Here is a 113,947-nt window from a genome sequence, read left to right on the forward strand (position 1 = left end):
CACGAGCAAAATCAAACTGACAAATGAATCTGAAGCTCGCACATATTTGTCAGATGTACAGCGTCGAAGGCACAATAGAGGCAGGATTACTGATGTTAAGGTTTCAATTAAGCCTGGTGCCAAGCATTTTGTTGTTGAGGTACAATACTTTGGTGGACCTAAAAGGACTACTGAGAACCCGGATGTCAATCAGTATGGTCATTCCGAGCATGTTGAGATGTTGAGGCTGTTGGAGGGGAGGCAGAGGAAGAATAAAGTTGAAAGAGGCTGGGAGTATGTATTGCAAAATCTCATCAAGTTCAAGGAAAACATTGAAGAAAGATTAGGTCTTGATCCTGAGGATACTCAGCCGATTTCATCAGTCTCAAAGAGAAGGAAAACTGGCGAAGGGCCATCTGTTTAAGTTTTCCTTCTAACTATTATCTGCTTGTAATTTTGTGTACTCTCTTGTAATTTATTTGAAATTGTATGTATATACAAGTTGCCAGATTGTAACCTACAAGTAAGATATCTGATAAGATCTACAAACACTTAAAACAAAATCCAAGACATTTGATGATCTATAAAAATGTCTTGGAAACTTAATAGGTTTATCAAATTCAAGTATTTCAAACTTAAACTTGTATAGAAACAAGTTTGAAAATACTTGACAATATTTCAGGACAATTAGGGGGAATTTGTTAGGTCCAGTTTTAACTAAACTGGAGCTCTCCAGTGACATCTGGAGAGCATGAGGAATTGTCCGAAATATTAGAAGTCCAGTTGCATTGTACAGGTTTAGCAACTGATGACTTCCTCCAGTTGAGATCAGACGACTAGAATCTGAAGACCTTCCAGTTGAAGTCAAAGACAACAAATGGAAGATAGAGATTGGCAATGGCAGCGAAGCCCAGTTGACAATCTACCAGATCAATCAACTGGAGAATCCTCCAGTGTAAATGCTCTTACAAAGCTTACACTGATTACGAGGAGGACCTTTTTACTCTACATCCTTTTAACCGGACAATGATATTGTCTTTGGATAAAGATACAAAGATGTAGAGTGGTTGAATAAAGTAACCTTTTGTCTTACTTTATTTAACACACACAAAGGATTATTTAAACAATACTTTTGTGTGCTGTCAACCATATTTGTACATCGAAGTTGAGATCCCCATGCTCAATCTTCGACTATAAATAGAGGTCCTTGCACAAGCTGTTTTAATAACTTTGCAAATACATATATTCTGCAATATTGGTGAACTTGTGCAATATTCTCTCAATCGCAAAAAGAAACATTTCACAACTCTAAGTGTTTCGATTGTTTAGGAGAATTTCCAAGTTTAGATCAATTGTAATTCATGGGTTGTTAGGATATTTACATTCTTGTATATCTTGGTTCCGCAACAACCTTGTATTTATTTAAACAAGTAATAAATAAAATACACTTGAAAATTACATATTGTCTCACCAGTTTATATGCTCGTCATTTATATTATTGCATGTATTAATATTCTGTCACTTTAATACTTAATTCCAGTTAACCTGGTACACGATCAAACTAAACTGGTCACATCCAGATTAATTGATCGTGTTGCAAAGTTCACTCACCATCGACATAGAGGTGTCTTCAGCACCCATCTAGTGATAGTTGGGACTAAAAAAACTTTTTGTTTAAACGTCATGGTTCCGGCTGGTCATAAGTGCATTTAAAATTTTGAGACGTACCGGCTCTGTGTTGTAAACAAACCTTTGTGTTTTCTTAGCATGTAATATGTATTTGTTCACAGAACGTTGCACTATTCGGTGCACTTCTCTATTTCGTGGAAATAAAGAAACTATCTTCAAGAAAGCTAATCAGGAAGAAGCTTCGTCTAAAGGCTTAGACAACTTAAGGCTTTATTACTCATTTCTTCTCTTCCCTTTCGATCAGATCTCTATATTTGTATGTATCTGTCTTAGGAGTAGATTGTATTACATACTTTTTTATAGACGGGACACACAAAATATATAATGATTGAAATGTAATGCCTGATCGAATGCTCGTTCAATAATTTTGGTTGTACATTTCTTTATTTAATTTCCACCAATTTTGATGTTAATTGCCCATTACGTTGACAAATATCATTCATTTATAGATACACATATATCTTACTTTCACAAATATCATTCATTTATTGCAATGCCGGCTCAAAGTTTTTGGTGGCTTTAAGCCGGACTTTTTTTGGGTTCCTTTAGCCGAACTCTAACAAAAGTCTCTAACAAAAACTTTTCTTTTATCTTGGCTTGGACTGGTAAAGGCTTATCATAACCTTATTTATTTAAAATCCTAATAAGATCACTTACCATTCACATAGTTTCAATAGAAAAATTCTAACTCCTTTAGGAAAAAATATTCACCGGGGGAAAGGACAAAGGGGATTTGAAACAGCTTTTACATCATGATACTGGGTTTAATTTTATAGATACTAATATCTTTATACATATTGCATACATACATAATGTATATATACAGGTTATAATAAATTAGTTGACATATTTGCGGTTAAATATAAAATTTAGATAGTGTTTATAGGCAACTAAGAATTTTTGTTTATCATTTTCTATTAATTAGAGAAGAAACTTGTGTAGAAAAAAAGCCCAATAGCATTTTCAGCCCAACATCTTAAATATTTGGGGGCCTTAAACCATTGCCCAGCCTAAAATAACTATTGGGGCGACCTTGATTTATAGTTATTACATACATAAAAAGCATATATATAGCATATATATATAGGGTGTAGATGAGCAACTCATTGTTTATAACATATTTTTGAACATCATATCTTATACGTACAACACATTATTGAATATGCAAATGGTTCAAATTGTATTTAATGATTAAATTATATTTCAATCTCTTTACATTAATTACATACATCACTCGATGTCGCACCGTCATAAATAGTCGCCGCCATTACTACCAGTCATCTACATCACCATAGTTGCCGTCACCGTGATATTGCGCGAGTATCATACTATAAAACAAAGATAAATGTTACTTTTAATTTAATTTTTTAATGTATTTTTAGTAAATTAACTTCGAATCAATTATTAGAGGGGTTAACATATTGTGAGGTGGAAATAAAGATGTATTGCTAAATTTTTTTAATAATCCTTGAATTCAACTATTTAAAATGATAAATTTATGGATTTTTTCTATGAATCACCGATGACTTTATTACGGATCATTATCTGTATCTCGTAAATACATATTGAACCTATTGTGTGTCGAGAGATCCATGATATCGAAACGAAGTGTTAAAAGAAGAAAATTTGTAGGTTAATTCCAAAACAAATATTAGATCTCAAATTTACATTTTATAAAAGAATAATCCCGAGAATATATATTTTTTTGACCCGCCCAGAAAAGTGACCAAAGCTATATCATTATCGAAATACAAACGGGTAATATAATACTTTTGAGATTGATGATGATCATATCGGTGATATAAAAATAAAAAAGCAAACAAATATTCTTTGAGTCAACTTGCACACAAACCGCCGTCCCGCTTCACACAGTTAGATTACAACCTTCTCTTGTAAGTTTTTAATTATTATTATTATTATTATTAGTTTCATCTAATTTTTTTTTTTTTTATAATAAATATGATGAAATAAAGTTTGCAAGTAGTATTAATTTTGCTATCAATCTTGCAATCAGTTTTTAATCTTTGAATAGGTTTTGTGTGAGATTATGTATATTTAGGTGCCCTAGAATAATATATAATCATTTTTTCGAGATGGTATATTGAAAAACCCTAACAAAAGTCGAAATGATAATCGGAACATATTAATCTAACCATGTATTGGATTCACATGTATTTGAAATTCATTTAGGAGCTTGTAGTTTTTGTTAAGCAAAAATTACTATTCAATAATAGTCTTTACAGTTCATGATTTTCAGAATATGATAATTCCGTATGCGAAAATGTTATAGTGTAAGCAACAACATCGAAGTCATGTCGGAGGGTAGATTACGTTCCTTAAGAAAACAGAAGATTTAATCCTTGTGGGGAAACAGTCAACATGTATGACTAATAGTTACTGGACCACCTAAAAACGGATGTAAATTGATCGCAGGAGTTGTTATATGTAGTCGGAATTTATTGAGCTTACTGATGAAGGCTAATGTCAGTAGTCTTGTAAATATTCAATTTGCTTTGTTGAAAATGATGTCAGTTTGCGTTGAGTTGGAAGTTGGAACTGGGCCACTTCGGTCGTTCTTAGTTTTGATATATGGATTAGACTATAGGTTTACAGATAGCGGTTTCCACCTTGTTGTTTTAGTTATAATGATATCTCTCATCCTTCCCCTCTTCAACTTATTCATACGAGCTTCTGTTTGAGAGAGTTATATACTTATATGTATATTTTTCTTCTTTGATTATCATGTGTTTTCCAGTGAAAGCTGAAAATGTAATTGGGTCTCGAACTTCACATATCTTTGAACTTTGATCCTGTTTGGGTTTCAGACACTTATAGTCTTATGCATAGTTGTTACACTCTTACTAGTTGAGTCAAGTTACACCAAAAATTGGCGAATGTAATATTTTGGTAAATGTATTAAGATAATCAACTTATATTTTGTGTCTAAATGTCACGCTCACACACACACACACACACACATAATTAATATAGTTATAATATATTATGTTATATAAAAAACTGTGCTGACGCTTATGAGTCGAGTCACGAGTAAAAAATTCAAGGTTTCGAGTCACGTTCAAGTCACGAGCTGACAAATTTGGTTTTATGAATGTTTAATGATATTGCTACCTATATGTGCTAAGGCATAGAAATCTTGTTTATCGACAACTATACAATAAGCTATTGTTAATCTTTACTAGAGTTAGATGAAATAATTAATTTGTTATTTGTGAGTATGATGATAACTTGACTAAAAACGTACAGTTACTGAACAGTTTTTTTTGTTAGAAGTATCGAAAGACAACTCTTCTATTTTCTGTCTTAACTCGTTCATTCTGCATTCTTCAAAAATTTTCTTTTCCAAACTGTTAATTTTTACATATGGGTTTGGGGGTTTGGGCTAATTTAAAATCTATGTTGAACCGGCCCAACTCAACAAAACTTATTTCAGTTTTTGCAAATTATCTTATTGTTGATACATGAAAGTAGTTCATTTGGGCTTTGTGAGATTTGTCTCAGACTCTCGGTCAGTCTCTTTTTGTTTGGGTTTGGTTCTCAAGTCAGGTTACTTATTTTCAGGGATTTTTATGCAGAAGCTTATACCTCTGGTAAATGGAATCATCTGTTGGCTGCTCTCTTGCAATTTCAGATCGCTTATACCTCCTTGTTCTTCGTCCGATCTTTGCCATCTCTTTTGTACTTTTGCTACTTGTTCTGGGTTGGTTGTTGGCTTGGAAACTACTACTAGTTCACGTTCCTTTGGTTCAAGAAATATTTGGTCTTAAGAAGAAACCTTCTCTTCCCAAACCCTCTGACCGCCATCGTTTTTCACGTTTTTACAATAAACTTAACCTTCATCGTAATTCCAAAGTCTCTGCTTCTTAGTGACTGGTAAAATTCTATTTTTTGATTTCCATTTCTTTTTCACTACATTTAACCTTAACTGTCATCCTGTAATTATGACTCACTGTGCATATAACTTGTGTATATTTGGTAATAGTATCAGGAATTCTTTGTAAATCGCTAACATTAGGCAGCTGTATATATACTACTATATGTCATTTGGAACTAATACTTGTGTTCGAAATGCTGTTTATTACTGTCCTTTTAAACTGGAAAGTGGGATCTTTATGAACACTTCAAATATGTTTCTGTAATGTCAGACCATCCTCTATTTTCTTCAGTTGAGACTGTTAAACTAGAATGAGAATTTTTAAAGTGGGAAATGAAATCTGTAGGAGGCCTCATGAATCTGATTTATTATTCAATCACATTCCGGAGTGATCTTTGTGCTCTAAGGACACACCCAAAGTCCCAAACAAAAGTAGCCACGTGCTTTTTTGCAAGTTCTCATCAGGAACTAAACTGACAATATAATTTGCCATGTTTAAAGAAACTTGGTAAACTGCTTATTTTTTGATGATGCTATTTGTATTAATATGAGTGCTGATACTTTCTTTTGATTTTATAGTTTTAGATTCCATATATTTCACTCCAGAATTCCTTAGACAAGCTAAATGTAGCCTATATACCATAGAGAATATTGATACATTAAAATCATGTCTAGGTTTTCGTTTGAGAGTTGCTTATATATATTCAACTATTCTCAAGCATGATTTTTTGTTCGATACAGGTGGATCCAAGATTACTTTGAGGAAGTTCATTATCAGTATTGTTGGATATTAGTAGGACTGTTTGAAAGGCATTTCATTAAAATAATGGCATTGAGGCGTTTTCTTGGATTTTCTGATGGTGAGCTTATGAGATCTGATTCAAAACCATGTTCAAGATTGATGCGGCACACTGCTGGGGTTTTTAGTGTTGGAGGAGCGCTAGGATTTTGGATTCTATGCCGTTTGCATTATGGTTCGTTCTAAACCTTCTTATGTAACCTGTATATCCTGATGCTTTGTTACGCTTGAATGAATACTCTGAAGTCACATTTTAGTTCTTGCATTTAAGTTGCGCAATGGTGGACCATTTCATACCCACATGTGAATACCAACATCTCTTTGTTCCTTTTAAACATATGCTGAGTATACTAGCGCAATTGCACAAATGCTGGTAAGCTGGGTATGGACACAGAGATTTTTCGTTGAATTTGTTATTAACTTCAATACTGACTGGTTATAAACTTACGAATAATGCTGGTCTGGGCAGACAGACTAATATCCTAATAGATACAGATTCCTCATTTTTATTACCTTTATTCGTTTTGTAGTAACTTTATCTTTACACAGGACCGAAGTGAATGTGTTACATGTGGATCCTTTCTTATCTCACGCTTTCCAAAACTATAGCCTGGCCTTCACTAGTTTGGGTCCTTTTGAAGTTTTGTAGCAAATCATATGTTAAATTTTTTTGGAATTTTACCATTGTTTTGTAATCACTGGGTACCTATATTTTTTTACTTTACTTTCTTCGTTTATAGTCCGTAGGATGTAACCTGCCGGGAGAGGTTAAATAGACTCTTCGTCAGCCTAATGCGTTGTTTGGAACACTTAGGTCATGAATGAATACTGTAAGTATGAAGGAGAACATTTAAGGACATAAAAGTGTATCTCCGTCTCTCGTTAGAGGATGAAGCAATACTTTTAAGCCAATGATTGCATCAGTGGGTTAGATACTACTTCCAAAATGTTTGTCAAGCCATGTAATTTATCTGCTTCTGCCTACTTGTTAGTGCGTTGACTTGTCGAGTCACTTTCACCTGCTCTTGTTGAGCTGCGAAAGCAAAGATACTACTTTATTTACAATCTGATTTCGGGGTATCCCTGTATCTAATATCTTTATCTCAGGTTTGAATTTTGGGTGAGATTGTATAGGTTAGGTTAGGTTTTTTGCATTCTTATACTTTGCTTACAAACCGGGGTAGCCTATGATGATATGCTAATCATGATATAGGTATTTGTGTATACGGTGTTAGGTAGTCTAATTGAGTTATCTTGTAAAGACAAAACACTGTAGTCACCAGAGTTGTTCCAATCCCTCACTATAAACAATTTGGACTGCACAAGTCGTGGTATACTTGTGATGTAGTTAATTTAGTCTTCTATGAAACGATTAAAAACTGAAGTTAAGGACTGGAAAACAAATGTGGTAATAGTGTGTTAACCAAGTGTCAGTTTCTAAGGAATAGTAGTGAATTGCGGCAAATAAATGGTTTTAACTTACCTAAGAATGAGATTCATTAGAGGTTTTGTCATTTTGATGGGAAAATTAAAATAAGTAAACAAAGGCAGTTAACTAAGCCGTTGATAAAATAGAATATTTGAGGCATTTTTGGAAAGAGCATTCACTTAGATTTGACTCTCATAAGTTTGGATAACAATGGATCACCTTATAGGGTTTGATTGAGTATAATCCTTTGTATTTGAAAGCTAATTGTAGGCTTGTAGCTGTTGAACTTGAAAATCATTTAAAGGCTTGACCAAAGCATTTTAAAGAATACTACCTTTACAGTCATTATTTAAAGGTCATGCCAAGTGTCTCAAGAAGCAGAGAGTAAGTTTTCATTGGCCTATATACCAACCACTTAACCAGTAAGACAATTAGTGGGATCTTAGCCCTGAAGACATACAAAATCTTAGAATACTTGGAGAATGCAAGCCACACTTGTGTTATTGTTATGCCAGAAGATGCGTACAAATGAAAACAAGAGGTCTTTTTTAGCCGAGGTTTTCCCATAATAATAAGGAGCAACGGAACAAATATACGTTGGCAGCTTATAGAATATAAATAATTGAAGGGATATCTCACAAAGTGCATCCTCTTGGGTAAGTCTTGCAAACTTTTGGGCCTTAACATTCTCACCACTTGATTTCATGCTGAACAACTTCTTTGTTTTAGGTTAGATTCTGTATGTTCATTTTTCTGTCCTTGGTACCCGAGTTTCTTGATGATGTAGATGGGCATACTAGTGTCCCCAAAGTAAATACCAGCCTTTAGCACCAAAAGCTTTCTTTTTAATCGGTTTTGACTTTGTTTAGTTTCAGTTATGTCCATTTTCGGGGTTTATTTTGTGTTTGGTTTGGTTTGGTTATCAGGTTATGTCCATCTCACGAGAATATTGGCACTACCATGCTGTTGGGCCAACCAAGAGATTATGTCATGGGTTTATATCTATCCTGAAAGAATCTTTTATATCAGTATGAATACTTTTAGTGACTTGTGATGATAATAATGCTCATTCTGTAGCTGTATCATGATATCTTTGTGAAGTTTGGGACATCTGTAATTTAGTCCTAATTAATATTTCTGTTTTGGGTCTTGTTTGCAGGTCCTAGGGTGCATGTTCCTCGAAGTTTAAGGTGGGCAAGTACTGGTGCTCTAACTGTAAGTGCAAGCACCGCTTTACTGGTCCGACTTTTTAGTCCTGAATGCGAGCCTCAGAACATAGAAGCCTATGACAAGAAAAAATAATAAAGCTGTAGTACAACCCTACTTTTAGATTAATGACTGTCTGGTTGGTGTTTATGCATGCACTATATTGACCATGTGATCAATTTGACAATTGCTAGAATGTGTTGATGGGATTGATTTTGTAAGATATCGAAGGTGGGTATTAGTGTATTTCCATTATAAGGAGTAAAGACCATGGTTTTGTATGGGACTTTGTTTTTATAATTTTTAAAAGCTAAGCACAATTAGTCAACCCAATGTGGAATCTGTACAAATGTGGTCAGGTATTGATCTCAAAGGTGGACCGAGAATACACCAAAGTGATCCAGTAGCTACAAAGGATTTTCATCCATGAATACATACAAAATGGTCTTGGCTTCAAACTCTAATCGAGTTAATCTCCAGTAAAGCCATAGCATGCATAGCCTTTACACGGACAGTAATGTCTTTGTGATGAATCTTCTCTAAACCCTATGCTTTGCCTAGATTCCCTTAACCTGTATGCTGTCAAATAAGCAACACCTTATCCTTGTAGTGTTATGACACTAACGGCGCATCAAAGAATTTAAACTCAAAACTCTAGAATATAGGTTTTCTCGAGTAGGACAAAGATCCGAAAGGGCATGCCAGATGAAAATATTCTCTTTTTTGGGAACTAAAGAATTCCATTTCGTTATGGTGAATATTTGTCTCATGTTTGCACTAGCATAGTGATCTGCATCTGTTGAGTATGCTTTTTTACTGTATATGGCCAATCTGGATCAAACTTTCAATTCCAACAGTCTACTCACCCCGGCACCCCTGGACAGTTAAGCTAATTGATTCATATCATTTCAGCAGTCGTAGCTCCACGAGGGAGAATCCTCTGCAGGACCATCTCCAAACCCATGGTTCCATTTCAGAAGCCCAGTGGTCACTTGTTGAACAGCTTCCTTCCCATTTAAAGTGAATAATCAGACTTACACCATACATCATCCCAATTATAAACTTGATCTCCACTAGCTAGCAGCTTTGTTGACAATGGAATTTATAAATGGGATACACTGTCACTCAATATCCAAACAGTTGTTGATAATGTTATGTGCCATCCCGGATATTGATCCATGAGAATCCAACCACCCCGGATATTGATCCACTATAACTTTTTGCCATCGTGCATCCGTGCGTAATGGAATTTGCAATTCCATTCGCCCAGGAGGCCAATGTTTTTAGCCCAAAAACATCTTAGAGTCAAAGTCTCTGCTTGTTCGTTTTTTAAAATTGGTTGCCAATCTCTGCAAACAGTCTCTTTTGAATTAACTCAAGAGATATCGAAGATTGATAAATTTAATTGGCAGTTTAAATACAGAAAATAGTGGAAATGTATCTAGCACTGCTTTGACAAAACTCAAGAGTTGGCCAATTAACTGCCCTTGACAAAACTCATAGAAGCCTTTGATTTGAAAGTGAGTGAATTAGTGAATCTGTCAACTACCTCACTCAATCGTTCGTACACCAAGACTAAACTGTCATAATAGATCGAAGGGTTAAAACATGTACGAGTAGTTACTTACTTTTAGTACGTATTGATTCATAATTGCTTGGTCAATGCAACAGAAATTATTTTCCAAAACTCTCTCTAGTTTTGACAAGCCCAAGATAAGAAAATGGAAGTTTGTCATGTGAACAATATACAGTATATTGTTTTTATGATAGATTGCGATCACTAATGGGCCACTATCCGGCCTACCCGATTATCTTTACTGATCTCCACAAAAGAGACCCATGCACGATATGTGTTAGAAAAACATTGAACTTCAATTTTATCACTTTTATCTCAAAAGTCGAACTAGTTAAAAGAGACCTTTTATTAGGCAACTATTATAGTACTAAATACATTAATTTAATTTATACTCGTAGCTTTTTTTTAAAAATCTATCGGAAGACAATTTTGAAGAGACAGATGGATAATTGTTTGTTAAACCTTGAACAAGCATGCACAATAACATGAATACATGATACTACTTATAGTTATGAAAAAAATAAAGGCACATTATATGTATTAAGACACAATTTAAAAATATCAGAAGTTCAATAAAAAATGAACAAGAACAAAAAAAAAACATGAAAACAACTACGTACGTACTAAAAGGGCCAAATAGTAAAACAAAAATAAGCTAGGAACAAGAAGACATAGTTAGCATGCATTAGAATTTAGAAAGTAGTACAGTAGTTGCTAGCTAGCTAGTAGTAATTAATTTGACTGACTTAATTTTTCAAAGGAAGAAACTCAATGAACTGTCTAGCTGCACTAAGGCTGCTGACATGATGATGATGATGATCATTATTTCTCGGATTACTTAGAAAACATTTCTCCGGATGCTGCTGTTCTCTGTTGACCGGAAACAGCTCTAATGTTTCATATGACTCGTCTGAGTAGTCGTCATGATCATGTGATCTGTTAGCCGCATGAGATGAAACGACAAGAGACGATGTCGTTTTGCAAGTAGGAAATGGGGCGCAGCAGGTTGTTGTTGCTGTTGAGTTATATAGAGAAGTTGTGATCATATGGTTATAATTATTTGTTGGAAATGAAGATGATGATGATGAAGATGATTGGATGATGTTGTTCCACGTGGCAGGAAAGTTTTTCCTTCTACGGTGATGGAGCAGCAACACATTCTGATCATTTCTTTGATCTTCTTCTTCTTCTTCTTCTTCTTGATTTTCAACGGTAGTAGTAGTAGGGATCATCCATGTCTGATGATTTCCTGCTGCTTGATCTATGCTTGTCATCATAGAGTCTGATGATTTTCCTGTTCTTTCTCTTAGCACATTTTTCTGTTCATTTCATCAATTAAGTTGACTTTAATTAGTAAAAGTACTAAACATGATCGAGTTGTCATACTTATACACACACATATACGCATTGATATAAAATAAAAGTCATCAATTTATGCCATGTTACTTGTTATATCAATTACCATGATATATCCACGTAATGCAGCGGTGGTGGTTGCGACAAAGGCCTGGTTGTGTCGGCGACGGGTGGTAATGACGCCAACTATCGGTGCGTTGACGGTGTTGAGTATTGTAGGTTGATGAAAATGTAACCGATGTAAAGATGATGGTGAAAATAGTTTAGAAGATTGAAGCGATGTGGTGGTGGCGACCGATGGTGATGGCGGCGGCGGCGAGTGGTTGTGGTAATTGATGTTAAAATAATTGATCTAAAGGAGTAGTTGAGATTTTAAAGAATAATATGCCCATGATATAAATTACTTCATTAAGGATAGAATGGTCACTTCAAATCTATATTTTTTTTAACTTTTCAACCAGCTTGTATAATTTTTATATAATATAGTATAGATAAAAATATCTTGTGTTTATTTTAGACTTCAAATTTATTTACCAAAAAGGTTTTGTAACATTTTATAATGGGAAAATGATTCGTACTGCAGACTTTACCTAAGCTTCGGTACTGTCACTTTAAAAAAAGTTACAAATTAAACCTTTGAATTTGATAAACATACATAGTCCCCCTGAATTTTACATAACCTCCCCCTAAATTTTACGTAATTTCCTCATGCTTTAACTAATATAGGTAGTGCATGTTTTACCTAACATTTCTCCTTTTTCTATATATACTTTTATTTGTCTTATGTAAATCCTATGTTTGAAGCTAGCTTATTATTATTGGCTTATTGAGCCGAGCACAAGACAAAAGGATGAGAAGCTCATAGAATATACACTAAATGAAATAATATAGGCAATTGATAGGTATTTTAATGAAAGTGATTTTCGTATAGATGTATCATGTATGTATGCTTTCATGAAAGAAAGAAAAAGCAAGATAAAATCCTAATGAGGGGACAGACAAAAAGGAAGGAAGAAAATGCAGGTATTTTGTATTTCCCGAAAAATATAATTAAAGAAAAACAAGAAAACCTTTTTTGCTTCTTTTCCTAGCTAGCTATTTTCTCTTATTTTTTTACTTCACTTCTTCAATCATGTTCATATTATTAGTGTAAACCCTAATGTATGTTAGGTCAATGATAGTCCACTCAAGTGTATTTCAAAGTCACTATATATATATTGACTACACATTTACTGTGTACTGCCTGTGTGGTGAACAACTTGGCTGGATCCAACTCACATGATGAATAGGACGTACGTACACCGGCCAAATAAGATGTTTTTTCCTCCAGTTTTTAGAGATAATATTCGACTTAAGAAAAAAAACACTTAAAAGTTCAAAAAATATATCTCAATAATTGTTATACACAATCAAATTTTTTCACGGATCTTTAGAAGTGCAAAATACATTTTAATCAGCTACTGATAATGGTTCATAACTTAAATAATTTTTGTATATGGGTTTTGGGTTATAATTTTAAAAACTTTAGATAACTTTTTTTTTTTTAGACCTAAGTTCTTATAACTTCTGAATTTTGTTTAAAAAGTTATTACATGTACAAATGAATACTAATTAAACATTTTTTTTGTAAAGGTATCTCCAATGGTACGTGGTTGATGAATAAAATTAAGAACATTCATATATATGTCTACACTTTGTAGAAAAATTGTTAGTACAATTTCGCTTTGATGGTATGTTCAGCGCAAATTACTGATTATATTGAGAATATATATATATATATAATATGTCATTTGTTTAACCATATATATAGTCCTTTTAGAATAATACGTGCATCTATTTATAATAGTTTAATAAATGTAATATACATATAAGTTATTTCATGTGATAGTATAGCTAGTTAATCTTCACATATATGATAGATACATTTACGTTGATCTGATCCATGTATCATATCTCATGTGTCAAATCACATCCTAAGTTCTGTCACAAGTCATTGACGTAATAAAGATCTATACGTACATAACATCTTATTATTATTATATAGCCTATAATATAGTGTACATTACATAATAATATTTTAATAGTTGTATGTATAAATATGGAAGTTAATATAAATATAAATTAGCACAAGAATAGAAAAATTGAAAAGAAAGGTAAAGAAGAAGCAGCAGACCTCTGAAAATGTAGGTATTGCCCAGTTTCTGGTCTCTTCAACATCTGCAACCAAACACAGATTCCAAAATCACTCCCAAACCATCCATATATCACTTTCCATAAAAACAAAAACATAAACTCTATACACAATTCCTATTAATTAATTTCTTCCTGATTGATTCTTTCTGCTAGCTAGCTCATTGAAATCAACAACAATCTTGTATCACATCATTTAAATGATCGAGCAAATAATAAGTATATATAGATAACCGATCCATTCTCACTCCCTAGCTAGTTCAGCGATAACATAAGAAAAGATAAATCACGTGATTGACACTAATGTTAAATAGACATAAAAATATCAAGCCGATCAATTATCACTCACTGATTCACGGTTTAACGACAATATAAGAAAAGATTGACACTAAGGTTAAATAAACATAAATCAAGATTATATTTGAATCCTGCATGTATAGGAAGATAGAAAAATAACTAAAACATATAACATTATTTTATAGCTAGCTAGTCTTATATATTAATTTTTTTAAAAATGGGATTGTTCCTAATCATTTTATTTCATACTCTTCATGTTCATATATCATTCTTGAAGTTGCAAATAAAATGACTATCATCATAACAATATAACTAGACTCACAAAAAATGTACTATATGTATATGTAGACCCTAACCATTTTGTCGATAAACATACAAAAAACGTTTGGTAGTGAAAGTTACCTAAGTTCTTTTGTTGTATGAGTTGATCAAGGTGATTCATATCGGTAGAAAAGAATGTAGTAGGTTGGTGGTGAATATGATCATGATTATTATTTGTAGTAGTAGACGACTTATTATTATTATTATTATCAAGCTGACGACGTCGTTTCTGGCGTTCCCTTGCCTTGTGATTTTGAAACCAGTAAAAGACATTCTTCCCTTCGATTTTTCCAAACCGACGAAGCTGGGCCGTGATATGTTGGATTTCATCAGCAGATGGTGTCCGTGTCCCTCTACGATATAGTTCTTCTAGGGTTTGTAATTGCTCTGGGGTAGGGTTCCATCTTGAGCTCACAACCACCATTTGTTGTGGATTAAATTCTCTACTAACCACCTTGTTTTGTTCAACTGCGCGCCCATATCAATCAAATTAACATCTAATCATTACAAGATGAAGAAATACAAATTGACTAGCTAGAAAGAAAAGATTGAATTTAGTTATAATTTGTAATAGTTTTGTAACTTTTGTATCTTATGCGTCTTGCCGAAATGATATACTAGTAAAACTTTGAGTAGATTTTCCAAAAAAAAAGTTTAACTGTGAAATAAATAAGTTTATATATACCTAGATGATGATGATGATTGAGGTGAAGGATATGATCATGAGGAGTTGAATGGAAGCGGTTTGAGGACGAGGTGGTGGCGCAGGTGGGCGGGGGAGGTCGTGGAGCTAGCGGTCTTAGTTTTCGGGTGCCATTGTTGGTATAAGAATCTACCATGCTCATGTTCAAGTGATCGTCATGAGGTTCATTGTAACCCATCATCCACATTCTAGTTCAATATATATATAGCCTGCTATAACCTGTTGTAGATTGAATATATCTAATTGTTGTATATAATATCTAAAAATGTGAGGAGGATATGATGTTGAAGAATGAAAGGGGCCGGGCTAGTAGTGTGTATATGTGTTTGTGAATTATTTGGGGGGCAAAAGGGATGCTAATGAGAGTGATAGATATAGAGTCGTAGTGTACCTCTCAATTACTTGGGGATTTGAAAAGTGTCTAATATGCTATGGCTTCATTTTTTTTTCTCCATTTGTTTTATTCTACGTATGTATCTAGACTATGGCTGGCAAAAAATGTATGTATCAGATATATAACTACTACATACATAACAAAGTACAATTAGTTTAGACTTAAATGAGATTTACGCAGCTACACACAAGGTGGTTTGGTTTGAGACAAGTAACTAATGTTGTATTTGTAACGGATTTAAGAATGTGCAATTTATGATGGACAAGAAAACATAACAAAATACGATATTCTTGATAGAATATTGGTTTAATTTAGAGGTTGTACGTAAACTTTTGGGGATATGCACTAAAAACGAACAAAAAACCGGATGATGATTAATGATCTTTGAATGCACGTTAACGCTTTCAGATTGAATCTATTCGGTGGTTCACCCTAATTACTCAATTGGATACCATCAAAGATTTAAAATGTTTTGTATGTGTGTGTTTAAGAAAGAAGAACCAAAAAGAAAAGACTAGAGGATTTCATGGATTAGGATTCCTTAAAGTTTTCCCAACTTGACTAGTCAAGCTGGGAAGATCTTGATCCTTGGATGAAAATTAAGGGTCAAGATTTAAATATATGTTTTAAATTTTGACCATTGGATGAAAATCAAGGATCAAGATTATTCCAACTTGACTAATCAAATTGGGATAACTTTAGAAAATCATATCCCCTTCCGGATTTCATATGGCAGAATTAAGGGATCAAACGTCTTTTTGGCGCTAAATATGGCAGTTGTTTACAACAGTTCTCCAAGTTTCTAATTCTGGTCACTCAAGTTCTGAATATCTATTTCACAAAGATTTTGGCCACAACAGATTGCGAACCACCATACTTATATGATGTCTTATTCTTATTATGACTTATTTGATCAAACAAGTTAATCTAATTACATTAAAATATTCAACTGGATTATTAGCCGGTCACTTAATCCATTTATCAAATTTCATGGTCTTATAAAGTAATTCTTATTTCTTGTAAATAAACAAACGTACATGGGTAAATAGATGCGTTACAATTACTTAATACTTCCTAAATCAATTTGATTAAAATTATGTGATAAGTACTTGAAAAAGAAAGAATATATACACACCTTGAGTGTGAATGTAGGTCACTTGGGAAAGTTAAATTTGTATTCAAACACACACCCCAAATATAGTAAAAGTGAACACCCTATACGTACAATCATTAATGTCTATTAGTGGGAAAATTTAGTGATTGATCGACCAGGTTGACTAAAAAAGATCTGGACACACAGCAGAAAAAGATCTATGAAATAATTGTAAAGTATCATCAATTATCTTGAATTTTTATAAGTCATTGGATGACAATGCGCATGAAACTCTCTTATCCTTATAAAAAATTCCATGGCTCGACCAAGTATGAAAAAATGGAAACATAAACTCTCTTAATAAATAGATGTAGGCAACCTAATTTTCCATAAATATTCACCGTAACCATTTCTAACCATTTATATCCGGTCATCACTAAGATATGTATTGAAGGCATTATGTTTTGTACGATTTGGGTCATTTGAAAACATCGTAATGAATAAGTATTCTCCCCGATACAGATTCGGTCAGACTTTTTGTTTAATTTCATCATGGCTCAATTACACGTGTTGCACGAGTAGATGTAAAAAGGTTGCTGTTCTCACGTGATGATCGAGTGGTTTCAAAACCCTCTTAATTCCTTGTAAGTCTTTTATCGTCTCATGTCGTCAAGTGATTTGCTTGATGACATTTTATTTAATAATATTCTGCCGTTCAAAAAAGAAAAAAAAAATACCTGAAATGTTTTTTTTTTTTTTGAATAAAATGACTTAGTAATATGTTACTTTGATGGTGGTCGATGTATCTTCGCAAATATTTCATAAAGTATATAATGTAAGATTTTAGTAACACGCTAAAATACATCAGTAAAACAAAAAATGCATATTTTCTTCACAGAGGATGTATTATTGTTGATCTGATGCATGTTATTGAAAGAGTGGAAGCTAGTGTGTTATTAATATTTGTAATGTAATGGAAGAGTAGTGAAAGAAAGGGAATTCCACGTCTGCAAGAGATCAGAAAAGGAAATATCGACACAAAAAGGACTTGTTGGTTCCCATTCCTACAAATACCAACGTTGACCCCTTTATTATTCTTCTTTGTTTTTTAGCATTTGTTTTTTTATTTTTAATATTTATTAGAGACAATGTAAAAAAAAAGGTTTAAAATCTTGAAAAAAAAAATTTATCTATAAATGTACGTAGTTGAAATATTATTATTCTATATATGTCACATAAATTTTGATTATAACTTTTTATTTTAATAAATAGGAGACTTTTTTTTTTGGATACATGTACATGCATATAACATTCTTGGGGGTAAAATAAAATAAAGAAGAAAGAAAAAGGTTTGAAAAGGTAGAGGGTAAATAGAAGGCGTGGAATTCTGGTGTGTGTGTTATATTGGGATTCTAAATCCAACAACGACTTGACGTTCCATGCAGGAGAGATTTATAGACACACACAGAGATAGAAGATGTCATTTATTTTATTTATTGTTGTTGTTTGTTGTTTATGTCTTGTGCCTTTCACCCTCACCACTTCATCCAAACTGCCCCTCCCTTTCTTTTCTTTCTTTCTTTTATATTCTTGGATAAAATCCATTAATTCTATATATTGTCATATCTCAATCTTTTATTTCAAGTGGTATATATGGATCGAATTAGACAATCTCACAATTTTGGATTCATCTTGTTATGTTAAAAGAGATATATATGATAGCTACAAAAAGAAGTTTAATTATCATGCACACCCATAATATATATTTTATATACTTCTACACAAGATTAATCATTTATATCTTTATGTACTACACATTGTAAATTGTAACGGCAATAACTTACAGCATGTTAAATGACGTGACAGAGATAATTATGTTGGTGATTGTCGGTGTTAGTGAGTGGTGGTGATGGTGATGGTGATGGTATATATGTATATATATGTGGAGGAGATGTGAGTAGTTTATTAGTTTGATGAAATGTTTTAGTTTAAACTTTAAAGGTAGTATTGGATTAAATTTAGGTAATGTGCCTAGATTAATAATATTTTACTTAATACACATTATTTATATATTTACTCATTTGATACATTTTAATGAATAAAAAAATAAATCCTTAGTCATTATTTTAGAATGACAGTTGGTAATTTTTTATTTATTTATTTTTTTCATGTGAGAAATCATATGAAGTTATTTATTTTTGTCTATAGGGTACGTACCATAGTTATCATAAATATAGATAATGGAGTATGAGTATATCGGTTATATAGCTAAAAAAATTCATGTTTTGAATTTTTGATCTAGTCAAAACTAAAACCGGTAAAAGCAGTTTTAAAAGCACTATTTTACTTCCACTTTGCGTGGCATTTATGATGTATCCATTGCACCATATTCACATAATAAAACAGTCAAAAATCCACCTTTTTAAAAGGTGGCATGCATACTTGATATACAAATAGTGTGCATCTTTAAAATCAAACAGTCTTGTATGTAAGGACATATGGTTGTTTGCCAGTTTTGTTTTTACAATATAACATGTTCATTATAACTTTATTAATTTAGAATGAATGAATGGTAGAGACTAGAGAGGTTCCTCCTGTCATTGGTATTGGCATGACTGAGAGAGACTGGGCCACTGGTCTGGTCTGCATTTCTGGTCACCAACTGAATCATCCACATTTCACACTTTTTATAATTCATGTTTTCAGCTATATCTATATTACAACCTTGTTTTCTTTTTCACTCCACAATTCCCAAACTCATTTCAACTTTAAATCTCAGAAATGGTCTTCCTATTTTTACCATCAAATACTAGAGGATTGTATTAAAACTACCAATTACTATTATTTTATTCTTTTTAATTAAATCTTGAAAACTTAAAACAGAAAGATAATTACAGTTTTACCTTGTGTTTTGTGTATGACCCCACACATTACTCTAATTTTAATTTAACAAATTTAGTCTCCTCAACTACCTATTTACATTTTAGGGGGAAGAGAATACTAGTCGGGTAGGGGGTCGGGTTCGATGAAGCCAATCGGCAACACCACCGCCACCATTCGGCTACGACTTGGGCAAGAGATTTCGGGTAGTAAATTGGTTTTGGAAGCCGATGCTTGGGTTGGAAATATGACCGTTGAAAATTTTTTTGTCCCCACGTCTTTTGCTTTTTTTTTTCTTTGGTTTCATATAGATATATTGATACATCATCTTCTAATGTAGAAGATGATGGAATTTTTCCACTTTCACTTATCCATGTTTAGTCCCTCCATTTCTATAGATATATTTTTTTATTTTTCAATTATCCATGTTTGGTCCTTGCATTTTAGAGTTCATATAATTCTCAATTATATAACATAATTTTAAAGTTATAAAAATTATACAACATAATGTTATGTTTTTTTCCCCTTAAAGTACTAATGTAATGTTTATTTTTTATTTAATAATTGTTTTAAGTTAATATTTATATAGTTAATATATTTATGTAATAAAAAAAGTGAAAAATAAAAAATTGGGTATGTTATGCCAATAATTTTCGTAAGAATTGGATAGTTGTTAGTTGGAAGCCCCCCCCCCCCCCTCCTTACGTTATTAGATATAGTAGTTAGAGAGAGAAAATTTCAACCCGAATAATTTATTAGATTTTGTGTTTCTACTTAAATTTATTTTCCTTTTCTTAAAACAAGTTTCACTGTTTGTTTAATACATATGTAAATAAGATTTTGCCTCTTTTTGACCGTATATGTAAAGATTTATGAAAATAAATGTAATTTATATAAAAATATATACAGTATTTTCGTTCATTTTATATGACTAGGCAAATAAATAGTTGAATTATTACTTTTGAAATCAATCAGCGAAATTCAATATTCAATTGTAGAACGAGCTTTTTATATGTTTCTTTTATTGATGACTAACATGATACTCGCACAATGCGGCGGCGGTGCTTGTGACGGTGATCTGATGGCGCAGCGTTGAATTTTTGATGTAAATGTAATTACTGTAAAGGTGGTAGTGAAAATATTTTAAAAGTTTAGAGTTTAAGGTGAAAGTTAATTCATTAAGGGCAATTAAGTAATTTCTTATAATTAGTAAATAAGAGAGTTTAATAAGGATAAATTGGTCATTTGTGAACTCTTCTGTTTCTAACATTTCAACAATGCGGCATAATTCTTATAACTTAGTAAAGATGTAAGTTTTAAAATTTTGTATTCTTGTTAGTATGCCGTTAAGGTTTTAGAAGGATTATTACAATGTCATATTTTAAGGTTTTAGGAGGGTTATTAGGTTATTTATTAAGGTGATATATCATTTCTTTTTTAGGTAAATGAAAATCATAAGTCAAGATTTAAACTTAAACTTTCAATCTTGTTTTTTTATTTAATTCAATAATCAATAAGTTCCCAATTTGACTAGTCACTTAATAATAACTTGAAGAAATCCTTAACCAGTAAAGTAAGAGTTTAAGTACACCTAGGGCTGTAAACAAACTAAACATTTCATGAACCGTTCGTTAAGTTTAAACGAACGAAAATGAACAAAGTTCCTCCGTTAATTAGTATTAACGGGTCAAAAACTGACCCGACCCGGCCAGGTCCATACAAACCCGTGAACCTCAGACGCAACATAGTTGTATTTTTTATACATTATCAAAAGAAAGCAAGTCCGTTAAATAGTATTAAAATATATTTATTTAATTACAATGTAACTATTTTTAATAAGTAAGTTTAAATTTAAAATACATTATTGTAATCTTATATTTTGAATATCTTGGTTAAAATTTAACATACTTTGAGTATAAAAAATTTATCAAGCAACACCTTTTATTATTTTCTTTTTTGTTTCCGCTAAAAAATAGTTGTAGTCTAGTCACATAATAGAAATTTTATTTTTCTATATAGTTTTTTAATTATTATTTAAGTTCTGAATATATATACATTTTTTCATATATGTCAACTTTTTGTGAAAATCATTCGATTAAAGACGAGGAATCTATATGTTGCGTCTAGAACTTTTGTTATTTATAAGTTTGTGTAATTTTTTTTTTTAATTATAGATAAGTAAATATAATGTGGGCTTAACAAATATACAATTTTTAAAAAAAAAGTATAACCATGATTACATAATCATTATTTTAATAATAGTATAATTAGTTCATTATTAATGTTTGACTATAATTTTTTATTGGTGGCTTTAATGAGAAAAATTGGTAGGAATATTGAGTTTTTATATCTTTAAGATATATTAAAATAAAAACCTTAATTTTAAATTGAGAAAATGCGAACCATTAATTAAGTTTTGCTTTTATTTTTTCACTATTAGATTTCGTTAATGACATTATCATTGACCAACAAATTAGTTAGTAACATTTGTAATCCTTATATTTTACTTTTATACAAATAAATCATATAATTTTATTTATTTTAGTTTAACAATGACATAATTGAATATCACTTAATAGTTTTATTAATTAAATCTTTATAATGATGGTACTTCTTATTTTTTAATGTTATAACTTATATAAAAAAAATCCTTTATTTATGTAGTATATATTATATATTCATGTATACAAAGTTTTATATTCAAATTTCGTCTAACTGAGTATTTAACAATATTTCAATTTAAAATAGGTTAATAAATTGGATATGATATTTAAGTTTTGATAAAAAAAAAATTTTTTGATAAATTTACTATATGCTTATTTATTTGTTGATAATATATCCCTTAATTAACTTCACTAATTATTTTTTGGTAATGAATTTTAATGGTATGTTTTTCTTTTAAAAAAAGTTAGTGTTTATTTATAATAAAACGTTAAAATATTATATTGTTTGGAGAATTTCCAGTTACATTTTCTTTCCATTAATAACGTTTTATTTCAACTACAATACAAATATTTTTTCAGAAATCCTTATATTACATGGTTTTTTGATGTGATTGCTTAAATACATGGATTAAAATAAAATCTTTAGTACACTTTATAAGAATAAAAATATAGTTACAACTTAGTGTTAATAAATATATTTCTTTAATATTTTATTTATATATTTTGGTTTTATGGTTGAAAACATTATTTGTTAACATTTTCTTTAACGATTAATATCATGTTCTAAATATTATGGTTTATACAGGGTTTAATAGTTTTTAAAATGTTAATAGTTTTCTGACATTGAAAGTTTTTTAATGCAAATAAAATATACAAATCTCGTGTGTTATGCGGGTAATAAGCTAGTTCATATATATAACTTATTGATATACAAAGATTTTATATTTTACCCTTTACCTACTATATATGTGTATATTATAATATTAACTAATTAACTAATTAACTAGCAACAATTATATTATATTATTAACTAATTAACTAGTAATACAAAGATTTCATAGCATTAATGAATCTCTTAACCATTTAATATGCAAATTTTATATTTTACCCTTTACCTACTACATATATGTGTATAAAAAGTCGATACAACCTTAGATCTCATGTACATGGGTTTTCTCAAGTTAAGCCTTCGTTGATTGACTCTATAAAAGAATCGGCAACTACATATCTTTTTACATGAATTTGCGGCAACGGCAACGGTACCCAATCCCGGCAAAGTCGGGGTACGGGGGAGGTATGATGTAGACAGACCTTACGTCTACACAAAGGTAGAGAGGCTGCTTCCAGATCCACCAAGGTGGAAGGGATCTCCGGCCCAAGAATGATAATAAAAAAATATGGTTAGATCCACCGAAGTGGGACCTCTAACCCGAAGGGAATAATCTCGATCTCAAACTCTCAATCTCAAAAACCCTGATCTCGATCTCAAAAACGCTCAGTCTCCGATCTAAGGATCCAAGAAAAAGAGCCGTTGGGGAGGGAAAGAGCAGAGGGTAGAGAGAGAGAGTAGAGAGAAAAACCCTGCAAAAAAAAATTTTAAATGAATTTAATTGCCATTTGGATTAACGTATAAAAACATGAGTTTTGTTAAGTAAAACATTCATCGGGCGTAGGAAACAAAAACCATTAAAGTTTCATATTTTACCATTTGATTTTTCAGCTTCTATTGGTTTTTGGTTTTTCAAATCGATATTTGTTTGTTTTGTATCAACCGTCTTAATTTAAGTTTTACATATAGATATATGTATTTTTGGGGTTTTGTATCACATCGTCTAATTTGTAGTTAGCAAGCTGGGGCTAGGACGCATATTTCAACTCACAAGGTTTGACCCTTAGCATATGCAGTGGGACCCAACACCAGCTACTTATCATTAAGCAATAACGACACACCTTCAACCAGGGGACCCTCGCCCTCCTCCTCACCCCCCCTCTGCCAATTGCAAAACTTAATATTTGATGTACCTAAGCCTAGCTAGCTAAAAATAAAAACAAGCCAGGTTTTAGATTGAGTTCTTTTTCTACCTTAGTTATGCATTGAATGTTGATAATATTTCTGATTTTCCTTCTGCTCCTCACTACAAGATATATCTTTAATTCTTAATCATCAAATTAGATAGAGAAAACATATAAAAGAACTATATGGGTAAAAAGAAAAGAAAATAATCCTATCAGCCTAGCTAGTTGCCCTTCATTTTACAGTCAAATATTAATAAACTTTTTATTTATTGACTTTGATGACTTTACCGGATGTAACATATATATTAACTAGGTGGGTAGGACTGGATATGTAATTTCAAAATAGGCAAAATAAGAAACAAAATTATATTGCATTATACCCTAATTAACCAAAAAACAAAGAGCCCAATAATATTCATTCTAGAAATTTAATTTTCCTAATTAATCTAGACAAACAAGCGTTTTGTGATTGTTGACTTGCTATGATTTTTACGATCTTTTTTAGTTAGCAAGAAGAATGAATACAGTTAAACTTATACGGAGTAATTGTTGTAGATTTATTGTCGCCCTTGATCAAAATGAAAGTATAGAATTTAGTACATTAGCCCAATGGGCCTGGTATTTCTAGAATGATCAAAATAAAAGTATAGAATTTAGTACATTAGCCCAGTGGGCCTGGTATTTCTAGAATGATGAACAATGAGTGATTATTGTAGATTTATTGTCGCCCTTAATCAAAATGAAAGTATAAAATTTAGTACATTAGCCCAATGGGCCTGGTATTTCTAGAATGATGAACAATGAGTAATTGTTGTAGATTTATTGTCGCCCTTAATCAAAATGAAAGTATAAAATTTAGTACATTAGCCCAATGGGCCTGGTATTTCTAGAATGATGAACAAGTCTTGACGGGCTTCTCTACATACTTCGGTTGGATCTTCGACAGCCCAATGGACCTGTATCACAGGGACACATGAATTATGAATACATGATTGATTTATAGGTTCGAAGATCGAGTGCTAATTTTTACTTGAAAATTACCTCTGCAGGTTCCGCTATCTAGTTGTGATGCAAGATCTTATACTCTTAGTCTCTTACAGTCTTACAAAGTGACAGCAGACACTCATATCACTTTACATTACTCATAGACGACGTAATATTTTTACTCGGTCTCAAAATGTAGTTGTCGGTTGATAACCATGGATCAGATATGGATTGAGTGGAATAATGCACACCTCCACATCCATGTCAATGGATATCTCTTGGATATCGAAAGACAAAATTTTAGCACAATCCTAATTTTGAATAAAATCATGTAGTTACAGATGGAATAAGATCAATATAAGACAATATAACTAATGCTTGTTAGTCATAAAAACTTGATGTTTATGATTGTATTCTGAAACCTTAATGATTTAAATAAACAAGAAAGATAACACTATATCACCATTTTGAGCAAAATAAACAAATTTAAGTTACTATAATAAACCTATATGCATGTATAGCATAGAACTTCTCAGTTAAAAAAAAAAAATAAAAAAATTAAAACTTCTAAAGATGGTTGATTTAAAGATGAAAAAGAACATAGAGTATTATCGTACTAAGCTACTGAACGATTCATAAAACTATATAATTTTAACTTGAATATGTATGTAGTTGTTAATTTTGGATAGTATATGACTTAACTGGATGAATGGCTGGTAAAATGTCATCTGTATATATAAATCTTCATTTAAATCAATTATATCCACCAAAGGTGTGGCGGATATCAACAACGTTGAGTATCCATTTTCATCCCTAGTCATCTTGTCCTAGATAATCTTCTCTGTGTCATAATAGTATGTTATGGACTTTTATTTAAATCGACATTTCTTGCCACATTCCGCATATATAGCTCGCAACATCTGTTAGTTGTCATATATTCACTACTTGTTATGCACGACCTGGGCATGTTGTTTATGATATGATACCCTTGTACAAACCAGACACAAGTTATTTCTCAAGTCTATGGCATGTCATTTTCTTGGGTATGATCCTAATCACCAAAGTTAGTTACTTCACGTATCCTCTACTAGTTAGAGTGAAGGGAGTAGAGTCGGGTAGGGGTTCAGGTAGGTTAGAGTGTGACGTGGTATGTAAAGGGAAAGGGTGTAGGCGGCTTGTTTTATCGGCAAGAACCATCGGCAAGCATCAGCTTTTCGGCTATACTATAGCATGTACATCGGCTTTTATCGGCAAGTTTAATCGGTAAGCATTGTCAAGATACATCGGCTAGTTTTGGCCGATGAAAGTGCACGTTGAGCAAGGCTACATGACCATTTTGGCTGACAAAGGCATGTGGGAGTGTGCATTTTGTTTTTATTTTTTTATACACTCTTTTTTTGCCAAAAAATTGGCAACAAACACACTACACGATGTTTTTTTTGGCTAGTTTTGGCTAATTTTGGCTTGAACACTTGGCATGCTTCTATTGATGAAAAACTTGCCAAAACTTACCCATTTGTCAAGGATTTGACACTATACCCTTGCCCCTAATGGTAAAAAATCCAACCGTTTTCAAATTAATTATAAAAAAACCTTTTCTTTTTTCCGTTTTCAAACCATTTTCAGTTTTCAACTATAAACATACCCATGTTTTTTTATTTTATTTAATAAAATGGAACTCCGATAGGTGCTAACAAGCTGTGTGGTGGCAGAGAATTTTCTTCAAACATATGTTTAGTTCAGCTGTCAAATAACTAGCATTCAACTGGTGTTGTCTTCTTGTGTAACGGCTAATCTGATATGTCAACTACATTCACGGTTTGTAGTGAAGGATTCGGGGTCATTGAGCTATTTCATAGGTTTCCAGGTTACTTTAGTTGGCGACTGTTTTCATGAATCGAAAGGTGTGATTGCTATATCTACCAAACCGCACTGCCACACTGGTATGAGCCACACGGGTATGCACAAGAATTTTTTTTATTTTATATAATACGATTAAGATTTTGTAATCAAGATTTAGTGAATCCACCAATTGTGGAGTATAAATTTAAATTTTGGGGCAAAGTTCAGAAGGACCCACACCAGATGAGTTTTGATTTGCATCAAAAAACTGTTTGTTTTGGCCAGAAACGGCTTCAACTCGTTACCCTGACCTGACCTGGCTGACCCACCCATTTTGCCATGTGTAGACTTTTGAAGTGACTTTTGTATTGTATTTGGTAATATTGGGCTTTGTATGTTTAACTGAACCAACTTTTATCCTGAAAAGAGAACTTATGAATCAGATAGTGGTGTTACTGGTGTATCATTAAGTCGTTAGAAAGTTAAGACTAAAAACACATCCATCCATCAAAGTTACCATCAACCTCATCAATTATGCAAGAAAAACACAACATTAGGAGAAATGACAAAGTGTAAAGATGCCTTTTTTTTTTCCATTTACCTATAATAAACGATCACGAGGTTGACAATGATTTTGATGGGAATTGTAGACTTGATATTTAGATTACATGGGCTTCATTCTTGAGCTTGTCTACTAATTCGTCAACCGAAGAAAGTATAACCCCTGCCTTTCTTTTGGGGGGCTCGGTGACTTGAATAACATCTATATCAGATCTCAATTCTACCTTTAACTCCTCTGGTGTCATTTTCTTGATTGGTTTTGACTTTGCCTTCATTATGTTGGGGAGTGTTGCATACCTTGGCTGGTTCAGCCTTAGATCCGTGCTGCATACAGACACTCACATTATTACAACACATCCAGATTCAAAATGCTATATTCAAAGATAATTAAGTTTGCAGATTTCTTTTTTAATTTACGGTTTCTTTTTTGATTGTTTATGCTTACCAATCCAGAGTATTTTTCGTATTTTCTTAAAACTATGATGATTAGAAAAGCTAATCCCTCTTGTAAATTGTAATAAACAAAGAAAAGTGAAGGAGTAAATAAAAAATTACGTGATAACGGCAGGCAAGTCTAAACACAAAGTTTCAAGGCCACCATCCACCTCTCGATCAACTGTTGCTACATTCTTTTCTTTGTCCAAAACAACCTTAACAAAAAGTTACAAGGCATACATAATGTTAGGCATATATATGTGTAGAAACTAGAAAGAGTAACGCTGTAAAACCAATGAGTAATCATGTCCAAACAAAGCAGGAATATATAGGTAAATTTACATTTATCTCAAGAAATTAGTTATCATACAACTTAACTGGTTATCCGAACCTGATTATAGCTATCTTACAGCTTTCTTAACTTCATTTTGTGTTCAGTACACAAAACCATCATGTAAACTTTCCATGGGACATCTTTCAGCCAAAAACATTCACGGTATTGTTTATTTAACTTCAGAAAAGAAAGGAAAGGAGAGGGAAGAGAAGTTTTCCTTCCTAAACACCTCAAAAATGAAGGATAACTTTTGAAACAATAAACAATTAAACTTCCCCCTCTAATTCTCTCCACTCCTTCCCTTTCCACACTTAAAAAAAATCTTAAGAATGCATTCTATAATTTTCCCCTCTCCTCTCCTTTCCTTTTCTTTCCACCCTCAAAAAAGCTAAACAATACAGTGACGTAAAAATTTTAAGGGGATCTTTACAAATAGGACATAACTTCACAAACCTTAAAAAAAATAAAATTCAAACATAACTTCTAGCAGATTTGAATTGTGAACTTCTAATAGAAACCTCTGCCTAATAGTAAACCAAAATAGCTGACACGGTTAGTCATAAACACCTTTTGACAAGCCTTTGCATGGTACAATTCATAAAAGTAGAAGTTTTGCATGTTTTGTGCATATTAGGTCTTTAAGGCTCTTGCTTGTTTAGGAGTTTGTCTAAGTCAACTGGACTCAATTTGGGTTGCTAAACAGCTGTAAGATCTTCAAGTTTTGCAAGTCTCTCCTAAACATTTACTCCCAACAAGAACTGTCCTAATCTGTTATTTGTTTTAACCTAGAGAAGTTTGCTCACTAGAGATGACGTATTGACATATAAATCAGAAAAATGAAAGAAGGAACGTCAACAAAGAGATATCAATTCTCAAACAGAAGAAACTCTCATCTCCACATATACATGAACAACTTGAGCTGACATTCGCACACTACAACGTGATTCCAATTAGAAACACACATTGTTCGTTTAAAACAGTAAAATGAGATATCATAGATGCTTAATTATTCAACATTTCAACAACATTACAGCACTAACCTTGGAGGCAAAGGTCCCTTGAGGCCAGTTTAAAAGCCCGGCTACCATCTGCCCTGTTTGATTGCAATCATCATCAATGGCCTACACATTTATCAAGATTTCAGAATACATAAACAGGGCTGCAAAGAAAGTAGCTTCAAACAAGGAAGGGTACTCGAGAATTAAACAAAACTATCAAGTAATTCCCTTTGTAAAGTTACATATAACAAAAACAGCTAGAATGTTGATGTACACTAGTTATAATCCAGCTCACATTTCACTAATCAGTAATCACCATACAATCTACTCACGGATCCCATCATCATCTTGAAAATTAATTGCAATTAAACAGGTGCGGGTGTCATCGACATAAGTAATCATGGTTATGCATTTCTGATTATTTAGGGCACCTCAAAATAATCAAACTTGGACACATATATGTGAATCTTCCTTAGAGGATGTTTTGGGAGAGCATATTCTTTTAGCTAAATGAGTGTGATATTCCAATAAAATAAGCAAAAACACATTTAACAGCAAGACACTTCTAACTGGATTTGGCCTGTCCGTAAATGCAATAAGCTATAGTCACTTAAAATACGCACTCCTGTGTCACTTGTTACTTCAAGGGTTGTTTAGAATTGCTTATCTGCTTATTGTCAGTCGTTGTTCGCACATAACCAAACTCCTAATTATTAGAAATGAAGCAGAAAGATGGTCAAACACTCAAACAACGACTTATCGGATACAAAACTCCTCATAATTTTCAATTAACCAGATAATTCATCAAACACTCAAACACTCAAGCAATCCCAGTTCCTAAACACCACCTTAATCATCTACTAACACAAAACACCAACAAATATAATTCATCAAAAAAAAAAACATCATCACAAATAAATATGCATCAACTTAACAACCAACCAATGTACCTGTTTGCCAAGAATCAATAACCCGGGTTTTTCGAGATCAACAAGTGCTTTAAGAATCTTGGCAACAGAAAGTGGGTTAAGAGTAGATGGTGCATCCACATGTATAGCACGGTCAGCACCCATAGCTAGACCGGTTCGGAGAGTATCCACACATTGAACCGGGCCCATACTAACAGCAATCACTTCAGAACCAATCCCTGATTCTTTTATTCTCAAGGCTTCTTCAAGTCCTATTTCGCAAAATGGGTTCATTGACATCTTCACATTTTTTGTCTCCACCCCACTCTATTCTTAACCCCAACAAACAAACAAACATCCTTAACTAATGTCAAATCCTTAGAAACAAAACAAAAAATATAATATTTTGGGGAAAATAAGGAATGTGTTGCTGACCTTGTCGGATTTGACACGGATTTTGACGGCGTAGTCAACTACCCGTTTGATGGAAACCATGATCTTCATCTTCTTCTTAATGATATGAAAATCTGAAAATATTTCAGAATTGTGAAAATGGTTTTTGAAATAGAAAATATAATAAGAACACAAATTACTGTATGTTCCGTGTGTTAATAGTCAACTGAAGGATGCGGTGTAATTTGGATAATATTGACAGCACGAATTTATTTTTTTTAAAGAATTAAAATTTGAAGAAATAGAAATCAAGCGAATGTTATTTTAATTTTTAAAACGGATGTGATAAATTACGTACTCCAATCTTTAACGAAATGAAGATTCTATTGATAGGTGGATTAATATAATATTTAAATAATAATATATTTAGATAATGATTATTAAGATTTTTAATTTGTAGTTAATTATCTGACATAAACGATAATCAATTTGATGAAATTGATCGATTTAATTGGTTAATAAGTCATTATTTCAACTGTCTTATCATATATATATATATTAAGATAAGTCATAATCATAATACAACTGGTAACAAACTAAATTAAAATAGAGGAAAAAATTACTTGATAGTTTTGTTTAATATTGACAGCACGAATTCATTTTTTTTAAAGAATTAAAATTTGAAGAAATAGAAATCAAGCGAATGTTTTATTTAACTTTTAAAACGGATGTGATAAATTACGTACTCCAATCTTTTACGAAATGAAGATTCTATTGATTGGTGAATTAATATAGATATTGAAATAATACATATACTAGCTAATAAATTCGGGTTCAATTCGGGTATTTTTAATAAAACTTTTGCTAATATTTACTTGATCTTTGTGTAATTCGCATAGATTTGATAATGATTAATGAGTTACCATTGTCACCTCTACGAGACTAACCATTTTTTATATTTGAGAAAAAACATGTATTTTATTATATACTATAGGTTTTCAAGTTAAAAAAAATTAAAGTTATAAAATATATGAAAAATATTAAATAAAACAAATTTAAAACACAAAATATTTCATGATGTCATGATTTCATAAATGACAAATAAAAATGAATGTTGAGTTAACACATTGGTTTTATTCCAAAAATAATTTATATAAATAATTTTGTTTTATTTATATATGAATGTTGAGTTGACACATTGGTTTTTTTTCAAAATTAATGTATATAAACAATCTTGTTTTATTTATATAAAAGATTAGTATAATGATTATTAAAACTTTTTTTAACGGCATTCTATTCTACTACTGCTACTAAATTACACGTATGCCTGGAAATCAGGACTCTCGAAAACCCCCCCAATTAATTCACCCCACAAATGTGAGAAGTGGGACTCGAACCCAGGTGGATTTTCCCAAGTGTAGTTAATTATCTAAATGATAACATAAATGATAATCAATTTAATGAAATTGATCGATTTGATTGGTTAATAAGTTGTTGGTTCAACTGTCTTATAGTATATATATTAAGATAAGTCATAACCAAAATACAACTGACAACAAACTAAATTAAAATAGATAAAAAAAACTAACAATAACATAACAACTCAATATCAAATATATATTTTTTTTTAGTATCATAACTTTGAGACATGTTTTTAAGTCTATCGAAATTATACTCATAACTTGATTTCTTTATTAAAGATAGAAAATTGAGTAATAATATGAATGAGAATGATTAATAAAAATTTTGGCTTTATATATAATAAATTATTGGGAGATTTCTAAAGATATTATATATCTTTTGACTAAAAAAAATTATGATAGAGTATTACATATAATTAATTTGTTAATAAGTAAATAAAAATAAAAATATCTATGAAAAAAGAGATAGTTGTAGAGTCATTATGAGAGAGTTAAGTGTACCATTAATCTTCTCTTTTAGTTTCTATATATAGAGAAGGTAGATATAAGATAGATAAATTGATTAAAAGTTAAAACAATGATAAGTTTTTTTTTGAACGTTTGTGTCACGGGACGGCTAGACGTTACATCCATTCGGACAGACAATCACTAGCGATCGATTCCACGAAGTTAGGGATCACAAGGGAGGGAAAACCCACTAATTTAACCGCTATTTGATATACATTAAACGGTCCAAAATTAACTAATTAAATATATTAAATTCATATAAAAAATAAACTTACTTTAATGTATATTGTGTATTTCAAATTTCAAATTTGAGTTAGTAAAATCTTATCTTATCTTATATATAAATAAAAGAAAACTGTTATGAGGTAATCATTTAAAAAAAAAAAATCATATGTGGCACCATCATAACTTCTACAATTCATATTTTCCATATGATAACAAAATTATGACATCACATATTTATTTTCTTTTAATGTTTAATATTTTTCAACTATTTAAAAAAAATGTTTCAAATTTTCATAAATAGTATCATACACTGATGGTTAAAACAGAACACTCTATTTTAAATTTAACGATGTTGATCTTTATCACTTTTTTAAATAAAAAAATACTTTCAATGATATCATCTATTTTTTATATATATAAAAAAATTTATATAGCTCTACCACAATCAATTTTTAAAATTAATCTTTAAAAAAAAAATCTTTTTTGTGATGTCATCTTTACATTATTAATTTTTATTTTTTCGATATATTCATCATTTCTAATGGGTAATTACAAGTTGTTAAAATTTAGCAAGCAAGTTTTTTAATTTGTTATTTTTCTAAATTTTTTATTTTGATATCTTTATTGTATATTTCAAATTCAACTTATTGTCTCAAACTTAGTTTTATAAATGGTTCACTCGGCTCTTGTATTTTAATACTTATGAAAAAAAAAAGTTGTGACTTTACGAGTTTTGACATCGTGTTTATCATTTTTATGCTAATTAATGTTAATAACGATTATATGTTTTAAAATTTTTAAAAGTATCATAATAATGCCCGGGTATCACCCGGGTTGATAAACTAGTAGATAAAAAAAGAAGGTGGCTTAAGTTGGTAAACAAGTGAAGCGTTTATGTGCGAAAGATCAATATACAAAGCCCAACCCATTTATATTGATATTTGAAGATTTATTTTTCGTTTGGATTAAGCACACCCTACCACGAGTCTTATGTCCCTCATTATTGTTGGGAGAAGATTCCTTCAAGTTGATTTTAACATGACTAATTATGTTAGGATGATCTTGACCTTTGGATGAAAATTAAATGTCAAGATTCAATGATGATCATTGAATATTGACCATTGATTTTTATTTAATGTCTCAAATTGAGTGCCTAACTTGACTCAAGTTAAATACTCAACTTAAAGGAATCCTTTGAAAAATTGATTCCTCACGAGTCACGAGTCTTATGTCCAAGGTCGTAGTCTCCCATTTAGCCATTTAGTCTGGTGCATAGCCACCCCAATAATTTATTAGCTTTTATCAATTTGTAGAACAAAAAGTTAAATTTTAAAATTAAAAAGAGTGTACGTACCGTCTACCATACATGCGACATATTAGGATTTATACTATCTATAATATATTATAAAGCAGATATTCCCTGTTTACATTTTAAGTTTTAATATTTATTTTTTTAAAATGTCCATATATCAATTCTATATTTACCTACCACCCTTTCTCTCTCCTCAAATCTCAACCAATCATTTTTTTTCTCTCTCCTCCATAAATCATTTATTCCTCCAATTCATTCAAAATTTTTTATCTCAAAAACTGTACATCGATAAATTAAAAAAAATATATGGGTGTTCTTAAAATTTCATGCCCTTTCATTAGAGATGTCATTCGATATACTTTTGACGAATTTTTAAATTCGAAGACGGAACCCGTACTGTTAAGGCATTTGGCAATCACACTCTATGACTTATCACCCGCACCATCTCACCGCTGCAACGCGCGGATACTTACTCTCGTTACATATAATATTTATATATTTTTTCACTAGTTGCATTTGAAAACATTTTCGGATTAGATAATGATACGAGTTGGTAATTTGGTATTTTGACCTAATTTAAAAATAGTCAGAAAGGAATCAATCAAGCTAGTTGTGCCATATGTGTGTTTGAGAGAAAAGGAGAATCATTCTCTGTATATCATGGTTAGGAAATTTTTGGACTATATCTTAAATTAGAATGACAACTTTATATGTTGTTAAAAAAGTTTTAATACTATATGTACGTGTGTATGTATGTATGTATATATATACACACATGTAACTAATTATAGCTACATACTTATATCCTCAATTTATCATATATAAAATGTGCACCTTAGAAAAGTCTGGGAACCTTTTCTATTTAACACTCACCGGTGATGGTGATGGTGATGGTGGCGTTGACCACCAGCATCGCCTCAATTTAACTATCATCTCTTCCATTCGATCAGCTCTCTCGGACGCCAAGTCCCAAGCCACACCCGGCTCGGTCCTTGTGACAATTGCTCATGGCAAATACTTTTGTAACGGGTTTGACATCAACCCAGACTCTCTTGACATAAATACACTTCTTCACATCAATTCAATCTTCAAGTCTTTGGTCGCAGACTTCATGTCCTTCCCGATGCCCACTATTGCTATCGTTACTGGCCATGCGGTCGGTACAGGACTAGCCCTTGCTATGTGCCATGACTATGTTGTCATGACACGTGGTCGAGGTGTTTTGTATATGTGCGAGATCCACATGGGGATATCATTACCGGATTTTGGGGTTGAGCTCATCAAATCAAAGGTGGCAAAGCCGGATTCCCTAAGAGACATTTTGTTGGGTGCAAAGAAGGTTAAGGCGGACCAGGGAGTGGCGATGGGGCTAGTTGACGTGGCATATGACAGCACAGAGAATGCGGTTGAAGGTGGAGTGCGCATGGGACAAGAGTTATCAAAGAAGAAGTTTGATGGCGAAGTGTATGCAGAAATACGCAAGTCTATGTATCCTGAGTTGTGCAGATTGTTGGGATTGGGTTCCAAAAATGTGATGATAAAGCCACGGCTTTAATATTTTTAGATTTCGATCTACTTATATGTTACTCGTTATATTGATGATTCATTTTTACAATTTTTGTTTTTTGTCAATGGCCTTTCCAACATATGACTACTTAATTATTCTTGCCTAGCTTATTGAGAATTGGACATGGGTAGTGCTCTTTCGAAAGAAAACTTTACTCAACCGGCCATTTAGCCCATATAAATTATGCTTGATCTAATACTGATTTGTGTTGGAGATGTGTAAATTACTTAACATAGTGTCTCACAATATTTCATGTTTGATTCAATTTTGAGATTAAACTATCACAAACTCTTGGACGATACATGGTGGCGTTTTAAGCTTTACGCGGTCTTAATATTAATATATTAGTATTCAGGCCCGTCTAATGGACGAGTAGTTTCAAAATATATTAATCAAAGCTAAAAAATTGGATTTCAAATATATTAAATAGATATACCGAAATCAACTTGGAAAATTGCTAGCTGAATAGCCACTCCATCGGTCAAAATACTCCTAAAATTTTTCGTCCATACACCATTGACCGAGTCATGTATGATAGTGCCCAACAAATAGCAAAAAACACATGAAAAGAACTGGTAAGTTCTGCTAGTGTGTTTCTATGTATTTAATCCAATTTTAAAAAATAAACCTAAACAAATTAACCATAAAAATCGAATAAACATCTTTGCATACAGATCAAAAAAATTATTCAGAATATAAAAGGAACCCAACCAAGGACATTCTAAACGTCGATCAAATAATTTTATCGGCTAATGCAAGAAAGATAGGGAAACAAATTGTTGATAAAAAAAAAAGTCGAGCCAAAAACCTCGCAAAGTCATCTCCTGTTGTGTTAAATCCTAAACATAACATGGATCAAAGGGTTTTATCTAAAGGTATTATTTAAAATTGATATCATCATTTTAATAAGATCCGAAGTATATCTGTCATACACAAACTAAAATGATGAATTGTTCCACCGTGCTAAATAATCATATTAAAACATTCAACACCATCTCAATATGTAACATTTTCCCCTGATAAAATAACAACGGCTAAAAATTTACACCATTAATGAGCTAGTTTCAAAACAGATTTAAAATAATCATAGTCGATATATTAAAATAATCATAATCTTACTCATAGCAAAATTCGACTTTTTATTTAGAAGCTTATACAAAGATATCTTAAGTATACACCATTAATGAGCTACTTTCAAAACAATATCAAAATAATCAAAGTCAATATATTAAAGTAATCAGAAACCTACTCATAGCAAATTTAGACTTTATATCTAAAAGGTTATAGAAAGATATAATCGTAAATCCTAAGAGTTAATATAGGTTACAAATACAAAATTTAATATACAATATTTAGATTAGTTAAGTTATATATCACAACTTAATCAATACGAAAGCTAAAGAAGAAACATACGAAAATTATCTCCGTATAAATATTGATTCTAGTTAACTTTTTTTCAACTTTAGTTAAATAAAAAATTTACAGTTTCTTATATTCTAAAAGTGTAAACTATATAATTTGAAAAATACATATCAATTCATCAACAAAGACCATCTCGAACGTTTTTGATTTTCTTTGGGTTGTTCCACTCCGAAACAGTCCATACATGTACAACACGGAGTCGTAAATGATAGTTAACATGTGTTGACTTAAGATCTTCCAGATGAACTAATGTAGTCATATTTTTTGTTGTTGAAGAAAAAGCCATAACGGATCTCAAACTAAATTAAAAGAAATAATAATAACAATAACATAAGAATTCAATGTTAAAATTTTAATAATAATGATTAATTATGTGCAAAGTATATAAAAAGAAAAAACCTTTTGTAGTTGATCGTAGCTTCTTTTTTCGTTGTCGTACGTGAGTTATATTATAGATTAACAATAAAACCGAAAAGTGTAAATTAATTATTTTTAAATTGGGTGAAATTGTAAATTTATGATGGAATACAAAAAAGTGTAAATTAATTATTTTTAAGTGTAAATTGGTGATGAAAAATCAAAAAGTATAGTTAATTATAGTTAAATTGGGTTAAAGTGTAAATTGGTGATGAAAATCAAAAAGTGTAAGTTAATTATTTTTAAATTGGGTTAAAGTGTAAATTAGTGATGAAAAACCAAAAAGTGTAAATTAATTGTTTTAGATTAGGGTTAAAGTGTAAATTGGTGATGAAAAACCAAAAAGTGTAAATTAATTTAGATTAATATTGAAAAATTAGAGAATTAATAAGGATGAAAAATTAAGCTAAAGAAGGGGATTAAGGGTGTCAAGTGTATCCCAACCCCTCTTTTAGTTATAAGTACAGGGGAAAAGAAATTATTTCTTGGGATAAAAATCGAGTGTTGAACTCTTCTATTTTTTAATTTGTTTTTTTAGCCATTATTGTAACTTCAATTGTATATAAATGATTTCCTCAGTTTAAAGTGAGCTCTATATTAGATAACAATAACTAACAAAGATTATAAAGACATAAGAAAGTAGGAAGAGTAAGAGAGTTCTTATATTATATTAAGATATCTCTAATACAATGCCACTATTTATAGGACTCTAGGAACCTTATAACAATAAATGAGATTAAAGGTTATGTACATAGATAGCCACAATATAAATATACATTTATAACACTCTAAGGTTTATCTGTCTTTTTGTTTTGAGCAGGTTGGTATAATAAATCTAGTATATAAATCTAAGTCTCAAACATTAAATCAAAAATATATAAAGAAAAAAAGTAATGATGGGGCTGTTATGCATCAATTTGGATAAAAAACCTCTAACATATCAATATTTTAATATTTTAAATAAATGTTTGCCTCTATGATTTTTATTGTTTTAAAAAAAGTACTTGAAGGGTATTTCACCCAACTTAAATGTCAAACAACCTAATATTCTCTTATTTCGGAGGCCTCAAAGGTACTTCCATGGTATACTGCTATTGAAATGTTGATAAACACTTAGTATAGAACTTGTTGTAACATGTCATCACATTTATCACATAATTTGATGCCAATTATGTACGTGAAGGATATATAGAAGCTCTCAGCTGTTTCCTCCAATTAGAAGAACATGTACAACTTCCTACTCATTTCTTATGTTTGAATTGAATAGTTAAGATGACTTTTTTTTTTTATTAATCGTTATATTACTTGTTTATTTTTTTTATTGGGAAAACACTTTAGTTCACTAAAAGTTTGTACGGAAAATAAAATTTTCAATAGTTACGGTGTTTAATTCTAGTATTTTGTTCAAAAATGTTTTGCAAAATTGGGAAAACCATACCCATTAAATTAAATTTTACTATCCGTATAAAATTTTCATTAGTTCACAAGATATAAATGAGAGTACGTTCAAAAGACGATAAGCTAGCCTAAACTAGCTTGCCAAAATATTAGGCCCTAACTAATAATACATAATTAGGCATTTCTTTTTAGAACTACGAACGATCCTAGCTATGATTAAGCTTAACAATTAACGTTAACTAACACTTCAAATAGTCATCGAATCCTTGTCTTGGCATATGAGCTTTATTTTAAAAGTTAACTTCAGTAACCCATTTAATGGTAAAGACGTAATTACTTTTATGCACGTTAACAACCATCTTAAAGGTTGTCATTAGTAAAACCGTCACTACAACAAATATGTTATATCTTAACACTCATTTTTTCGTACTATTTAAAAATGTTTAAAAAATTGTTAATTTGTTCGCACTTATAATTTAAAAGTGTGAATAAAGTTAAAGTATCAAAAAACTTTAACAATTAAATATGTAAAAATAAAAAGTTCACATTTTCAAGTGTGTAAAAATATATAATTGTTCACACTTAAAAGTGTGGAAGTAACCCGTGACACTAAATTTCCTCACACAAGAGGATGTGCGAGGAATTTGAATGTGACAAATTAGCTCTCACACTTTTAAGTGTGGAAAATGTGACAAAAATATATAATTGTTCACACTTAAAAGTGTAGAAGTAACCTGTGACACTAAATTTCCTCACACAAGAGGATGTGCAAGGAATTTGAATGTGACAAATTAGCTCTCACACTTTTAAGTGTGAACATTTTGTTTACATATTTATATTTGTGAAAAAAGTATATCTTTATTAATTTTTTCACACTTTTAAGTGTACATTTTTTTTTATACAATTTTAAATATGAAGAAATTAACATATTTGTTCACACTTTTTGAAAATGCGAAGAAATAATTATGAGTAATTGACATTTTTGTTGTAGTGCGTATAGTTAAAATTGATTTTCTTTCCTACACTCTCTACTCTTGCCTTTCTTTTCTAAACTTCAATGCTGTACTACTACTAGTCTACTACTATATAGAAAAGTTCTCTACACTTTACTCTTTCCTTTCTTTTTTCGAGACTTCAATGCTATACTACTATACATAGAAAAGTTCTATCATCATCAGTCATTCCATTTCACCGAACATTATTATTACTGAAGCTCTCTTTTCTCTTCAATAACAAAAACTACATTTTTAAAAGGGGTTTGCAAAGGGCTGTGTTTAAGGTGCATAAATTGTTTGTACATTTATCATAAAAATCAGGGGACGGACTTTTAATATGAAATGTACAAGTTTTTTTATGCACGTTAAATACAACCCTTAGGGCTGTATTTCCCTATTTAAAAACATGTTTTTTTTCATCCTTTTTAATGCTTTTGCAATTAAGATCCGGATCAAACCAAGTGTTTCATTTGTATCTTTTTCCTTTCTTTACTTGTACGTTTTTATGTACTTGTACTTCTGGGTATGCCTTGCAACTTGCTTGCAATTAGTATCATTATTTATATATCACTGCCTTTAAAGAAACAAAATTATGAAACCAAAATATACATGTATATGTAATCATAATTAATGAAGTGATTAAATGAGAACCAAAACAATAATGAGAATTGTGAGAATCAATAAAAAAACCATCTTTAAAGATGGATCCAATAAAAAAAATTATAAATTTTCTTTGGGAATGTTTTTTTCTTTCCTTAAAAAAGTAAAAAAATTTAAAAATTAAGCCACATCAAAAAGAAAAAGAAACATAATGGTTCTCGCAACTCTCCCTCTAATTTTGCTTCTCACGTTAACCATTTTCATGCTCATATCCATAACCACTTATAAAACATATTACTTTTTTTATTTTAAGAAATTCAACATTTTTTTATACCAAAAATACCTCTATTTCAATTCTTAATCCTAGCTATTTCTCCTATACACCTAATCTATACTCTTTTAAAAGTTATGAAAAAATTATCTAAAATAACATTAATGATTAAATTACAATATCAGTCATTTATCTTTTAAAATATCCCCACTAACATTTTACATCAATTATCTATATCACTCGACGCTGTCTCTACCACCAACAGTTGCTCCCACCACCACACCGTTGCCGCCACAACCACCACCGCATTGCGCGAGTACCATGCTAGTATATATATATATATACACATAAATAGTAATGTATGTAGAAGTCTACTGAAAATTAACGTTTTCTACTTAACAGTCGGCGAAATCTATATAAAAATAAATGACTTAGCATTTTTTTGCACATAAAAATAAGATTATGTACAAAACATATGAAAGAATGAAGTTGAAATTTTATTACGCCTACATATATAAAATGCAGTGTCAAATCAAAATCAAACGTACCTAACTGAAATGCTACTTCAATTCTAGCCTTTATGTATAGGTCGTTGAGTGTGATCGAATGATGATATACGAGTATATGTAAGATTATAAAAATGTGTACCTTGGAGAAGTCTGAAAACCTTTTCTATATATCTAACACTTAGATTACAAAAAATATGTTGATATGTGTGAACAAGTTAAAAAAATTTTGTCACACTTTTATGCGTGTAAAAATATGTAAAACTAAAGGTGTGTAGAAATTTATTCACAGTAAAAAGTGTAGAATTAAAAGTTCACACTTTTTAGTGTGGGGAAATTTCTACACACTTTTAGTTCTATATATATATTTTTACACACATAAAATCGTGACAAAAATTTTAATTTATTCACGCTAACTAAAAGTGTGAACAAATGCAACATTATTTGTAGTGTCACCGGTAATAACGGCATTGACGGCCAACATCGCCTCAATCCAACTGTCGTTTCTCCCATCCGATCAGCCTTATTAGACGCCAAGTCCCGAGCCACACCCGGCTCGGTCCTTATCACAATTGCACACGGCAAATACTTTTGTAACGGGTTTGACATCAACCCAGACTCTCTTGACATGAATACACTTCTTTACACCAATTCGATCTTCAAGTCATTGGTCGCATGCACCCGATGCCATCCATCAGTATTGTAACATGTACTGGTCATGCGGTTGGTTCAGGACTAGCGCTCGCTCTATGCCATGACTATGTTGTCATGCAACGTGGTCGGAATGTTTTGTATATGTGCGAGATCCAATTGGGGATATCATTACCAGACTATGGGGTTGAGTTGATCAAATCAAAGGTGGAAAAGTCGGATTCCCTTAGAGACATATTGTTGGGTGGAATGAAGGTTAAGGCGGACCAGGCAGTGGCGATGGGGTTAGTTGACATGGCGTGTGACAGCGCAGAGAGTGCGGTTGACGGCGGAGTGCGCATGGGAAAAGAGTTAGCAAAGAAGAAGTTCAACGGGGATCGAGGTCTATGTGGAAATACGTAAGTCTATGTATCCCGAGTTATGTAGACTATTAGGACTGGGTTCTACAAATGTAATAATAAAGCCACGGCTTTAAGATCGAGTTCATGTGAAGTCGTGGAGAAGTTGCATCGAGATGGTCAATTTCTGGCTACAATTTAATTATAAAGTTGTTCTCGTTTAACACCCTAGATTTCATAATATTCTATTATTGTTGTATTATTATTAAGTGGAATAATGGTAATGAAATTTTAAGTCTTAATTATCTTATTATTATTATATAAAGGATATATTAGGGGTGCTTGGTTTAATTAGGGGAATGAAAATGAGAAAGATAAAGGGAATGCTAAGGAATGCAAAGAGTATTACATTACTATTAATGATGCTTGATTAAATTAGTTTAATGTATAGACATATAAAATATATAGAATTCTATTTAATAAGTGTAAAAATAACTATTTATTTAAAAGTTCTAATTATATTCATATATCGATGTATCATTCATACATAGCATATTTATAACTATAACTATAATAATTAATAATATATATATAAATTAGTATTACTAATTTACTAGTACACCAAACGTGCTGGAATGATATATAAAATGCGTATGTATTTCAAATTATGGCAAATGAATAATATTGTTTTTTTGAAACCATATTAGGTGTAGTTACCACTTTTAGAACGAAAATCACAGCAAAATGGGGGAGTAACAATGTAACATTGTTTATTGGGTAATGATAGTTATTACCCCTAAATTAGTCTATAATGATCCATTACCCATTTCTAGTATTCATTAACCACTTTTTTCCCTAACAAGCACAATTATTCATTATATTATCCATTCCTTACCTCTAAATACCCCCAACCAAGCACCCCCTTAATATATATGGTTATCAATATATAGTACTCCGTAGATGATAGGTTAGCGGACAAAATTTTATTAGTCATAGCATTATAATAGGGAACATCTATACACAACATGGATCAAGGGGTTATAATGAATCTCTGCCAATTCGAATCATCCAATTCAGACAAGAGATGTATGGTGCATGGAATAAGCTTATAAGAGTCCAAAGTTGTGAATTGTGATGAGAAGCATCCTCAATTAAGATCGACTCTTTTTGAGTTTTGGTCCGTTTCTTTGTTGGTCCTTAATTAACATCCATATTGGATCAGCCCAACTGATGAATAGAATTAGAGCCCGTTGAGATTCATCTACTTTAATTTAAAAGTAGGGGGTTCTGACCATGCATTGTTGATTTGTTGGGACCTTAATTTATCGTGTTGATACAATTTCATTAATAATGTACTTGCATCAGACCAATTAAAACCATGGTGACTTTATGTTTGCTAGAAACTTGACATATAAATATTTATTTGTACGACAATATCGAAAACACATCCAAAAGTTCACGGTATCAAATATATATATATATATATATATATATCTTGACCCTTAAATCATAGTTAAATTGATGTCTGAATATTCACGAAGCAATTGATGTACGATGATATTTATGATACACGATGATTTCTACTGTAAAACCTATTATTTTATTTGTTTTACTTTACTCAAAACCATATATATATATATATATATATTGTGCAAGAAAAGCCAAAACTAAATAGGAAAGGAAAACAAAAGGTGAATGTGAAAATTTTCAATATATTAGTTGTAAACCTATAATAAAATAAATTGTCCAAGAATTCAAGAAAAAGCCCTAAACGAGTTGCGACATAGAGAAATCCGAATAGTAAATATATTAATTGAAAATCCAAAAGAAAGAAAAACATAACAATGCAAGAAACAACAAAAATTCTCGAAGAAAAAGGCTCAAACAGAATACGATATGCTGAAATCAAAACAGTAATACGAGTTTATGGATGCCAAAAAAAAAAATTGTCCAAGAACCTAAGAAAAACCCCGATTGGCTGTAGAGAAATCCAAGTCAATATACTAGCTGAAAACTTAAAAACGGAAAAAACAATGCAAGAAAAAAAAATCGAAAGAGAAACACCCATAACGAATACAATTTGGCGAAATCAATACGGTAATACGGGTATGATGAGACCACCTTTAATTTAATGTAGAGTAATTAAAGTATTTACTCTACTTTAACACATCTATAATTTTAAGGTTTTGATAAATGAAGTTCTAAAAGTTTTTGTTAAAATATATTAAATAAGTATACACTGACTATAAAATTTAGAGGATAACTTTTAGTATAAAAGTTAATAAATTTTTTACACACGTTAAGAGTTTTGTAAAACATTTTCCATTATATTATTATCTAACTTATACCACAATATGATTTATATAGATATATATATATAAGAGGGTCATAGTTTCCTTGTTAGTTAATTTATTTATACTAACTTTTGAATGAATTTCAAATTGGTGAATCAAAAACTCTTTCATTAGATCGATGATGTTATATGTTAAAAATGATAATCTATTTTTATCCATCTATACTTTTTTATAAAACAAACTTCTCATCCCCCTCCTTAATTTTAAGAACTTGAAATGATACATGTTTTGGTCAAAAATTACCTAAGATAATCTACGTTGAAAACCTAGATTAATTATGTAACAAAACTTTCGTTTGTGTGGTTGTGTGCTCAAAGATCTTAAAAGGTCAGTATATTGAGGTGTCAAAATAATTGCGAAAATGTAACGCATTTGCTAGATATTGAATAATTACGTAAAATAATGCTTACAAGAATGTTTTTATCAAGATAGAACTGTAAAAGTAAAAATCTACTTGTAAAATCTAATAAATGATCAAATAAAGTGTCAAGATCTTGAATAAAAGACGTTAAAACGTGATAATACTTAAGAATTCGTTTAAAAAAACCATTATAAAAGAATGAAATATGATCAATTAAAGTACTTGAACATAAATAAAAAGATTACTTTGTAAAAATTGATCTATAGTAAGCAAAATGCAAGATATAAGCGATAATCGTAAGAAAAACGTTATTTAAAATATAAATAAAGTAAAATGCATAAAAGGAGTAAGAACACCGTGATTTGTTGACGAGGAAAAACCCTTAATCCTTCTAGATTGCCGGCATAAAAACCCCGGGAGGAAACAATCGTCTCTGCCTTTGTTATTTTATTATTATAAATCGAAGATAATTACAATTCGAGAGCTCAAGTGATTGGTCTAAGTGTTACAATGATGAAATGTGTTAAGTGTGATGTTTACAGAATAAAATAGAGAGAAAGAAGTGTTTTTTCAGTGATAAGTCGAAGTCCTTCAGCCTAGCAATCACTTGTCCCTTTTATAGAGAAAATATATAACTAACTATCCTAAAAATCTGGGATCTTGAGCAGATTTTTGTCTTTGACTTGATTACTTGGTAAATGGACGTTGTGGAGCCATTTCTACACGTTTTCAACCATAAATTCCGACTTTGGGGGCAAGTCTACCGTTTTACCTGTTCCTCTATTGCTAATTCAAAGTAAAATAACGGTCAGATATCTTAGAGCCTCAAGATCTTGAACCACGAAGATCTTGGGACCTGAAGATCTTAGAAGTGAAAATCTGAGGAATAACAATACATTTACCATTTATCTTAATACATCTTTAAATATATTTTATTGACTGTGACTAAAATGCCCTTAAAAAAATTCAACTTGTATCTCTTTCTCACGCAGAAACATATAGCAGAAACCATAATTTAAAATTCGTCCCCCTCCTCCCCCCTTTCATATCCCACACAACAATTTATCACATAACCACACCATCACCGTCACCGTTACCACTATTGTATTGCACGGGTACAAATCTATTATTTTGAAACTAATATAATATGATCTAAGATTTAAAGGACCAGCTGGTAATTTCAATCTGGCCCAACCTGTCATAATGATTACTTTATTTTTAAGTAACATTTTAGAATTTCTCATATATAAAATGAGACTTGTACTTATTTTTAGATTTTTATACCTTATAGTAAAGTAATGCTTTTGAACATTTCATGACTAAAATTGTTATTTCATAAAGTAGGTTAAACCTATCAAATGTAACGTATTTTCTAAAAATATTAGTATGATATTTAATCATTTATTTATTTTTAATTTTTTAAAATTAAAATGGCAACTAAATCATATAAAATCATATTTTGAATCATTAGTTTTCTTTTATTAATTTTAAGTTAATAAGTAAATTGCATTGGCTTGCTTGATTCCTTTTTACAGTAATATTTTAAATTTAGGTCAATATACAACTATCATATTCTACTTCCATAATATAAAATATACAACTGGTGAATATAAAATATATGAAAATGTTATATATGTGGAGTAATATATGGCTTAAAAACTCATAACGATGTATGATACATTTATTATTTTTTTTATTTTTATTTTTTTGAAAAGTGAATTTCGTTCGAGACTTTCGCCCGAAAGCACGACGATTAATAGGGGTAAACTCCGCTCCTCAGACTTGAAACCTGGGTATACCCAAACCAAGCCCTCATAGAAAGACTACCTATGTCTCTAAGTTGGTGGAATGAAGATTCGAATCTGAGACCTAAAAGTTATTAGGGGAACTCCAAACCACTACACCAACTCATCATTGATATGTGACTCATTTTTTAATATTCATTTCATAGATTCGATAAAGAGTTAATAAATTATAGGTGGCTCGATCTGACCAGGCTAACACTGTATTCTCGAGTTTTTATTAAAGGAAAAGAAAAGAGAAGGTTGGATAGGAGAAGAAAGGATAAAAAATTATATTTATAAATTGCATTCTTGAGTTTTATCATTTAAAAGAAAAGAAAGTGAATAAAAGGATTTAATGGCATTCTTGAGTTAAAAAAGAAGGATAAGAAAGGATAAAAATATGTAATATTACATTTATAGCCCCATAGTTATTATAGTTCATATAAAGGTTTGAAGGGTATATTGATAAATTTATAACTTATCCTTCCAAATCATGTCAAATATGGAAGGAAAGTTTTTAGCTTTAAAACCCCTCACTTTTCCTTTCTATCACTTTCCTTTCTTTTAATCAAAACTTAAGAATGCAAAAACATAAGTTTTCGTCTCCTACCCTTTTTTATCCCATGCAACCTAAATGTGCAACAACCTAGGACAATAAAAAATTGGTGTGCATCAAATTTTTCGGAGCAAACAAAAAGTTGTGGGGCATTAGATTTCAATAGGCGCGCATATGTGTATTTAAGAGAATAAGAAAATTGTATATATATAGTTAATAATTACATAGTCCGATCGATCACCTTATTTCATCAATAATCATAATTATATAAAAAGGTATGTGTACCTTGGAGAAGTATGAGAACCTTTTCTACCTAACACTCACCGGTGGTGGTGGCGTTGACGACGAGCATCGGCTCAATCCAACCGTCATTTCTTCCATTCGATCCGCTCTCTCAGACGCCAAGTCCCAAGCCACACCCGGCTCGGTTCTCATAACAATGGCACACGGCAAATACTTTTGTAACGGGTATGATATCAAACCAGACTTACTAGCCCAAGATCCAGTTCTTCACACGTCTTCGATCTTCAACGACTTCAAGCCATTGGCCGCAGACATCGTTTCCCTCCCGATGCCAACCATTGCTATCGTTACTGGTCACGCGGTGGGGTCAGGGCTAACACTCGCTATGTGCCATGACTATGTTTTCATGACACGTGGTCGAGGTGTTTTGTATTTGCCCGAAATCCAGATGGGGATATCATTGCCAAGTTATGGGGTTGAGCTAGTAAAATTAAAAGTGGCAAAGCCGGATTCTCTAAGAGACATATTGTTGGGTGGTGTTAAGGTTAAGGCAGACCAGGCGGTGGCGATGGGTATAGTCGACATGGCGTATGACAACGCAGAGAGCGCGGTTGAAGGCGGAGTTGGCATGGGAAAAGAGTTGGAAAAAAAGAAGTTGGATGGTGAAGTGTATGCGGAAATACGCAAGTCTATGTATCCAGAGTTATGTAGATTGTTGGGTTTAAGTTCCACATATGTGGTAAAGCCACGACTTTAAGAGTTTTAATTATGTTGACTATTTGAAATTATGGTTGATTGCTAAATGTTTTTGACTTTTTGTTATGGCCTTCCAACATCGATCACAAATCAAATCCTTAAATACCCTGTCATCATATGGGTGCTCTTTAAAAAAGAAACCAAAATTTTTTGTGTTTAATTCAATTTGGAGATTAAAATATTACAAACAACTCTTGGATTGGACGATACATTCATACACATTAAAGTTATTGGTTGTCATTTTTACACTTGATTTCTTGCCTTTATTTTCTAAAATTCCATGCTATACTACTATTGAATTGAAAAGTTGATAAAAACTTAAAATAGAACCTGTTACCTGTGCCTGTCATGATCATTCCGAATTTTTTTCCAAATGAGGCATATTTGGCCATAGATTGTAAACAAAGTTTTCGGGTAAAGCCGGTTTCAACTCGCCTCAATCCAGCTGCATTTGCTAAAGTCGGTTTCCACCTACGTTTTTTTTTCCCTTTTCAAGTAATTTTGGGGAAAAATGATCTTTGATAGTTTTCAAGTCAATAGTCAATATAGTCGATAGTCAATACATAAAGAGGAGAGAGGGTATAGAAAAAGATAGTACAAATGTCACGTGTGTATGTGTGAGACAAAGAACATGTGAGTATTCCATAAGTTTTTCACATTAAAATAAATACTTAGATGCATAAGGATTTAAATACTATGAAAATTGCTAATAATTTGATTTTCAGTAACTTTAATATGGAAAAAGTAATATTAGTGTACTTATTTTCGTATTCTTATTAGGAATGGCAAGTGGCGAGTGAAAAACCATAACCTATAAATACTCACCCGTCATGAATAAGTAAAAAAAAAATTTTGATCTTTGCATTGGATAAGAATCGAATCTCTGACCTTTTTCTATATGTCAGAATGCTTATTATTAATTCAAACCATATTGCTTTCATTATTGTAAACATTGAAATAAAAAGATGTAGTATAATTATTTTAAGGGTTAGAAGTTGTGTGTTGTAACTAACTTTATATATTATGAGTGTTATAAGTATGTTAAATGAAAATATTTAATAATAAACAAAAGAAAGAGATAATTGCAAGTTTTTTTAAAAAAGAATTAAGATAGGAGTAAATGTTTTATAAGATGATATATAATATTAGACGTGGGAAAAAAAACTGGTTCCAAAAAAACCTATCTGGATTATCCAAGAACCGCACGATTGGATCAGAACCGTCGGTTCGGGATCGGTTCGACTTTTGGATCCAAAAATCGGTTCTTTACCGGTTCCGAACTGAAAAAACCCGGGAAAAACATGGTCAAATGTTGACCAAGACTATTTCTGAACCGGTTCCAGTAAACGTTGACTGGAATCAATTCCGGTTTCGAACCGGTTCCAAATCCAATGCCCACCTCTATATAATATAATTTTTGGTCCTTAAACATGTAACATCCATATACAAAAATATGTTGGATCAGCCCAACTGATGCATTGGACTTACCCATTAAGATTCATGTAGTCTTATATATACTACAATCGTTAAATATTTGTGGGCTTGTGGCAAGCTTATAGTCCCCTAAAAGCTGGTTCTAATCTCCTAGACTCTTAGTCCGAATTATTAATTAGGTCATGCCACATTTTAATGGGAAAATCTTGTTTGGTCCAACAAGTAAGTAGCCTTTAATTTGTTTTCCTCGTTGAAACAACTAATGATATTCTTCATATGGTTAAACCAAAAAGATATAAAAATAAAAAAGTAACACTTTATATTTGATGGTCAACTTATCAAAAATACTCTTGGTTAGTTTTACTCAAATGTTCGATTATTAGGAATGATAAACATTGAAATTTTTATCTCTGGATCAACCTTTTTGAAAAGACATATAAGACCTAATATTGCCCAAAAATAAATAACATCCTAAATGTCTACAACTCTATTATTGACTACTATCTGTTATAAACTTATTTTTTAGCTGTTATACAAATGAAGACAACAATTAATCGGTTAGTTTAATTACAACTTCTGTGTTGTGTATATATACAGGGGAGGCCTAGAGGGTGTGCAAACCCAATTCCCAGGGCATAAATTTTGATGGGTCATAAATTTTTGAATTTTTTAAATATATATTATATATAAAATGTATAATATGTTAAAAGATGTGCTATCGAGAACGAAATCTTAGAGAAAATAAATTGTAAAAAACTAATTAACCAATTTGCTATAAAAAAAATACTAGGAGAGCTTCACGGATTATCGGGTAGATAAGTAATTACCATGGTATGTAATTCTAAAATTATGATCTTATTATGAATATATAATTCTTTGTTATAATACTAGTTATCGTTTATAAAAAAAAGTTATTTATATATTTGAATTCAGTTAAAGTTAGGGCATAATTTTCTTTACTCGGCCAGGGTGTTAAAATTATATATATATATCCAACTACTTGATCTTCTAAGGGACATTTCAGCAAACAAGTTAATTAGTTAAAAGGGCGGAGTTTGGAAAAGCGTGGAAACCTTTTCTTCCTAACAATAACCGGCCGTGATGATGAGCACCGTCTCAACTCAACCACCATCTCCTCTATCCGATCAGCTCTCTCTGACGCCAAGTCCCGTTCCACTCCAGGCTCCGTCCTCATCACCGTCACGCAAGGAAAATACTTTTCTAACGGCCTTGACCTCAACCCATCCGGCCGATTTCTCATCTCAAAAATCATCATCAAATAATAAAGTCCTCACCTTGATTGCCATGTACAAGCTTTTGGTTTCGGACTTAATATCCTTTCCTATGCCGACAATCGCGGTAGTTACTGGCCACGCGGGACTAGGGCTCGCGATATCACACGACTATGTGTTAATGACACGTGATCATCGATGTATTTTGTATATGATCAGTGAAATTGACATGGGGGTGACATTGCCAGACTATGGAGTTGAGATGATACGATCCAAGGTGACTGATCCAAATTCGCGACGTGATCTTTTGCTGCGTGGAGTGAAGGTAAAGGCGGACGAGGCAGTGGCGACGGGGGTCGTGAACATGGCTTATGACAGCCCAGACAGTGCGATGAAGGGTGCGGTGTGCATGGGGGAAGAGTTAGCCAAGAGGAAGTTTAATGGTAGCAATTATGCACTACTGATACGTAAGTACGTCTTTATATCCCGAGTTATGTTCAACACTCGGGCTGGAATATTGCAAGAATAATTCCGTAACAAAGCCACGGCTTTGAACTAGTTAATTTACATAAATTAATTAGTAGGCGCGGAATTTTATATATATATATATATATATTTCTCAATATAATAACACATTTAGCATGTCTAGCTAGAGTTTAAACTTTTCATGTACCTCTAATTAAGCAGTTATTTGAAGTTATAAGAGTATTAAATTACTTTGATCGTTAAATAGATGAATACTATCTATCTATCTATCTAAATTGGAGTCGATTGTTTAATCTTTCATGTATGTGCCAAACCGGCAAACCATTCTTTCCTTTAATTCTGGCTTTCGGTTTTTGGCTGGGAATCTGCAGAGGCAGGGTTCTATCATCCAGTCTGTATATCTTTTTTTGTATATTTCTGCAATTCTTCCACACTAGCTTTCAGTGGGTTTTAAAATGAGAAAATGTACATATTCAAGGTTACAAGTCTAGGGTGTACATTGGGCAAAATTTAGACATGCAGTACCTAGCTATATATATATCACCTAACAATATATATTAGCTAGATAGGGCCGTGCCGGGCCGAAATTGAGCAAATTTTTAAGCCGCCAATCTACCCTAATTAAGTTATTATTTCAGTAGTCGTGTAGACACTAGTACGTGCTGCTCCACATATTCAAACAGAGACTTTAGGAGCATTAATTAGTTGGTGTTTGGGTAAATGGTAATCCAATGGTGACTTTTTGGGTCAAATGGAAGCCACTCTTGTTGTTTGAAAATTGAAATTATTTCATGGCGCCTTATGTGAATGACATGAATTACTAGTGTTGTCTAAGGGATTTATCACTGTATCAGTCGTACGTGGTTAAACCATATATCTCTAATATTTGATTGAAATTTATAAAAATTCTCCAAAAAGAATTTAAGAAATATTCTAGCTTTAGTTGTTCACTTTCACACACACACACAAAAATTTCTAACGTATATTAGAGTAGGTATGGTATGTACAAAGTCTAACCAAGTATTTCTAATCTATACCCATATATTTCCCTCACTATCTTCAAAATATTTTACCTAACAGAATTCAAAGTTGAACTCAAAACATATGACTAGGGATGAGCAACAAAGGCCAAGTCCCAATCTATGACCGATACCGAATTTCAAACAGGACATGTGTTTATTTTTCAAAGTTAATGGGAATGACACCAGTGGAATATCCCGTTTCAACGGGAAATCTCGGTACCAGTTCAAATGGGAACAGAACCAATGTCAAGCTTTAAAGATTTTTGGGACTGATATCATATCAAAACGGGACCGGAAAAGGACATTACTACTATATCTTCTTGATGGTGTTAGAAAGTATTTGTAGTGTTGTACGTTTTTTTTTTCTTTGTAAGTAAGCGGGTATTCAGGCCCAATCCTAATTTAAAAAGTACGATTGTCCCAAACTTGAATTTGGATCCCACATAATTAATTAGCCCATTAGGTGTATTGAAGTTGTATAAATCAGTTTAAATGCAAACTGGGCTCGATCCCTTAAAAACAACCAAAGACTAACATGTGTAACAATCAGCCTTGGTCCATGTGAATTTGTCTTCGCCTATTTCATCTATTTATACGTTATACCATTAATTAAAATTTAAAAACACAAGCATTGTTTTTCTTTCACCAGCAAATTTCAAATTAGGAATGTAAATATAAAACTATTTAATCCAAGTTGAAAAGAATTACTCTAAAAAATGTTTGTAACAAAATTTCATAATCAACAGCCTTAGTATTTATCAATTTTGGTTGGGGTTTGATGGCCTAATATTTCCCACGGTTTACATATATATGTATTTATGTAGATAGTATATTTCTATATACAAACTCTAACTCGGTATCAAGTATAGGAACCCAAGATGTGTACATTAGAAAAGCGCGGCGACATCTTCATCCTAACAATCACAGGGGACGATGACCATCGCCTTAATCCCACCCTCATATCCTCCATCCGTTCATCTCTCTCCAACGTCAAGTCCCAGTGTACGGTTCCTGGCTCTGCCATCATCACCATTGCCGAGGGAAAATACTTTTCCAACGGGTTTGACCTCAACTGGGCCAAAACCGCTTCAAGTGATGATTCCCCTTCCAAATCCATTGATCATCTCCTTCACATGGTCAATCTCTTCAAACAGCTCGTAGCCGATTTAGTCTCCTTTCCCATGCCAACAATTGCTGCCATTACAGGCCATGCAGCCGCAGCAGGGCTGATCCTCGCAATGAGCCATGATTATGTCTTGATGAGACGTGATCGTGGTATACTGTATATGCCAGAGATTGACATTGGTATGACGTTGCCTGACTATTTCATTGCAATGATGAGATCAAAGGTGGGAAAACCAGAAGCCCGGAGAGATTTATTGTTGCGAGGGGTGAAGGTGAAGGCGGACGAGGCCAAGACGATGGGGTTGGTCGATTCTGTGCATGAGAGTGTCGTCGAGGCTGCTGTGTGTATTGGAGCAGAATTAGCGAATAGGAAATGGGATGGTCAAGTATACGCGGAGATACGGAAATCTTTGCATCCAGAGTTATGCAATGTGCTAAATTTGACTTCCAAGGACTATATATGTTGCAAAGCCACGGTTGAATAATTGAAGTAGTTGTTTTCAAATCTTTGTGATTCTATATGCTACTTTTACTTAAAATGGAAAAATTGTCAATATCAAGTTATTGCACCTAAGGGAAATTAATCAAAACCACGTAGTTTTGGGATTACTTTTACATAAAATAGCCCGAAATCTTAATTTATAATAATGTATATATATTGATATTCATATAAATATATAAGATCCACGGATAAAGAGATTGACAAAATATAAAACTCCCAAAAATCATGTACTTCAGCTAAGTTCTTCCGACTAGATTAACATATGATTATTTTGGTGTTCTTTTATATTCTCTCTTTTATAGATATCATACTTACACTTCATATTGTGGAAGAGACCATTTTTCTTTAAGAACCGTACAATTTTTAAAATTATGTATTGGATCAGATATTTATATTTAATCATTTACATGTAAAATATCATAAAAATATATGTTGCAGAAAGTTTTTTTTTTCAAAACCTTATATATAGCCGTTTGTTCATATGTGAATTAAAACGTGAATAAATTCATTCACAAGTTCACAGAAGTTTATCTTAAAGATTTCTTTAAAATATTTCTTCTACAATATACATTTTATATCATTTCACATGTAAATGTATAAAAAAACATGTAATTTAATTTAAGAATTTTCATAATTTTTGCAAAAAAATAATTAATTCTCGTTTATATAAACGAGACGAAGCTGGAGTAATATGGTGGAACACCTTACAAGATACTAATAAAAAAACAAGAAAAGTTGAATGCATGTAAACAAAACCGACAAAGTAAATATTATATTATATTACATATTTTCCTTTATTAAGATAAAAGATGTGAATAGTAATATGCATCTTGTAAAGCATAATGTACAATCATTTGAAGCATGATTTCATAAAACTTTCAAGTCTGAATATATAAATAATTCAACAAATTTAGAGCATGTGTTAATAAAAAGGTTGATTAAGATCTATGTGATTTGACTTCAAGGTCTTGAGATCCTTTGCCCCATCTATTTCATTTGGTTGTTTTTTTTTTTCTTTTTCTAAATTCTTATCACCTTAAATTTATTGCTCAAAACGTTTTTACATTTTGACTTTTTGGAATTGAGAATGTAACATACAAAGAATATCAACATGGCTGGAGCTATCTCCTAAGTTGCATAATTATATCCCATTTAGTTAGTCATTCTAACACAATGGAGCTATATATTTTATAGTTTTGGTTTGCAATGACGGGTGAAAAGCTACACATACGTTACATTGATGCAAAGATGGATCAAGAACCCAACAAATTAAGGCACACGCTTTTAGGAACCACCGCCGCCCATCGGGCGCAGTGAACCACCTAGTATATACTATAACAGTACACGTGCGATGCGGTGATAGTGGAGGTGGCGGCAATGTAATGGTGGCGGCGGCAGGTGGCTGTGGTGCGCAGTAGTGGTGGTAGCGGCGGCGACGATTGGTAATGGTGGTGGTGATGATAGCGGTAACGGTGTAGATTACCGAAGTAATGTGGTTTAGGTGTATTGTTTAGCATGTATACATTATTGAAAAGTGGAACTTTATTTGCTTTATAATAGAATATAGATATAGATAATAACATAACGAACCAAGTTTATTAAAGAGCAAACTAGTCAAGTTTACATAATTTAGCGAATCATGATTTTGTCAAAACAACCACAACCAACCCTTTTATGTACTTTGAATTGTTTGCTGGGGACTATCATATCCTCTATTTTCCGATGTGTTGGGATAACTGTTGTATACATAGTTGAGTTGGTACAACAACCACATCCAACATTTTTCGTCCTTTAATTGTGGTTCCTTTGTATCTTTTCTCCATTCTTTTTTTCGTTCATAATCTCTTTTTTGAAGAACATTGTTCTTATCATATCGAGGATAAGAAAAACATAACTTAATTCATTGGCTAGTGGAAATTCGTTGGACTCTCACCAATTTTGGTGGGAATCTTTCTTTTTTCCCTTTATGGAATCCAAATAGTTATACTACTAATTACGACAAGTATCAATTTATAACTTTGACTGGCTTTTTACTTTTCAAACAACTAATGACTTATTATAACAATTTAAAGGTACGAACATAATATTCGCGCGCTGCGGCATTTTGTTTCAGGAGTGACAATTTGTCATAAAAATAGATACGACAATTTAGTGTTGTAGTGTGTGGAGGGCCATTTTAAAAACTATAAATATACTGAAAAGAGCTTTTTGAGAAAAAACTATACTTAACTTTTAAGACATACCATAAATAAAAATCTAAAATGCTTTATAAGAAAGTCTAGATATAGATTTGATACCTTACCGATCATGAAAATAGCAGTATAACCACGCTATTCAACCGATCTCAACTTTTCAATTTAATTTGGTGCATCTTTAATAGCATGTCTCATCTCATGTATTTGCTCTTCAAAATCGTTAGTTATTTGTGTCAAATTTGTGATAATGTTATGTTTGATCGATTAATTAGCTAGGTTGAGATATCCATTTTTAATGATTTCAAAAATTGTAGAGGATCATTAATTTGTTTCTGCATTCACTTTTTTGGCTTGTAATTTGATATACCAAAACGTAAAATTATTAATTATAGTGATGATCGAGCGATCAATGAGAATAATAGTTCATCTTACAGCAACTACCTTAATAGCGCAGTGGCATCCTTGTGTTGCAATGAAGGTTTGGGCCCTGGGAGACCAGGGTTCGAATCCGAGCAATCAAAGGTTTTTTCCCAATTTAGCGTCGTGCTTTCTGTAACGGTTAAATTGGTGTGGTTTTCCCTACCCTGTGGTTCCCTGACTCGTGGATCGGTCGCTAGTGACTGTCTGCCCAATTGGATGTAATGGCTAGCCATCCCGTGACACGAATGTTAAAAAAAAAAAAGTCTATCTTACAGAGAGATTTGGTCAATAAGTATAATTGAGCACTTGTTTGAATTAGTTTATTGAAAGATAATATAAGAAGAACATCATAATCTTTGAACAATTAGTGAAGACCGAATTGTTAACAAGATTCTTCTACCATATCATGTTTCATATATGTTTTGTGGTGTAATGCATTTTATTATGTCGTCTTATCTGAGGTGGAGCCACCTTATGTCGCGTACTTTGAGTAGTATATAAGCTAATGTATAATAAGTATTATTTGATTTTGTGTATATAACTCTTTTGTAATTGTGATTGTAATTAAACATTAATTAGAGATGTAAATTATGTTGGTTTCCTATATGCGTACTTTCATATATAACACTTGTTAAATTTTTTAGTTTAAAAGTTATGAAACGTTTGTGATCTCAACTTAGTGAAGAACAAACATCTTGTGTTATGAGGTGTTATGCGTCCATTTGGGCTAATCTAGCTAGAAACACCGGAATATATATTTGTTACAATAGATTCAATTCTCCTAGAAAAGACCTCCTAACAACAGTAAAACACTAGGTATGGCTTCATAGCACGTCAAATGTCACATTAACGACATATCATTGTTTTGTCCATAACTACAAAGCCAAAAACTTGATAAACTAGTCGTCATTCATAAATCATAAGTTTATTGAAACCTTTAATTAAGGGGTCTAGAGAACGTACTCGAACTTTTAGTTTCATCATTGGTTTCTGTCAAAAACTTATATTAATTAACCCAATTGCTTTTGTTCAAATTGAATTGCCATCAAGAATAGAACTTGTCGATCATTTTCAAATTTAATTAATTACGAGTAACTCCATAAGAAAAGAAACAAGTGTTGGAACTTGTAAGAGAAAAAGAAAAAACTTGATACGTTAATAAATAGTACGGATGATACATATAGACTGGTTTTGTTTGGAAAATTTTTCCATTAACTTGACTTTGTGTTCCAAATTAAGTTTGCTGGATGTTCATATACTTTCGTATGGAAGCATGTGGGGTTGAGTGTGAGGTTTGTTACAAAAACACTTCTAAAATATAGATATCATCTCATGATGCAATAGTTGAATCACATGGTGACACGTGGGGTAGATTTGACCAACAAGATCCGTCAGATTTAATCTAATCTAATAATAGCAGTCAAAGATTTATCGAATACGATTCCTAGTCATACATATATGTTCCTTTCGGCTCTCTTCTTTTCCCCGGCTCGACCTTTTTTTCTTGTTCAAAAGTTACACTTTTCAAGCAATTTTTGTTTTATAATCACTTTCAAGTGCTCTAGTAGTCTAGTTACATGAATTCTTAATTTTCACAACAAAATTTAAATCAAACTTTATTTAGAATTTTTTTAAGATGGCAATGAAAATAGTTAGAAAACGGTTTGTATGCATCTATATTCCAAAAAAAAAAAAAACCTGAATAAACCAAACGAGAAAAACTATATCCGTGTGCGTTATATATAGAGGTGTCAAAACCAGTTAACCGGTTTCAGTTATTTAATTTAATAACCGTAATCGGTTTTTTTTTTTTAAATTAGCCGGTTCCGGTTAACCGGTACCGGTTAATAACTGGTTAATCCATGAAAAATATGAAACTGATGGAACCGATTTCGGTTTATAAAAACCGGTTAACCGAAATGGTTAACCTATTCCAGTTAACCGATATTCTTGAACAAACAGAAACTTGCAGTAGCTTTTGGCTATGTTAAACCTGCAGATTTTTCATAGCATATTCAAGAGAAACTAATAAAACTATGCTAAACCCTTCTACGTTTCTGCAGGTTAAACAGAAACAGAAACTTGCAGTAGCTTTTGGCTATGTTAAACAGAAACATAAACTTGCAGAGTTGCAGTAGCTTTTTGGCTATGTTAAACCACACATAAAACTAGCATATTCCAAAACTAATTAAGCAAAACAGAACAGAACAGAAGTACAGAACCAAACAGAACCAGAAAACAGAACAGAAACCGAAACATTAAGCAGAACCAGAAACTAATAGAACAGAACAGAACCACAACATTAAGCAAAACAGAACAGAACAGAACTAATTAAGCAAAACAGAACAGAACAGAAGTACAGAACCAAACAGAACAGAACACAAACAGAACCACAACATTAAGCAGAACCAGAAAATTAAGCAGAAACCGAAACAGAACAGAACAGATCAACAGAACTGAACAGAACAGAAAACAGGAACAGTTTTAGTAGCATCAGTTTTAGCAGCAACACAAACAGCAACAGGAGCAGCATCAGCTGCATCACAAACGAAAACCAACTCAAAATAGAAACAGAAAACAGATGCGTAATATCCAAAAGAGAAACAGAAAACAGAAAACATCTAAAGTATAAACTAAATAGCAAAACAAAACTTACTCGTCAAGTTCATCGTCAGAAAGTGGAGTGGCCTTTCCTTGTGATACTTCATAGAGATGTATGGGTTCTTCTATGGCAAGTTGATCTTCAAGACTAGTCACATCTTGTATACGTTCAGCGGCGTCCAAGTAGTCTTTCAAGCAAATGCACGTTTCAAGAGAAGTTGGAGTGAGCCTTGTTCTTCTAACTGATAAAACCCTTCCACTAAGAGAAAAAACCGACTCCGAAGCTACCGTGGAAGCTTGGACACTTAATAAATCACGTGCCATGGCAGCTAGAACGGGAAAGTGGGCTTCCTTTTCTTTCCACCAAGCCAAAATATCAAAGTTTGAAAATTCTTCAGGAAGCATTGTTGCCAAAAAGTCGGTTCCTATATATCTTCCGAGCTCACTACTTGGGGTGCTACCCCGAGACCGCTTACTACTAACATTTCTCAAAGTGTTATACATATTTAGCTTGGGGTTCGCCCGTGAGCTTGACAACTCCGAAGCCATTTGTTGGCGTATGTTTGATGTTGAACCATATTTAACCAAATACACATCAAACATATCTTCTAAACATTTTTTAAAATGTTTAATTGCATTATCCGAGAAATTGGGGTCATTATCGTTCAAATCCAAATCGAAACATATGTTTTCTATTAACAACTCCACACCCGCAACATTTAAACATGGGTTTAATGCGGCGGCACAAGTAATTACGGGCGGCATTTCTTCAAAATATTTTTTAAACTTCGCTTTCATTGGAGCTATCATTGTTTCATAAACGTTACCCCCAAATTGAAAGTCATTTATCTTTCCACACATCAAATATAGTTGTTTTAGTACCAAACTACTAGTGGGATAATAAACTCCGAACAAAATAGTGGTTGAAGTTTTAAAAACTTCAAGTAACTCGGTTAATTTTACAATACTATCCCAACCCACAGTAGGAAATTGAGGTGCCAAATCTTTTGAAACAAGACCGTCATGGAACAATTCTAAAGTAGGTCTTTGTTGGATAGCACTATCAAACATTTTCCAAGTAGAATTCCACCTAGTCGGTACATCCCAATTAGGACCAAGACACGGTTTATTTAAGTCTTTGCATAATTTCTCATACTCATTACGTCTTCTTTTAGAACTTGAAAAAACATCTTGTAACATTTCTTTAAAAACATCTTTTACCTTCTTAATCGCGGGAACTTCTAGTCCATGTTGCACAACCAAATTAATGATGTGTGCAACACATCTACTATGAAAAAACACATCCTTACAGATAGGTTCATACTTTATCTTCAACTTTTGAACCGCACTAGTATTATTTGAAGCATTATCAAAAGAAATTGACAAAATCTTTTTTTCCAACTTATAAGTTTGTATCACTTCATCTAAAATTTCAAATAACGCATCTCCGGTATGTGGATATCCAAACATCTCAAACGCAATTGTGCTTTTCATCAATTGCCAAGTCTTTGGATCGACCCAATGTGCTGTAACACAAAGGTACGATTCCCGTAAACCATGGGGGGCGGACCAAACATCAGTGGTTAAATTAACACCGGTTTGTAAGTTTTCAAAACACAAAATTAACTGTTCCTTAGCTTCTTTCCACATGTTTATACAATGCTTTCTAAGGGTATTACGACTTACATGAGTATAAGAAGCTTGAAGCGTGTCACGAATCAACGAAGTCAACCGTTGGTTGTCAAAGTGATTGAATGACAAACCCTGTTGAATAACAAACTGAGCCATCCTCTTACGAACCTTTTCCACACTATAACTAAAAATACCCCCCTCTTTCGATATCTGTGATTGACCGGGTTTTGCAGTGCCTTTCAATACCTTGCAATGGTCCTTAATATGGGTATTTAAAATAGAATTGGCACCTGCAGCCAAAAAAGTTTTACAATGTTTGCATCTGGCCTTCTGCTTTCCATTCGACAACTCGCATAAATCAAAATTTACCCATGTTTCTTGTTTCCTTGTGGTTGCTAGGATATTCACCACAGTTAATTCACTCGTTGTGGCAGCACCAAACTCACTAGAATCGTGAGCACTAGTGGTAGCCATGTGTATTGTAAAATAAGAGTTTATAATTTGTGGGTTTGTTTGTTAGGTTTAATTATTTGATCGACTGATTATTGAAAGAAACCAAGAATTGGGGATTGCTCGATCGATTGATTGGTTTTTTATATGATTATCGACTGATTGGTTTTTAATCGATCGATTGATGATGAAGTGATGATTGATTGGGGATTCGATCGATTGGTTTTTTATATGATTGGGGATTCGATCGATTGGGGATTCGATTGATTGGGGATTTGATTTGTTAGGGTTTGTATACTGATCGATCGGTGGGAGTGTGGGACTGAGAGCCTGGTTATTGATTTTGAAATATAAATTATATTGTGTACCCCATAACCGGTTAACCGGTTTAATCCCAAAAAATTAATCGGTTTGTGGTTAACCGATTATTAATCGGTTAATGATTTCGAAAATCCTAATCGACTAATAACTGGCGGTTTTTAAAAACCTATAATCGATTAGTATGATATCGGTTACTAACCGGTTACGGTTATAGGTTAATTTTCGAATCGGTTCGGTTAACCGGTTTTTCCGTGCACCTCTAGTTATATATATATATATATATATGATGAATAAACATTATAATTGAAATTTACGATTCATAACTCGACGGACCCATGTTATCACTTCACAATCAAATAAGAACAGTCTTAAAATAAGAACCGGTGAGAACACTTAAAAACTACATTTTGATGCATTAGAAGTCCACAAAACTAATATAGTGTATAAGTAATTATCATTATTTAAGTGTTTTACAACACATTGGCCTGTCAAAATCGAGAAAATCATGTTTTTGGTTTTGTGCATACATCTTGGATGCATGTTCATTAAAATGATGCATCCAACAAAAAACATGATTTTTTCGATTTTGACGGATCAATGTGTTGTTGAACACTTAGATAATGATAATTAGTTATGCACTATGTAGTTTTATGGAGTTTTAATGCATCAAAATGATCTTTTTAAATGTTCTCACCGTTCTTATTTTAAAAGTGTTCTCACCGGAGTGTTACCCATCACTTCAATTTACATATGTAGTACAAAATGATTATTTTAAAATAATTTATAATGACATTCTAATCTACTTAGTACTTCAATTTTATAATATCAACAAGGGGAGCGTTCTTAATAACAAAACCCAATTAGAATTTAATTTAATAAAATTGTTAAGGAGATTGAAATATGTTGGGGAAATTCGAGATAACAAACAAAATAACTGGATATAATCAATCTTTGAAGGCATGTGATTGCTTTTAGATTGAATCAATTTGGCAGTTCACCCAAACTATTTAATCGGATACATACAAAGATTAAGAATTTTCTTTGTGGATATGTTTGAGAGAAAAAGAACCAGAGTAAGAAAAAGAGAAGAAAAAGAATGATCAGATTATACTATTACGGGATGTTAATTAGGCCCAATAACTGTCTTTTAGGCAGTTAATTATCATGTTTCGAATTTGGTAAATTTAGTCCCTCGAATTTTGAAAATAAAATTTTTGGAAGGAGTTTTACCATAACAATTCAATGGAAATAAAAAATTTCCAGCCAGGGGCTCTGCCCCTTGGACCCTGCTCTCAGGGGCGCTGCCCCCGGACCCCCATACCTCCCCTAAGGTCATAATAAATTCAAATAGGCGTGCACTCCGCACATCCAATCTTATATGATGTATTATTATGACGTTACTAATCAAACAAGTTAACCCCAATTAAACTAAAATATCCAACAAAATATGATGCATACACATCCTGCATACGATTCATTCTGCTTCTAACAACATACGAATAAACATGGGTACAATTTGAAGGAATATATGTAACAATTTAATACAAATGAAGTTTTATTTGTTCAGGTTAATTATATATTTAAGAAATATAAATTTTTAAATAAGATGTATAGATATTTCCATAATTATTTCCTAGTCAGTAGCCATCGTGTACGCATACAAAGGTTCGAGCATAAAACCATTAGTAACCTTACCGCTAGAGTAGTACCTTGATGTTGTCTTTTGTTTTGATTTTATACATTAATTTGAAAAATCATAAAATCAAGGGAAATAAAATAGTGTAGTGTCGTAATTGAAAAAATTAATGATATCGAAGATTATTGTCATTATTGTTGGACAAATACATCCCATCCATTTAACCAAAGTACGATAATACAGTAATACATATATAAACACTTTTACATCAAAGAAAGTGAAGTCTTGATGAACGAAGTAAATGATTTGTTAATATCAAAACTTTATAAAAAAAAAGCCGAGCCGCACATCATAACATGGCTTTCATCCTTTTGACTGTATGTCAACGTGCCAACCACATGCCATCCCTTTTATTATATATACACATCACCCACACAACCAAAACAATAACAAAAAACATACTCTAAACTACATATAACTATGGCCGATAAATCATCAACCAAAAACCGGAAACCGAGTCGCCTACAGCGGAGAGCACCGGCGTCGATACAGATAAGTCCGGTCTCAAGTTGGAACGTGGCGATTCCTTTGTTGTCACCTGTTGAAAATACGAACCGTATGGTCACTTGTAGTAGTGGTAGTAGTACAAGAGAGGATTCAAGAAGAGTCGCGTCTGCAGCGGAAAAGCAGCCGATGGAGTATAAGAAGTGGAAGCATCCTGCTGATCCCTTTTATTATGAGCCAGCACCTCCTTTTGTATGTACAGATAGATAAACAGGATTTTGATATTACCTATATATATATACTAGTAATAGTTTATAAAATTCATAACTACGTACTGTTATATATGTTGATTTATATATATATAAATTATGTTTAGGGTTTGAAAGGAAATAGATTGGATCCTTATGTGTCAATCATGTTACTTAACTTTAACGAGCCATTTGTGTTTGCATAGCTAGTGGCGGAGCTATATAGGGTCAATACTTTTGTTAAGGATGGTCTCATAATGTCTATAAAACTCAATATTTATAGTATTATATATATATATATATATACTATAAGACAGTTAGAACTAATGACTTATTAACCAATCAAATAGTTTAATTTCATCAAATTGACTCTCGCTTATGTCATCATTTAAATTAACTATAAATTAAAAATACTACTCGTAATAATCATTATCCAAATATATTATTATATTAATATCTATATTAATATGTAAAAAAAGTCTCATTAATTTACACTATCAATTTACACTTTTTAACCCTTAATACTTACTTTATATTTATTTTTAGCCATAACTTGAGGGAATTTTTTAAAATTTTCAATTATTTATTTAATTAAACAAGTTTCAACGTATGAATTCGAAATATTGTTTACAAAATTTTTTTCAAACCTAATGACTTATTAGCAAATATTTGATTAGATTTTTATAAATTTTAAATATTAATATTTAATATAAACACAATTTGAACTTTGGGTACATATTTCAAACATAATAACAGATGACGATATACAACATCTTTATTCTAAACACAACAGGAATCACAGTACATGGGACGATCACAGAAGAAATCACAATTTACAACAGAAGGTTACTTGAATACTAAATCCAAATCAATATGAACTCCATTCAAGATTCATTTTATCTCTCAATAAAAAAGATACATACTTTTCTCCTTTTTTATATATTAGTTTTGCGTATTAATGATTGAAGTTACAATTGTCATTCAAATCAAGAGTTCTAACTGTTATCAAAGAATATGAAAACAATCATAATTGTTATCTAATTATCATAGGACAGGTGATTGAAAATAAACCTATGCGTGTTATGAGTTCGCATCATGATCAAGTACATATACTTGAATGTCAAGTACAAGATCACAAGTATGTTTATATTTTAATTATTAACTATCTTTTATAATAATATCACATTATGAGTATAACTGGTTTCAAAAACTTCTATTAGAGAGAAATTATTATAGCATTTACCTTGTGGAATGACTACGACAAACAATTCCATCAATATGTCTCAGCTAATTATGACAGTAACGAATCTGTGATTATTGTACTACAACTTGCAAAGTATAACACTTAGAACCGTATATCTTCAAAATTATAAGCTTTTATAACTTAAATGTATGAAGATCCAATATTGATAATATCGTAAACCCGTGTCCAGTGTTGGACACGGGTCTAAAATCTAGTATATATACTAAAAATCTATATGAATGTACAAGTACTTTATGCGTGGAATATACAAGCTTTTAAAGCACATTAATTTTAACCATATTTCGATTTTATCCCTTAACTTTAATTAAATTCAGTTTTAACCTCCTAAAATTTCTATTTTTTTAACTTTTACCCCACATAAAAGTTTTCGCTCTCATTTTCGTGACACTAAACTTTTAGGTTCTCATGTTTTAATCAAATAACTTTCACACAGTTACCGTTTTACTTATAAACATTTGGTCTTTGATTATTTTCATTTGTCTTTTTATACATACAGCGTTTCCATTATACAATAACTTTTATCATCGTTAAGTCTTACGTTCATGTTACATTTAAAACATTAATATACTTATTGTTTATGTTTTTATACATCTTAATATTCTTTTACATTACTTTTATTGTATTGAGAAACGCCCGAGAAATTTGTTTTTTTTTAAAAAAAAAAACATTTATTACCTATTAATTTTCATAATAATAAGGTAAACGACCATTTACTTAAGGTGTATAATATTCTGCCATAAACATCACCTTTAAGTAATATATAAAAACGTGTAAAAACAGACTATGATCATTAATGACTCGTTAATTACCACCAGCAGAAGAGTATGTTCTATACGTAAACTCGAGAAGATAGTTTTAATCTGAAACCCATAAAATGACCACTTGATCGACTTTGGTAAGAAACAATTTTCTTTCAAACCTTCTGGTAGTTTAGACAAGAACAAGCATGAAAAATATATGAAGCTAACTAATAAACGCCACTTTCATATTATGACCAAAAGCTGGAACATAACCTCGACAAAAGGCATCATGTGGTTTATGATATAGACCACCAAGGGAAACTCTTTTAAAATAACTGCTATTTTGTGATGTACATTAAGAATATAGCTTGACAAAAACCATCAGGTAGCTTTTTAACATAAATCTCCAATTGTAACTATATGAGACCAACGGATAAACTAAGGGAAACTCTTTTAAAATAACTGCTATTTTGTGATGTACATTAAGAATATAGCTTGACAAAAACCATCAGGTAGCTTTTTAACATAAATCTCCAATTGTAACTATATGAGACCAACGGATAAACTGACTTCTGTTTAAATGACCTGAAGCTATATAAATTTGGACAAGACCATCAGGTAGTTTAATTTGAACTCGCAATGAAAACGGCCCCAAGCTGCCTAAATGTCTGCTTCTCATTTTATGACCACAAACTGAAGTAGAACCTAGACGAAAGCATCAGGTGGTTTTCTTTTGACATGGGTCACCAAGGGAAACTATACAGAACCTATATATACAGCTCGTATTTATGATCAAAGCTAAAAATATGAGTTGGACAAACCATCTGTTCAAATTTCTTTCGCTCACGAAGTGACCGGGGGGACTTACAATGACTAGTTTATCCTGTACAATGAACTTGCTGAAACATTTAATCTTATAACTAGTATACTCGACTTTTATCTTTTCCCCGACATCTATTCAGTACTACATAAGTGGAACTATTTACATACAATCTGACTGTCAAGGTTCAAGACACACATACATGACGGTTTTAAAAACTGGAAAGCTGGACAAGGGCCTGATTACAACGGGTATACATACCATCTCTCTACTAGTTTCAAAATGACCAGAACTAGGACTAGGATCAGACTCAGACCAGAACCATTTGTACAAACTGATACAAAACTACATTTCTACTTACTTACAACTGACCTTACATACTTGATGAAATCTGTTCAAAAAGCTTGTTATCAACTGGTTTAAACTTGCAACTTTATTAGTTGCACAAAAAGGGCGTAACTAGTTTCAAAGAAAGGCATAAGAGATACTCGTTACACATCCAACGAGCAACACCGCTAGTGCTAAGCTATACCCTTCCCTGGATCTTTTCGGGCTCCACTTGTCTCACCTAAAAAGAAAAACATATATAACGGTAAGTATAAATACTTAGTGAGTAAACGGGTTCTAGCATATAAAGAATGCATAATCTATAATTCTTTCTGTTGTGATCTGAAACAAATTCAGAGTCACATTCTAGTATGTAAGGAATTCCTTTTCTAGTAATTCTATGCATTCAACATTCATAAAATAAACGGCATACTCATACGAGAGATATCTAGATCAATCCCGTATATAGTAACCTTCTAATAATGTGATAGGTACATATCCTCATACATATCTAGATGCATTCCGGATATTACCTACCATTCTATTCTATCTGTTACTCACCTTATGATCACCGTTAGCTATTAAGTGAAACTTGATTGATCTCTTGTATCCTATACATAAAGCATATATATACATGTCATGGAAGGTTACAATATAATCATCTATCCTCTCTAGTCTACTGCTCACTGCTTTAAAACATTCCCTAGCTAATATGACCCATTTCTAAAAATCAAGCTTTCTTTGAGGCATATCATCAAACACCTTGTCTACATAATTTTATTTACTATAAAATTACTTCTTTTTGTTTATGTAACCATCCATGTATTTTCTAACTCAAATTCCAAGAGTAGCTTGTTACAAATCTTTGGTTGATAATATAAAACAAAACCTGTATAATTGATTTTTACCAAATATAATTTTCTTTCAAAGTGAACGTGATACTACTAAACGGGTCATATCTTAAACTGATAAAATTCAATCTTGACAAGATTGAACTTCGGGTTTTTATATGAGCTTACTTTAATCTTAACTACTGATAAAAGCATACCTTAGATTGAACTTATATTGAGGAGTAGATGACTTGAACACAACTGTGAATTTAACAAAAATCTAACTCCTTTGCGTTCTTGAGCTATAAAACCAGGCCCTTCTAGCACTCTCTTGCACCCTCTATTTCACACACCAAGTATACGTATTGTGTGTGGAAGAACTATCAGGATAGTTTATCTCTTAACTTTCTTTTTGATTTATATATCTACTTATGTTTTATTACTTAATAATAACTAGTAGAACTTTTTACCTATGTGACACAATTAGTCCCTAAAATAATTTATTATGTACACTAAGGGCACTAACAAGTTGATTGGTACTTCAAGCATATACTAGATATACTAGATATAACTTTATACCATAATGTCTATATTTTAGTTTACATAATTTAAGAATACTCATGTAAATTACCTTAAATTATGGGGTGTTACATATTGCTAGATGTTTAGTTGTTTTTCTAATGAAAGTTTTCATCTTTTAACTTGTATCTCATATCAAAATTTTCGTTTTCATTTTTATTGACACCAAACTTTCGAGTTCTCAGGTTTTCATCATATAATTTGCACAAAGTTATATGTTTCCTTTTAATGATTTAGTTTTTGATTATTTTATTCTGTTTTTATACATATATATAACGTTTTTAAATAATAATAATTTTCATAATGCATATGTCTTACATTCATAAAATATTTAAAGCATTTATATAGTTATTGTTTGTGTTTTTATATGACTTATTATTCCTTTACAATATTTTAATATCATTGCTAGATGGTTAGTTGTCATTTTTAAAGTTTGAGTTTGAATATTTGACATAAATTTGCCAAAATTTTATTGTATAAAGAACATACTCCGCGACAACGCGCGGGGACAACGCATGGGGTAGTAACTAGTTATTTCTATATTTATGTGTTAATATAGTTTAAAGTCAATTGGCCCCTAGCAACACATACACTTAGATATGTTTCCCTAGCCCAATTTAAGTCACTGGTATATTTTACGTGTTGGTATCTTATAAACTGTTCGGTCACCTTAGATTTGAAATTCTGACTTTGTCACTTCATAACATATGACTAGATAGTGATCACTAGATAGTCTAATACTTGTTAGAATTGAATTGGAAGTTATTAGTTTCTAGTATATAAAATTGACGATTAAGTTGAGCTAGTTTATCTAAAGTGTTATTTGTAAACTATGCATATTGCTGATCACGCATGCATCCCCTAATTATCTTAAATACAATGTACACTACAAACAAAATGTCATTTAATAGCATAAAAAAATGTCACTACATATCAAAAAAACGTCACTAAAAGCTGCATTAGGATGAAGTGACACATAAAAAATGTGTCACTATAAGCGGTGCCACTAAAGATCTTTAGTGACACTTTTACATGTGTCATAAAAGTGCCACTACATGGTTATAGTGACACTTGTTTTATGCCACAATAACTGAGATTGCTTTTATGACAAATAATATGTGCCATTAATAAATTGTTACATTTGACAAGTCTAAAGCATTTAGTGCACATGATTTCTGTCATTATAAGACGATGTTATCATGTTATTAAGCTACAAAACATAAAAACTTTTTAATATATATAGTAAATGATAAAAGCCGCGTTCATTACATCAATAATGTCTAGGACGTGCATAGAACTTAGGTTTCAAAAATATACATCTTGATTATCTAACAAAAAGTCTCAAATATCCTAACAAAAAACTCATTAGAGATACCACAATTCATTTAGGATCAGCATCTTTTCCGGGCCACATGCAAAATAGAACTCTTCTAACTCTCTAAAAGAACATCACTAGCTACTTCCTCCTATTGAAAGAAAGACAAAATTTAAAACGAAATAACTAAAAGCACTAATAAAATGTTTCTACATTTATAATTGTAGAAAACAAAAGGCATGTAAATAATCACCACTATTAGAATGAATTCTTGGTGATCCTTGGTTGCATATAGGAGTGTTGTTTGGGATTGTAGAAGACAAATCGGAGTATCTAACACGGGTTTAGAAATACTTAGGTACCACATGGGTAATAAATTGTTGAATAAGAATTTAGTGATATATAATTTATGTACCAACGAATTTAGATTGTTAAGAACTCCAGACAAGTTTGCATTTGGGATATGTTCTTGAAATAAATTCAATAAGCTTACGACGAGTTTTGTAGTAGACAATTCATTTTTTGTAGTAGGCAAATCAGTTTTAAGCTGTTCAATCGTTTGTAGCTCTGTAGAATGTGAAACACCACTCTCCTTAACAGTCGGCATTCTTCCTATTAACCGAATATACCCTTTTTTTCCTGGTCTTTTGACTTTAGAATAGTCATTATTTGAAAAATCATCTTTGTCCCTTACTGTATTTGCAGACTCGTTTGCAAGAGCTTTTAAAGACGCCTAAAGAATGCTCATAGCTCACCTTAAGAATATATAAACGAGTTGTCAGCTCAAAAAACATACAATCTATAAAGTACACTACCACAACTTGAGCAGCCTTATCATCCGTAGTACTTCCATTATCACGAGTGCGGTTTATTATATATAGCTTTCTTCGTGTTAAGCTTACTCTGTGATTTTGAATCTCCTGTAATAGCAACATTTGTACTTTAACGCCAATATTAAAGTTGTTGTAAAACAATAAAACAATAAAATTCAGATTAGATTTAACTATACCGCTTTATGAGCAATATGGGAAATGATTTTGTTCCAGTCATATGGGGCTCGATCTTCCATCTTTTTACTACTCTTTCTTTTTTGAGTACATGTTCTCCCCATATATTAAATAACAAGTATAAAGAAACTCAACATGAAAGGATACCTTATTAAGATTGAAAATGTCGCCAAAGTTACAATTTCTTATTACCTGAAAACCAACAAGTTACTAGATCTTTAAATTGTAAAGAATTCATCCTTTTATCTTTCTTGATTTCCTTCTCCACAATTTCATCGATGGTTATTTTCATTAATAATCCGCTAATACAAACCATAAATGATAGAAAACCCTGAAAGCTTAATTACAAGTAGGATGCAACAAGAACGTTATGTAAGAGTCGCAGTCGTTGGGGCAATATCGTAGTGGACAAATTTGGGAATCTGGCATTGTCCGTTACGGGGTCAGCATCATTGAGGCCTACACTACAAGGAGCCATGGCTAGAAGAAGTTTATATCTTTTCTTTTTCGTTTTTAAGGTGTTTTAGATATAATGGACTATTGTGGATTCAATTTTTACTATAATTATTACGAGTGATATCTATCTTCATCTAATCTAACTAGCATGGTACCTGTGCGTTGCGACAGATACAATCGACACCACAAAATAATCCTAAATGATGGGATCTTTTGTAAGGTCCTGTCAATTTATTAATTAAGCATTTATTTAAGCTGTAGCTTAGTAGTAACATTTTAAACTTTTGATTTTTGCTACTATTTGACTAATTAAGCATTTATTTAAGCTGTAGCTTAGTAGTAACATTTTAAACTTTTGATTTTTGCTACTATTTGACTAACGAGTGCTGGTGTTGTGGTTTGACTATTTTGAGAGCCAAGTGGTTTAAAAGTAATACAACTAGTTTTTTTTCCTGAGCGTTGCCCCGAGAGACATTACGTAACATCTACACATGTAGATAAAATTTAGTGATGAAAAAGAAAAAATTGAAAAATTTACTGTGGCTAAGGCTACCTTCTTTGTTATATATAAATAATGCTATCAGAATGTAAAAAGAGTTTATTGCATTTTGAGTAAGCCAATAAGGTGATAAGCACTTTAGAAAGCTTAGCCCCCCACTCCGATCTTGTAATGGAATATATCAATAGTTAAACTTTAAAATTCTTTATCTTTAGCATGAACTAGTTTTTTGTCCTTAGGCGTTGCTCCGGGAGACATTACGTAACATGTAAACATGTGGAAAATTATATAAAATGAAATTTTTGTGGCAAAAGTTAAAAGGTGAAAAGTGATGTGATAAAAAGTAAAGAAAAATGAAACGTTGGTGGCTGAAGTTGAAAAAATAAAAGTATAAAAATTAAATAGAACAAAACTTTGTGTGAAAAGTAGAAGAAATAAAAGTGATGTGACAAAAAATAGAATGACGAAAAATTCGTAAATTTATGTGATAAAAAGTAAAGAGAATGAAACTTTCGTGACAAAAGTTAGAAAAACAAATGTATAAAAAGTAAATGGGGAAATAACAAAAATATTTCGTGCAAGAAATAGAAGAAATAAAAGTTATGTGACAAAAAATAAAAGTTTAAAAGTTTCTGTGATAAAAAGTAAAAAGAATGAATTTTCGTGACAGAAATTAGAAAAACAAAAGTTTAAAAACTAAATAAAACAAAGCTTTCGTGCCAAAAGTAAAAATAAATAAATTTATGTGACAAAAAGTTAAAAGTTTCCATCATAAAAAGTAAAAAAAAATGAAACTTTCGTGGCAATAGTTAGAAAAACATATGTTTAAAAACTAAATAAAAGCAAACTTTTGTGCTAAAAGTAAAAGAAATTAAAGTTATGTGACAAAAGTTAAAACGTTAAAGTTATGTGGCAAATATTAAGAAACCTAAAGTTAAAAGGTTAAAGTTAACTGATAGGGACCATTGTTGTAACAAATTTAACGGCAGGGACTATAACTGCAGGAAAAAATTAGCAGTCGTTAGCTGATGAGGACCATTGTTGCAACAAATTTAATGATAGGGACTAAAAGTGTTGAAAATGTATGGCGCACGCAAACCAATTCATGCTTTTTAGTATATATAATAATAACATGGATGTTTTTGGATAACGCAAGTAAGGCATATCTTTATAACAAGAAGAGTCTCATAAAGGTCATATATCCAGAAATGAGCCGAAGCTCATATATTTTATATATAAGTTTGTGTGTTTTGATATGTTAAGATCCGTCAACACTTTCTTAACAATCAGAATTCAGCAGGTGTTGTTGGACTCGCCAATAGTGTGTTTCGGTTCATAATCTGTTAGTTTCTTACTCTTGCGGGGGACAATTTAACCTTTTTAAGCATTTAGGCATTTGAGTTAAGTATAAAGTTTGTGGAGTAAGCAACATATTTATCACATTAATTGTCTTATTTAGTTTTAATATCTAGGAATAAATATTAGATGTATAGTATCTTTATATTAAGCCAAATTAAGGTTCTTGCTGCAAAAGGTACGTATTATATAAAGCCTACAACATACTTATGATGTATTTTTATCTATCCAAATATAAGTTTGAAATACATATTGTATTCTTTCGTCTATGCAGTGCTACAACTAGCACTTACACGCGTCTCTTACCATTTTTTATACTTTTCGTTATCATTAAGTGTTATAAATATATTGTTTGAGTATTTGCAAATTGCCCCTTTTATTATTTTTTTTGTTTTTCTGCCCTTCTTATTTATTTGTTTACTTTTTTTTGTTTAACATTTGTTTTTTTATACCCTTTTTCACACTTATCATTTTGTTCTTTTATAACTTTTTAAAATGCTATATATTTAGTTTTTTTATCCTATTTTCTTGAATTTTTTTCATTATATATTTCTTTGTATCTTTTTTTTTAATCTTTTATTTTCCTTAATTTTTATTCAACATGTTTTGGTATATACATATAATTATTTTGTACTAATATTATTGTTATTATTTTATTTCATTGTTAATCATATAAAACATGTATTGATTTTTAATTAAAGCGGTTGTGGATTCAATTTTAGTAAACTACCTTAACATGAGTGTATTAGTAAAATAAACGTAATTGCAATAATTGAAGTCGTCGCTCAACGCGCGGCCCAAATTTCCAAGTTAAGAATTAAAATTATGTTTAAAAACTAGTTTATATGAAATTTCATGTCCATTGAAGTTTGAGACATGAAAGTAGAAGTGACCTAAAAAAATATGCAATCATATGACAATGCTTATTTGTGAGTTTTTAGCCAAAGTGGTATAATTGAAAATTTTATTTACTAAAATGGTATACTTTAAAAACTATTTACTAAAATAGTATATTCATACCTAAACTTACTTTTTTTTTTAAAAATTTATTTTCTTTAACATTCATCTACCTCAATACAATCAACTCAATATTTGCTGTCAAAACTCGATCAAATTACCACGAATCATCCAGGATATGATATACAAACGTGAAACATATATAATAGTTCTGATCAAGCCAAACTCCTCTTGGACACTACCAATTAAAACCCTGGATATTCGTCATGATTTTGTTTTTGTACCATACAACCATAATAAAGTCATATAGATGATATATATCACGTACAATCCATCACACATAGTTCAATTGTTTCATATCATCAGAGATCCCACGGGATGATTTTATTCAACCTTATGCTATATATTCAACAACAAATAATAATAAGAACAAAAACGATATGGATCCCTTTCAATCTATATCTTTCTCTCTATATCCAAGAACACATAAGTAATAAAAAAGCATAAGGTTTGTAGGGACGGCTGTTGGATGTGGCCAGAAAAGAATGCAGCGGCTCTTGTAGTCATTATCGTAATTTCTATATCACCGAAAATTTCTTAATTGAAAATTGCAATGCAATGGAAATTGGAAAGACAGCTGGAACCAAGTTTTTCTTTTATAAGCTGGTTTTTACACTAATTTTTTTACATCATACACTGAAAGTTTATGTTGTTGACTAATATACCCTCAGTTTCACATTAATTTATTAACCACGGGCTATATCTTCCGTAAAGAAATCAATTCCGTTCCCTTTTTGCGATTTCCAGATTCCTCCTAAAATCAAACTAACAACTTGACCAGTGATTTAAAAATTAAGATTACTTTGTTTGATTGGGCAAAATCAACAAATATACAAGGGAAAAAAACACATTAAATATAAATCTAACCACTTTCTTCCTAAAAAAGAAAATATAAATTAAATTGTTGTTCTTCCCTATTCAACTCTAAGCAGATTTGAATGTTACAAAAAAAAATAGCCTCGTAAATGTTACAAATATAAATCTAAACACGCGTGCCATTGGCAATAGCCTCGTAAATGTTACAAATATACGTGTCATATGTAATGATAGAAACATTTGCCGACCAAATACAAAAACTAAAACCACTGCGCGCACTTGCTTTTCCTAGATCTACTCTATAGTCTATACTTCTTATTTCTTTCCTATTTCTGTTTTATACTTACATTCCATTCTTCGTTTGAACTTATATTCATCTAACATGTAAGCATTTGATGGCCCGTCCTATTCGGTTTTCACGATTATTTTTAAGCTGTAGTGTTGTGATCGGTGTGTGGAAGCGTAGGGCGAACTCCAACACAATTCTCGCAAGCAGCAGCAAACGATTCATGGCAAAATGTTCAATCCATGTATTCCTAAATGTCGATAACATTCCATCGACTTTAATTTGCTCCGGCCAGATTCTAACCTTTTAACCCCCATCCATCACATTTTAAGACCTATATCTATATTACACACAAAAAACACATACATATATGTATGTATCGGCAAATATGTGCCCATCAATCCCACTACCCAAAAGACACAATTCAAAGACCAATTAAGGTATTTATTTTCTTTTAGTTATATGTAGATTAAAGTTGTACTCACTGCCTGCCCAGACTTAAAAAAAACCAGCTGCATAAACTTGTCAGCCCATGAGCAATTAATGCAACAAACACAAGAAATTTTATATCTTCTCCAAAATTTTAAACCTACTGTGTCGATCAAAATGATGATTTTATTTCATCTCCCAATTATGATCATATATCTTTTCCAATGTCGATTATCAATTATCATATATGAGATTCATTAATATGACAAATTAAAAGAAAATAAATTTAAGGAAAGCATCATTCAGGAAAACTAAAAATGAAAAGGCATACAAAGTTAAATACTAAAGCATCATATCCAGTCTTAATTAAACCACAAATCCCAAATCCGGCCTAGTCATTATAAGTTATCATCAATAGATCGTCATGAAAAGGCATATAAAGTCAAATATTAAAGCATCCAGTCTAAAACCACAAAAATCCGAAATCCTAGTCATAAGTTATCATCAACAGATCCTAGCTAGTCAGTGACTATTATTAATTAAGAAAACAACCATTTTTTCCAAACCTCACATATCAATCAATCATCCTTTGAATGAATAGGAATCACTACTGGATGCTGATTGTGAGTTTGTTGTCCTTGAAGCCCAAACTCACGCTGGTTCCTTGCCATCACCCAGTCACCATCAAGGTCCAGGTATACCAAGTGGTATCTGGTCAAGTCCACAGGACCAAACAACTCGGTGATCCACTTCAATTTACACTTACTCTTATGGATTCTCGCATTGTTGACAAAGGCCACTTTGATAACATCTTATGGTTTACTACTGGCCGGATCCTTTTCCTATGTATAAAATGGGGAAATATTAAAATTAAAAGAAATATACTTTGTACGAGTTTTGAGTGGGTAAGTAGAAGAACATAAATTAGGACAGTTAAATGCATGGGATCAATGGCAATCTGAACCATATATGGTCATGTACGTAGTTCGAGCTCTAATGGCAACAACTATGATAATACCTGACTGTTACTTGTTTCGTTGGTGGTCCTGTGGTATGATGCTTTCCGTCATAAGTCCATGAGCTAGTCCAGAGCTTAGATGGTGACTTTGGAAAAATATGAGTATTCATGTCTCTATTTCTATTTTGAGGTTTTAATTTAGTGAACCATTCGGGGTTGTGGGTAGACATGAATAGTAGTATGTGTACTCAATATTGTTTTTTTTTTTGTCTGTGCTTTGTGAGTTAATATCTTTAGACCATTCTGATTCACAACCCAACCCAGCCTAATATTACTATTCATTAAATAATTATTTTCTTACTTTTTTATCTACCCAACTCAACCAAACTTAATTTTTATACTTCCATTAACAACCCAACCAACTATATATTAATTATAATAATTAATAATTAAGTTAAAAATTCATTTTTCTATAATAATGACTTAGATGTTTCAATTATCAACTATGTACCAAATCACCAATTATCGGTTACAAAAACTTAAATGTCTCAATTATCATTTTAAGATAATATATAACTCATTTTATATTTAAAAATAATTTTTATCCCATTAAAATAAAAATAAAATTGAAATAAAATAATGTATAGTATAAATATAACAGTCCATATATAAAAAAAGAAAAATAGTATATATTTTGAATTTGTTTTGGAAATTCGTAAAAATGATTTTAGCTAAAAATAAAGTTATATAACATATTATATTAAAAAATTTGGACAAGTCAAAAGGAAATATGTAGAAGTTTAGCCAATTGCCAACTTGCCATATTAATTTATTCTCCAAACAAAAGTTTACGCCATCGACTTGTTCGTTCATGTAAAAAAAATTTAATAACTTTTTTCCTCCACTATCTCCAACCGACCAAAGGTTTACTCCCCTGATGGGAATAGTCTTATGGCCACTCATTTACACTATATTCTCGAGTTTTTTTTTTAAATGATAGGAAAAGAAAAGATTGGATAAGGAAAGAAAAAGAAAAATTTTATATATCAAAAAGGCATTCTCGAGTTACATGAAAAACTAAAGAAAAGAAAAGAAAACACAAAATTAATAGTGTTCTTGAGATAGAAAGAAAAGAAAAGAAAATGAAAAAAGTTATAATTTTACAATTATGTCCTTTTTCCTATAAAGTTGTTATTAATTAATAGGGGTAAATTAGTAATTATACACATAACTTAAAAGTTTTCCATCCAAATCCTCCGAAAAATAGGAGGAAAGTTTTTACTTCAAAAACATCCTTGTTTTCTTTTCTTCTCCTTTTCTTTCTTTTAAAAAAAAACTCAAGAATGCAAAATAGAGAAATTTTTCAATCCTTTCTTTTCCTATCCTTTAAAAAAAACTCAAGAATGCACTCTTAGTCGTCTATATTATAGGGCCAAATCATATCTCATGGTTTAAAAAAAACTCGAGAATGCACTCTTAGAAGAAATATACAATAATATAGTAACAAATGAGGGGCTCACAAGTCAGGAAGAATCACAAACTAATAAATAAAAATCATTACATCACATCATCAACATAAATCCATCTAACCTCATATTACTCCATATACCAAATGTAAAATATCGCATGAATCAAACACCTGCCAGTATAAAGGTACCAATACGTCACAATTTGTAGCATTTAAAATCTACTACTCTATAAGGCAAATTGTCAATTCAGTTATAATGAAACCAGACTAGACCCACAAACATGAAAACCGAGAGAAAGGTACAAATACATAAAAACCAAGGTGCAAGTATAACATTTGAAATATATCCAAAAAGGTGAAAATGCCACGAACACTTGTATATAACTAAAAAGTCAATTAGCAACAAACCTAAAAACACTAACTTTTAGCATCAAAATTTCACTTTACACACAATTAATACAACTTTTGGCTACAAGGACTTTTAGACACACCAATTTTACCATTAACAAAACAAAAATATACACATTTGTTGCATAATTATGCTTAAAAGCACAAACAACATACCCAGCTAGCCACACTACACATCCAAACAGTCAGACATTGAGACATACACAATAAATACCTCTGCGTTTATATATAAACAATTTTTTTATAAAAAAAAAAGAGATCGATATGATGTATGAGTAATTAAACCATGTTCTCTATATTCTGTTATACCTCAAACACATCAATTATATAATGAATATCCATTACCTGAAACAAAAAATACCAAAAACAAACATTATATTCATATCAACATATAAATATATGAAACCCAATATCAAATAGGTATTACTTGTAATATGAAAAGAACAAACAGAATATGAAGCAAATAATAAGTAAAAGAAATAAAAAGGTGAATAAATCTTAGATAAATTTTCTAATAAGACGGTAAATTGATACACGGATATTAAAAAGGAAATGGAAAAGAAACGGAGAACAATGAAAACCCTTTACTATCCTCTATCTTTATTCACGCAACCATCGTCATAAGTTACATTTCTTGAAGGAAAAAAACCAAAGGTATCAGCCTCTGACAACGACCAAGTTATTGATGGAGAAGGTGAGGTTTGAAAACAGAAAGGTTACATGAGAGAATTTGTACTCAATGCATTCAGTTTTGTAAATCACTGCTATATTTAAGCCAACTATTAGCCAACCAAACCAATTAGAATAAAACCAAGCTGTCGCTGTAGAACTGAAGTCTTGGATTGTTATATTTATATAATATAATGTTTTGATATCACGGAATCAAATAATATTATTTTAAGTGTATTTATAAAATTGTATTAGGAGGATCTATCATTACTTTTAAAAAAATCAAAAGAAATAGTACTAGTTAATTTCTCACTTCAAAAAGTAAATTTGATCTTAATGACATGGCATATCTGATCTCACTGGTATAATCTGTATCACATATATCTATCTATGGTACCAATGCCAGCACAAGCAGCCGAACAGGAGTACCATTTACAGTTCTATAGCTTCTAATGCAATTTCTTAGGTGTTCATCAGAATTCATTAAGATCCAATCTTCATCTTCATCCAAATACTTGAGCTTGTAATTCCCAGGTTTCAATTCCCATCTCTTGTTGATCTGATTCTTAAGAGCGATAACCGTTGTTAATGAAATTAATTTGGAGGTGGAACTCGAACATGTCATCCGCATACTCTACTTTAAAGGGTAAGAAATCTTCATCTGCTCCGTTATCTTCATTCGATTCACGATGACTGTCGTGCATGTCACTTGACTTCCTCTTCTGCATTAATCTTCCAGCATGTTGTTGTTTCAAGTCATCCGCATACTCTACTTTCAAGGGTAAGAAATCTTCATCTGCTCCGTTATCTTCATTTGATTCACTATGACTGTCGTACATGTCACTTAACTTCCTCTTCTGCATAAATCTTCCAGCATCTTGTTGTTTCAAGTCCTCCTCTTGCGGCAATGGGATTGAATTTGTCTTGCCTCTCACCTCCATGCAATCCTCTGCCACCTGTCTCCTTGCTTTTATCAATGCTTTAGGTAGTGGCGACCATCTGTTTCCTTCCAGAATATTCAGGAACCCAATTCCACTTCCTGTAGAATTCTCAACGTCTAAAACAAGTAACTCGTCACCAAGTTTAATTGAGCCACAAGCAAACTTGAAACTTGACAAACACCTCTTTAGTGTTATAAACAGCGACTCCAGCAAGATTAGATAGTTTCGCTTTCGGGGCCATAAAAATTCAAACGCATAATCAACATCTCCTGTGTCAATGCTCCTTAAGCATATCACAAGACAACTGCATTCAACAGTGGCAATAGCTTCTTATTCCACATTTCACTATTAGCAGCAGGGTTGTAGATATCGGTACAAAAGTGTGGTTTATAAGTTTCAAGTGTCCTCCCAACCCTGCCTGATTTTCAGAGGAAGCGTATCACAGGTGTCATAATAATCTTTAACGGCAGACAAAAGATGATCATCATCCAAATCAGCAAAGTAGCCGATGTATTTGACCGCAAACATTTGTTTATTGGTTTGAATCCCCTCCAAAGAACTCGGATTCTCATAAGGGATCCACACTTGAGCAGCAGCCAAGTCATGCGATTCACAAACAATCTCTAAGGCAAATTTAATTTCATGTGTGGTGCGTTTGAGACGGGGTATACTCTGCATACATACACAAGAGTGATAAATTTTTTACATGCATCCGGTTTCTAGGACAAATAACTTCAAATGAAAAAAAGGTGACAAATTTCATATGTTTGTAAAGCACTTTTTTCTTTCTAAACTTTCACGTAACATAAGTATTTCATCTCAAGATTTAAATGGTTGTTTGCTTAGCTATAATATCAACCATTGCATTCAAAGACAAAGAGCTATGGTTTAGTTACCTTGTCTAACAAACATTGTTGTACACCGAACGTACTCAGATGAACACTCTGCATATAAGACAAGTAAAGAGGCAAAGTAGATCAAATGTCATTATTCATTAGCAATTACATAGATGAAACTCATAACAAGTTGTACGTAGCAGAAACATATATATATATATACACACACATGTATGTATTACCTTTAGTGCATGTTTCACCTGTTGGAAAATTTTAAAAACTTCAAAATTCTCCACAGAACACTCAACAACACCAACACAATAGGGAGAGATAGAGGGATAAAAAACAGGGAGCATAAAATAACATGTCAATTCACAATCCAAAGCAGCATCTATCAATGGAGACGACCCTTTAAGACTAGTCATATCCACAACTACGTCTGGCAAATGGTTAAGGAATGCGGTGGCAGGTGGACCATTTATCATCTTTATCTGGACGTTGTCATTCATAAATTATTGATCATCATCATCATCAAGATTATATCGATACGACTCACAAAGTAACCTATACTTTTGATATCTTGGGACATCTATATCATCATCACAATAGTTACAAATAAAAGGCTGATTGCAAGTTGTGAGCATTCGCCTCCCATGTTGTTTTACGGGTGCCCAAAACTGAATTACACCAATTAACCAACCTGGATCAACTTTAGAAGATGCGTCGTCCAGGTCTTCTTTCTCTCCTTTTTGTTCTTTCTTTACACTATTATATGTTTGATGTTTCGGTAGTAGGACTAAAGACGATATTGAAAAATTCTAGAATTCCTTACGCCGACCTATGCTTCAAATATTGCTCATCGTGGTCTTTAAGTGACTATTATAGGCTTTTCCTTTCTACTTTGTCTCCTTAAGGTACTGTCTTTATAGTTATACGCATACATATAGTCGTATCTATTCCTTCTTCCATTTATAATCTCACTTTATGTAAAATAATAAGGTGGGTTGATTTCGACTTTGATCTTTTTGGCTGTATGCCACCAAAGTATCTCTATCTGCATATCTATGCCACCATAGTATCTCTCTATTTGCATATCTCCTTCACCACTGTCGTTATATCTTCCATGATAGTTTCAGATGATGATGGATAAAAGTTGGGTGGTTAAAAGAATTGAGATTGGTGGGAGGAAGTTATGAAGCATTTAGAGTCTCATTTTTATTATAAAAAAAAAAAGTCACTACGATTAAAAGCGTATAAAAGTAGTTGAGAACAGACAACAAACTTTGAAAAGCTGAGCAATTCATGATGTTTATATAATTTAGGGTAAAACTGAAAGTACTGTCATGATGTTTGTTGTGTGTGTAATCTGTAATTGAACGATATGACGTTTTCCCCCCATAATCAAGATTTTGAGAGAAAGAACATATATAGACTATCAAACAAAACAAAAAAATTTAACCGTTTTTAGTTATCTATTACTATGAGTTTATCTATTGACTCATTATTTGCACTCCCCACTTGTGTCATTACAGAGCAACATATACTTCTTTAATATTAATACTGCTAATAGATAAACTCATAGTAATAGATATTTAAAATGGAGATTTCCATTTTACCACTAAACACAAAAGCTTAAAGGAAGTTGGAACACTTAATAAAAACCAAATGATGCAAAGTTGTTACCAATCCAGATTATGGACATCATTAATGACTAAAAAAAACCCAGTAGAGATATGGCGTGAAATCATTGATTTTCTTTATTAAATTTCAATAAGTCAAAGTTCATCGACAAAACCTTTCAAAAACGTCAAAGTTTATCGCCAAAATAATAATGTTACAATGGTAATCTACATATGTGACTATAGTGATCTAGAAGGTTGTATTCATAAAAGCCGAGTCTGAAACCCATTCGGGCCATTTAACCAATTTCCTTTTTTCATGAATGTTTTTGTATAACCGTGGCCATATGAGATCAAAAAGAACAAAAAATTAACCCATTTGTAACGGGTCAAAACTCCTACCTTTACATTAAACAACCAAACCAAAGCTCCCTGATTTTGTACCATCATTTATGATAAGTTTGTTGAAGTTTGGAGATCTTTTGGTTTCTTTCTTCACCTTATATATACTACAGATGTTTTTATGATAATGAGTTGTTTTTATTTGTGTTTTTGGTTTAGGATTTGATATATTATCAACAATGGCAGGGTATAGCTGAGTACAATAAATTTGAGACAAAAAAAAAAGAATTGGGGAATGATTGAGTTTGAAGGAAGAAATGAGAAACATAATTCTGAGAATGATTAGTTTTGGTTAACCTACCTTCTTATTTTTTGTGTACTTGAAATGTAATGATGAGATTTTGTGTTCCTATTTTCTATATTAGTTTCTTTTGTGGTAATTCTTTAGTTTTAATAATATATATGTGAATTTATTATATATACAGATATATGAGTAGTTGAAAGTAGAAATATCTTTGATTCGTGTTGTTGATGGTAAATTCCTGTTGCCTTTTCATTTAAACAGTTAAATACGCTTATCGGGTATTATTTATGTCTTTAAACAGAATTGGGCATGAAAAGGGAGAGTGATTGAATTGGAGGCTTGAGCTACATACATCAACTTCTCCAGACTATGCTTATCTTAGATGTGTGGCATAATGGGCGGCAGGGCGGATTAGGTGACGGATCAAGATGGGATTGGGTCATAACGGAATTATATTATACAAGTAAGAACATATCGCTTGAAGTTGGCCCCAACCCCAGAACTCCAGAATACTTCTTTTTGAGTTGTGTAGATAATGTGATGTACCCATAACCATTTTGACATATAGACCAGTTTCATTTTTAGCCGGTTTTCAATTATTTACCCATCAAGTATAATACACAACCAGAATATATTCATTTCTATACCAATATGGAGGTCTTTTGCATAACTCATGTGTAGTGGTGATCCACAAAAAGTGTTTTACTGATAACACAATCAAAATAAATAAAATACCAAATGCTGATGACATCTGGTCATGTGTCATGTATCATATGAGAACTAAAAACTATCATCGGTTCAAAGAAATCAAAATCTACCGCCATTTCCAAAGTAGCATGAAATAAAACAATGATGGGTTTAGTATCCCGAAGCGTAAGAAACTTTTACACATTTCCTATTGTATGAATGAAACTTACATCTGGTGCATTGTAGGAAGAAACTTTGTAAAACTGTTCAAATAACGTAACATTTTTATACGCACCAATCAGAAACTTACACGTGGCAGCTCATATCTTTTGCCACGTATACAATTTTACATTATTTGAACAATTTTTGAAAGTTTCTTCTTACAATGCACCAAATATAAGTTACATTCATACTATAATAAAAGTATAAAAGTTTCATTCACTTCTAAATACTAAACCCAACAATGATTCATGTAACAACTTTGACCTATCTAAGGCCAAACTACAAGTGTCTGATATCGTGCATAACATATGAAACGCAAATGTGTGTACAATACTATGGTGCATAGATGACAATTGTTTAGTGGCTGTGTTTTTAGAATATATGATGAAATCATTCTTATAATATAAATAAATGCGCTATGTTTTTTTTCATGCGAATGTAGATGGGAATGAAAGTTGCGGTTTTTATTAGTTTCTACTTTTGTGTTATAAACCCTATTGTCGATAAATCATTTCTTTTAATCATTGCAAACTACAATGTGGCAGCTTCTTTCTCACTTGTAGATAAAATCTCACATAGCTATGATATTGGTTAACGGTGTCAATATTAAAAAAATTTGAAAAATGAATTTAGCATCCGCACATCATGCGGGTAAAAGACCTAAGTAAAAGAGGATGGAAGCAATTCTCACCGGAAAATAAATTGCTCTGATGCCATTGGACAGTTGGAGTCAAATTTAAATTAACTTGATGGTGGCTTGCAAGTAAATCACCGGGGAAAAAGAAAAAGAGGTGAGGATTTGTCGCAAATAAATGAAAACGAGCAAGATTAGGGTTTTATGAAAAATCTGGTGATCCGGGGAAATTTAGCCGAGATTTGATATATTAAAACAAAACCAAAACAGGTATTAGGAGTTAATTAAGTTCAAAAACGTAACTAATCAAAAACGATGGATATAGACATAATAATCAGAAAAGGCCGAACAAGGATCTGGACATACCTGATATAGAATCAACAAATAAACTAGTTGATACAGATAAATAAATATTGGAACTTGGGTTTGTATTTGTGAGAGGGGGATAATACATTTTTAATTAATATAATAAGGTTGAATGTATGGTAATTTGTAATCCGAATTAATGGATTAACGAGAGAGATTAAGGGGTTTGATGTTTTGTAAAAGCTCGAAGAACCTGCTGGTGGCGATGAAAATCCCGAGAAATTCTCTCTCTCTAAATAAGAGAAATTATCACAAATCGTCCATGTGGTTTCCTTGATTCGTATTTTTATTCTTGTACTTTTTTTTTTTATCAGTAAGTGTCCCTATACGTTTCTATTTCATTGTCAGCCGTCCTTAACACTAACAACCGTTAGTTTTGCGACGATTATACCCTCAGATGCATTGCACATGAGGGTATAATCGTCAAGTTCATAACCACAGTGACTATTTGTAATAAAAATACTGGATTAAAAAAAAAACTTTGGGTTCTCCCACACAACTCCGACCATCATTTCTGACCGGTCGGCCACCACCTGCCACCGCCGAAAAAGTTCCTCAGAAACCGAGAACCACCACCCCACTATGGTTACCAAAACCGAAGAGAAAAACATGATAATCGAGTGTGGTCAGACTATAACGACTTGTGTTGAAGCTTAAATGTCTCTTCTTCTTTCAAAACCGTAGTGAGGTGATAGTAGTCCGGTGGTGTGTGGCTGCGAGAGAGAGAGACAAATAGAAGAAAAAAGAAAAGATTAGGGTTTTTCTAGAGAGGGACGAAATGAGTCGTGTAGTGGTGGCTAGAAAACGAAACAGCAACAACGGCGGTAGAGTGGCGGAGCAGCAACAGCGGCGACGGTTCTGTGGTTGTGATTAAAGATGAAACCCTAATTGTTGTTGGTGATGATGGCCGGAGTTTTTTATGGTGAAAAAGAGCGACGACAGAAGGCTGTGAGGGTGGCCGGAAGTTTGGCTGGTGTTGATAGTGAGAGAGGAAAGAAGATGATGATGAGTTTTTGTCTTTTATTACAAATAATTCCTCAAAGATGTTTTCTTCTTTGTATGTATTACATCATATAGAGCAGATTTTTAAGTTTTCCTTTTCTTACCTTTAAATCCTATGCTTTTATGAAGATTGCATATTAACTACAACTTTCTTACATCATAATTACCATAATTCATGTCATGCTTTTGAAGCTATCTATGTGTAATCTAAGTTCTGGGTTTTTTTTTCAATCTCATTGTTGCACCATTCGTTTAAAATTGTTGGAAAACTCAAACTTTATTCTCATTTTTAACTTTCATATTTTGGTGCGCGTATCATTTTTGAAGGTTATAGTCCCCACCGTTAAATACTCTTACAGCAATGGTTCTTAACGTTAAACAATTTTAATATTTTTGACAAATGTAGTTCATGTCGTTAAATACTTTTACAATAATGGTCCCCAACTTTTAAAAATATCAAAAATTGTATTAAACACTAACAGATGTTAACTTTTGTTTAAGCGTTTAACGAAAGCTAGAATAACTGCCACAAATCACATCCTTTTCTCTAACAGGAAGTTACGTTATTTTTCCTAATGGATGTTAACAAATGTTAGATGTTATTTGAGTGGCTAACGAGATTTACAAAAATTGCTACAAATCAGGTCTATTTCTCTAGCTGCATTGAAGTATATAGCATTTATGTTAAATTGATATTGTCTATTGGTCGCCTAATTTAACAAAGGTTGTGAGTGAGTTTGTTTATTTTACGTTTTTATTTTTGTATTATTCTTTTAACTAAAATTTTCAATTTCAATCGTTTTTGTCTTTATAGATTTTATTGTACAAAGTTAATACATTCCGCGACACTTAACCCTATAATCTAACACAAAAAAGTTATTCAAAGTTAAAGTTAAAAAAGTTAGACTTTGAAAATTTAAAACATGACGTTCTAATGAAACGTAAGGAGTACTATTTATATTTTACCCTTCACATGAAGGACACATGTCACCCATAACGGATGAGAGCAAATGGATCCATTAAATTGGACCATGGATGCCACCAAACTAGTAGCTGGAGGGACCATAGATGCTGCTCTTTGTTTTTCTACGAGTATAAAGGATGCTTTCGTCTGGGTTTGTGACTCAAATTCAACAGGGGCACCAAGTCGACAATAATGGGTGAAGAGGATACGACTCGCCTGGATAATCAAAATCCATCATCAGCTGCTTCTTTTTTCTGTGAGTACTCTTAAAAGTTATAAGTTTCTTTCTTATGTATATATAGATGCGAAACCTGTCAAGATGAGATAATATCCATATATAATATGGGTATATATCGGCGACTATAAATACTAAAGGAATTATTATATATAGTGTATATGCCAAAACTGTGCAAAACCAAGCAAGCTAACAAGCTATATGCCAAACAACCAAGCAATCTAGCTGTAAAATAATGCTAGCAAAATGGCAAAAGTATGCTAGCAAGACTGCACACTCTTTGATAAATTTTTAGACATTCTTGTAGCACCCTTGCAATAGAATAGCTCTCTTAATTTTGCCAATGTAGGAGCCACACCAAAGTGGCCACCAACAGGAGAAGCATGGCAAAAAATAATAATGTCCCTCCTTAATTGCAAATCCTTAATTTTCTGTTCTAAAAGGTACTTCAAACTTCTTTGATCAATTTTGTTTATAGAGTGAGAAGTAGCGTGGTGCCAATGTTTTACAGCCAAAATTATAGCCAAAAGTTCTTTTTCATACACTGACTGTTGTTGATTAGATAATAGCTTATTGGTGAAGGCCCCAAATAATGACCTTCTTGCATCAAAAGAACTCCAATGCCCTTAGAAGAAGCATCCATCTCGGCATTTCCACTACAAACATTTCTCAAAATCCAGTAATTTCAAAACTGGAGGTGTGCTAAGAGCTTTGTTTAAGCTGCTCAAAGGCCGATTAAGCATCCCAACTCCAATGGACTCCAAAATTCTAAACAAACAAGAAACCTCTCAATTGCTTAACATTTATGGGAGTTGGCCACTCTTGAATAGCTGCTACTTAAGTAGGATCAATGGATTCCCCATCCTTACTAATAATGTGACTTAAGTACTCTACCCTTTCCCCTGCACAAGAGCACTTCGATTGCTTTGCCTCGCCACCATCACTGAAGTTCATAAATTTATCTTTAAATTTGAGTAACACCAAATTTAAATTTTCGAGAAATATCCATAACTGTGCATTGCGCCGGTAGTATTCTAGTGTAAAATTGTAAAATGATATATTTTTTTCTAACTTGAGAATATAATTAAGTCATTAATGCTTTTCTTTCACTTTTCTTTTAACGCGAAAATGCCTTTTAGGTAAATAATTTCTTTTCTTGTCTTGTCCTATCTATACCATTCTTTTCATTTCTTTTTAATTTAAATGCAGATTATTTACAAGAAAATTAATTATGTATTTGGTAATGTATGTGATAAGTTATATGGTAATGGTGGTGGTGGTGGGTTACTTCAATTTTGGACACCTAAAACAAATGAAGATGAAGAAGTCGTCGACTAAGTTGGGAGATGTCTCCTTTCAACTTTCAATCAACCATTTGTTCAACTTGGGGAATCTAATAATAATGATAATGTACTAGCATATAGGCAATGCTCCATAGGATATCACTATACTATTATTCGTAGTTATGATGATGATGATAATGATAATGATATTATGAAAATGGATTATGCACCTGCCGTCACTGCATTCCTGAACCATTTCCCGGAGCTAGTTATGGATCTGAGGAGTGTGGTTGATCACCAGGAAGAGGAGGAAGATATGTGTCCGTTGTTGGATTTTGCTTTGAAATCTGGATTCACTTGCTGTTTATGTATGCCTATTTTTAATTCTCCTTCTTCTCTAAGCTCTTCTTGTTGTGTTGGTGTTGTTGAGTGTTGTATGAAGCAGCAGTCATCTAAAGGTCTTCTTCTTGTCTTCAATTACTTGAAATCTGTACTAGAGGTATGTATGCATCCATGTGTTAATCATGTAGGCTAGTGCTACTTTCATCCATCTTGTAATTGCTTTATAATCCACTTTGCTTACCCTTCTCTCTCTCTCTGTCTCTCTCTCTATATATATATATAAAGGTTCATGCGAGAACCATTTGAATTGCAAGAACCATGAGAACTTCTATATTATAACTTGATGTTCATATGTGAATGGTATATGTGAACATATTCATTCGCATATGAACTGTCAAGTTGTACTTATAATTATCTACGTTCATACATGTTAATAGTTCTCACATGAACCTTACCGTACATATATATGCAGACAGTTGGCCTGTGTACATTTGTGGTACAACACTTTCGTCCTTACAAGGTAATATGTTTCTCAGCTCTATGAATGATATGTGTCTTAAAATTCATCGTCTATATCTATGTAATTACTTTGCTCTCATGAAACAGACTATATGCGGCCTTAATCATGCTACTAATGAAATTGAAGATGCATTAGATATTGTTTGTGAATCGCACCACCTAACTTATGCTCAAGTTTGGATCTCTTATGAGGACAAGAATCATGTGCTCTTTTCATCGGACACTCCAAGGAAACAAATGTTTGCACTTAAATTGAGTGGTTATTGTGTTGATTTGGATGATGCTCATCTTTTCTCTTCCCTTATGGATTATCATGATACTTGCGACACGCTTCCTTTGAAAATTGGACAGGGACTTTCCGGAAGAACGCTTCAAGTCCATGAACCAGTCTTCTACCGAAATATTAGTGAACTGAGTGATAGCGGGCCATTGCTGTTACTCCCTGCCAATAATAAATGTAGTTGCCTAACTATATGCTTGAGGAGCACCCACACTGGAGATCTTGTTGATTACGCATTTGAATTTTTATGGCCCCAAAGACGTAACTATCTTATCTTGTTGGAATCACTGCTACTAACACTGAAGCAGTGTTTGCCGAGTTTCATGTTTTCCTTTGGTGCTAAACTTGGTGATGAAGTACGTGTTGTTGATGTTGAGAACTCTACTGTAAGCATAATTAAATGTTTTCAGTTTTTCCATGGAATCAAGTTATCTCGATTATCAAAAACATTGGTAGGAAGAAAGGGACTGGTGGCCAAGGAATGCACTTCGTCTTCAGAGTTAAATTGCAAGACAACCTCAATAACCGGTGTCAAACGAAAATTTGGAAGCACACTGGAAGACGTTGGTAACCATAATATCTCTTTTTCTACACTACTTCGATTATCAGAGGCAAACTTGTATTTTTCCCCCCTTTCTCGATCGATGTTATACAGAAATTAATACAATTTTCTCCTTGGCATTACAGAAGTGCATGGACAAAACCGGCTTTTGAAGAGAAAGTCAAGGTACTTGTGCACGAGTCAAACGGAGTTGAGTGAAAAATGCGCCAGTAGCATTAACAGTGAAACCTCTCCATGTGATGAGATTCTGACCATAAAAGCAAGAAATAAAGTCGACGACATGATCACATTCTTCCTCCCAGTCTCATCAGCAACACTAGCAGCCGTGAAGAAAGAAATCGATAAAGGGTTTGAGTTAAGCGGATGCTACAGTCTTTGGTACTTAGATGAGGAAGAATATTGGAACGAATTGGAATCTGATGAACACCTAAGGCATAGCATTGGCTCTATGATACTTGCAAACAGATCTCATGTTCGACTGTGGGTCAGGAAGATAATCATATCATAATTTTATGATGCAAATGTTTCACACTATCAAAGTTACTTGTATCAAGTCATCTGTGAGGCCAATGTTGCTCTCTTTTTCTGTTTATGTATTTGTTGGTTTAAATAGAGCATACTTTGTGAAGAAAAGATGGAACATATAGTTAGAGTTAACTTTTTTTGTTATTATTGTTAAAGAATTTTCATAAAGGTGAAGGGTGTAGTGCCCACTTGGAATTTGACAAGTTAAGACAATGTCTATAGCCGTTTGTAATTTTTCTTCTTTTCTCTTTATTGTTGCCAAAAAGTGCCAAATATTGCCAAATAGTAAGGGGTGGTGCCAAAAATTAAGAATTAGTACTTGTATTAGACCATCTTTTTAACCATTCACCTTTTCACCTACACTTTTTACCGCAACATCAGCAACAACTTCTCATCACCTTCCCCTTCTTTTTTTCTCTTTAACCATTCACCTTTAAAATTAATACCCACTATATCCCACAATATCATACAAAACATCCAATCAAAATAAAATATCTAATATACAAACAAAATAAATAGTCCCATACTTTCTTTTCACCTTAGGTAAAGAGTTTATCCTACCCCCTTCACCTATACTCCACAACCATTCACCTTCTTGCTTAGTCATTTCACCTAAGAATTTCACATAAGCCTTATAAATGGTCTTAGGTTTTATGTAGGTATTTGAAGAAAACATGGCCATTTGGATCTAAATTGATGATTTGGTGATCAATTTGCGATTTGAATGCATACTGATAAATCGGTTTGAGTCTTAGGCATGTTGAATGAGCTGAAATGTTAGGGAAAAAAACCATATATACAACAGCTCATGTAACGACCAAGAAAAAAAAACCAAATTTGCAACAACTTAACGACTGTCTGGAAAAAGACTACCTGACGGCCGTTACACAGCTATATGTATGCACGAACAAACAATGCATTTTCAATGGGAAGTGATATTGCTACAACAAATTTTATCCATCTACAACAAATCCTACTTAATACAATTGTACACTGCATAATACAGTTTGTACCTTTGTTGTAAATGGCTAAATTTTATTGTATATATAAATATCCCTCTCCAATTTTCAATTGAATTTCATGTGTTGAGTGGACCCGTCAAGCACTAGGGCGCGTTTGGTTCACAAAATATTTTTGGAAGGAATGAAATCTTTCGAAGGAATTGGAATTTGAAGGAATGGAATTTGACGGAATGTTTTAGATTTTTTGAGAATTCAAGTGACGGAAGGAATCAAATTCCTTCCTCTATCCCCAAGGAATGGAGATTCCATCAAATGATGAAATGTTTAACATTCCTACGGAATGAGATTCCTTCTTCTTTGAACAACCAAACGCACTAAAATGTAACTGAATTCCAATTCCATCAGATTCCATCAAATTCTGTGAAACAAACGCGACCTAAATATTTAAGATTCCATGGAATTAATTTCCATTGCCAATCAATTATTGCCACGTCATCCCTATGTGGTAGAAAGAGCAGCAGCTGAAATATTAAACACGTAAGACACAAACTAGATCCGAAAAAGAAAAACAAACCGAAAAATCCGACCCAACTCAAAAAAAAAAAATTGATTTAACTTTTACTAATGAGAGAATATCATTTAATTTTGCATACCCTCTGAATTTTTATATTCGCCGCTACATAGAAACATTATGGTGAAGGGAACTCCATTGATGAAGCATTAGACCCAGAACAAGGTATTTGCTACTATGGTAGAAATTAGTCTAATCGACAATAATTTAAGACTTTTGGGCCAATCACACACAAGTCAAATAAAAATTGATATAATTATATTAGAATTGTAAAATTGCAAATAATGACTAAAGAACTTCTCCATTTATTTTACCCCAAAAAAGAAACTTCTCTGTATGTACATTTTTGAGTATAAATACTTCGTGAATACTGAATAGCAATTGCAACTACCAAAATAAAAATAGAAAACGTACACCAACCATATATTTTATTGCCTTCATCATTCTTGTATGTTCATGATAAAGAATTACTACTATTAGATACCACCAACCACAATTATCGAAATTTTATTAAACTTTATCAATCATTATAGGCAAATTAGCCCGTATGTAACATAAACATCTGGTAGAAAAATCGAAAAATATGCTAGATCACTTTATTGTTTAGTTTTTCTAAAGGTGGAAAAGAGAGGAGAAGATAAAATTATAAAATGCATCGTTAAGTGTGAAAACTCGAAAGGAAAGGAGTGGAAAGGGTTAGAGAAGAAAGTTTAGTTGTTTTTTGTTTCGAAAATTTTCCCCTCATTTTTGAGGTGATTAGAAAAGAAAACTTCCCTTTTCTCTCATTTCCTTTCTTTTCTTAAGTTAACTAAACAATATATCGACAAGTTAATTAAAAGGAAGTTAATTAAAAGGAAACCTTTCTTTTTATTTTTATTGATCAAAAGAAAATAATACATTTAATATCTATAAATTGACAAAGCCTTCTAAAGATAATGAATGCAGTATGAGCCATCTATATGTAGGAGTTGCCTACGAACAACTTCACCAATATTGTATATGATGTTTAAATGTCATTGCAAATTTATATAAACTATGCTAACGCTGGATTTTTAGAACTGTGATTAAGACTACTGTAAACTAAAAAATTGACATGTTTGATGTTTTAGAAAAGATGACAAAATTTAGTCTTTTTGTATGTGGGTATCTATATCAACCTCTATTGATCCTCTATATATATATATATATATATATTTATACTAGGTCTTTTACTCGCACGGTGTGCGGATATTGAATTAATTTTTCAAAATTTTTAATATAGACATTGATAATCAATAATAATATATAATGATGAACATTTAAGTACCAAAAAAATTATAAACTTAATTGAACATATTTAGAAATCTAATGGCGTTGCTTTTCCACCCTGACAATGAAGATTAGTTTAAGCGAGGTTGACGGTATCTTATGGTTGCGTATTTGCTCTCGACATTGTATTCGATTAAGAATAATTGTAATCACAACCCGTATTTATTAAAATAATTACCACCTGTGAAAGAAACGAAACTGTATAACCCGTAACTCCATTGGACCGAATTGTGATATCATTTATCTAGTTAGAAATATTTAAATTCCTATAATGAAAGGATTTTGATAATATATGATTTGATATTATTTTTGTTAAATGTAGTCGCCAAATAAATTTAGATATCAAAGCTTCTGAATTGACATTGATGATAATCAATAAAACTATAATGTTCAGCATTTAAATACCAAAAATATGTAATAATTATAATTATAATGCATTAAGATAATAAATAAAAAAATTCATCAAAAAAAACAAATCCAAAGTTGGTAATAATTACAAAAATCTGCATCACAAACAAAATTGACAATAGATGTGAGTGTTATAATCATACACCATGAACAAATATAACATTTAAATTAAGGAAAATATAAATATAAATAACATTATTTAGTTCGATCATAATTATGAAAAAACATAAATATATAATGAAGTAATTATTACCATGAAATTTTATTTATCATTGATTCCATAATCCATATGCAATTAAAAGAACCCAAGATCAAAAAATTAGATTAGATAAAGTATATATATTGTAGATTATATATAAAATTTAAATTCATATGCTCCAAATGTCAAAAAGCCAGTGTATAAATCACTACCAAAACTAAGACCAATGTGATATTTTTCCTTTATTTGTTCATCCGAGAGAAAAAGCAAATGGAATGAGATTTTTAATTTTTCTTTTCTTATTATATTTATATATAGAATTGATCAAAGTTTCCTTATATGAGATTTTTTTTCTTCAATATAAGGGATTTGGTTTCTTAATTTTGTACGAGCATGGTACCCGCGCAATGCAGCGGCAGTAGTGGAGAAAGCGGTCTGTTTTATTAGAGATTTTAGGTAGTTACGTAAAGATAAAAAACAAAAAAGTCCAAGGGCAAATCTGGTAATTCAAAGGTAGAATTACCTTATATAAAAATAGGTCATTTCTTTTATAAGGTATTATAGATATAAATATATTTTTTATTTAATATTTAATGGTTAAAAATTGTCAAAAAATGTTATGACGCTATGTGGTATTGTTTAAAGAGAGTTTAAATTTAGGTAGATGGCTTAAGAATCCTAAGATAACTAATGTTTTAATACATATACATATATATATATATATATATTTCTTTTTATGAAATGAACAGTTGTATATTATTCATTATTTATTATATATCGAGAGGTATATTTTAAAAAAAGGAGGTGGAATAAGGAACCCTAGTATGTAGGGAAATAATTAATCCTCCTAACCAAATAGCTTAATAATTCTCCTAACTATGAGATGATGACATGTGAAAAAATCAGGGGCAAGATTAAGAAAGAGAATTAGTGGATACCACATGTCACCTTCTTAATGTATTAGGAGGATTATTAGGCTATTTAGTTAGGAAGATTTTTCATTTTCCTTTTGGCATAATCTAAGAAAGAGAATGACAGAGAAAATAAATAGATTACACTTGTCATATGATAAATAAATAAGATTAATTATTAGATTGATTTATCTCTATATATAACTAAGAGATGATAGATTTTTGATTAGTTGGTAATTATGAGAAAATGTCATGTAGGATTTTTCATTATGTGTCATATTTATATTAATTTCCTAATTTTAACCATTCCTTTAAAAATTACTTTTTATCCAAATCATCATTAATTAATAATTAAAAAAGTTAAAAGCAAAAAAATAATAAAAAAATTTTACATGATAAAAATGTCGAATATGGTGGATATATATATCTCTTCATTTGTTAAATAAAGATATTATATTGATAAAGATAAACTACATTTCTTAATGTTAATAAATTGGTAAGTCATAAATTAAAAACTTTTTGATCGTACACAATTCATTACATGGAGTATCTAATTCCTTATAAAACAATTAATATATATTAAATTAAAAGTTAATATAAGAAGATATTGTATCTCAAATATGAATATATACATGAAGAAGATATATACTTATCTACGCAACTCTAACTTAAAAACTAATTTATTTAAGTTAGATTTTACAAAAAGGACACATATTAGGTAAGATTTGTGCCGAGTGTATTGGTAGATATTGTTTTTAATAAATATATGTTTTATTATATTGGTAGATGAGTTTACGGATGATATTATGATGATTGTTTTTCAGGAAATAATACTGCAAAAAATTTCATATTTCGTATTTTTATAATACATGAGCATAAAGATATTTATATACCTTAAACAATGTCTTTTATTAATTAAGTGATAATTAACATTTTTCAAATGAGGCTAATTATTATAGTATAGTTAATAAATATACATGATGATATGAAAGATTTTTATGATTTATAAATATTTATGTTTCATTAGTCATACTTTAATATACTTGACATTTATCATATATTCATAAATTATAGTTTTATTATTTGTAGAAGTTATAATCTAATTTTAACATATTTGACATTTATCTATAAATTTTTTTATATTATCATAAACAATGAATAATAATGTAACTATGTTTTCAGTCCGTTCCGCATAACGTACGGGTTTAATCTAGTAAGTTGATATATCATTAGCTTATCAAAGAAATAATCCAACCAATCATTAGGAAATGCCGTTGCCTAACATTATTTGAGAATTGAGATAAACACGTTAACATTAATTAGATCGTAATGTACAATCTTACCAAACAAATTTTAACTATATACTATACACTCTGGGGTGGAGCTAGTAGGAGGGTTGGGGGTACTTGACCCCAACCAACCATTCATGTTTTATATTGTAAGGCTAGCTCATATAGCTAATTAATACAAAGGTTTTTTTTGAAGCAAACCACCTCTAATCTATAAATTTTTGATTTCTAGCCATGACAGTTAAAAACCATTATATTTGGTCCATAAAAGTAAACCATCGTAATAAAATTCTACTTTACTAAAGTTTTATTAAATGGTTAGGTCTTTCACATTATATTGTATACAACGATTAAAAAATAAATATGGTTGAGCCCTGCTCAACGTGAAATCCTGGCTCCACCTCTGTATACACTAATACACTTAAACACCTAACAAAGTAAGAAAAGAAATAAGAAAACATGAAAATGAACTTAAACACAAATCATTCTTCTTATTTGGATGATAAATTAAGTATACAATTTCAATTCATTCAGGGATATGATATATATTTCTCATATACATTTACGATTTACTTAAGTTTTTATTAATCTGTGATTATTTCTTTTGTTGAAGATAGATACAAAATTGTAAAGTGTAATAAGCATGTGGATTTTTCCTTTTTGTCATGGATTGATTGTCTTTGGGATCTCATCTAGTTTTCTTTTCCTTTTATTTGTCCTCACACAACCAAAGATACCAACTCCCACTTGGGTTACTTTTTTGACTAAAACACATATCCATCCATAATCAAACACATATCCTCTAATTTTCATCCCCCAGGTCTCTTTCCATAAATTTAAGTAAATTATCCAACTACTAAACACTAAAACATGTTGTAAGATAAAAAAAAAAAATTATACTTTAAAGTTTAGCATATCTGGATTTTTTTTTTTTTTACCGAAAAGAGATAAACTAGAATGTGGTGTTAAGAAGTGTCGACTGTCGACCATGAAATGAAAATTAACTTTAACGTATTTTAGTGCATATATTAATTAATGCCTTTAAAACCTTATTACTATATATATACTCCATCAAACTTAGGAAACTTAACACTGTTGTTTTGGCTATTGTCTAGAGCTAGGCTTTTAAAGTTTTATTTTATTTTAAGTTTTTATTGCCCTCAAGATCCACATTAAGGAAACCCCCAAAGGGAAAAAAAAAAAACCCTCCTGACCACCTATAATTCTATAAAGGTTGATTATTTACTTTAGAGAATTATGATGTTAATATGATGTTCCATATATTGTTTTGTCCTGTTGACTTAACATTTTGGAAATATGTGGCAACGATGACCTTTGTGCCATGAAACATATGGTTTTTAACTTCCGAATCGATAGTTAGGGTAGATATCGATGACAAATTAATATATCAAGTCAGAAAAGTGAAATTGGTGTAAAAACTTACGGTAAAAAATCTATCACTGATTTGATAATTAACACATTATTCTCTTATTACATATTTTGCAGCATGAAAGAGTAAAGATATGTTTATGAAACATCTGTTAGCATCAAAATATTATGTTATACACTATGAGAGGTAATATTTGTGACTTTGTGTTAGGGGTCTTTAGTTTTTACTTTTCACCCATAAACCAAGATTCGAAACTTGAATGGTACTTGTGAGTTTTTCTTAGGAGATTAATTGGGGTGTAAATTTACTGCCTTTGGTTTAATTACATGTTTTAGATGTAGAAGGTTTTCACCAACTTAACATGCATTAAAACAGCAAACTTCCTATAAGTTACAAAAATGATAGTGGTGGTAGATAAGTTGATAGCTAAGTTCTTAATACAAATATCATTGTTTTTGGCATGTTTCAAAGTTCAAACTGTCATTTCTCCTTTATAATATTCTCTCCTTCTAACTCCATCACATTCAAGAAATTAATTAAAACATATCCAACTTCAACTTTTCTACAAATTTTCCATTCTTCTTCTTCTTCACAATTCCATTTTTATTTCTGTTTTCACACATATATCTTTGACTTCCTTAAAGTCAAATGAGTTGAATTATGTATAGTACATGTTTCAACAACCTTCATTACAATGCAACTACTAAATCCTATGACTATATGTCTACACATTTTTGTCAATATTTTTTCTTTCTAAGTTTTGCATAATTTTCATAATTCACAACATATTCATCATTTAGCAATGGTGGCTGAACCATGGTTACAAAAAATCACAAACCATGTAGTAACATCCAAAAAATCCAACAAAAAGTCCACAAAAATACAAGAAACAATAGGAATCCTTTCATTTGAAATCGCGAATTTAATGTCAAAAACCATTAGGTTCCACAAGTCTTTAACAAATTCCAAACTAGCTAAGCTAAAAACCGATATCCTTACCTCGGATGGGGTCAAAACTTTAGTATCCCCGGACGAAACATATCTTTTAGACCTTGTATTATCCGAAAACCTACAAGAGTTAAACTTTATAGCCCGGTCGGTCTCTAGGCTAGGAAAAAAGTGTACCATGCAACATCTTCAAGGATTTGAACATGTGTATATAGATATAGTTAATGGAAAAATCAATGTGATGGATTTAGGGGTCATAGTGAAGGATATGGATGCAACGGTTAGAAAAATGGAACGATTTGTTAATTCTACTGTTAAGTTATATGGAGAAATGCAGGTTTTGAATGAGTTAGAAATTGCTATAAAAAAATTTCAACAAAATCGACATGAAGAAAGTATGAAAGTCTTTGAGCAGAAGCTGATGTGGCAAGTACAAGATGTTAGGCATTTGAAAGACGTTTCGTTATGGAATCAAAGTTTTGACAAGATTGTTGAGATGCTGGCAAGAAGTGTGTGTACATTATATGCAAGATTGTGTTTTGTTTTTGTTGATGCTATTGACAGAAGAGACATATTTTCGAGTACTTCTTGTAGAAGTTTGCGGGAAAAGTTTGATGGAATTGGTAGTAATTCGTGTAATTCGAGTACTTTTGTTGAGAAGAAAGCAATTAGTGTTAGGCCTCAGGTTGAAACACGAAAAATTGAGATGAATCTGTTAAAAGATGAAGATCAGTTTAAATTTGATTGCGGTTTGGGGCCAAGGAAATTGCTTATGGAATGTTTAAGTATAGGCTCTTCAGTATCAACAATGGATGATTTTGATGAAAATGGCTCTATTAGAACAAGTAACGATAGAAGTAGCCGTGTTTCAGGTTCTTGTAGTGTTTCAAGTAGCGTAAAGAAAGAGGTTTTGAGTCATTCGAGTTCATTTAATCGAGCTCCTTTCAAAGTAGACAGTAAAGGGCATAAGAGTAGTATGATGAAGAGTTTGAAAAGTGTCCCCCAGAGTAGATTAATGGTACAGGCTCCTCTGAAAACTGTTGGTGGGTCGGGTTTGGCTCTGCATTATGCAAACGTTATAATTGTTATTGAGAAGTTGATTCAATACCCACATTTGGTTGGTGAGGAAGCTAGAGATGATTTATATCAAATGTTACCAACGAGTTTAAGATTGCGTTTAAGGAGAAATTTGAAGTCTTGTGCAAAAGATTTAGCAATATATGATGCCCCTCTTGCGCATGATTGGAAAGACAGGCTAGATGGTATACTGGGATGGCTAGCACCAATGGCACACAACATGATTCGGTGGCAAAGTGAAAGGAATTACGAACAACAGCAAATCGTGTCAAGAACAAATGTTCTTCTGCTGCAAACTTTGTACTTTGCAGACAGGGATAAGACAGAGGCCGCCATGTGTGAGCTTCTTGTCGGGTTGAATTATATATGTCGTTATGAACATCAACAGAATGCTTTAATGGATTGTGCAAGCAGTTTCGACTTGGATGATTGCACAGACTGGCAATTGCAATATTGAGATTTTCAGAGTTGTCATGGTGGTGAGTTCTATATCTTGGTTTTTCTCTTAATACTTAATTATAGCATATATAGATGATAGAAGTTGTCAATGATAATGTGAATATAGAGATTTTGAAATTGTAGATGTTTGTTTTCATTGTATGGATAAATTGTTTTATATACTTGTTTTATACGATTTAGTATGCAAACTACATAATTTAACTCAATCAAACAGGTCATCCATGAACTAGATGTGTGTAATTCAACGGGTGGTATTGTTAGTTGAATATGTTGTCATTTGCTTTATTACTTGTGAATTTGCATACACCGTTGCTATATACAAAAGGGCCTAAACATGCTTATTATTCTTACATAGACAAACATGGTAAGTATGGTAATTCAGATAGCGGTTATATACAGTATACCCATCAGTGTTCTAGGTTATGCATCAACTATGGTGTGGCTCAGCAGTCACAAATACTAAAGTCTGTTTTCGGCATTGATAGAAAATGTATGTCCATTTACATTGATAGATAATTTAAATCAAACAACTCAACAAAGAACACACACACAAAAAAAAAAAAAAAAAAAAGCAGCCCAGAATATCGAGAAAACTGAACAGAGACAAGAAACAAGTATAAAGCTCCAAAGGAAAGTAGATAGTTTTGATAACATGATTTTGAAGAGAAGATGAAAAAAAGAGTCAAAATCTTTAATTATCTTAAAAGAAGTATTTGTATTTTATCTTTCTATAATGGTACATACAATTTGCCAAGTGCTTGAGTCATCTGTTTATTTTTCAGACCTGAAAGTATTGTAAGTCCTGCACAAGGCAAGACATGCCCAAGGCCAAGTGATGGTCTTCATTTCACCAAACTTGATGTGGGTGCATATATGAGTATGACACTGTACTCAGTAAATGTGATCCTATGCATTTGAACTTTGAAGCATAGACAGTTTTAGACAGAGTAAACTTGGCCCTAGTGAGTCGGGCCCTTTGAAGCTTAAAAGAACAAGTTCAGTAATTCACTATATGCATAAGGACATGCATCAGAGATGCGGCCACTCTATCGACTACTGCCTCGGCTTCCAAAAAACTTGTACATGCGCATCCCCTTGTCCCAAAATAGCGAGGTAGGCAAAAATAAATGAACAAAATTACACACTATTATCTTCCTCTGGCCAATATCTTGTTCGATTTAGCAGGTTGTGTAAAACACAATCATGGAAGCATGCTAGTAATCCAAGGCTCTTTATGTCGTTCAATTAGATTCTTGAACCGACTGTGGTAAACATAATTATACCTTGTACCCATGAAAGTACCCTTAGTTTTAGGAATTATACTGAACTAGCGGGCATGCATGATAGGAATTTTAGTAGTGCAAGTGGGGGATAGTTGATTAGAAACTGGTATGTGGGACTGACCTGGTGACATTGTGATTACTGATCATGATGTTGGTGTGGCTGCAACCTTTAATCCTTTATAAGAGCATGCTTTATTCATGTTTCCTAAGCCTGCTGCTCAAGTTCATGAAAAAGTTTGGCTTTTCTGTGTAAGAAAAAGCTTCTTTTGAAAGCCTCACACTCTAATGCTTTTCATTCTTTCATTCATCATTAGAATCATCTTGTTTTCTCTCCATATACAAGCTTGTATTTACCATGCTCTTAATTCATTATGTTACAAAATACGGATACAAATGATGACCATCCTTTTTCTATATCGATTCATTAAAAAACAAAGAAAGGTATTATTTGACTCTGGAAGTCAAACATACTGAACTTGGTGAGAATTTTAGTACCAAACTTGAACATATTTGAAGAAATTTTTATGTGGTTTCACTGAACCCCTCAAAGTCTTCCTTATTCTGGTATGGGCTCTAAGCACAGGGTCATTATCTGCAGACTCTAACATATAAAAAACCTGCAGACTCTAACCCCTGGCAACAGCTTCTAACAAGAGTTATAATGAATCAAGATCATTATCAAGAGACCTTACTTTGAGTAGGAGTCTGAGGATATTATAGTTGTTTCACCTTGTGCTACAGACTGATAAACACTTACCTGTTTTATATTGAAGAAAATAAAAGAGGTACATCTTCAAGAATATATTGATGTGTTTCAAATGATCATAATGATGAAAGGGTATCACAGCAGTTTTGTTCGGCTTCAGATGGTTGGTGGGAGACTGGGAGACCAAGAATTGGCCTAAACCACACAAAAGCTTAGTAAAATCATCAGGGATATTTTAAGGTGCTAGTATAAAATTATAAATCAAAGCATATTCTCTTCCCAAAAGAAAGCTCTAGGCAATGTATAAAAATCACTCCTTAGATTTCCAGCTACAATATTTTTAATGGGATGTATGCATAGTCATACCTTTCCTTCTGTATACTTTTGTTCTCCTATACATGAGTGACCTTAGAATGGCCTTTACAAGCTCTAGCCCTTGCTTGTCACCATTCTCGTAAGGCTTTTGAGTTAGCTTGCTCCATCAAAGTTAAGCTAAAAGTATAAAAATGAATCACCCAAAAAGAGGGGTCAAAAATTGTACTAGTAGATCATGTTATACTACCTATCATGTCAGATTCGATATTTCCGAACATCATATAACCTGCAAACACGGTTATACTTTAAGATACATTAGAAATACAGTTTTAGTTTCTTTTCCTATCAGAACATCAAGAATGTTATAGTATGTGGGTGCATTCTTAGGTCCACCACTAACTGCTTACCAGGCCCAGTTCACTATGGTTCAAGATACAAGAAAACACAAAAGACTGTACATATCTTCCAGATCATGCTGCAGAATGAACTTCAGATGGCATAAAGCTGGAAGACAGAATAGCAATATGTAGATAATGCAAAAGCCACTTGAGCACATTGGCTATTTGAAACCTTCTTATAAGCTCCATCCAGCTTCCAGCATGACTTTATACCAAACCACATTAAGAAAAATACCGAGTGCTCCGAATCCTGAAAAAATAATTCACATAGATTCTATTACATGTGAGACTATTAAGTGACTTCCAGATTAGCTGAGTAAGAAGGTGGATTACACTTTTCGCTTTTATAGGATGCAGAAAGAATATCAAGACTACAGTGAGTTCAGCTAATCACACATGCACCGTTGCTCCTGCCCCTGCCATAATGAATTGTAAACAGAAAAACTAGTTGGTGCAGAAGGGGTTTCAAGCTCATCCTAAGATCAAAAAGAAGATTAAGTAAAAGTGAAAAAGTGCAATTTTCACTTTACAGAAGACAAACTGCACGTGTCAACTTTTATATCAACTACGTAGTTTTAAGATCATCACTTATGGGCCTCTGTTATACGTTTATCATCAAGATATTAACAAACCTATTACCAGTAGACCTATTCTTTCAGCAGCTGGTAGCAGTATAACCTTGTTTTAATTATAAATATATAACATAGGCCCTGATATGATATAAGTTCTCTAAAATAGAAATTTACTGGAGGTACATTATTTGCTCATATACAAAATCCAGAAGACCAAACTTCTATTGGCTTTAGCAAAACCATAGGACATATATGAGCACGGACACGCAAATTCTAGTCCTAAGATACGAATATCACAAACCTGCAACTCTGCAGCATAGAACCAGGGCTGTCAACGTAAAGAGGCAATAATTTACTCTCTAGAAAAAAGGCATGATGATGATGATGATGATGATGATGATGATGATGATGATGATGATGATGATGATGATGATGATGATGATGATGATGTAACTTTTGAATTTCCATGGTAGCCTGTTGGATATCTCAAATTTAAAAATCAGAAAAAGATATAACAGTAACTTGTACATTGTGATGGGAAGATTATGCAAAAGATTAAAAAAAAAAAAAAAGTAAGCAAAATTCTCATCAATTTGAGCAGTCGGCATGGGTAACATGTAGGCTCTCATGATGGTTCCAAAGGTCACTTTTACTTGTAACTTGTTAGATGGGACCATTATCCATAGTTCAGTCTATTTTTTGGTCCATCTTTTAAAACCATCATGGTAAGTAAAACAAAATTACATACTAAAACTCATTTCTTTTTGTACTATACATTTGGCACCCATTCAGGATATTAAGATGATAGATAGGGCCATATATGATCTCAGCATGGTTTTAGATTGCTTCAATAAAGATTTTAAAGCTGTTTGCTTGCTTCAGCTACTTTAAACCTTTTTCTTTTCAACTAAACCACTACCAACTGCCACAAGATTACCAGCAACTAAAAGTTCATCCATTTTGCAGCACACCCAACATACCAGCCGCCTGACCCATCACTTTTATTAAAAATAAAAACAGCTGTATGTGTTGTGCGTTACAATATATATTGTTCATGTAGTAGTTTAATGAAGTTCTAGGAATGAAAAGATATGGTCCCATGACCATATCAATGATGCGGGCATAGCATGTTAGGCAATTCAAGTATCAAAACGATATAATGCACACTTTCCATGATTACATGTTGTTAGCTAATCTGACATACTAATTATATTAGAAGCGGATTGATAAAATGCAATAAAACCACTAAACACAAAGGTTGTCAATCGATTTTTAAAAGAAAAAAGATTTATCAACCTCTTAAAAAATGATAGGAATAAACGCATATGAGACAGTGAAATACATTATAGATTATATAGAAGGTAGATTGTTATCAAGTTAAATTATGTACTTCAAAGGCGAAAACAGATACCTTGCAACAAAGTACATAAAACAACTCATCCATACAATTGACAATAAATCTCTAGAAAGCCAAAAACTTCGATATTCACATCACGTTGGACTACTTCTATCAAACAATGTAGAGAACCAGAAAATCTCACTGTCACAAACCAATTTGTCCTCCATGAAGTTCAGTATTGAGTTTGCCACTCCATGCAGTCATCAAAATCAAAACTGCTAGCACAATCCAACAAGGCGTTTTGTTGATGCTCATAACGACATATATAATTTAACCCCACAAGTAGTTCACATATGGCTGCCTCCGTCTTTGTTCTATCAGCAAAATACAATGTTTGCAGAAGAAGCACATTGGTTCTGGAAACAATTTGTTGTTGCTCGAAATTTCTCTCATTTTGCCACCGAATCATATTGTGCGCCAAAGGTGCAAGCCAAGCAAGTATCTCATCAAGCCTATCTTTCCAATCATGCGCAAGAGGCGCATCATATATCGCTAAATTTTTCGCATAAGACTTTAAACTCATCTTTAAACCCAACCGCAGGCTCGTTGGTAACATTTGATACAAATCATCTCTAGCTTCTTCACCAACTAAATGCGGATATTGAAGCAACTTCTCAATGACAATTATAACGTTAGCATAATGTAACGCCAACGCAGACCCTCCAACAGTATTTGCCGGTGCTTGCACCATTAACCGGCTCTTTGGACCAGTTTTAAAGCTACTCATCACATTACTCTTACCAAACCTCTGTTCTCCATTCATTTGTACCCTCCGTCCCATATGATTCGTCATATCTTTCCTTACACTACTTGAAACACTACAAGAACCGGAAACCTGACTGCTTCTATCATCACCAGCTTTTCCAACATAACCATCCTCAAAATCATCATCCACTTTTGAAACTGGACTTCCAATGTTCAAACATTCCATAAACAATCTCCCTGGTCCCATCCCACACGCAAAATTAAAATCCTCACATTTGAACAAACTCATTTCCCCTTTTCTTGTCTTCACCTTAACCCCAACACCACTAGATTTCGCACTACAGGCATCATAAGGTAAACCCTTAACTTGACTTAAACTAGTACACGAATATAAACCCGTCCCATTACCATTACCCATACCCTTGTTACCATTAAACATATCTCTTCTAGCAATAGTTTCAGCAAAAACAAAAATAATTCGAGCATAAAGAGTACATACAGTTCTAGCAAGCATTTCCACAATTTTATCGAAACTTTGATTCCACAGCGAAACGCCTTTCAAATGCAACACATCTTGCTTCTGCCAAGCAACTTTCTGCTCGAAAACCTTCCGGCTTTCTTCTTGAACAACTTTCCCTATACTACTTTCCAACTCATTCAAAACCTCCATTTCTTTATACAAACCGGCTGTCAGATTAACGAAACGTTCCATTTTACGCACCATTCCATCCATATCCTTAACCAAAAACCCCAAATCCCCAACATTTATGGACCCAGAAACAATATCATTATAAACATGTTGAAACCCCAACAAATGTGGTGCACTACATTTGTTACCTAATCTTGAAACAACATTAGCAATAAAGGTTAAAGATTCAAGCTTTTCTGAAAATGCTAAATCTAGAAGATATGTTTCATCTGATGAAACCAAGTTTATAATACCTGTGGATTTGAGGGTTTGGTTTTTCAAAGTTGAGATCTCTGAATTTGTTAAAGATTTGTGAAGATGTACTGTTTTTGACATCACATTTGCAACTTCAAATGATAAAATTCCTATCTTGTTTTTGGGTTTTTCTTCATTTGGTGATTTGTGTAAAGATTTTGAAGTGTTGCTTTGGTGGTTTCCAAACTTTTTCATTAACCAAGGCTCTGCTACCATTATTCTCTAAGATTATTACACACACTAAAACACACACAAAGCAAAAAAGTTTTGATTTTTCTTTGTGGGTATTGTATGTATATGTATAATCTATATTTGAAAGATTTTTACACACACATGTGGGTAACACACACAAAGAAAAGAAAAGGTTTTGATTTTTAGATCTGTTTCAAGTAGTAATCAAAAGGGTAGTTTGTTTGGAGGGGTTGAAGTAAAATGCATTAATTGCAAGAAATATCATTGAGAAGGGATTTGATTCAATTGAAAATTGATTGAAGAAATGTTTGAAAGATTTTATTTATGGAGTGAGTGAGTTTGGGGGTAATTTGAAAAAAAGGGGAACTGGGCTCAAACTCAACTGAACCACTGTCTTTCTTTTTTCTGCTTTATTTGTGAAACATATATGTACTGTGTGGTGGAATTGGACTTGCATACAAATCAAACAAAACTCAAACAACAAAATTACAAAATTATTTTGTTTATTTCTTAAAATTCAAAATTTCAAAGTATATACTACTTGAGAGTCAATATGGGAAGGAAAAAAAAAAAGAGAGAGAGTACTGTTTAACAGTAAAACCTTTGTTAAAATAGTAAAACCTTTGTTAAAGTACTATACTATGTATTATGTATTCGCCTGGATTTTTATACGAATTTCTTATTAGCAAGTAATTGTGAATAAACTTTTAATTTTTATGTATTTAATTTATATATGTAAATGTAGTTTTGGTACTGTGTGTAAATGGATTACAACAAACAAAAAATATATCACACCTAAACATATTTTTACTAATTTCTCAAGTTGATATCAAGTATTTTGAAAATGGTTATAAGCTAATTAGTTAATACTAATTGTATACTAATATAAGTCAAAATGAAATGTTGAAAGTCATATTTGCATTTATTTGGACCTCTAACGTGACACATTTTAAGCTTGCGAGAATTATTTGACGCAATTATAGGATATGTGCACAATGCGGCAACAGGGCGGCGACAACGACGGGTAATTGTGGCATTAACGGTGTGATTATTAATGTAAATGTAGTTGATGTAAAATAATAGTTTATTTAATGAAAAGAGACACTTGTATGAAATATGAGATATGTGTGAAAATGTTTGATTTTATGTAAATGTGTTTTAGTAATATCAAAGGCTTAAAGTTTAATTTTAAAAAAATAAGTTTACTTTATTAGATAATATAGATATAGATTATAGATTATATTCATACATTTAAACTTTCCTTATAAAGATTAACTATGATTAAGAAAACAGAATAATGTAAAGTAGGGAATTTTGGAATGGGGCAAGTGGGTATAAGAATTACGAGTATTAGAATATAAGCATTAAATTTTCGAATATACGCCGATATTAAGGTCAACTTGCAAAGTCAAAGTTGTCAAGACTTTCCTTTTGTATCTTTGCTTTTTCCTTAAATTAAGATAAAATGGATTAAGTCAACCAGAAAATCCTTATTCCCTTCTCTTTTTGGTGCAAATAAAGAATAACTCGTGGTATTCCCTTACAATTAAAATGTGTAGTCACTTCTAATTTAAAATGTTCACAAGTGTATGTTAATGGGAATATAAAAAACTATCAACCATCTCGAATCATTGTTGCAGATCAAATAGGTTAATTTTCTACTTCTTTTCCACCAAATGAAAACAACATATCTTCTGACTTACTAAAAAGATTGTGACTTTTTATCATAAGGAACATAAATATTGGTGTTGGTTCCCGATGGTTTGGGGCTTTGGGCATCAGGGGTGATGCTTTTCATTTTGCAATGGAGCGACTAATATTATTTTTAATAAAAATAGTCAAAACCAAATGTTTATAGTAAAATCGAAACCAGAGGAAAGTTATTTGATAAAAAACATAAGAATTCAAAAATTTAGTGTTAAGAAAATAAAATCGAAAACTCTATTGTGGGACAAAAGTTAAAAGATAGAAAACTTGTACATTCCACGCATAAGATACTTGTACATTCATGTAGCTTTTTAGTATATTATAAATGAGAATCCAAACATTTAGGGTCATAAATGTTAAAAGATAAAAAGTTTAGGAGGTTAAAATAAAAAATGTTATAAATTATTATGTACTGTAAGAACTAGTTAGTCAACCCGGGTTCAACCCGTACATGTTAATTAAAATTTTAAAATTATAAAATATATTAAAAAATATATATATATGATATTTGTAATTAAAGCGTTATGACTTGATATAAATCTAATAACTCAACTAACACAATAAATATATAGTTAATAAATCACTAACACAATAATAAATTTTAAAATAAAAATGACTATTACATTAATAAAAAAAGACAAATATTATCTAAGAGAGATTTTTTTTTCTTTATATAAATGATTGACTTGATATAAATCTAATAATTCAACTAACACAATAATTATATAGTTAATAAATCACTAACACAATAATAATTTTTAAAATAAAAATGACTACTCCATTAAGTAAATAAAAAAAGACAAATACTATTATCTAAGAGAGAACTTTTTTTCTTTATATAAATGATTAATACTTTTATTAAAGATGTAAAAGGCATTTTCTATTTTATAAATATGACATCATAATTAAATAAAGAAAATTAAGGTGAACTATGGATTTGCCATATCAAAAACTTTCTAAAAATATTTATAGAAAACAATTTTGTTTTATTATATATAGAGACTTGTACATTCTACGCATAACGTTAAAGTTTGTATATTCCACGCATAAAGTACTTAAATTAAAATAATCAAATACCAAATGTTTAAAAGTAAACCCGTAAGGCCGTAACTGTGTGAAAGTTGTTTGATGAAAACATGAGAACCTAAAAGTTTAGTGTCACGAAAATTAAAGCGAAAACTTTGATGTGGGATAAAAGTTAAAAAAATAGAAATTTTATAAGGGTTAAAACGAATTTTGGTTAAAATTAGGGGGTTAAAACGAAATTTGGTTAAAATTAGTATGTGCTTTAAATGCTTGTACATTTTACGCATAAAGTACTTGTACATTTGCAATGTCACGAAAATGAAAGCGAAAACTTTGATGTGGAATAAAAGTTAAAAAATAAAAATTTTATAAGGGTTAAAACGAAATTTGATTAAAATTAGTATTTGCTTTAAATGTTTGTATATTTTACGCATAAAATACTTATAAATTTGCATTAAATTTTTAGTATATATATAATATTGCCTAAAAAAATGCTCATAAAATTAATCTTGATATAGTCTAATCATTAGCCCAGTCATAACAACTCATTTATTTTATCTTCATTTTTGTTTGTCTCGTCAACTTCACATTTTTATCCTTTTCAATTTTTATTTTACCTCGTAACCATTTGGCTACCATTTAGACCCCGCATGATTCAAATTAAATGCCGCACAATATAACCAAATAGCCAGCCAAAATAAAACAACAATAAATTTTTTTTAAGAAAATAGATAGTGAAATAGGTGAAAGTTTTCACCTAGCTAGACATCTCTTACCCTTTCACCATGTCATCCTTAACACTTTCTCATATCTTCATTGGCCATCATATACCCTCTTCACTTAGGCTCTAAGGATGGTCTTAGATAAAGCATAAACTTACGCATTATTCTACCGATGATGTATTTTTACATTAACAAAGCTTATGCGTCGATAAAATTGAAGAGTTGACATGAAGCCATATCTTTGACAAGACATGGGCTACCGCAAGTACGCAAAGGAATATGCTAACCCCATCTAACTACTTAAGGCAATGGTGAAGCCTAAATGTCGTCAGTGCTAATAAAGTAATAATTAAAAGAAGCGGCAGAGCCTAACCTCCATGAACTAGGCTGGGGTGGTTGGTGGTTTCGGGATCCGTGGATGCTTTTTTTGTTTATTGGCATAGCCTAACGTCTATTGACATAAAACATCATGGGTGGAAGCTTATGACTCATTCTACATCAACGATCCAGTAGTTACCTAACGACTCTTTATTTTCAAGAAACGTTTATTGTCGAAAAGACGAAAACTAGACAAGCATGTGGGATACAGGGATGGCAACGGATCGAAAAAACCCGTAATCCACGGATACCCATTTGTCATGGACGGGTAATTTCAATAAATTTCATCCGTGGATACATAACGGGTATAAATATGTACCCGTTTGCGAATCGCGGACGGATAATGGATATACCATATCCGTTATGGATGTATCCGTCCCGCGAACCCGTGATACACATTAGTAAGATCTGTGGATATATCCGTAGGATAACCCGTCAAACACGCATATTATTTTTAGTTTTATATAAAAATTATATATATGATAGATATTAGTAAATTTTAAAACTCAAATTATCAAATCTTTTACGTATTATGTTTAGAGTTTTGTTTCAATCTTAATACTTCATTCCTAATTTATAACCCATTGATTATTTGTTTTCAATTTACATGACATTATTACTTTAATTTGACCGTCTGCTTAAAATTTTTAACATTCTACCATTGTCATCTTTTTCTACCATTATCATAATTTTAAGTTGATATATAATCCGCGGATCTATCCGTGAACTTGTATAACCGCGGATGACGGACATGGATCAAATATTTAACCCGTTTACGGATACCCACGAATTAGCGGATCAAGAAAAACCCGCAGACATGGTAACAAGAAAAAGATATATGCACCCATTACTCGCGGGTGTCATCCCTAGACTGGGATATACACCATGATATTGGAACCCCTCTCCAAAGCATTATCAAGGTATGAAATCATTCTCTATAAATAAAGAACCATTATCCACGTTTGACATTTATTCAATCACTTTTAATTAGTCAATACTCCGTATTTACAACAAACGTATAACACAAACCCGAATTTCAAACCAAAGGTGGTTCGTGATGAATTCTCACCGCACCGACTCTGGCACTCTAATGGGGTATTTTATTTATTTATTTATTTTTATCAAAGGTTATCTTTCACTTGACACGATCATTTCATCATTAACAACGATCCACATTGAAAACTATTATTGTTAATTTTTTATATATGAATTAAAATACAATCGTCATCAAAAATGTGGACGGATTCTTATATCATATAGCATTTATTTATTTATTTTTATTTTTTGTGAAAAATGTGGATCATTTGCTTGCAATATGGGATCTAGATTATGTTGTCTTAACTGGGTTCGCGTTAAAGAGCCCCTCACTCTCAATACCTAATAAAGGAGAAACCCCCAAACGATATTTACTTTCCTAACTAATGTTAATAAAAATAAAATAACAAATTGTAGGTAATTGATTGACTAAAATGACTAACAACATTGGTCGGTACTTATTTTGATTTTTGGTGGATGGCTTCTCTTTGATAGGACGTAACAAAACTTATAATACTTTATAGTCTCGTAATCACATTAGTCACATAATTATCAGTATAACCAAATTATTATTGAGAAAGATTATACAAAAACAAACAACGTAACAATTGTGACATTAATAATTAATACGAGTAATGTTTACTTTTTTTTTTTTTTTTTTAACGGCGGGTGGGAAAGTCGTTTCATCGAGCTGAACAGTGACATCCAAACGGCCAGTATGTTCAGGGTTCGATGTTTACTATTATCAATTTATCATTGATTTACAACTATGCGAGTCTTTAATGACTTTATAGTTTAGGGTGGAGGGAGTCGAAGGGAAGGGCAGAGCGAGGTGGGTGCGAGCTGGGGAGGGCTAAGCGAGATTCGGGTGCCGGCTGAGCGCGAGATGGAGGTAGCGAGCTTTGAACTCGCGGAGGGTTGAAGAAAGAGAATGGGAGGCAGGGACTGAATTTGGAAAATCGTTCTAACCATTGCAGGGACGAAAAATGTAACTTTAAAGGCGCCAGGGACCATTTATGTAAATTTGCTGAAAGTTTTGTTTCCCAACCCAATTATATATATTAATTAATGGCTACCATAGCCAAGAGAAAAAAACATTTTAAGTTTTCATCTAGACCATTGAAAATATAACAAAAATCAATCTAAACCATTAAAATACAAAGTCAAAGTTTTATAAATAAGGAAATTTAGAAATTATATACAAATATATTAAACATGATTGCAAAATTAAACGTGAATGAGCCGTTTACAACATAAGAGTCAAATGGCTTCTTATTAATATAAAGCAAGTATATTTTTAGTTACAACATTCATGTTTTCTAACCAACAAAGTGACAAAAAAAATAAAAATGCATTTGACTTTAATGAGTACATCTTGAATGTTGACTACAACTTTTTGAAGAACGATGATTCTAAACAAGAAATCGAGGGTGAGGCAAACCTCAAATCAATGAAATTGCATAAGATTATCAATGTTAATGATCTAGGCAATGAAAAAGTAACATTACGTAAACTAATACTTTTTGTAAAAAAGAATAATTTGTAACTCTCTTTTTTTACTTTTTTTTCATTGAAGGATGAGGTTGATGGTGATAAGCTTTTAGATGATGCTAAGTTGCTAAAAAATGACATCTATATAATGAAAGATCAAACATATATTCAAAGTCGGATGGAGTTTCCCTCAAGTTGAAAACAATTTGAGGGGTCAAGTTAGAGAGATCATGGCCTTTGATTTATTATCAAGGGCTAAGATTCAAAGATGATTATTGAATCTTGGCCCTTGATTTTAATCAAAGGGTCAAGAATTTCCTAACTTGAGTTTAACTTGAGAGAATCCAACTCAATATTCAAAATCATTACATACATCTAATATGTTATAATTTTGCTTATTAATATGTTTATCTAAAATGTATCTAATTCTCTATT

General features: G+C 31.9%; 11 protein-coding genes and 3 long non-coding RNA genes across 19 annotated transcripts; 8 read left to right on the forward strand and 6 right to left on the reverse strand.

The window, feature by feature from the left end:
* The first annotated feature begins 3,470 nt into the window (after positions 1–3,470).
* LOC122609364 lies at positions 3,471–6,387 on the forward strand. 2 transcript variants are annotated; one of them, XM_043782421.1, is made up of 3 exons: positions 3,471–3,560; positions 5,262–5,559; positions 6,302–6,387. In XM_043782421.1, the coding sequence occupies exon 2, from the start codon at positions 5,281–5,283 to the stop codon at positions 5,551–5,553; it is 273 nt and encodes a 90-aa protein (XP_043638356.1). In that variant the 5' UTR covers positions 3,471–3,560; positions 5,262–5,280; the 3' UTR covers positions 5,554–5,559; positions 6,302–6,387. The 2 variants fall into 2 exon arrangements, with proteins under 2 accessions (XP_043638356.1, XP_043638352.1); XM_043782417.1 differs by having other exon boundaries at positions 3,472–3,560; positions 5,248–5,559.
* Positions 3,479–9,322, forward strand: LOC122609354. Its single transcript, XM_043782408.1, has 3 exons — positions 3,479–3,560; positions 6,302–6,534; positions 8,948–9,322. The coding sequence occupies exons 2-3, from the start codon at positions 6,387–6,389 to the stop codon at positions 9,088–9,090; spliced, it is 291 nt and encodes a 96-aa protein (XP_043638343.1). The 5' UTR covers positions 3,479–3,560; positions 6,302–6,386; the 3' UTR covers positions 9,091–9,322.
* A 1,883-nt stretch (positions 9,323–11,205) lies between these two features.
* On the reverse strand, positions 11,206–15,688 carry LOC122585854 (WUSCHEL-related homeobox 1-like). Its single transcript, XM_043757973.1, has 4 exons — positions 15,420–15,688; positions 14,816–15,202; positions 14,100–14,143; positions 11,206–11,889 (listed from the first exon to the last, which is right to left on the reverse strand). Exons 1-4 carry the CDS (start codon positions 15,622–15,624, stop codon positions 11,317–11,319), a joined length of 1,209 nt encoding a protein of 402 aa, XP_043613908.1. The 5' UTR covers positions 15,625–15,688; the 3' UTR covers positions 11,206–11,316.
* Positions 15,689–27,572: 11,884 nt separating this feature from the next.
* Positions 27,573–30,956, reverse strand: LOC122579641 (electron transfer flavoprotein subunit beta, mitochondrial). 2 transcript variants are annotated; one of them, XM_043751852.1, is made up of 5 exons: positions 30,762–30,956; positions 30,369–30,653; positions 29,461–29,541; positions 28,207–28,301; positions 27,573–27,975 (listed from the first exon to the last, which is right to left on the reverse strand). In XM_043751852.1, exons 1-5 carry the CDS (start codon positions 30,828–30,830, stop codon positions 27,750–27,752), a joined length of 756 nt encoding a protein of 251 aa, XP_043607787.1. In that variant the 5' UTR covers positions 30,831–30,956; the 3' UTR covers positions 27,573–27,749. The 2 variants fall into 2 exon arrangements, with proteins under 2 accessions (XP_043607787.1, XP_043607795.1); XM_043751860.1 differs by having other exon boundaries at positions 30,369–30,658; positions 30,762–30,955.
* Positions 30,957–35,010: 4,054 nt separating this feature from the next.
* Positions 35,011–35,739, forward strand: LOC122593339 (enoyl-CoA delta isomerase 2, peroxisomal-like). Its single transcript, XM_043765737.1, has one exon. The coding sequence runs from the start codon at positions 35,011–35,013 to the stop codon at positions 35,737–35,739; it is 729 nt and encodes a 242-aa protein (XP_043621672.1).
* Positions 35,740–42,044: 6,305 nt separating this feature from the next.
* On the forward strand, positions 42,045–42,413 carry LOC122593350 (enoyl-CoA delta isomerase 2, peroxisomal-like). The gene has a single exon (XM_043765745.1). The coding sequence runs from the start codon at positions 42,045–42,047 to the stop codon at positions 42,411–42,413; it is 369 nt and encodes a 122-aa protein (XP_043621680.1).
* Positions 42,414–47,681: 5,268 nt separating this feature from the next.
* Positions 47,682–51,695, forward strand: LOC122593360 (fatty acid oxidation complex subunit alpha-like). Its single transcript, XM_043765758.1, is given in 4 exon segments — positions 47,682–48,386; positions 50,878–51,075; positions 51,077–51,541; positions 51,543–51,695. Coding segments are annotated over 4 exon segments (1,449 nt in total). The 3' UTR covers positions 51,624–51,695.
* A 1,760-nt stretch (positions 51,696–53,455) lies between these two features.
* On the forward strand, positions 53,456–54,187 carry LOC122593370 (enoyl-CoA delta isomerase 2, peroxisomal-like). The gene has a single exon (XM_043765769.1). The coding sequence runs from the start codon at positions 53,456–53,458 to the stop codon at positions 54,185–54,187; it is 732 nt and encodes a 243-aa protein (XP_043621704.1).
* Positions 54,188–67,370: 13,183 nt separating this feature from the next.
* LOC122586458 lies at positions 67,371–68,584 on the reverse strand. The gene is made up of 3 exons (XR_006322013.1): positions 68,411–68,584; positions 67,924–67,973; positions 67,371–67,603 (listed from the first exon to the last, which is right to left on the reverse strand). It is a non-coding gene; the product is annotated as an uncharacterized LOC122586458 (long non-coding RNA).
* A 1,575-nt stretch (positions 68,585–70,159) lies between these two features.
* LOC122597732 lies at positions 70,160–71,187 on the reverse strand. The gene is made up of 3 exons (XR_006323451.1): positions 71,096–71,187; positions 70,902–71,006; positions 70,160–70,237 (listed from the first exon to the last, which is right to left on the reverse strand). It is a non-coding gene; the product is annotated as an uncharacterized LOC122597732 (long non-coding RNA).
* Positions 71,188–76,318: 5,131 nt separating this feature from the next.
* Positions 76,319–79,513, reverse strand: LOC122586105. The gene is made up of 4 exons (XR_006321875.1): positions 79,368–79,513; positions 79,096–79,131; positions 78,501–78,549; positions 76,319–76,794 (listed from the first exon to the last, which is right to left on the reverse strand). It is a non-coding gene; the product is annotated as an uncharacterized LOC122586105 (long non-coding RNA).
* Positions 79,514–87,481: 7,968 nt separating this feature from the next.
* LOC122584845 (protein NLP6-like) lies at positions 87,482–91,326 on the forward strand. 4 transcript variants are annotated; one of them, XM_043756912.1, is made up of 5 exons: positions 87,540–87,628; positions 89,321–89,389; positions 89,705–89,752; positions 89,839–90,598; positions 90,719–91,326. In XM_043756912.1, exons 2-5 carry the CDS (start codon positions 89,327–89,329, stop codon positions 91,099–91,101), a joined length of 1,254 nt encoding a protein of 417 aa, XP_043612847.1. In that variant the 5' UTR covers positions 87,540–87,628; positions 89,321–89,326; the 3' UTR covers positions 91,102–91,326. The 4 variants fall into 4 exon arrangements, with proteins under 4 accessions (XP_043612848.1, XP_043612847.1, XP_043612846.1 ...); XM_043756911.1 differs by having other exon boundaries at positions 87,610–87,628; positions 89,156–89,389; XM_043756913.1 differs by having other exon boundaries at positions 87,482–89,389; positions 89,839–90,594; positions 90,719–90,811.
* Positions 91,327–98,762: 7,436 nt separating this feature from the next.
* On the forward strand, positions 98,763–100,812 carry LOC122585116. The gene has a single exon (XM_043757214.1). The coding sequence runs from the start codon at positions 98,959–98,961 to the stop codon at positions 100,636–100,638; it is 1,680 nt and encodes a 559-aa protein (XP_043613149.1). The 5' UTR covers positions 98,763–98,958; the 3' UTR covers positions 100,639–100,812.
* Positions 100,813–105,262: 4,450 nt separating this feature from the next.
* Positions 105,263–107,269, reverse strand: LOC122584897 (protein PSK SIMULATOR 1-like). The gene has a single exon (XM_043756973.1). The coding sequence runs from the start codon at positions 107,175–107,177 to the stop codon at positions 105,486–105,488; it is 1,692 nt and encodes a 563-aa protein (XP_043612908.1). The 5' UTR covers positions 107,178–107,269; the 3' UTR covers positions 105,263–105,485.
* Between the last annotated feature and the right edge of the window lie 6,678 nt (positions 107,270–113,947).

Source organism: Erigeron canadensis, chromosome 1 (assembly GCF_010389155.1).
Source record: "Erigeron canadensis isolate Cc75 chromosome 1, C_canadensis_v1, whole genome shotgun sequence".
In the NCBI taxonomy this organism is placed as follows: domain Eukaryota; kingdom Viridiplantae; phylum Streptophyta; class Magnoliopsida; order Asterales; family Asteraceae; genus Erigeron; species Erigeron canadensis.

Excerpts from the sequence above, each read along its gene's own strand:
- LOC122585116 (XM_043757214.1), top strand. The coding sequence starts at position 98,959 with ATGGTGGCTGAACCATGGTTACAAAAAATCACAAACCATGTAGTAACA.
- LOC122584897 (XM_043756973.1), bottom strand. The coding sequence starts at position 107,177 with ATGGTAGCAGAGCCTTGGTTAATGAAAAAGTTTGGAAACCACCAAAGC.
- LOC122585854 (XM_043757973.1), bottom strand. The coding sequence starts at position 15,624 with ATGTGGATGATGGGTTACAATGAACCTCATGACGATCACTTGAACATG. Across the intron at positions 15,203-15,419 it reads CAATCATCATCATCATCTAG|TTGAACAAAACAAGGTGGTT; the intron begins GTATATATAAAC and ends ATGGGCGCGCAG. Across the intron at positions 11,890-14,099 it reads CAATACCTACATTTTCAGAG|AAAAATGTGCTAAGAGAAAG; the intron begins GTCTGCTGCTTC and ends TGAAATGAACAG.
- LOC122609354 (XM_043782408.1), top strand. The coding sequence starts at position 6,387 with ATGGCATTGAGGCGTTTTCTTGGATTTTCTGATGGTGAGCTTATGAGA. Across the intron at positions 6,535-8,947 it reads TCTATGCCGTTTGCATTATG|GTCCTAGGGTGCATGTTCCT; the intron begins GTTCGTTCTAAA and ends TCTTGTTTGCAG.
- LOC122593350 (XM_043765745.1), top strand. The coding sequence starts at position 42,045 with ATGCCATCCATCAGTATTGTAACATGTACTGGTCATGCGGTTGGTTCA.
- LOC122593339 (XM_043765737.1), top strand. The coding sequence starts at position 35,011 with ATGTGCACCTTAGAAAAGTCTGGGAACCTTTTCTATTTAACACTCACC.
- LOC122593370 (XM_043765769.1), top strand. The coding sequence starts at position 53,456 with ATGTGTACATTAGAAAAGCGCGGCGACATCTTCATCCTAACAATCACA.
- LOC122584845 (XM_043756910.1), top strand. The coding sequence starts at position 89,102 with ATGAAAATGGATTATGCACCTGCCGTCACTGCATTCCTGAACCATTTC. Across the intron at positions 89,390-89,704 it reads ACTTGAAATCTGTACTAGAG|ACAGTTGGCCTGTGTACATT; the intron begins GTATGTATGCAT and ends ATATATATGCAG. Across the intron at positions 89,753-89,838 it reads AACACTTTCGTCCTTACAAG|ACTATATGCGGCCTTAATCA; the intron begins GTAATATGTTTC and ends CTCATGAAACAG.
- LOC122579641 (XM_043751852.1), bottom strand. The coding sequence starts at position 30,830 with ATGAAGATCATGGTTTCCATCAAACGGGTAGTTGACTACGCCGTCAAA. Across the intron at positions 30,654-30,761 it reads TCCGTGTCAAATCCGACAAG|AGTGGGGTGGAGACAAAAAA; the intron begins GTCAGCAACACA and ends GGTTAAGAATAG. Across the intron at positions 29,542-30,368 it reads TATTGATTCTTGGCAAACAG|GCCATTGATGATGATTGCAA; the intron begins GTACATTGGTTG and ends ATAAATGTGTAG.
- LOC122609364 (XM_043782421.1), top strand. The coding sequence starts at position 5,281 with ATGGAATCATCTGTTGGCTGCTCTCTTGCAATTTCAGATCGCTTATAC.